The sequence below is a fragment of the Nyctereutes procyonoides genome, unplaced genomic scaffold (genome assembly GCF_905146905.1).
Source record: "Nyctereutes procyonoides isolate TBG_1078 unplaced genomic scaffold, NYPRO_anot_genome, whole genome shotgun sequence".
Lineage (NCBI taxonomy): Eukaryota > Metazoa > Chordata > Mammalia > Carnivora > Canidae > Nyctereutes > Nyctereutes procyonoides.
In genome coordinates this window covers 46,151,885-46,294,316 of record NW_026575049.1, presented here as the reverse complement: position 1 = coordinate 46,294,316, position 142,432 = coordinate 46,151,885, and the positions used below count along the sequence as shown (strand labels likewise).

At 45.8% G+C, this 142,432-nt stretch overlaps 4 protein-coding genes across 21 annotated transcripts in view; 2 read left to right on the top strand and 2 right to left on the bottom strand.

The window, feature by feature from the left end:
* Positions 1-722, top strand: part of OXER1 (oxoeicosanoid receptor 1) — a 1,179-nt gene extending 457 nt beyond the window's left edge. The window contains exon 1 of the mRNA XM_055329441.1: positions 1-722. This exon is cut by the window's left edge and continues 457 nt beyond it. Coding sequence (XP_055185416.1) covers positions 1-722 — 722 coding nt within the window.
* Positions 723-5,058: 4,336 nt separating this feature from the next.
* On the bottom strand, positions 5,059-48,231 carry KANSL3 (KAT8 regulatory NSL complex subunit 3). Of its 15 annotated transcripts, none has more exons than XM_055328155.1 (23): positions 47,784-48,043; positions 46,857-47,121; positions 43,839-44,009; positions 34,746-34,836; positions 34,419-34,604; positions 25,871-26,002; positions 25,481-25,597; positions 25,136-25,237; positions 24,956-25,027; positions 23,547-23,621; positions 23,210-23,367; positions 20,797-20,860; positions 20,155-20,355; positions 19,785-19,941; positions 18,184-18,261; positions 16,313-16,504; positions 15,630-15,714; positions 15,071-15,198; positions 13,864-13,973; positions 13,230-13,452; positions 12,762-12,895; positions 8,267-8,313; positions 5,059-7,593 (listed from the first exon to the last, which is right to left on the bottom strand). In XM_055328155.1, the coding sequence occupies exons 2-22, from the start codon at positions 47,069-47,071 to the stop codon at positions 8,281-8,283; spliced, it is 2,724 nt and encodes a 907-aa protein (XP_055184130.1). In that variant the 5' UTR covers positions 47,072-47,121; positions 47,784-48,043; the 3' UTR covers positions 5,059-7,593; positions 8,267-8,280. The 15 variants fall into 15 exon arrangements, 14 of the variants coding, with proteins under 14 accessions (XP_055184130.1, XP_055184128.1, XP_055184129.1 ...); XM_055328153.1 differs by having other exon boundaries at positions 8,267-8,319; positions 47,784-48,042; XR_008664828.1 differs by having other exon boundaries at positions 8,267-12,895; positions 47,784-48,046.
* Positions 48,232-59,536: 11,305 nt separating this feature from the next.
* On the top strand, positions 59,537-111,569 carry FER1L5 (fer-1 like family member 5). The gene is made up of 53 exons (XM_055328512.1): positions 59,537-59,621; positions 62,095-62,147; positions 62,755-62,846; positions 63,559-63,667; positions 65,508-65,562; positions 66,016-66,125; positions 68,295-68,423; positions 69,467-69,529; positions 70,258-70,308; positions 74,533-74,563; positions 75,177-75,292; positions 75,526-75,649; positions 76,090-76,142; positions 77,361-77,429; positions 80,656-80,699; positions 80,790-80,872; positions 80,985-81,079; positions 82,229-82,354; positions 84,270-84,447; positions 91,706-91,830; positions 92,687-92,787; positions 93,424-93,601; positions 93,679-93,834; positions 95,060-95,191; positions 96,383-96,546; positions 96,840-96,954; positions 97,861-97,963; positions 98,538-98,701; positions 98,799-98,957; positions 99,205-99,349; positions 99,464-99,541; positions 100,472-100,653; positions 100,857-101,033; positions 101,252-101,341; positions 102,318-102,464; positions 102,551-102,713; positions 102,862-102,887; positions 103,514-103,564; positions 103,697-103,798; positions 104,148-104,267; positions 104,789-104,950; positions 105,179-105,270; positions 105,645-105,815; positions 106,026-106,174; positions 106,377-106,516; positions 107,911-107,999; positions 108,245-108,334; positions 108,690-108,831; positions 109,025-109,124; positions 109,196-109,389; positions 109,564-109,673; positions 109,986-110,130; positions 110,246-111,569. The coding sequence occupies exons 1-53, from the start codon at positions 59,537-59,539 to the stop codon at positions 110,471-110,473; spliced, it is 6,156 nt and encodes a 2,051-aa protein (XP_055184487.1). The 3' UTR covers positions 110,474-111,569.
* Positions 111,570-111,701: 132 nt separating this feature from the next.
* Positions 111,702-141,558, bottom strand: LMAN2L (lectin, mannose binding 2 like). Of its 4 annotated transcripts, XM_055328513.1 has the most exons (9): positions 141,301-141,558; positions 139,975-140,093; positions 136,836-136,953; positions 135,968-136,050; positions 119,213-119,245; positions 117,756-117,917; positions 117,552-117,666; positions 113,462-113,581; positions 111,702-113,137 (listed from the first exon to the last, which is right to left on the bottom strand). In XM_055328513.1, the coding sequence occupies exons 1-9, from the start codon at positions 141,536-141,538 to the stop codon at positions 112,995-112,997; spliced, it is 1,131 nt and encodes a 376-aa protein (XP_055184488.1). In that variant the 5' UTR covers positions 141,539-141,558; the 3' UTR covers positions 111,702-112,994. The 4 variants fall into 4 exon arrangements, with proteins under 4 accessions (XP_055184488.1, XP_055184489.1, XP_055184490.1 ...); XM_055328514.1 differs by lacking the exon at positions 119,213-119,245 and having other exon boundaries at positions 141,301-141,539; XM_055328515.1 differs by lacking the exons at positions 119,213-119,245; positions 135,968-136,050; positions 141,301-141,558 and adding an exon at positions 139,443-139,528 and having other exon boundaries at positions 139,975-140,046.
* Between the last annotated feature and the right edge of the window lie 874 nt (positions 141,559-142,432).

Sequence of the window (142,432 nt, the reverse complement as noted above, 5' to 3'; positions counted from 1 at the left end):
CGGCCAGCGTGGTCTTCCTCACGGCCATCGCCCTCAACCGCTACCTGAAGGTGGTGTGGCCCCACCACGTGCTGAGCCAGGTGTCCGTGTGGGCTGCCACCAAGGTGGCCGCGGGGCTCTGGGGGAGCATCCTGCTCCTCAACGGGCACCTGCTCCTGGCCGCCTACACCGACCACTCCTGCCTCAGTTACAAACTGGGAGCAAAGCCCTCGGCCTCAGCCCGCTGGCACCAGGCACTGTTCCTGTTGGAATTCTTCCTGCCGCTGGCGCTCATCCTCTTTGCCATCGTGAGCATCGGGCTTACCATCTGGCGCCGCAGCCTGGGTGGCCAGGCGGGCCCACAGAGAGCCGTGCGCATGCTGGCCGTGGTGGTGGCTGTCTACACCGTCTGCTTCTTGCCCAGCGTCATCTTTGGCTTGGCTTCCATGGTGGCCTTCCGCCTGCGTGCCTGCCACTCCCTGGCCGTGTGCACACAGCTCTTCCATGGCTCCCTGGCCTTCACCTACCTCAACAGCGTCCTGGATCCTGTGCTCTACTGCTTCTCCAGCCCCAGCTTCCTCCGCCAGACCCGGGCCCTGCTGGGCCTCTCCCAGGGCTGGCAGGGCCCAGCGAGTGACGAGAGCTCCTACCAGCCCTCCACCCGGCGCTGGGGGACCTCCAGGAAGGCGAAGGCTACGGACAAGCTACGGGAGGCGGTCTCGCTGGAGGGCCCACTAGAGTAAGAAGCACCCCTCTCCCCCATCCCAGGACTGGTGGTTAACGGAGCCGCAGGAGTAAGGATGGCCTGGCTCTGACCTAGAGGGATAAGGTTGCCAGCACAGGGCGCCTCAACCAACTGGACATCTGTAGGAGCCAAGTGGGTGGCAGGGGAAGGGAAGGGAAGGGCCTTGACCTTCCAGAATAGTGTGTCCCAGACGACATCCCCAGAGCACAGGGAAGAGCACGATGGCAGGTGGAGACAGGCAGGGGCTGCGGCAGCTCCGCTCCAGGCCAAGGGCCACACATCCACCCAGTCCAGGGGCCAGAATGGGTTGACTGTGAGGGCACAAGTCCTGCTTTGGAAATTGTGGAAATTGTGGGTACAAGCCATGTTTTCTGCCATCTCCAAATTCTCCCTTTCAATGCTAATTAACTTCCTTTTGAAAATGCAGGCTTAGGGCACCTGGGTGGCTCAGTCAGTTAAGTGTCTGCCTTCGGTTCAGGTCATGATCCCAGTGTCCTGGGACGGAGCCCCCCTGCATCCCGCATAGGGCTCCCTGCTCAGTGCAGGATCTGGTTCCTATGTCTCTCACTTTCTCTCTCAATAAATAAAATCTTAAAAAAGGAAGAAAATGCAAGCTTGCTTCAGCTGTTCTAAGAAAAAACAAAGAAATGTCTTTGGGCCTATCTGGCCCTGGGGGTCAATAGGATTCAAAGTGAGTGCCCCAAGATGAAGGGGATCTCTGATGACAGTGAAGAGACCACTCCGGACATCATACTTCCACATTGCCCCTGGAGCCCTGCAGTATCCTTCTAGGCAGAATGCTTTTCTGGGTCATAGGAAGGGCAGCTCATCTGGATCCCTGGGAGACCCCTGCTCCTCTCTGCAGTCCCCTTCTGCAGTCCTTCAGGTCTTGCCCAGGGCACCCAGAACCCACCGTGCTCTCCCCTGGGACAACAAGCTCTTTCACCCACTAAGTTGCCTGCTCCATCCAGGTCAGGCTCCTGGCTCAGCTCAGGTTCCCTCCCATGACTTTCCTCAGCCCCGAGTACCCTTCCCTGGCCTTGGAACCTGTGGTGCCCGTAACCTGACCAGGACAGGACCTTGGCAGAGGACAGGGGCCTCAGAGTCACAGGGCTGGAACTGGTTCTCCACTCTTCACACCTCAGCCTCAGGCCTCTAGATCTCAGGTAGAGGGTCGGATAAGGGGACCAAATCCCCTTTCCCCAATTCCCTTTGGAGTTTTAATCTAAATCCAACGCTCTCATATCATAGACAGGGATACTCTCCCCGTTAGAAGTTCTGAGGAATGGAGGCCAAAGCCTAGGAGTCACCTGTGCCCAGGGAGGGAGGCACCAGGAGCAATGCAGATGTTGGGGTGGAAGAGGGGAACATGTCGGGTGGAGGGAGGTGGACTGGGGGACAATAGGTTGGATGGATCCTGGGACCCATATCCCTGGTGCATCTCCAGCCCACTTTCCTTTTCTGAAAACTCACCAGTTGCTCTCAGAAACTCAGACAGAAGCAGAGAATTCAAAGCAAGGGTGTGCTGGCTGGGTCCCTGCAAGGTGCTTCCTCATGTCTCCCTCATGTCTCTCTTCCCTCCACAGCTCTCTGCTCCATGTCTCCCTTCCTGTTGTTGCTTCTTTGACCCTGGTAGAGCCACTCCTAGGGACTCCCCACTTCTCCACGCTCTGCTGTGGGGAGGAGCGAGCCAAGTCTGGGCCAACCCCATCTCAGCCTGAGATTTGTAACTGCCAAGGAAGATTGGAGGCTGAGGACGGCGCACTTTCTCGTGGAGCCCCAACCTCAGGGTGCTAACCCTGTGTAAACACCAAGCACTTTCCATCTGGTGCCATCTCTTCCCACATTTCTGGGCTCAAGGGGGCTCTCTGGGCAAGTAGGGCTCCATGTTCCACCATCTTCTCTTCATAGGCTTCTTCTCATCTACTGCAACACTGTGTTCGCTCACCCACTCAGCACCTGGGCTCACTTGCCCTTCTCTCACTCCCCTAAATGGTTCCTGTGACTTGTGTGCAGTGCTGTCTCTCCCCTTGAGGAGTCCTGGGGTAGAGACTGGTCAGGGTTTGGGCCCACTCCCAACCTGCTCAGGATCTTCCTTGCCCCTCATTTTAATGTTGAGGACTGCTCCCTCCTTCACAAGCTGGGCCATCCCATCCTTCACAAAGTGCTCTCCACAGGGAGTCCGGATGTCCTGGGAGAGAAGCTTCGATTCAGGCTGCCTCCACATTCTCCCTGCAAGGCAGGCCCTGGTCCTAACCTTGGTCCTGACCTAGTTCTCCATCTGTCAAGTGGGAACAGTGATTCTGGCTCTTACCTAACTCCAGTGGCTGGAGATGGAAACAACTGATATGCCAGAGTGCTGAGGAAGGTAGTTATTACATAGTAAGGGAGGAGAAGGAATGAAAAGGGATGGAGGAGGAGACGAAGTCAAACAGTGTTGGAAGTGTAGGTTTTCCACAGGTGGGAAAGGGGGTGGCACCCACGGTGGTAACTGGTGAGCTGGAGGAAGGCTGAGTTAAGGCCTCGTTTCCTACATTTGGGTTCCAAGCAGCATGTTGGTCCCTTGGGTGAACTGCACTATTCTGTGTGAATTTGGGGCAGGGCCTTCTCTTCTCTCTAATGTTCCCTGAAAGACGAGAAATGGCATCCAGGACTTTACTCTGTGGACTTCTCTGCAGGAGGACAGCAGGCACAGCTGGGCCGATGGCCCATAGCCACTCATCCAGCATTTACTGGACTCCCACCAAGGGCCACACAGTAAGCTAGAGGCAGAAAATCCGACTCTGACCTTGACCTCTCCAGGCCAAGCCTGGGAAAGATTTTTTTTTTTAAGATTTTTTATTTATTCATGATAGACATAGAGAGAGAGAGGCAGAGACACAGGCAGAGGGAGAAGCAGGCTCTATGCAGGGAGCCCAATGCAGGACTCGATCCGCGGTCTCCAGGATCACACCCTGGGCCAAAGGCAGGCGCTCAACCACTGAGCCACCCAGGGATCCCCCCTCTGGGAAAGATTTGATCTGCAAATGCATCAAATGTAACCCAATGTTTTGGAGGTAGTAATGCGTAGCCAGGAGCACATAACAACTAACTGCCTATGTCAGCAAAGTGATGCATACAAGCTCAATCCCAGAGGATAAGGAAAGTAGCAAAGGGAAGAGTGATCTCTGGCACAGGGCACAGCACTGTGAGAGAAGCTAGCATGCAGGAGGAGGAGGTCGCTGAGACAAGAGAGGAAGTGGCCTGGGCACAGAGTTAGGGACAGAGAGGAATGCAGGCTCAACCAACTAGGCTTACCACATTCAGAATGAGACCCAAAAGACCAGTTATCTCCACAGTGGGCCCTATAGCTGCAAACTCCTGTGGTGGCAGGATCAAAACCAGGCACTGGCAGGTGCACGGCAGTTAACGTCACAAGGCAAGTAGCAGAAACTGTCAGGCTCCCTGTCTGAATGCCTACTAAAAGCACATGCCTTTAAAACTAATGTTGGTGGTGAATGGTTTCTGCTTCTTGCAACCATCCATCAGGACAAAAACATAAGCTTGAGGGAGATAACAAGGTAACAAAAATCTTTCTGCATTATAATTTGCTATGACCCTATACTCCTGAAACTTTATAGTTATCACTTGAATAATCTAAACTTTTTTCTCATTTCATCTGACTCACCCAAGTCAGCAAAACTAGAGTTGGAAGGGAAAGCAAGCACCCGGTCTCTACAACAGACAGTAGCAAGATGAGCCCACGGGCACTAGGACACTCCAAGTAGTCTACCAGAACTATGGCTTCAACCCAAAGAGGGCCCAATGCTAAATGGAGGGACCTGGAATTCAAGGACAGGAAGATAGGTCCTCGTGGATATAAGTTCACAAATAATCTGGATGTTGGAATTCATTGATTCATCTCCAAATCTTTATTTATTTACTAGACCGGGTAGAGGTACAGATGTACAAAGGGATTTCAGCCTCTCAGGACCAAGGGCAAGGGACCTAACTACTAACTCAGGCCCAGCTGAGAGTACCCCCCAGGGCTGCAGAGATCACATGAAGGCATCATCTCACCTCCTGGGCTAATGTCCATTCCTGTGTCCCATCTCAGAACCTCAGCACAGTGCAGAGAATGGACAGTGGCAGCAGACTGCCTGGTTGTAGTTCTGCTTCTGTCACTTCCTGCTGTTTGACTTCTCTGTGCCTCTGTTTCCTCGCCTGTACCCACCTCATGGCATAGGGCATCAGTGAGCCCTATGTGGCATGACCACAGGACCTGAGCTTCTATTTTCTGTGCCACTTCAATGAGTGGTTATCAAAACAAACATGAGAAGTCAATTTAAGACAAGTTGAAGAAATCCAAAGTTGCTTTTATTTTTTAAATTGTTTTTGCTAATGTAAGAACAGAATCGAGACAGCTCAGCTCTGTAACTCGCCCACCCCAAGATTGTTCTACCGGTAAAGCCAAGAACAGGTAGGAGATCTTCCTCCATCAGTGACCTCTTCTTAAAGCACAAGGACATCTTCCATAGGGCATCAACATGCACCTGTCATGTTGAATGTCAAGAATTTAACTAAAGCTTTCTTGATCCTTCTACATTCTCAGCCAGTAGTATTGCCTTCTGAGGTTATGGACTCCAGGTCTGACTCATGATAGGTAGAAGCTTCCTTTCACATTTGGAGAAGACTGGGTGCAGAAGTGTGGAGCTGAAGAACATAACTCTGTGGACTTCAACCACCTCCCCCTTTAGCCTGTCCCTCCAAGGTGAACACGAGTCAATGTTCTTATAACTCCCCTTTACAGGTTTGGCTTTCTTCAAGGTGTACAACTCAAGCCTCATCCATGGAAAGCGTAATAGGGTTTACACAAACACAGGACAATGCATTAGTTTCTCCTTTGGCCCCAGCATAGACTAGGCCAGCATCTTTTAGAAGCAACCACTCTAGCACGGTCTAGGCCATACTCCTAAGCCATGAATGAGTTGTTCAGGACCCTCTGCCTGTCCTAAACGATTCCTAAAAGCTTCACGTCTCAGTCTTACTGTCCTTGGTTTCTATTGTTGTATAATCCTACCTGTAAAGCTACTAAACCCCTGACCCACGGATGCCTCTTTCAGAGTTCTTATCTTCCTCAAACGTACTAAATGAATTTCTGAAAACAGTTACCTACCAGCTAATGAGAGAAAAAAAAGCTAATTTTGTGCAAATCACTGCTGAGACCAGCTCTGCAGGAGGTCAGGGAGGGAGGGCCTGGTGTTCAGGATGCTCTATGTCTATCACACATACCCCCTCCCTGCCCACAGCACCCCTTTCTGCCTTGTCTCAGACTCCTACACAAGAGGTTCTCTCTCCTGGCTTCCAGTAAGACAGGCAGGTTAAGCTCCTGGACTTCAGACAGACAGCCTGGTTTGCATATATGTTACACCACTGGTGAGGACCCTGGACCACTGCTATGGCATGCTGTGGACCCTCCTGCCTACAGATACTGAACAGAGTTAGAGTCACATCTGGGTTGCTCTATTTATTGTCACCTTGACTGGAAACATTGTAGAGTACGGAAGGGCAGGCAACCTGATCTGGAGGACAGGTATGACACCAAATCTAAAACTACTTTGGTGTACTAGTATTGTGAGGACGTAAAGAGGGGTTCAGAGCTCCATCTTCAGTGATCACTTCTCCAGGGCTCAGGCTGGTACCAAAAGCCCCACACAGTAGAGTCAATGCCAATAACCTTCCCAATTCTAAGCAAGAAGACAAGAAGGTGCATGGAATGGAAATAGAAACACTAAAGCGTGGCCTTGATCATCCTGATGTCAGAACTTCCTGGGACAGGCAAGATGTTAACTTAGCTGTTTCCGTTTCACTTCCAAGCACTGGAGATGGCAATTTCAGGGGTTGGGGTTTCTTCCCTGTAACTTGGCAAATTCTTCTCATCTCCATATCGAATCAACAGTTCCTTAAATACTAGGTGCAAAGCCTCATGCACCAAGTTTTCTCCACAGAACTTACTGGCACATCCTTTAAGCCACTTCCATTTGTTCCATTCCTCTTCTTCAGCCTTTCTAGACCTGTAAGTTTTCTGAATAGAGGAAATCCCCAAAGCCATGATGAAAAAAAAAGAAAGTGGCCAGGCCATCTTTCACTTCCTGGCAATAGCTGCTCCCCATCTATAGTGACCAAAGGGATTGAAAGATAACAGCCCAGTCCTCTTTACTTTATCATGGGTTTGAACTTAGGAGTGCCCAGGTCTCAGCAGGTTACTCAGTATCTGATGTGGTTCTTAAGAGGGAGAAGCTTCATGGGGCACATTCACCCATGGCTGCTCAGGGAAAGCAACAGTGATGTCCGAAACCAGCCCTCTGGTACTGCACAACTGTTGGTAGGCCAAGATGGTCTGGTCCTCAGCAAAAGGCTCTCAATTCTAACTCCCTAAAAGCCCCAGAGCATGTGGACATCTCCTCCCAACTTGGCACGGGGGCGGCACACACTTCCCAAAGGAACTCCTTTATTGAATGTAGTAAGCAGTCCAACACTGCTACTTGGGTCAAGTCACAGCTAATGCCGGAGAAGAAGTGCCTCTGATTCATGCACAGCCAGATCTGCAGAGAAACCTGATGATTCCAGGACACAGACCCATAGATGCCAGAGGACAGTGTTCCCCTTGCTGGTGCTGTATCACCTAGCCTAATGGTTTCACGAGACCCTGAGGCCCATTCTGAAGACAGATGGCAGGGAGGCAAAAATGGAGGTCTTAAGAGGTCTTCAGACAAGTGGACGGCTCAGCAGAACAGCACATGTGCCCAGGGCTCACTGCACGGCAGCCATCACCAACCTGGTAAAGGAGGCTATATCGCATGGCATCTTCAGGGTCCTGGAGGCAGGCGCTATGCAGGAGAAGGAGGAAATAGGAGTTAAAACTTTGCCAGGTTAGCACACCCAGGACCTCTGACCCAATCACTCCAACTCCTGAGAATTTATTCCAAAGAAGTAATTCTCGATATGGGAAAAAACTGAATGCATAAGGGACCTAGCAGCCAAGTGACTACCAGAATGTGGACTCTGCAGTCAGAGACCCACCTCTACCACTTTTTAGGGCAAGTGATGAATGCTCTCTGAGCCTCTTTTTCCCTATCTATAAAACGTAATGACAGGGCAGCCGGATGGCTCAGCAGTTTAGTGCTGCCTTTGGCCCTGGGTGTGATCCTGGAGACCCAGGATCGACTCCCTGCATGGAGCCTGTTTCTCCCTCTGCCTGTGTCTCTGTCTCTCTTTCTCTCTCTCTCTCTCTCTCTCTCTCTCTCTCGATCTGTGTCTCTCATGAATAAATAAAATCTTAAAAAAAAAAAAAGTAATGACAGACATTACTCCCCAGGGATGTTGTGAGATCAAATAAGATGATCTGCATAAAGCACCTCAAGTATAATGAGTTCAACTACAAAGGTTAGCTCTTATTATTATGCATAAGGCAAGGAAGAAAATGCAGGGAAAAAGACTGAACTGTTAAGAGTGACAGAGTGGAAGGGAAGTTTTCTATGATCATTGGTTTTTAGGTCTTACCCATTTTTTAGTTGTTACGGAGGATGGATGCCATGAACTGTTGAGCCCTGTAGCTTAGGGAAAAAAAGTAAGGTAGAAAGAGTTGGCCTTTTTTCACCAGGGTTTTCTCCAGTTTTCTAGACTTCACCTTTGTAAAATTCCTAGGAGGTCTCTGAGAATGCAGAAAATGGGGGAAGATGGAGGGCACAGGAGAGGGTTTGACAATCAAACCTTAAAGGATCTGCCTACATTTGTTCACCCTGCCCAAAGGCAGGTCTGTACACAGATTTTATTTGTGGTCCTGATTAGGAATACAACTGAGAAAGTGAGTCTGCCTGCCCAGGGGCCACTGCGAGGGTGGCAGGGATGCATGCCCCCTGGCTGGGCAGACCACAGTGTGACCCGAGGGGAAAAAGACCACAGGCAAGGAGTCCATACTCAGGACTCTGATGCAGGACACAACACAGTCTCTGTCTCTTATCTTTCTCGGACAGCTTTTCAGCTGTAAAGAATACATAAGAGTCCAGTTCCGTAAAAGACACACACAGTAAATATTTATCAGTGCCAGAAACAAAACAGATAATTAAGTACTTGCACAACCTTAGGGAAGTCTAGCCAGTGTTTATAATCTTCTTCTTTTTCATTCTATCCATATCGTAGTATGCAACCCAAAACTAAAAAAGGATTATTTTTTCCAATATAAATACCATCATCACACATAAAAAGGTTAACAATTCCTTAATACCAACAATTACCCAATGTTCATATTTCCAATTGTCTCATAAACATCATAAATGGGTGGTTTGTTTCTTAACATTTAAAAATTCAACTTCCTAGGGCGCCTGGCTGGCTCAGTTGGTAGAGGTATCCCAACTCTCGAATCTCAGGATTATGAATTCAAGCCCCACGTTGGGTGGAGAGATTACTTAAAAATAAGATCTTAAAAAAATAAAAACAAAAATATGAAATAAAATTTCAACTTCTGAAAGTCTGAGGAGATTCCTAGACAGCTCCTATTAATCAATCCAACCACAATAATCACTAACTCAAGCCAACCTCCTCACTAGACCAGATAAGAAAAACAAAACCCAGAGAGAATAGGTGATTTTTGCCCAGGATTGCACAGCTGGCTAAAGACAGAGGGTCTGACCCATAGCTCTTTTCACACAGTCTGGTAGTATGAACACTGAGATAACCATTAGATACTTCAGAGTCAGAAAATCTTAATCTAATAATCCTTTCTCTGCAACAAGAGAATCACCACTAGAACCCTCCTAGTAATTATAAAAACTAAGCTCTCAAGTTAATACCACCAGGTCAGAAGTCAGGTCTTGATCTTTATTCTGTGCTTCAATTTACCCATGTAAAATGATTTCTCAATGAGCTCTATCTAGCCTCTTCTCAACTAGCTCCCCCAGGCTGCAGCAAGCTGAAGAGGACCACTAACAAAGGAGTAAGGTATCACATGGTGGGGATATGTGTTCTAGTTGAACCATATCATCAATGTGGTATCAGCAAAGGTCAAGACTACCTGCAAATAGGCCCAAAAAGCTTTATAACTGCCAACAAGCTGTCAAGGAACTCAGAATTTCTGCACTGTATGTTTTAGAATATGAGAAAAAAACGCCTCCATCTCACTCTGTAAGGATAGAATTAACCCCTTTATACAACTGGACAAGGACAGCACATTCACACAAAAGCAGAGGTGGATGGGAAGAAAAGTATATGCCAATCTCACATTAAACACAAAGAGACCAAAATCCTAAGTAAAATAAAAGCGAATCCAAAGAGTAGATATGTTTTCTTTCTGAAACACTTGACTTCTTTTTTTCTCTTGTTCTCTTTTGATTAGGTTTTGTTTCCTACGTGTACACAACACAAATATACTGGAGTATATATGAAAAAGAGAATAGGACATATTGGATAAGCTACTGAATCTGGATTCCAGAAACATACTTGACACTTGCTTAACTGGAAGACTTGCATTATCAAACAATTATATAAAACTAAAGTGAGAACAGATGGGTATGGGGTACAAAAAAAGGCCTACATATGTGTAGTAACTGAGAATGTAAGTACAGCAGACTTCAAATGAATAGGGGAAGAATGAATGGACTCTTCAATACAGTTAGATCCTTACCTTATTTAGCATAGAAAACTAAATTCCAAGTAGACTGAAAAACTAAAGGTAAATAAACAAACGCATTATAAGAAAATGTAAAAACAGTTTCAGTGTGGAATGATGAAGAGTTCTAGACATGGATGGTAGTGATGGTTGTAAAATAAATATACTTAATGCCACTGAACTATAAGCCTAAAAAAGGGCAAAATGATAAATTGTACATAAGTATGTTTTACAATTTAAAAAATAATATATAAAAAAGAAAACACAAAAAGATTATATTGTTGCAACGGGAAGAGCTTTTTGTTTTTAAGATTTTATTTATTTATTCATGAGAGACAAACAGAGAGGCAGAGACATACGCAGAGCGAGAAGCAGGCTGCTCGCAGGGAGCCCAATGCGGGACTTGATCCTAGACCCCAGGATCACGCCCTGAGCCGAAAGCAGACACTCAACTGCTGAGCCACCAAGGTGTCCCAGGGAAGAGCTTTCTTAAGACACAAAAACTTGAAGCTATAAAGGGATAGATTTGAAGATTTAATACATACAAATTTTTAATGTATAGAACAAGTATCAAAGATAAGCACTTAATACTTCAATAGAAAAAAAGAAAGAAAAAAGATAAGCAGTTGACTAAAGTATAATACACAACTTGTGTAATAGATAAAAGATTAACATCTGAATGTATAAAGTTGCTATAAATGGAAGTAGAGACAGAATATGATAAGCAATTTATAAAAGACATACAACCTCATAAGTAATCAGGAAAATACACATTTAAACAATTTCATTTTTCATCCATCAAATTAATAAAATTTAAAATACTGATTTCCATAACTAACAAAGACATATGAAAATAGGTATTATCATCACTGTGGCTTCAACTGTAAACCAGCAGAACCTCTGAAGGTCAATTAGCCAGCAACTAGCCGGATGTCAGATTCACATACCCTCCACTTACTAGTCTCTAGACTGTAGAAATCTCTCAGAAACACACAAAACCCAGGAACAAGGATGTTTACTGAACCATTATTTTCTGTGTCAAAAGCAAAACAGCCTAACTCTCTATCTAACAAGAGATGGTGAAATACGCTCTCATACATCCACCCAGTGAAACAGGAGGCAGCTACTGACAAGAAGAAGATAGGTTACTATGTAACCCACAGGGAAACATGTCACAACAAGTGTTGTAAACAAAGGCTAGTTACAAAATAGTCCATATTCTGTGATTCCATTTTTGTAAAAAAACAAAACACACAAAACAAAACCACCACACAAACAAAACAGAAAACCGGTAAAATAACATACTTTGAATAGCAAGAAAAATCTAGAAGAATGCAAATCAAACTATTAATAGTGTATATCATCTCTGGGAGCGATATCATGGGAAATTTTCCCTTTCTAAATTATGTTATTTCATTAATGTTTGAAGTATTTAGAATAAGTATAATCACTTTTGTAATAGAAAAAAATTAACAGTAAATAAAGAAAAACACCTCCACTTTTCTCCAAAAAATGTAGGGAGAGCTAACTATGATCCCAATGAGAGCCAGGGAACAATCTCTGTATTCTCCTCTAAAGAGGAGGAGCCAGAACATGGTCTGGAACAGCTGGGAGCTGTCACGTGTCAGAAAGGAGCCCATCCCTCAGCTCACAAACAGGACCGGTGTGGTGGCAGTGATGGGAACAGGACCAGGCCTTCAGTCACAGCAGCCTGCACAGCACCCTCACCCCCACAGGGAAGACCAGGGCTGAAACTGAAGAGTGAAGGAAAGCACACCCAACACTGGACTCCCAACTCTTTTTCTCTTACCTCTCATCTTGGGGTGGCTCTCAGTTCACCCTTTAACATAAGAAACATTTTACATGAAAAGGTCACAATGGAAATCAGATCAGCTACAAGGAACTGGTGGTCTCTGTGGTTAAGAATGATAGAAACCAAAAAAAAAAAAAAATGATAGAAATCTAGCATGTTCTACAGAGATGGCAGTAAATGCCAACGGCTAGAATGGCACAATGTTGGACAGCTGGTCAAAGAAAGGCTGTAATGAACTAAGTAGCCTCACCAACCTCTGACTGATGAAGCCAAGAATGGGAAGAGAAAAGGAATGGAGAGGGAAAGCAAACAAAACTGAAATCCTGAGCACCCCTACACCTCCGAACACAGTTACATATTTAATCCCTCTCAACAACCCAGGGAGTGCTTTGGAAGAGGAGACCCAAAGAGGTCCATGGCTTGCTCAAAGTCACAAAGCTACAAGGCCCCAGGTCTAGATCTGAATTTGATACGCCTACAAGTCCAGTGCACCAGCAGCTCCTCCAATTGGCCAGGTGGCTGGCCCCCAAATTTCCCAACACTGGAGCCCATGTCCTCAGTCTCCCAGGCAGACTCACCTGTGAGCTGGAGGGCAGAGCCTGGGAGCTGGGCTCTTCTGTTGGGGCTGCTCCCGAGCCCATGGGGCTCAGCGTAGTGATTCGGCTCGGTTGGCCACGCAGTGTCAGAGTAATGGTGGTAGGGACCTTCAACCCTGACAGAGAGAGGGGGAAGGAAGGGTTTTAGTCATAGCCTCCACTTTCTTCTCCTGCAGAATTTCTTCACATCATACCCCACCCCTTGGCTTCCCGCCTCAGTATCCTCCCCGGCTGGGTCAGCTCCACGTTATCAGTCAGTCCAAAAGGCAACAGGAAATAGCTGTGTTCTTCCAACCTCTCTGGGGCATGGACCTACACAGCCGAATCCTTGAGGTCAACACCAGGACCCTGCTGAGTTGGGTTCAACAACATGTCTTGCTCACATAAGATGGGAAGGTCCTAGGGAAAGACCCATATCTAAGAGTCCCACAGCTGTTATGAGAGACTCACCTGATGCTTGGTTAGAGATCTGAGCCAGGCCGGGGAGGCTGCTTGCCAACTTAGCAAGGCCCCCATTGGTCAGCAGCTGGTGGATAGCTGTGGGCTTCCCACCAGGAGTGGCTCCCAAGGAGGAGAGAGTGGTGGCCACAGGAATGGTACGGACAATGGTGCTGGTGCCCGTGGTGATGGCACCCAGGCTCTGCATGGGGGTGGGCAACTTCACGCTGGTGGCCTGTGGGACACACAAGCCCAGGTGATCAGAAGCTATTGCCTAACAGCAACATTCAAGTGTGGAGGGCCCATAGCATTAAAGGCTATCCTATACTGTGCACCTACTACATGCAAGGTAGTCTTCCACACATTTTCCATATACTATCTTACTTAATCCTCAAAACAACCTTTGAAATACTGTTATTACCCTAATTTTACATAGTCAAGGAAATAAAAATACAGAGAAGCCAAAAAACTTCCCCAAGGTCACACAGTAGTGATGGAGCCTTAACCTTTGGTAGCTCTTGGGGGTGAAGTCAGAAGGCTGGCTGTCTTGACCCAGACTCCAGACCCAGTTTCCCTGCCAAATCCAATTAAACTGAGAAGGCCTCCTCCTAACTCCTGCACAGACCCATGGGAGGAAGGTGTGCACCTGTGGAGCTGGCCCTGGGGAAGGGTTTGCTGGGAGGCCAGAGGTCTTGCTGCTGATATCCTGCAAGCTGAAGCTGAGGCCTTGAAGGAGGCTGCTGGCTGATGCGGCCCCTAGGAGAGGATATAACACATGTCAGCATAGGCTCAATCTCTTATCCCAAGAACAGCCACACTCAGCCACCCTCCACAGCCAACTAAAGTACCACTGCTCTTTTCCTGGGACATCCCCAGTGCTCTCAGAAAGATGCCAGGAAGGGCTCCCTGGGCATGCACACTGCATGCCCTCATGAAGAAAAGTATTCTGCTAGACACACTGCCTTGGGTTTGCTCCACATATCCCCACCTGCTCCAAACCACCTGTCTTACGTTTTAGACAGTTTTAGGAAAACCGAAGAGAGCTTGAACCCCACTTTTCAGAAATCTAAATTCCATCCTTTCCAGGGAAAAGGACAGTTTCTTAAGCCAAAAGAATTCCAAATACCTGATTTCATTTCACTACACAGTCGAGAGGCCACAAAGCAAAGAGGGAGGTACTCCTGAAAGAGGACACCTCCAGAGCCTTGGCCCTTCTGGGCTCAGGTAATCAGCCATCATATGTAGGGTGAGGTGGTGAAAGCAAGGAGACAAGCAGAGGCAGAAAGGTGTCTCGGTTTATTTTTTTTTTTTTAAAGATTTTATTTATTTATTCATGAGACACACACACACACACACACACACACACACACACACACAGAAGCAGAGACACAGGCAGGGGGAGAAGCAGGCTCCATGCTGGGAGACCGACGTGGGACTTGATCCCGGGTCTCCAGGATCACACCCCGGGCTGAAGGCGGCACCAAACCGCTGAGCCACCGGGGCTGCCCGGTTTATGTTTTGTTAATGCTAGTACACCACAATCCCCAGTTTTCTGCAATCAGATATGTTTAAAAACACCACAATGAACACAATACACACATCTCCCACCAGCTATTTCTCTTCCTTATAGTACAAGAGATACTACCTGCAGACTGGGGTATATACTCGCTGTGAATATTAAAACCAAAAACTCCCCCACCTCAAAGTTAATTCCAGCTTCACATCAAGCCTCTATGAAAGCCTGCCAACTCAGGGGAACATTCTTTAGATTCAGCTGCTTTCCCAGGACCACCTCCAGCAGCAACCCAAAAGAGACTTTGCTGGGAGGCTCAGAATGCTGAGCTACCAGATACCTGGGAGGGAGCTGCCAGGAGAAGTGGCCACCAGACGGCTCTGGAGTGTGTGCAAGGCACCAGGTGCTGTGCTGCTGGACACTGAGGAGGCTGGGCTGGCTGAGACTCCCCCTTCAGAAGCACTTGACCTAGAGACAAAAACAGGAGCTCTATTATCCAAAGGTTAGAGGGCAACAGGCGCTGGCAACACAGGAAGGGTTCAGAGTGGGGCCCAGCAACGCTTATAGTAACGAACACTAGAACCCAGAGTTTCCTTGTCCCACCTTCCGAATTCAGTCTCTAGTCCTTCTGAAAGTCAGGCCTTAAGTTAAAACTTCAAACCAAACCTTGAAGCAATAGCTATGGGATGCTCTGCAAACTTTAAATAAAACAAAAACAAAAACAAAAACCAACCTCTGAGCTAACCCCCGAAAAAAGACAAAGATCCCACTAAGAAAGAAGTCGTATTTCCAAACTGACAAAATCCAACCTCCACCATCTTTCCAAGCACTAAATCAACCAGAAAAAAGGTAAAGAGAAAGAAAGGAACAGAGCCAGAGAGGCCAAGAAATAGACTCACTTGGTGGTGGTGAGAAGCCCTGTGAGCTCTTTGGCCCCAGCTGAAGCCTGCCCCAGCGTCATGGTGATGGGCTTCCCTCCCACAGCTGCAAAACAGAAAACACCAAGGTCACCAGTCAGTCCTGGCTGGCCCCTACTTTTCAGAGTTTCACAACCTAGGCTAAATGCAAAATATTACGGACAAAGATTGGTCAAAGAAAAATGAAGATCAAGTACAGTAGAGTAGGAGAGTGAGAGTTGAGAGTTCTATTTTTCTTCTATTTTTTAAACTTTCTGGTATATTTTATTTATTTACTTTAAGATTTTATTTTTAAATAATCTCTATACCCAACAGGGGCTCAAACTCACAACCCTGAGATTGGGAGTCACATGCCCTACCAACTGAGTCAGCCAGGCATCCTTGGAATATTTTCTTATCTTTAACTGAAACTGGTAAAGAACAAAATATAATGATACTCTGAATGACCCCTGAGCTCCCTCTGATCCTCATTCTGCCTCCCCGATCCTAGCTTAGATCAGGTCACTGTCCATGTCTGTCCCATGTGCTACCGCATGTCCTCTTTGCTCCAGACACATCTTACACTGAAGCAGAGGCTCAGCTGTACAGTAAGTAGTCACCAAGAGAGTAATGCTATGTGGTTTGAGACAGCTCAGTTTTTTTTAAACAGGCCAAGAAAAACTCACCTTCTGGAACTCCTCCTTGGGAAGGAGTACAAGGCCCTCCAGCTGTGTCCCCTTGGGAGATAAGGGATACCTTAATCTTCGGTCGCTTGGAGGTCTTACTGCCAGGAAGAGGACTGGAGGGATGATGGCGCTTCAGCTGGACCCTAAGATCTTCTTTCTCTGCCTCTTCCGTTTGTTCTGATGAAATGGGAACTAAGAGATGGACCTGCGGTAAGGTCTTCCACAATCCAAAAAAGCCCAAGAGACACTGACAGCACCAGCATGGGCATGACTATGTGTCACACACAAAATCACACTTCAAAGGCAACTGCCAATGCTTCAATCCCACCTCACTCAGGTCCCACCTGTGGTACAAGGCCACCTTGCCCTTTCAGAGGATGGTCCCATCCCCATCCCTTAACCTGTTCTGGAGACAGAAGGTAGGGGGCTCTGAGTTGGTGGGAACAAAAAGAAAGGAGAAGATACCTTAACCCTGCCTACCGAAGGCCAAACAACAGAGGACTCATTACAAGGAATCGAAGCCATGCTTCCTGGACTCAATGTGGTAATTTTCCTGTTTCAGGCCCACCCCACATCACATAGCTGGGGGACAGGAAACATCCCACAAAGCAGTAGTAGAGGAGCACACTACCCGTCCTTTCTACAGAGGAGATTTTCACAAGGCTCTCAGAGTCCTACTCTGTCCTAAGAGCCCAAGGTTGAGTGTTTGGTTGCCAAATGAAGGCAACAAGAAGAATTATTGCCAGGAATTGACGCTGGCTTTGAGTAGCTACTAGGTAAAGGAGCATCTTAGCCAAGACAACTTTATTGCTCCTGCCCAAAAGCAACAGGGCAACAATGGCCCATGTCACAAGTAGTCCGCAGGTCATTTGTACTAGTACAGAGAAAGGCCAACTGTTCACACATGGCCTTCCCCCTTCACTGAATCAAACAGACTCATCTTGCACATGGCCAAGCCTCTCGGAATCTGAAGTTATCCTTCAGGCTTCCTTAGAGATTCCCTTCTCTTTAAAACCAGAAGCCGAAAAAAAATAAATAAATAAAAAATAAAAAAATTAAAACCAGAAGCCGGGCAGCCCCGGTGGCACAGCGGTTTAGCACCGCCTGCAGCCCAGGGCGTGATCCTGGAGACCCGGGATCGAGTCCCACGTCAGGCTCTCTGCATGGAGCCTGCTTCTCCCTCTGCCTGTGTCTCTGTCTCTCTCTGTGTGTCGCTACGAATAAATAAATAAAACATTAAAAAAAAAATAAAACCCACCATAGGCCCACCATAGGCCCTCTTTTTAGCATAGGCAATCAGGGGTAGGGTGGGGAGGAAAACAATAGTCCTATGAGGATGGCAGGCAGGGATGGGGCTCCTGGCCTGGGCCACGGAGAGCTACTCCAGGCCACAGGGTATAACCAGCTAAAAGAATCGCTTAGGGAATAAATGCACTGACTAAAATCAGAATAGGAAGGCAGGTAAAAGGGAAAGGAGCTACAGGTTTTATGCTGGTAAATGGCTGGTGTGCTTGTAGCGGCCAGGATAGAAGCAGGAAACCAGAGGCGCAGGGAGAAAAACACACAAGGAAACTCAGGTTCACAGGCAATAGGCCACAGGCACATACAGGAGAAGCAGAGTCAAGAGCCACAGGAGACAAAAAAGGAAAAACCATTAGAGGCAAACAAAGTATGGAGAAAAAGCAAATACTATGGAGGAGTAAGCAAAAGGAGTCAGCCAAGAAAAGAATCAGAAGACAGAAAAAGGAAAAGAGAAAAGAACAGCAGGAAACCAGAGACAAATGAGAGGCAGGATGAGGAAGAAAACAAGGAAGAAGTGGAGAGAAGCAGAGAGTAGAGCGTGAAAAGGTGAGAGGAAGAGCAATACTCACCAAAGAGACAGGAGGAGGTGCCGGGAGGAAGAGCTTTCCTCACCAGCATATTTTGTTTCAGAAAAGCAGCAAACTGTGCTGGAATGAATCAGAAAGAATTACAGTATCACAGCCAGCCAGAGAAAGGAGAAAAGGAGAGGGAGTAAGAAAAAGACATGAAAATGTTCTAGGAAATGGTCAACAAGGGCTTTTTCCAGAATTACTGTATGGGTTTGAAACCTGACTCTTAGCAGCTCCATGGAATCATGTATAAACTGAAAATAATAAATGTACCTGCTCATGGGGCCGTTGCCAAGACTCAATGAGCAACAGCAACTCAAGTGCCAAGAAAACAGCATGGCAGGTAGTCAGGGCTCCGTAAAAGTTAGCTATAATCATTCCCTCTTGCCTACGAGCCCTACAAAAGCCAGGGCGTTATGGCTGCTGCTCTGTGCCATGATACTCCAGGTCCCATTTCTAACCCAGATCACCAATCAGCCTTCCAGAACTCCTTAGATTTACAACTAATTATCCCCTCCAGAAGCAAGCAGACCACTGACTCTCTGTTCATCAAAAGCGTCTTGGAACATCACCCACCCTAAACTTGGCTCTGGCCACCACTTAAGAAGATCAGGTCACAGACCACCCACGTGGACCCTAGCAGCCTGGTTTGTTTGTTTGTTTGTTTGCCTTCAACGATCCGCTCACACATGTTCCCTGTTAGCACCACTCTTAAGGGCATCCTCATAAGAGGCCTGAGTTTAAGTCCTGACCCTTCGGCTCCACTAAAAGAAACACAGGGGAAGTGAGATCAGCTTGTCACCTCTGCATATTTCTACTTGACAGCCAGCTCTTGTGCTACCTCTTTCCAAGTTCCTGAGACTTCCGATGCTGCATGCTCCTGGATACATCACCAAACACAATGCCCAAAAGGCCTTACCTTGGGGCTGCCCAATTGGACCAAAGTGGGGGGCAGAGGAAGAGCTATGGTTTCCTTTTTCCTTGCTCACAAAACTCCCTTTTCTGTAGCTTCAGTAGCACACTGTTCTCCAGACTCTGATCTCAGCCATACAAACATTTCCCAGACTAATCTAAAGCCTATCTGGAGAAACCCCAACAAACTTCACAGAAAGTCCCAGTGTGGGAACCTTAACTCTTCAAGGGCACAACAAAGAAAGGGCATGATGCCAGCTGAGTTGCCCTGGAATCTGAGAAATAAAACTAATCACCTTGTCCACATGACCTGAATAGTGCCCTGACTGCAGGAGTGGCTAGGCAGGGCCTAGAACAGAAGTAGCTTCCCTAATTGGGAGTCAGAAAAAAAATTTGAGGCAAGTACACACGTAGTCAGCTCATAAAACCAAACTTCCCCAGAACACCAAAGCAAAGCTATAATTAGTGGAACTATACAGCTCCACTAATGCAGAGACCTTTTGTGATGTCTTACCCTTGAAAACAATCCTTGGTATTCATTGCAACCTAATTTTGTCTGGACAGAAATGTGGGAAAGGGTGCCTCTCCCATGCTCCTGGAAGAAGCTACAGATGCCAATACTTTCCAAATACCACATGACATCACTCTAAAAGATAAACTGAGGGGCCCCTGGGCCAAGGAGCCTATACCTTGGGCTTGTTTGTGGGTCAGCACAGCTTCCGTCCGCTGCACATGTCTCTTCAGGAGCTGAGAGCTCCCAATCTGACTGGACTTCTGGGCAGAGGTCGCTGTGGTCACTTTGGTCTTGGGACTTGAGGTGGGGCTGCTAGATACACTGGAAAGATCCTGGGTAGGGTGAGAAGGATAAGAGCTGAGCCAGATATTTGGATTTGACCACCAATTATCACGTCCCCCTGGAATTCCCTGGTCAGAAATCCTCCCCACTAGAACTCAAAGTACTACAGCACTGGCAAGGCAGACAAGCATCCCTAGCAAGTGAAGGAATCAACTCCACAGCTAACTTCCCTAACAAAAGTGCTCCCTCCCTGCCTGCATCACCTCTGAGCCTGAGGGTGAGGCAGGCAGCTTGGCAGCTGGTGAGGCAGGCCGACTGCCCCGCTCAGGGACCTCAAAGGCCAAGTCTCTGCGGGCTGCATCCCGAGGCTTCTTCTTCTTCTCAGCATCCTGATCCCGAGGCTCAGAACCCATATGCCCCTCGGCGCGAGTCAGCACTCCAGTCAGAAAGTCCACGATCTCATCCTAGTGTAAAGAGAGGCCCAGACTGCTGAGTCCTCAGTCTAGGGAACAGGAACCTCCCCAACAAGCTCAACTCAATTCAATTAACCCCAGCTTTGGCATCGGGTGTGCCGATCCCTCTCCATGCACACAGAGCCAGGCACAAACCCCAGCCTCAGCCAAAGACCAGCAGTAGCCTGCACCCTGACACCTCTATGGGGTGGCACACTGGGGTAGTGTGTTCCCCCATTCCTCCAATAAACCCCTTCTCTGCTGATGCTACATACAGCTTTCCCTTTCTTCCCCTCCCTTTCCCCTTTTCTTTGCTTGATTTAGTTCTACCAGAAGCCCCACTGGATACTCCCATACCCTTCAGAGCCAAAGAAATTGGCCAACGAGATCAAGGCTAACAGGCTACAGAAAGGCAAGCCTCACTGAGAAAAACACATTAAAACAACTGTGTACCTGAATACATCTGTCCACCATGCTCTGAGTCAGCCCCTCTGATTTCTTCTTTGCTTTGCTTATTCTAAGAGACAGAGAGGAAGAAATACTTAAACATTCCATGGCATAATACGGGAGCAAGAATGGCTTTCTCTTCTGTGTTTCTTCTTCTCTTCCTGTGCCCAGGAAGGAGGACTACATTAGCCCTCTAGCAGGTATCACCACCTCTCTGAACCTTAGCTTCCACATCTGAAAAATGGGGAATCATAACACCTCACTCATTGACTTGTGGGGATTACGAAAATAATATATGTAATGAGATCAGTAGAAGAGGAGAGGTGGTCACAGGTTAGTTCTAAAGAGATAACAGTAACTGGCCATAGATGGCTGCACTCCCCTCTTTGGAAGCTATTTTTAAAACCCCTGGCTTTTTTTTTTTTTTAAGATTTTATTTATTTATTCATGAGAGACACAAAGAGAGAGAGGCAGAGACCTAGGCAGAGGGAGAAGCAGGATCCATGCAGGGAGCCTGATGTGGGATTGGGGCCCGGAACTCCAGGATCATGCCCTGGGCTGAAGGCAGACACTGAACTGCTAAGTCACCCAAGAGTCCCTAAAACCCCTGGTTTCTGACAGGGGGGTGGCAGTGGGTCTTGGCAGAGAAAAAAACAGGGCCCCAAGTGACAGGGTAGAGAACAACATTCTGAGCTTCCAAATTCTGAGACCCCAATTTACTAGCTGTTGGCCTCTGACATTGTATAGCATCCTCATCTTACAGATGAGGCCAGCAAGTCCCAGAAGTTAAGCAGTTTTTAGCATGGTTCTTAGCAAAGCAATCAAGACTAAATTGAGGTCTCCTAATTCTCAGGACAATACCCACGCACCTTGCAATCACGTCTCATAAGAAGCCTCACAATACAACTCCCACTAAGGTATTCTAACCTCTCATGTTCCCTCACTGCCACTCAACACACACACACTACCCTCCTATAGATAAGAATGTCTGAATAACCAACAAAGACAATGTATTTACAAAAAAACATTGCCTTGAACACTGAAGAATTAGATTCTAGGCCCACAAAAAAATGGCCAAATAACAAAAACCACGACTTCTCTAAAACATCTTTGGCTAAGAAACTGACAAGACAGGTAGGAGCAGGTACTTGCTTTAAGCTTATTAGCTAAAGCACACAAATGAAATTAAGCTCTAAGATTGAGCATATTAAAAAAAACAAAACAAAACAAACAAAAAAACAAACAAACAAACAAAAAAACAAACACGAAGCCCAGGTGCCCGGGTGGCTCAGCGGGTTAAGCATCTGTCTTCGGCTCTGGTCAAATGATCCCATGATCCTGGGATTGAGTCCTACATCAGAGTCCTTGCTCAGCAGGGAGCCTGCTTTCTCCCCCTCTCCCTCTCTCTGCCTGCCACTCTCTCTGCTTGCTCTCTGTCAAATAAATAAATAAAATCTTTTTTAAAAAAGGAAGCCAACAAATGACACCACCTATCTTTCAGTACATTTCATGAAATCATCATTAAAGACCCTACAGGCGGCTCGTCTTGTAAGGAGCCAGTAGCCATCTCAATGACCTAAGGTGCCCATTCTAAACTCCAGCTGTTTTTATTCTATAATATATAAAAGGATGTTTAATACGAATGAAACTTATGTTCATATACATCTTCAGTAAGATACAAAATATAAAGAAATGCCTACTCCAGTGAAAGCACAATGACCAAAACTGCATTCACTGTTTCAAATTATCTCCTTCCCACAGAGTAACTACTAATCGCAAACGGAAATATAGTAACTTGACAATGGAGAAACCTGGAAGATGCCACCTTCACACATAACAACACCAGTGATAAGACATATCAACAACATGTATCCCCAGGGAGGATGCACCGAGGGCTTATCATCTCTGGCATTTCTGCCAAAAATGCTATGCTCAACCTAATCACAAAAAAAAAATGTCAAAAGCCTAAATTGAGAGACAGCCTACAAAAAAACTGGCCAGAAGTCTTCAAAATGTCAAGATCATGAAAGACCTAGGAATATTACCAAACTCAAGAAGACAAGGCAGCTAATAACAACATGTGATCCTGGATTGGATACTGGACAGAGAAAGGACATTAGTGAGGCAACTGATAGTATCTGTGTCTGTAGATTAGACAATAGTATCATACAATGTTAATATCCTCATTTTGATAATATACTCTGGTTATGTGAGATGTTAACATTTGGGAAATCTGAGTTAAAGGTACCTAAGAATTTTTTGTACTGTTTTTGCAACTTTTTAGAAATCTGAATTAGTTTAATATGTAAAATGGTTTCCCCTTTCAAAGAAGATTTAGTATCTAGTTATATTACCACCTCATAGGCATTCCTCCAACACTACAATATGGCTCTCTCACAGTTCTGGGGAAGCTACACACCTGAGATTATCATCAGCTCCCCCAACCACCACCAAGCTGTTCTCAGCCCGAATCTTCTCTCGGAAATCCTCCATGGCTTCGGGATGACACTGTAAGGAATTCTGTCCAATGACAAAGAGGACTGGAGTCTTCATATCCAAGAGGGGATCATCCACATCCTGAAACATGTATAGTTTTTATAATCAGCCAGTTCCTATTAACTGAGCACTGACCAGGCAAGTCTGCTGAAGGGAGTCAGCTGGGCAACTATAGTCATTAAGCACCAATTTGTGTAATGCACACCCCCCCTTATTCTCACCAGCCACTGACCCAGTAATCAGCTGCACTCCATGCTTACCCCTCTGGGACCATCCACGGTGAGTAAAGGAAACCCAAGGCAGACAACTGCAGTGACATACTCCATCACTGACACCTGGAAATAATACAATAGTTTGTCTAAAGGTCAAATGACTTTACTGCAGCTACACCATACCCAGAGTCCAGAGGTGGTCCAGACTTATCAGCTAGTCCCCATCTCTTCCTCCCCAGTACTAATTCCCAGGAGAACCAGCCAGTGGCAGCAGTAAGATCACAAGACACAAGATGGAGCCCTGAGAGAACCCCAGCAGAGGGCTGAACCACAGGACGGGAAGTTCAATGCTTCCATCCTATTAATTCCTATACTTAAGTCCTCCTATTCACTTTTCTCTCCACTGATAGCAAATGCAATCAGGAGAGCACAAATGTTGTTCTTCTCCCTTAAATGAAGAAAATCTATTCCTTTTTAATTTAATGGTGAGCTCCTAGGCACCCCAAATTTGTTGGAGCAGTTGCTGACTGAATTCTGCTATTCCCAAGACCAGGGTGTAGAGGGAGGTCCTTCCTCCAGTGGCCCTAGATGTCATACTTAACCACACCACATGAAGCAGTATAGGCTCCACTTACTTGATCCACTTGAGAATAGGGGCTTTGGACAGGTCAGGAACACTTATGCAAACTAATGTACATATAAATGTATGTAAAATAATTAAGAAAGGTTCCTTGAGGTCTTAGAAAGGAACAGAATATGAATATAACATCAAATTCCAAAACTATTAAAATTTATGCCTGCTAGTATCTTTTTTTAAGGTAGGAGAATAGTACATACATTTGGGAGTGGAAGAGGAATATTTTTTTCAGAGATATATGCTGAAATATATACAAATGAAATATTTGGGATTTTCTTTAATATTAAGACTCCAATTTTATTTTATTTTTCAAGATTTTATTTATTTATGAGAGAATGAAAGAGCATGAGCAGGGGGAGGGGCAAGGGAGAGGGAGACACAGACTCCCCACTGAGTAGGAAGCCCAACTCAGGGCTCAATTCCAGGACCCTGGAATCATGACCTCAAGCAGAGGCAGATGCTTCATCGACTGAGCCACCCAGGCGCCCTATTTGGGATTTTCCTCAAAATAATTAGAGGAGAGAGAAAGTGGGCAGGGGTAAGATGAAAAAACCTGGCCATGAGTTAACTGCTGGTAAAGCTGGGTGAGGGGCCCATAGGCTTTATTTTACATCTGTTCTCCTTTTAGGTTTCTGCTTAAAATTTCCACAATAAAGTTAGAAAACAAAGTTAGTCTTTTACGCCTTAAAATGCCATTTATATAGGCAGATCATCTACCACAGTGTCTGGAACATAAAAAAGGACTTAATGGTAGCAATCAGCAGCAATAGCCTATTATTCTATCCCAAGACAACTTCCAAATGAGATGTGAATTACTTACGTGACAGGCCACCAAAGCTCCTGTATTCCAACCAATCAAGATAATAGGTTTGTGGGGGAAATGGCTGTGTATCTTTGAGGGAAGAGAAAGAAGACAGTAAGACAGGAGGACATAGCTGGGTGCAAAACAAGCCCAGCATGCTGGGCATGCCACAGTGAATTGAAACAAGGGCACTCTCACCTCCAGCACTTTGCTTCTCACTGCCCCAATCATATGCTCGAGACACTGCAGAACTCCGACCCCACTACCATTGTTCAGCAGATGGGTGGCTACAGGGATGACCTAAAGGAGAGAAAGTGGCAGCCATGCCAGCAGAGATAAGTTTCTAATCTTCTCTCAATTCTGCTTAACCTACCCTAAATCCCTTCAACTTTAGATAAGCACCATTCAAATTAAAAACAAAGAGAGTGGGGGGATGCTCAACACTTAAGTCCATCCATTTGGACCCCCTCCCACATTCTGTCGCCTCAGTCCTTCAAGACTCTACTCCAACCAGGAAATAGTTCCTCTTATTCCCACACATACCTTGCCTAAGCAGGACAGCTGAGACTGCCAGAAGCGGTGGCGGCGTGAGGTGGGAAACACGGAGCTAGAAGGCCCGGAGGAGGCAATGAGAATGAGAGGAGAGCCAGGGAGTTTGCTCTAAGGAAGAAGAACCCCAACAGAGAACCAGTGAGAGAGAGGTGTTACTCCACAAAATCCTAAGCATCCCAATACCTTTCTTATTCCAAACAATGCTAATTTCCTTATGAAACTATGCTAAAGCACTATACACAACCAGTTATTAATGGGAAAAGTTATTTATTATCCTCTTACTAAGGTTCTGAGACTGAATTCTAAAAATTTCATGGGCCATAGTTAAGTTCTGAGCTCCTCTGACTTGCCATAGTTAAGTTCTGAGCTCCTCTGACTTACTGGTTTATTATGAGAAAGTACTCCCACAGCAGGATCCCAGGGCCTCTTCAGCAAGAGGGACAAGGCCTCAGCTCCTGCAGCCCCAGTCTTCGTGTTAGATGACACAAGCATCCGGTCAATCAAAGTAGGGATCTAGAAGCAAAAGCAAAGATGCTTCCAGTGAGAAGCAGGAGACCTACCCACCAGCAGGAATTGGGTGGGAGGAAAGAACCCCATTATGAGTCACAGACAGACTTCAACTAAGCCTTTCAAACTTTACTTGGGGGCAAAAGTACAAATAAGGAGATAGTTGAAAAGTATGCCTCCCATCATTAAAGGTAAATGGGTACAATCCTTTAGAAAGAAATCTGGTGATATGTATCAAGAGACTTAAATTTAGTGCTATCCCCTTCCCAAAGGATTCTATTTCTCAGAACTTTTCCTAACAAAATATATCAAAAATATACACATGGGGCTTGGGGCGGGTAGGGGTGTGCGTAAAAGACAAATTAATTCTCAACAATGATTAAGGAGAAAAAATAACCTAAATATATCTATAAGAGAATGATTATGCAAGTTATCCATGTAACTAGGTATTAAAGTTAATTTAAAATATTTAAAAGAATCTGTAATAACATAGGGAAATAACTTTGCTAAAATGTTAAAGAAAAATAGAAAACATAAAAATTACCTCTACTCAGAAAAAAATGCTATTAGAAAATATGCCAAAATATTAATAGTTATCTTTATGGAGTTATGGACAGCTTTTTTCTTTTTAGATTTCTGTATTTTCTAATATCCTCAATGAACATCAGTTGATTTTATAAATTTTTTTTAAAAATCTGCATTTTCCTCTAGAGTATTGCCTTCAAGCTTTGACACTTTAAAGAAATCTGTTATTGTGCCCAAAATAATATTTCCTATGTACTGTGTGTACTGTGACTTATACCATATCCTATTTTTTACTAGAAAATGTGACCTCATAGATGTGTAAGTATAGGTTTTGGACATGCTGATGCTTACACTGAGAAGAAATATTTCTATGAAAAAAAAAAGAAGAAATATTTCTGTGAATTCCATATTACCCACAAAAGGTCAAAGTGACCTAGGGGAAAGGAAAGAATTTCAAATGTTTAAAGGTAGTCTTCAGAAAAGCAAAAACAGGGGATCCCTGGGTGGCGCAGCAGTTTGGCGCCTGCCGTTGGCCCAGGGTGCGATCCAGGAGACCCGGGATCGAATCCCACGTCGGGCTCCCGGTGCATGGAGCCTGCTTCTCCCTCTATGTCTCTGCCTCTCTCTCTCTCTCTGTGTGTGACTATCATAAATAAATAAAAATTAAAAAAAAGAAAAAGAAAAAAAAACATTCTGAGAAAGTGAAGAATGAAAAGTACTATGGTGATGCAGGTTGTAAAGTCAGCCCATAGCTAATGCTATTCCCAACAGTGAAAACCTGAGAGCTTTTCCTCTAAGATCAGGAACAAGATAAGTATGCCCACTCTCACCACTTTTATGTAACACAGCAGTACTATTAGTCCTAGCTGGAGCAATTAGACAAGAAAAATAAAAGGAATCCAAATTAGAAAGGAAGAAGTAAAACTGACACTATTTGCAGATGACATATTCTATAGAGAAAATCCTAAAGACCTAACCAAAAAGCTGTTGGAACTAATAAACAAATTCAGCAAAGTTGCAGGATACAAAATCAATATGTAAAAATCTGTTGCATTTCTGTACACTTGTATCAAACTAGCAGAAAGGGAAATTTAAAAGACAATCCTTCTTACAACTGGATCAAAAAGAAAAAATACCTAGGAATAAACTTAACCAAGGAAGTGAAAAACTATGCAATTAAAAATACAAGACATTAATGCAAGAAACAGAAGAAAACATAAATAATGGAAAGATATTCTGATATTCTGTGCTTATGGATTGGAAAAATACTGTTAAGGGATCCCTGGGTGGCTCAGCAGTTTAGCACCTGCCTTCGGCCCAGGACTTGATCCTGGAGACCCAGGATTGGGTCCCGCATCAGGCTCCCTGGATGGAGCCTGCTTCTTCCTCTGCCTGTGTCTCTGCCTCTCTCTGTGTCTCTGTCTCTCATGAATAAATAAATAAATAAATCTTTAAAAAAAAAAAAAAAAAAAAAAAGGAAAAATACTGTTAAAAGTGTCCAAACTGGGCAGCCGGGGTGGCTCAGCGGTTTAGTGCCGCCTTCAGCCCAGGGGGTGATCCTGGAGACCCGGGATCAAGTCCCATGTCAGACTCCCTGCATGGAGCCTGCTTCTCCCTCTGCCTGTATCTCTGCCTCTATCTCTCTGTGTCTCTCATGAACAAATAAATGGAATCTTTAAAAAAAAAAATATGTCCAAACTACTCAAAGCAATCTGCAGCTTCAATGCATACCTATCAAAATTCCAATAGAAAAAAAAAAATTCCAATAGCATTTTTCACAGAAATAAAACAACATTAAGATTTGCATGGAACCACAAAAAAAACCTGATTATCCAAAGCACGAGAAAGCTGGAGGCATCACGCTCCCTGATTTCAGGCTATATTAACAACCTGCAGTAATCAAGAGTATTTTTATACAAACACATAGATCAATGGAACACATAGATCAATGGAACAGAATAGAAAGCCCAGAAATAAAGTAACACATATATGGCATCTATGGTTAGTTAACTTATAATAGAGAAGCCAAGAATATAGAATGGCGAAATAAATGGTGTTGGGAAAACTAAACAGTCACATGCAAGAGAATGAAACTGGACCAGTACTTTACACCATACACAAAACTTAATTCAAAATGGATCAAAGACTCAAAATGGATAACTCAAAATGGATCAAAGACTTCAACATAAGACCTGAAACCATAAAATTTCTATAAGAAAACATAGGCAGTAAGCTCCTTGACATCTGTCTTAGTAATAAGTTTTTGAATCAGACACCCAAAGCAAAGGCAACAAAAGCAAAGTAAACTATTGGGACTACATCAAACTAAAAAGCTTCTGCATAGCAAAGGAAACCCTAACAAAATGAAAAGGCAACCTACTGAACAGGAGACGATATCTACAAATATCCAATAAGGGGTTAATACCCAAATTATATAAAGAACTCTTACAACTCAACAGCAAAAAAATAATCCAATTAAAATGAAGATCTGAATAGACATTTTTCCAAAGATGACATACCGATAGCCCACAGACACATGAAAAGATGCTCAACATCACTCATCATCAGGTAAATGCCAATCAAAACTACAGTGAGAAATCATCTTACCTCTGTTAGAATGGCTATTAGGAAAAAGACAAGAAATACCAAGTGCTGGCAAGGATGCGAGATAAGGGAACACTGTGCACTCTTGGTGGGAATGTAAACTGGTGCAGCCACTATGGGAAACAGTATGCAAGTTCCTCAAAAAATTAAAAACAGAACTACAATATGATCCAGCAATTCTACTTCTGGGTATTTACCCAAAGAAAATAAAAATACGAACTCAAAAAGATATATGCATCCATCCCCATTTTCATTGCACCATTATTTATAATAGACAAAAAATGAAAACAACCTAAGTTATTTGAATGGATAAAGAAAATGGGGTGTATGTACACACACACACACACACACACACACACACACACACACACACACACAATGGAGTATTATTCAGTCATAAAACCGAAAAGAAATCTTGACATTTACTACAACATGGATGGATCCTGAGGGCATTATGCTAAGTGAAATAAGTTAGACACAGAAAGACACTGCATGATCTTACTTATATGTAGAATCTAAAGTAAAAAATAAAACAACAGCAACAAGCTCACAGATATAGATAATAGATTGGTGGCTGCCAAAGGCAGGGGACTGGAGGTGGACAAACTAGGTCAAGGGTATCAAAAGGTACAATCTTACCATTTTAAAGTAAGTAAGTCATGGAGATATGATGTTCAGCGTAGTGACTATAGTTAATATTGTATTGCCTATTTTTTTTAAAGATTTTATTTTATTTATTTATTCATGAGAGACAGAGAAAGAGAGGCAAAGACACAGGCAGAGGGAGAAGCAGGCTCCATGCGGGGAGCCCGACTCAGGACCCGATCCTGGGACTCCAGGATCACGACCTGAGCTGAAGGCAGCGCTAAACCACTAAAGCCACCTAGGCTGCCCTGTACTGCCTATTTGAAAGTTGCTGAGAATAGATCTTAAAAGTTCTCATCACAAGAAAAAATTTTGTTAACTATGCACAATGACACATGTTAACTAGACTCATTGTGGTGATCATTTTGGAATATATACAAATATCAAGTCATGTTGTACAGCTGAAACTAATAAAATGCTATATATCAAAAAGTTCAAAGACAATACAAGAAAATAAGCTGCCCAGGCAATGACAAGAATGGACAGTAATACTATTTTAAAAAGAACAAGACTAAAAAGATTTCTCCCTAAGAAATTAAGGGGGAATATATCATCAGACTACCTCAGCTTAATTCAGGAAACAAATGTTCATGCCACAGCTGCTGTTACAAGGCACCAGGCTTATAATCTATGAGGGGTAAGGAAGACAGACACACAAATAACAAAAGAGGCTATTAATAAGTGCCAGAAAGAAAGAGAAACCCCACACTGCTGATTCAAACCATCTGACAGAGGAGGAGAAAGTCAAGAGGCAATTTTCATCTGAAGATGCAGCATGTGAAATGAGATGTGCTCTGCAGAATTCCAAGAGAACATGGGGAAAATGCTTTCCAATCAGTGACACTAGAAAGAAGCAAGACTGTAGGGCTTATTCTTTGCAACTTATTCTGTAACTACAAGCCACTCAACACCTTGAGTAAGAGAATCTGATCTGAATTAGACTTCAAAAGCTTTTATCTGGCAGGAGAGTACAACTCTGAAACAGCAAAGTCTTGAAACTCACTTTCCTTCAATACACACTACTTAGAAATAATTAATCAATACCAATTTCTCTGCTTGGAGCTGGTAAACCAAGCCTCACTGGTCTTTCCAACACTGCATTCACTCTCAACAAAAAATTAAGAGGCTAGGGTGTATACTCTCTCTGCTCCCTTCACAATGGCTCTAATGCTGAAAGTAGCTGGCCCAAGAGCATGATCCCATTCACCTTCATTTCCATCCAACAGGTACAATTAAAAGGAAGTAAAAGACCTTTACTTTAAAAATTGTTAAGACATTAAAAAAAGAAATTAAAAATGACACAAGAAAATGGATATTCTATGCTTATGGATTAGCAAATTTAACATTGTTAAATGTCCATACTACCAAAAGCAATCTATAGATTCAACTCAATTCATATCAAAATCCCAATAGCATTTTTCAGAGAACTAGAGCAAATAATCCTAAAATTTGTATAAAACCACAAAAGAGGGATGCCTAGGTGGCTCAATGGTTTAGCACCTGCCTTCGGCCCAGGGCGTGATCCTGGAGTTCCAGAATCGAGTCCCATATTGGGCTCCCTTCATGAAGCCTGCCTCTCCCTCTGCCTGTGTCTCTGCCTCTCTCATGAATAAATAAACCAAATCTTTAACAAATAAATAAAACTACAAAAGACCACAAATAGCCAAAGCGATCTTGAGAAAGAACATCAAAGCTGGAGGTATCACAGTCCCAGAATTCAAGATATACTACAAAGCTATAATAGTCCAAACACCATGGTATTTTTTTTTAATATTTTCCTTTTTTAAATTTATATTTTTTAAAGATTTTATTTATTTATTTATTTATTTATTTATTTATTTATTCATTCATTCATGAGAGACATACAGAGAGAGAGATGTAGAGACACAGGCAGAGGGAGAAGCAGGCTCCACACAGGGAGCCCAATGTGGGACTCGATCCCGGGTCTTCAAGACCACACCCTGGTGGGATCCCTGGGTGGCGCAGCGGTTTGGCGCCTGCCTTTGGCCCAGGGCGCGATCCTAGAGACCCGGGATCGAATCCCATGTCGGGCTCCCGGTGCATGGAGCCTGCTTCTCCCTCTGCCTGTGTCTCTGCCTCTCTCTCTCTCTCTCTGACTATCATAAATAAATAAATTAAAAAAAAAAATTAAAAAAAAAAAAAAAAAAAAAAAGATCACACCCTGGGCCGAAGGCGGCGCTAAACCTCTGAGCCACCCGGGGTGCCCCAAACACCATAGTATTAACACAAAAACAGACACAAAGATCAATGTAACAGAATGGAGAACCCAGCAACAAACCTACACTTACACGGTCAATTAATCTATGACAAAGGAGACAAGAATGGGGAGAAGACAGCCTCTTTAATAAAGAAATGGTAGGGCCACCTGGGTGGCTCAGCAGTTGAGTGTCTGCCTTGGGCTCAGGGCGTGATCCTGGAATCCCAGGATCGAGTCCCACATCGGGCTTCCTGTGTGGAGTCTGCTTCTCCCGCTGCCTGTGTCTCTGCCTCTCTGTGTCTCTCATGAATGTATACAAAAAATCTTAAAAAAAAAAAAAAAAGAAATGATGTTGGGAAAACTGGACAGCTACATGCAAAAGAATGAAATTGGACCACCTTCTTATACCATACACAAAAATAAACTCAAAATGGATTATAGACCTGAATGTGAGATCTGAAACCATAAAACTCCTAAAAGAAAATATAGGCAGTAACCTCTCGGACATTGGTCTTAGGCAACATATTTACAGGTACACCCCTAGGGCAAGGGAAACAAAAGGGAAATAAAGTATTGGGACTACACAAAATAAAAAGGTCTTGCACAGCAAAGGAAACCATCAACAAAATGAAAAGGCAATCTCCTGAATGGCAGAAGATATTTGCAAATGATATATCTGATAAGGAGTTAATATCCAAAATATGTTAAGAACTTATGCCACTTAACAACAACAAAATAATCCAATTTAAAAAATGGGCAGAGGACCTAATAGACACTTTTCCAGAGGGCATATAGATCGCCAACTGACACATGAAAAAATGTTCAACATCACTAACCACAAGAGAAATGCAAATCAGGGGATCCCTGGGTGGCTCAGCGGTTTAGCGCCTGCCTTTGGCCCAGGGCGCGATCCTGGAGCACCGGGATCGAGTCCCACGTCAGACTCCTGGCATGGAGCCTGCTTCTCCCTCCTCCTGTATCTCTGCCTCTCTCTCTCTCTCTCTCTCTCTCTCTGTCTATCATAAATAAATAAATAAATCTTTAAAAAAAAAGAGAGAGAAATGCAAATCAAAACCACAAAGAATTACCACTTTATACCAGTAAAGATAAGAAATAACAAGTGCCAGGGAGGATGTGGAGATAAGGGAACCCTTGTGCACTCTTGCTGGGAATGTAAATTGGTGCAACCACTGGGGAAAACAGTATGGAGGTTCCTCAAAAAATTAAAAATAGAATTACCTTTTGATCCAGTAATTCACTACTGGGCATTTACCCAAAGAAAATGAAAACACTAATTTGAAAAAATATATGCACTCTATGTTCACTGCAGCATTATTTATAATAGCCAAGATACGGAAGCTACCAAGTGTCCATCCACAGATGAATGGGTAAAGATTACGTGGTTTATATACACAATAGAATACTACTCCCACCATAAAAAAGAATGAGATCATGCCATCTGCAAAAACACGGATGGATCTAAAGGATATTATGCTAAGTGAGGTAAGTCAAGGAAAGACAAATAACATATGACTCCATTTCCATGTGGAATCTAAAAAATAAAACAAGTAAACAAACTAAAAAACAGAAACAGATTCATAAATACAAAGAACAAACTAGTGGTTGCCAGAAGAAAGAGGGTTGGGGGGATGGTGAAATAAGTGAAGAGGATTAAGAGATACAAACTTCTAATAATAAGTCACAGAGATGAAAAGTACAGCATAGGGAACAGTTAGTAATATTGTAATAACATTATCTAGTGACAGATGGTGACTACGCTTACTATGGTGAGCAAGGAGTAATGTACAGAACTGTCAAATCACTATATTATACACCTGAAAGTAATAAAACACTGTATCTCAACTATACTTAAATAATAAAAATTAAAAATAAATTCAAAAAATTTTAGCGAGAAACAACCGAAGTACTCATTGTGAACTTGATAATCTAAGAAAACAAGAGCCTGTCAGTAGAGGAACCACTCCTGAGAGCACAGCCTAGAGTGGACAGTGCTGGAAATCTTCCCACCCCACAGTCCTGTACTCGGTGAACACCTAAGTCTGCTTCTGTCCTCATTTTCAACATGCCTCCCTGGTAAACCCTTCACCTTCCCCATGATAATTCAATTCTTTTCTCACCTCACCTCAGAGGTGACTCAAACCACAAGCTGCAGGGCTGGAGAGGCTAAAAGTACATTTTGGTTTTCAGGCCTCACACTTCATTCTGGAGACAGCAGGGCTAAAGACGTTTACACCAGACAAAACGTAAAATGATACCATGTCTCCTATTTTTAATAGCAAAGCAAACCTGTTAGCTTCAGTCATGTCCTCCAGGCTGACCAGGCAGTGACCTTGCCCAACCCCACTTTCTGAACCTACAGCAGAGGCTGGCCAACCTAGGACAAGGGGCAGACGCCAGTCATAACCTTACCTTCCCTTTGAGTGTCTGCAAAGCATCTAGGTAGGCGGCCAGCATGGGCAGACTCAACGTCTCCACCAGGGTGGTATGCAGCCACTGGATCAGCTTGGTGTCCCAGCTCACACTTGCCAGAGCCTGCCGCACTCTCCTTGCACACTTGTCCACGGCAACACGGCGCAGCACTGGCTCATTGCAAGCCTAGAAGATGTAAGTGAAGTGGTAATACATGAAGGCCACCTTGTTAATAACTGGGGCAGGTGGCAAGGGAACAACAAGTTAGTCAGCCAGTAAGGCTAAACTAGGGAGGGAACACCATGGGGCCGTTTTCTGGAGTCTTACCCCTTCATTGGCCAATCGGGCAAGGCGGTCAGACTGCAGGGCTTTGAGGATCTTGTTAAATAGCTTGTTCTGGGCCATTGTCCAACCAGTCCTATAAGAGAAACTCAGAGGAATTAAAGTCAAACATCGGGACACTCCTCATGCATGTACATTGTACAAAGATGTTTTCTGTCCACAATATGAAACAATATAACTCAAAGCAGCTTAATGCAAGACCACTGAGCTAAAGCACAACACCTAGATTTTGGTCCCAATCCTGTCCATAAGTCACTTCAGCATACATTTGTATTAATATATACACAAGTCAAAACCAGTTATGAATGAAGTTTTTTACAGTGCTAGCAAAGCTAATTATTTATCTAGAGGCTAAAATAATCCATTAATAAAAAATAGCATGGCACCACTGCACAGATATATTTGAATTTTACAAGTTTAATATTTCACATTAAAAGACAGGATAAACAAGCATTTCAATGTACTAAAACCTCAGACTAAGAGGCCTATTTAAATTACATTTAAGAATATAAACAGGAATATAACAAATGAAGCTTTTCCCTAATACTGCATCCCATACTACTACTCTCCCTTTTCCATGTATTATTTTTTATATTTTTCTGTATACTACACAATTAACAAATTTCCTTTTGAATGCTCTGTTCCATATAAGTTAACACTGTACCATCTCCTCATGACACTGGCATACACACTTCTACTTTGATTAGGGAAGGCTTTGTGTATCCTCCTCCAATTCAGCAGTAAACATCCACAATTAGAAACTAGTTCTACTGCTTTTGTTCCCACCTCATCACACCTAGTACAGTGCAAGGAGCTTATTTAAGTCTCCCCTCAGCCCACTCCTGGCAATCTTAACGACTAATACTCCAACTCTGGACAGTAACCTTTCTAAAGAGACTAAGAAAAGGTAATAGAAGATGCTCAATTAATATATGTTTATCAACTCTCCCTACCACACACACACACAAAGCTAGTGATTAAGTTACCTTTAAAAAAACAATTTATGTGGATGCCAGACCCAAATGAGAACCTGGAATGAGATCATAGTAGCATTTCAATCAGTAAGGTTAAAGTAAATAGGGCTGAGACAACCACTACCCAATTGGAAAAAGAAAATCTAGACCCCTACACATCACTCTTTACACCAAAATAAATTCTAAGTAGAAAAGTTAAATAGGAAAAAATAGTTACTAATAAGAAAAAGTGGTAAATACATACATATATATATATATATCCTAGAATGAGTAAAACTTTTCTGAATATGACCTAATACCTAAAAGCCATAAAAGAAAGATAAATGTTAAAGATACAAAGATAGGGAGGGCTAGGGCCTAGGTGGCTCAGGTTATGACCCCAGGGTCCTGGGATTGAGACCTGCATGGGCTCCCCTCAGCAGGGTGCCTGCTTCTCCTTTTCCTCCCTACTTGTACTCTCTATCTGTCTCTTTCTCTCAAATAAATAAAACCTTTTAAAAAAAATAAAGATATGAAGATAAAAATTTCAAACTTCTACAAAGGAAAAAACTAAACTATTATAAAGTCAAAACACAATGGAAAAATAACTGTCATTTCATCGAAATAGAAAAAGTCACCAGAAAATTAGTGAGAAAATGATAAAATACTCAAAACAAAAACAATGGGCGAAGAACATGAAAAGGCAATTCACACAAAAAAATTAGTCAACTCCCTCCAAAATCAAACATGCAAATGAAAATCATAAAACATTATTTTTCACCTATCAAATGGGTAAAATTAATTTAATAATACTCTGTACTGTGAGAGTATAGGAAAACAGGTCCCTCCATACTTTGTTGATGGAAATATAAATTAGTACAACCTTTTGGAAAATCAATTTGGAAAATCAATTCTGGGGAAAAAAATCAATCAAAATAACCTAAGGCAGATCATGTCACTCTGCTCAAAGGCCTTTCATGGCTCTACTTCAATAAGTTACAAGCATGTCCCTCCTTGCAGTGGCCTATCTGGACCCTACTGCCTCTCTAACCTTATCATCCATGACTGCCCCTGACTCCCTGAACTTCACCACATTGCCCCACCCTACCTGACACACATACCCTATATGCTTCCACAACACAGACTAGGCCCTGGTCATCCATTCCTTCTACCTGAAACAATGGCTCCCTCTCCAATCTCTTTCAGGTCGCTGCTGAAACATTCATTACCTTCTACTGAGGCTTTTCCTGACTCACTCTTATTTAAAACTACTAATACCCAGATTCCTTAGTCCCCTTTCCAGCCGTGTGACCACCTCCTGCTCTACCCATTTTACTTCTTTGTTTAGCGTGTCTCCCTTTGCTACAATGTAAAGTGCAACATGGCGGGGATTTTTGTTGGTTTTAAGTGTTATATCCCCAGAATGTAAAACCGTGCCTAGCACACAAAAGACACTTGAACATCTGCTGAAGAATAAATAAATGGATGAACTGTATGCATTATGCATACTATATTCTAAGTCCTGTAAACGGCTGAGTGCAGTTCCAACCCTTACACTCCGTACCACACTAAGCACTGAGCAGGAGAGAATGCTGAAACATGATCCAGGCTCAACTGTAAACTTAGCCCTTCACCATGCCTGGGTGGGCAAACTGAGGGAAGCTACTTGAAACACCTTCAACAATCTCAAATTCTCTTATAACAGACTAGTATCCTTCCCATCATACACCACCAGCAAGATACCCTCTTTTCTACAGGTCATCTAAGAATACTAGGAACATGCCAGTAAATATGCAGATGGAAGACAAATTACCCTGTTATTCACTTTCTGCAACTATCCTACTGTCCTTAGAAAGAATAAATACCCTCTAGAAAGGGACAAAGTAACAGGCCTTCATTTCCTCTGTAAAATAAAATCTCTCCCTATTACATCTCCAGTTTTACAACTGACTACAGTTACACAATCCAAGAGAATACTACCTAGGAGTCAAGACTCTAACCAGGTCTGCAATAAAGAACCGGCTATGTGTCCTCAGTCTCCTTGACTATAAAATAGATGTGGATGACATGGCCTCCAAGGTGGCTTCCAGCAACCAAAAACTCAGGTAGTTATGATTACCGACGGGAGCAGAAGTTGTAAGAGAGCAGCTGGAGTCCATGATGGAGAATTCAGAAGCAGCCTCTATCTTCAGTAACTATCCTTGCTACAGCTGAATCCCTTAACCCTCCAAGCCTCCTGCTCTTTCATAACCCCTTTGTGAGGTACTAAAGGCAGACTTAGGTTTTGTGGAATTGTCCTTTTTCTTATTTTCCCCTCATTCTCTTGGTTTAATTCCTGCTACTTCATCGGGATTTAGTCAGTTTTTGTTGTGGTTTGGTATTTCAGAGATTTCTGACTTGAGAGGTGGGGAGAAGCTTCAACTCCTCCGGATACCTTGGGATCACTGCTTGTAGGGACAAGCAGCTCCAGCCTATTGGTTTTCAATCTCATTTGCCTTCACATAACTTAAATGCACACACATTCACATGAATAGTCGCTTTCTCATGTATATCGATTCTCAGGTGGGCTTGGAAATCCAAGGATCTATTTCCATATTAACACACCTCTTTGTTTTTAATGCCTGGTTCTACCCTACTGGTGGGCATTTAGGTTGTGTCTCTTTTATTGCTTTATAAACAGGTGCAGTGACCACCCTTCCTTTCCCCACCATACACACATCTGTCTGCATCTTTACACGGGCATGCAAGTACCTCTGTAGAATAAATTTCTTGAAGTGGAAATGAAAGATCAAAAGCTATCTGTGTCGAAAATGTCTAATTTCCAGTTCTGTGAAAATAGTATGAATAAAGAAACTGCAACACCTCAAAAGTGTTATTACACTGTAGCCTCACCTCTGGCAATCATGCTCACTTTTAATCAAATAGGTTAAGGAATGAATACAATTTCTTCATGTTCAACAATCTCATACTTTCTCAAAGTCTATCAATCATGTTGCAAACTTTAATTCCAAGGACTCAGAATGAGGTATAATTTATTTACAAGGCACCAACAGCATTTACAAAATTATCCTGTTTTTATTATATAACAGGATGTTTTCTCTATTCTTTTTTACTCTGTATTTATTCTAAAACCCAAAATGATGGAAGCAAGAAAAATGATGTGAACAAAATGGGAGGGGGGCTAGAAAGCTACTTATAGAAGTTACTACGATACACCAATGACAGCTGAAATTAAATTGAAAAACCACAATGTTGAAAGTCTAAAATCCCAGAAAAAGTTCTTAGGATTGTTGCTAGATATATAACAAAGTGACTCCAAGAACTGAAACGTGTTCTCTATATTTTGTCAGCTTCGTGGGAGGCTGGAAAATTAAGTGGGCAGAAAAAAAATGATCTAACCCAAGATTAAGATAAAGAGCATGCAAAAGATATAATTAAGGAAAAATTTAAAAACAGGAGACAGAATTTTAAATACAAGTCTAAACAGTCAAATAGCTGATGGGAACTGTGGTGAGTCAATGTGTTCCCCCCCACCTAAACCAATTCAATTTTCATGAGTGCAAAGGTGCCTTTTCTTCATTTCTTAGATGAGATCAGATAATCTCATATTCCCCCTGCTTTGATAGAACCTGACTGATGTCTGACCTCTGGCTCATCGTATCCAAAGCAGCCAAAGTCACACTAGTCCCAAAAAAAGCCAGATATTTTCAAAGGCAATTGTTCTTTCTCTGATACTGTTACAAGGGAGACTAATTCAATATTAAAATGTCTAAAGGATTTAACTCGAAGTCAAACTGAGAGAGAGAAAACACTGGAAAGACTGATTAGGCCACATTTATTTTTTACATATAATTCCTTGCTTAGACAATAGGAGAAAGGAAGAAAGGGGGGGGGAAGGGAAAAACAACTCAAAGATCTCTGACTCAAAATTTCAAACATCCAATCTAAAATTAATACACAGATATATACAATATTGAGAGATATAATTAGAGCAAATTTTAAAACAAAGAGCAATTTTTCTTTGGCTGATTTCAGAAGTTCTGAATTTTAAAATAAGACAACCTGCTTAAGGACAATAGATACTTTTACTGAAACGCTGGGAATGTCCTAAAATCCATTTGACCATGCTGAGAAATATCATGTATCAGGAGTATTTTATCAAATATCTTTCAAAACCTATGCATCTGAGGCGCCTGCGTGGCTCCATCGGTTAAGTGGTTAAGCATCTGCCTTTGACTTGGGTCATGATCCCAGGGTCCTGGGATCACCTGGGATCAGCCCGCATCAGCAAGGAGCCTGCTTCTCCCTCTCCCTCTGCCCTTCCCCCTGCTTGTGCTCTCTCTCTCTCTGTCAAATGAATGAATAAAATCTTAAAAAAAAAAAAAAAAAAAAAAAACCTGTGCATCTAATTAAATTTGGAATTTGACAAAACATCTGGGGAAAAAAAAGCCAGTCCAACTTCCTCAGAACAGTGCTATACCAGCAAATATAAATCATTTTAAAAGGTTCTACAAGTCACATGACTTTGACATGCAGACACAAGAGCATGATCTAGACCAGAGGTCAGCAAACTTTTCCTTAACAGACTAGAGTGTAAACATTTCAGTTTGTGGGCCACATGGTCTGGGTCACAACTAATCAACTCTATAGGTATAGCGCAAAAGCAGACACAGACGATACCTAAATAACGTGCATGGCTGTGTTCCAGTGAAACTGTATTTATGGACACTGAAATCTGAATTTTATGGGTCTTTTTAATTTTTTCAACTGTTCGTAGCTCATGGGCCATAGAGAAACAAGCAATGGGTCAAATTTGGCACATGGACCACAGTTTGCCAACCCCTGATCTAGGCAATTAAATCAGGCACAGAAGAATATTTAAACTGTTTTACAAAATATTAGGCATTACTAGAGAAAGTTAGAGTCAGTTAGGAGTAGGAGGGGGGCCTTCATTATCTATACACAGAAAGCTATATAAAAGCAGTTTCTACTAAAATAATTCAAGAGGGGGGGGAAAGGCTTTGACAAAGAAAATTAAATTTCTGACTCTACTGATAGATCAGTAACTTCTAAAGAAAAACAGATTTCTAGGGCACCATTCTATAGCCCATGAGTTCTTGATGTGGGAAACTGTAATTTTACAGAATTTTATACAGGAAGAAAAGAAGCAGCAATTTAACAATCAAGTCAAGGGAAAGAATGGCAACAAGATGATTATAATCAGAGCAGAGGGAACTAACTGCAAGCTCTACACAGGCTACACATCCAGGATTCGGGGACAAGGTCATAAAATGGTGACCTCTGAAATTGAAGCCAATAAGTATCATCAAATAATGAAATTAGCTGTGTGCAAAAGTGACCTACCTGAAGAGATGGTTTGTAAGCCTGTTGCTAATGAGAGGACTCCTCCAAAATCTCATCAGACACTAAAAAACAAATAATCTGAGATAAACTGAGCGCTAATTAATCATATCAATCTGTGGCAATGTCATAACAGAAGGATGGAAGGTCCACATGGAGAAAGACAAGCCAAAGATAAGACTCTGTCACTGTTTCTCTGCAGGCCTGGGCAGGTGATGGTGTGCCCTGGCCTACTCTGTGAGCCCATCTTGCTTTGAAGAAAGATGGGTGCTTCCAGCTGCCTTGTTGAAGGAGGGTGCCTCCAGGGCAGACTGTCCACTCACCACCCACTTCTGGAACAGAATAGCTTCCCAGACTCTCCTACTGAGAACTGATGCTCTGGCCAGGCCACCCCAGTGTCTCATCTGCCTTGCAAGGTTATTTCTCTTCTTATAAATTAAGAATCAAATATTCATATGCATTAAGTCTCTGATGACTTTGTTAAGTATGAAAAGTCCCCAAAAACCTCTTAATCATGACCATGGGTGAACAGATAAAAAAAACCTCATGCAATTCTCCCACACAGTTTCATAAATTGCAAACTGAGGACAAGGCAATCAGTACCACCACAAAGGGATACATAATGGTGTGAGGCCACCTTGTTCAGCCACCACTACTGGTCTCTCTTTTTAAGAGATGTGCCCTTAAAGAGAGGATACACAGTCAAGAACACTGAGCTCTGGAGTCAGACAGCTTGCTTTGAACAAATTCCTGCTCCATCATTTCCTAAACTAAGGTTTCTTAAATTCCCTGAGCTCAGTTTCTTCATCTTATAAAATAGAAACAAAGAAAGGATATAGCTCAGAGAATTATTGTGAGGATTAAAAGAAATAATGCATATGAAGTACATGACACAATGCCTGGCACCTAGAAAGCACTCAACAAATGGCAGTTCGTTTTTGGTACTACCATTGTCACTATTTTTTATTATTATTAACTATAACAATGGCAATAAATTATTTTGCTGCATTCATTGACTCCGGTAATACTCTAGTAGTTAATCTTCATTCACAGTGGAAGTTCCCTTCTTTAGCTGAAGCTCTGGAGAGCATTTCCCCTTCTTTGGGCACAACAATTAATTCCAACTCAAGACTGCAAACAACTTCACAAGCTCTTCACCCAGATGCAGAACTGCTCCTCCTTCAATAGTGACTACCTTCCTCACACAAGCATACCTGCTTAATCCTCACTTCTGACCAGGCTCAACAACCATGCCAATTGCCTCAAACCTCCTACCCTTCTTCCTAATTACCTCCTCCTCTTCCATTATTATAAAACAAGAGCTCTCCAACATTATGGCAAGTTTACCACCTACACACTCCTGATGTGAAGATTTTAACAATCCCTTACACAGTAGACAGAGAGAGCAAGAGCCATCAGGCAAATGCAAATTAAAGCCACAATGAGATGTCACTTTGCATCTTCTAGAATGGTAATAATTAAAAAAAAAGAGGCAGACAATAACAAGTGTTGACAAAGATGTAGGAAAACTGGAACTCTCATACACTGCTGGTGGGAATGTAAAATGGTGTAGCCCCTTTAAAAAAAAGAGTTGGAAATTCCTCAAAAGCTAAACAAAGTTACCATATGACCCAGCATTTCCACTTTTAAATATATATGTAAGAGAACTGAAAACATATGTCCACAAAAAAATAAGTACACAGATGTTCATAGCAACATTATTCAAAATAGCCAAAAAGTGTTAGCAACTCAAATATCACAGATAAACAAAATGTGGTATATGGACACAATTTCAACAATAAAAGGGAATGAAGTATTTGACTCAAGCTACAACATTGAATGAACCTTGAAACATTATGCTAAGTGAAAAAAGCCAGACACAAAAGGCCACATATTGTATGATTCCATTTATATGAAACATCCAATAGGTAAACTTAGAGTCAGAGAGCAGACTGGTGGTTGCCAGAGGATGAAGGGGTTAGGAGGAAATGGGTATGGAGTTTCTTCTGAGGATGACAAAAAATGTTCATCAAATTGACTGTGGTGGTGCATATACTAAAAACCACCGATTGTACACATTAAACAGGTGAATTGCATGGTATGTAAGTTTTACCTTCATTAAGTTCTTATGCCATAAGTAAAAAATAAATGTGTGCCAAAGGATAACAAATGGGTCAGAGAGGAACGGGGTCCTCTGGGTCGGTAGGAAGCATGGGAATAAAATCAGCCAACAGACTCATGAAAACTCCCTCAAAACCACAGACTGCAAATCTATTTTTAAAAGCCATTCAAATCAAACATCTGTTAGCTTTTCAAGTGACTCCAAAACATTTTCATTACTCTAGTTATAGACTATATAAATACAGTTAACTTAGAAATGTACTCTTATTTAATGGCTTGTTTGTTTATAGTCTGGCTAACTCCAAAATCATAACCTCTAATATATGAGATACAGAACTAGTCATACTAGTCACATTTAATTCACTTACTTATTCAACAAACATTTATTATATGCCTACTATGTGCCAGGCAGTGTCCTAGGTGTCAGGGATGCAAAGATGGCTGAGACACAAGCCCTCCTCTCCAGCACCTCACTGCATCCTGAGCTGAGTTATAACAGAGTTAAGAAAACATTCTGACACCTGTGGCTACAAATGAAGTAAGCTCCTAATAGATGTGTTTCAATGAAGATGATGATATAAAATATTTACAATGCAATGACCATTAACCCTGTAGTGACTAGTCCTCCAGAGCAGCAGCCTACCTGTTGACATGCTCCTCCCAATCCTCTGGTGGAGGAGGGGCATCTGCATCCGTCCTGGCGAAGATGACATGCCGTTCACACTCATTCATCACGCTGCGTGCCTTCTGATTGTCATAGAGCGGCACAGGGGTTGATGTGACTGTCTCCACATCTATTGGGACGTCTGATTCACTGTAAACAGGTGAGGAAATAGGACCAGGCCACACGTACTTCACACAACACAGGTGTTTAACGATCATCTGGTTGCCAAAAAATGACTCTTTAATATAATCAGCTTTAAAGTATGCATAAGCACATTATACCCACAAGAAAATTATGATCCAAAGTCATCTTTCCCACACTTGTCTAGATCTCTGCCCTCTGACATGCTGTTATGTGCTGGGGGAATACAAAGTCATTTTAAAACAAGTGTATATAAAAAAATGACAAATAGCTATTGTTTTTAAAAGACAAAAATTTTCCATAAGCAAACAGATGACTGCCTAGATGTGCTTTCCAATACAGTAACTATAAGCCACAATGCAACTATTTAAATTAATAAAAATTAAGCAGAACCAGAAATTCAGTTCCTCCATTACACTAGCTACATTTCAAGTGCTCAACAGACATGTGGCTAGCAGCTACCATATTAGACAGCACAGATACAGAACATTTTTCTCATCCCAGAAAGTTCCGTTGGACAGTGTTCCTCAAGTTTTAAATTATTCATACAAACTTTCCCTTTCACTATCAAGTCAACTGGTAGCTAATTATATACTATAAAAGCATATGATTCTCTAAGACAGATCACCTGGAATGTATACACCTTAGTTATTTAACTCACTGTGTAAGGAGCCTAGAACAGAAACAAATAAAAATGGACATGTGATAGATCTTTCATATTTTAAAATGTTGTTAATGATATCCTAGCGCCATAAGGGCTGGGCTCTTCGCTGCACTAAAATTAGTGCATGCCCATCAAAATGGTCGACTGGCTGTCTGCCAAACAGTTTTAACTTTTTGACCCCAATGATCTTATTGCATCTATTCCCAATAGCTGGAATAATTACATCATTATGAAATGAAGTGAAATAATGTGCAGCTAGATTTGGTGGTAGGTCAAAGAGCTGATTATCTTTTCTGGACCAGACATTGGACTAGGCCCTTGGACTTGTATGCCTAAAAGAGAACTCTGGATTTCACCTTTCCAAAACTATCCCCCACCCCCTAGGGGCCTCACTCCTGGTCTTCCCCAACTCAAGGCACCACTCAGCTACTCAAGCCAAAAATCTTACTCACCCTAATTTCACCGTTGCCCTTTAACCCTGGCCTGTCTTTCCAATTCACCACAGGTATTGTTGCTCAACCTATGAAATATATCTCAAGGTTATCTTTTTTCTTCATCTGTATTATTCCTGCCCCTATTCAACCTATCATGATCTCTGGCCCCCATTACTGCAATGGTCTCCTAGCAGGTCTTCTATTTCCACTCCTGAGCTATATCTACTCAACAAAAATTCAAAGTGATATAAATCCAATCTCTAGTTTAAAATCCTTTAAGGACTTATTACCACTCTTAGCATCAAATTCCTATATGAGGCAGCCTCCACCAACTTCCCTAGCTCCCACTAACACCCTCTCTACAACCCATATTCCAGACAGAATGACCTAAAAAGTCCCTAGAACATGCAAATTCCCATTTTCAGGACCTATACATGGAGATGGTTTATAAGAGGTAATAATTTTCTAAGTACTGAAATGAGCAAGTCCTCGGAATTTCACTTTAAGAAAACATCACAAACATCCCAACACAGGAGTTTCAATGTTAGCAAGAAGCTATAAAGGAGCTCTTGCAGTTATGCCCCATGCCAGAGGCATCAAGATTATGCTAGATTATCCCTAAAAGTCACAGATTCCCCTACCCTGTTACAACTAAAACAGCCAACCAAATACTGCCCTCATTGGGAAATAAAGTAAAACCAACTATTCTATTCTCATTTAAAACACACACATCAGGGGCAGTAGCCGCAGTCTTCGCCCGGGGCGTGATCCTGGGGACCCGGATCGAGTCCCAGAGGATCGAGTCCCAGAGTCCCATGTCGGGCTCCCTGCGTGGAGCCTGCTTCTCCCTCTGCCTGTGTCTCTGCCTGTTTCTCTGTGTCTCTCATGAATAAATAAATAAAATCTTAAACACACACACACACACACACACACACACACACACACATCATGGTACCTCTAGCTCATTAAGGCTCAATGGGAGGTAAAAAGAAGCAAAATACAAGATTTCTATTCACCAAGAAACCTAAAACTTGTCCTAGAGGAAACATTAGACATTCGATTAGATTAAAACAAACAAAGAAAAAATCTCTTCCCCCCAAAAAAAGTTAACAAATTAAGGGCATGATTTGATCATCAAAATATATCAACTGATCTTGAAATAAAATTAGAATACCTTAAAGCTCAAAAGAAGTGCTAAACAAGCTGATTTAGGCCAAATGTAATTGTATCACATATTACACAGTTAAGTTTATGAAAAAAATCCTTACCCTATAATGTAAGCCAGTTGAAAATACAATCACACCTAGGAAGGGTTAGTATCAACCCATGGGTGACAAGCTGAAAGCAAGGTCTTGGAAAAGCTCCTAAACTTTGCTGGGTGAAGCCAGGAAAAAGAAATCGCATTCCCTTAAAAAAGTCATTGTTGCCAGCGTTGGAGCAAGCCAGAACACTGGACTAAAGGAAATGAGTCTAATCATGAGCGGCGATTTTTAAAACTCAATTCTTCAGTCTTTTTCTTCGCCAGCTAAATAATCCTCTTTCCATACAAGTCCTATTAACTATGGGGATACGTTGTTTGCTTTCCCAACTTGTTAGAGGTCTTGAATGCAGATGTCTACATTAGAGGCGGGATACCTGAAGTGAACATCCAAGGCCCCCATACAATCGCCCACAATAAAATCCTCTCTAATCCCCACCATCTGGTGACTGTCCAGTTAGGGCAAGGGCAGCCCTTGGGACAGAGAAGCCCAAACTCACATGGTACTTTCGTGCTGCCTCCGGGGAGTAACAAAGAGCATGCGCGTGGGGCGGGCACTACTGGCATCTGGGTGGGCACTCCATGGCTTGGCATAGCTATGATCCAGAAAAACCAGGTCCAGCTCCCGCTCGTGCACTGAAAGCTGAAAGAGCAGCGAGGTGCCCATGCGCCGCGCTGAAGTCTGGAAGTCCCTCTCCCCACCGCGGTGGGCCATGTCAGTAGAGGGCCAGCAAGTCAGAGAATGGGTATCTGCGTGCTAGTCACCTGCAGCGAAAAAGTTTCGGTTTAAGTCAATTGAAAGATCCTAAATCTCTCCCAACCCAGAGTATCGAATATGCATGCTTCTCACTTTTGTGACTTTCTATCATTCGTAACTCAGTAATCCACTACACCGCAGACCCTTGCCCATCATAGGAAGGGCTCCCGAGATCCCACCCCCCCCCAAAAAAAAAACTATGGGCGCCCTAGGATCCTCCATATTCACTACAAAATTCAGCGTTTACGGGGAGCCCGCTGACTCCACTGTTCACAAAGGCCTCACAAGGACACATGCTGAACTTGCTTGGCCAGCACCACAAACTCTTGGGCACGCGGGTGGAGGGGCGGGCGGGCGGGCAGGGCTTGGGCAAACCACGGGAATCACAGACATTAATTCCCCCAAGACGGAGGGTCTCCCCCGCTCCGCTGCTTCGGCCCATCCCGACACCTTCGTGGAGCCATCTCCGCGCCCGAGGGAGCACCCCACCCACAGCAGGGCCTGGGCCTCTTTCTTAGGTTAAAAGTTTTGCGACTACCTTGTAATAGTCCCTAAAACACGCAAACGAGCGCTCCTGCCCCAGGCACGCAGCAAAACCGCGAAGCCAGGAGGCGCCCTGCCCCCGCCCCGGGTGGATCGTCCGCGGCAAACCGCCCGGCGCTCCACGTACCCCTCGGGGTCTCGCCACCGAGCCTCCAAGCGCCCCATCTAGCGGGCGGGGCTCATAATTCGCACTTCACGGACGGAGGCGCCAGCTCGGGGCACAGAAGTGACTCGGCCAAGGTCACCGAGAGTTCGCGACGAGGAGGAGCCGCCTCGCACCCGCCTCCCGCCCGCGTCACGGGCCCGGGCCCGGCCGGGCGCCCGCCTCACGGCGGCCCGCCTCTGCCCCCCGCCGCCGGGCCCCGGGCTCTAGCCCCCAGCCCCCGCATGCCCCGGGAGCCCTGAAGCCCTCGCCCACACTCCCGCTCGCCCGGGGCCGGGCCGCGACCCGCCGGACCCGCCGGACCCGCCACCCCGCCGGGGCCGGCCCTTCCCTCACCCGCAATCGCCGGGCCGCGCGCTCGGCCCGGGCCGAATCCCTGCGCGCGTGCGCGTTACCGCCTCCACGCCCGGCGCCCCGCAAAACGCGGAAGCGGATTCCCTCCCGAGAAGGGTGGTGAGCGGCAAAACCCGGAACGGGAGCGAGCGCCTGCGGCCCCAGGGGCGGGAAGAGGAGCGCCCGGAGGCGCGCGGCTCTCGGGCGCGGAAGTCCGCCCTGAATCCAGAGTCGAATCGGCTCCTGCTGCTGAGGCGTTTAAGGGGGCAGTGCCGCTCCAGGTAGAGATCAGACTCAGGGGGTTGGAATCTCAGCTCCAACCCGAAACCCCTTGGCTTTACGACCCCAGCAAGATCTCAGCGTCGCCCTCATCCCTGAATGTGCAAATACTTCACCCCCGGGGGAGGGGCGGGGGGCGCTGGGAGAATGAACTGGGTAATGCCCTACCTGTCAGGAGCACAGAGAGATCTCAGGATGGTGATTACCATGAGGGCCCCCCAGGGTGTTCTACAACGAAGGGATTGGGGTGGTGTCATGAAGGGAGGTCACCTAACGTTGGACTCTGAAGGACCAGGCCATTGCAGAGGGATTGGAAAGGTTAGTTGGGGCCTAGGTGGGGATTGCAAGTGGGCCAAGACAGCCCAACACCATGTTCTTTAGTATGCCCACTGCTTTCTCAAAACTTTATTTCATTGCAAATTTTTGTTTGTTTTTTGAGAGTAAGAGACCATGCACACTAGTGAGTGAGTGGAGGCAGGGCAGAGGGAGAGGGAGAGAGAATTTTATTTTATTTTTTAAAGATTTTGTTTATTCATGAGAGACAGAGAAAGAGAGAGGCAGAGACATACACAGAGGGAGGAGCAGGCTCCATGCAGGGAGCCCAACGTGGGACTCAATCCTGGGACTCCAGGATCACGCCCTGGGCCCAAGGCAGGTGCCAAACCACTGAGCCACCCAGGGATCCTCGGGAGAGAGAATTTTCAACAGACTCCTCTCTGGGCACAGAACCCAGGCAAGGCTTGATCTCAAGACTCTGAGAGCACGACCTGACCTGACATCAAGAGTTGGGTGCTTAACCAACTGAGCTACCCAGGCATTCCTGGTTGCAAACATTTTAAACTAAGGAGATTTTATGTAAAAATCCAGATTTCTGGACTCTCTTAAAAAGTTGGAGGCTGTGGCAGCACAGGATTCACGTGCTAGCATGGCAGGCATGGGGGCTGCATATGCCCTCACTCTGGCCACTTTCACTAGGCATCCTTGGTCCCCTTGGCATTTGATTCATTACCCAGCTGTATACCACAAACATGCACACACACCACACCCCCAGGCTAAATTTAACTGGAGGTGATCCTGAGGTGGAGAACGCAAAGTCAAGTCCAGTCATTTTAGAATATTAGTGGATTGGTTCAACTCATTTTTGTTGCCTCTCAGGGCAGGAGTGAGACAACTGAAATAATGCTGATGGAGGCAGGTGCAGAGACCAGCCCAAAGAAAGAGACCCAACGCTTCAGAGGGCCTGTGCAATGCAACACAGAGCCCTCTGGACCCAGAGGAAAGATGGAAGGTCAGAGAGTGAGGAGGCAATAGGGAGAAAAGAGACAGGGACACCTAGGTGGCTCAGTGGTTGAGCGTCTGCCTTCAGCTCAGGGCATGATCCCGGGGTACCAGGATGGAGTCCCACATCAGGCTCCCTACATGGAGCCTGCTTCTCCCTCTGCCTGTGTCTCTGCCTCTCTGTGTCTCTCATGAATAAATAAATAAAATCTTTAAAAAGAAAGAAAGAAAGAAAGAAAGAAAGAAAGAAAGAAAGAAAGAAAGAAAGAAGATAGAGAAAGGAGGCAAACTGTGGTTATTTCATGATTCTGGACTGTTTCCAACAGGATAGTGAGCATTCTGTATAGTAGTGATGTCAAATCCTTAGCGCTTGTTTCGTAGGGGTTTTTTCCAGGGCCTTGGCAGACATGATTAAATGATCAGTCTACTGTGACCCCAGATGCAACTTCAAAATCATTTTCTCCACACTGGACTACAGGCTGTCATTACCAATTGATTTGAGTTGGCCATCTCCTCTCCAAAATTTAGGCTTTCTTTCCTCTGATATCCTGGAGGATACACTTGACATTATTTATTCATTCATTCATCCATTCACAAATATTTTTTTAAAAGATTTTATTTATTTATTCATAAGAGACACACACACACACAGAGAGAGAGGCAGAGACACAGGCAGAGGGAGAAGCAGGCTCCATGCAGGGAGCCCAATGTGGGACTCGATCCAGGGTCTCCAAGATCAGGCCCTGGGCTGAAGGCGGCACTAAACTGCTGAGCCACCCGGGCTGCCCCACAAATATTTCTTAAAGTCCTACAATGCAGTAAGTACTGTGCTAGGTGCTAAGGATACGTCATGGATGAAGCATGCTTCTTTTTATTTTATTATTTATTTATTCATGAGAGACACAGAGAGAGAGGCAGAGACATAGGCAGAAGGAAAAGGAGGCTTCCTGTAGGGAGCCCCATGTGGGACTCCATCCCAAGATCCCAGGACCATGATCTGAGCCAAAGGCAGATGCTCAACCACTGAGCCATCCAGGCACCCCAGCATGCTTCTTTTTAATCTACGTGTTTAATTTGTAACCATGAAAATAAAGGCTGGGACACTTGGGTGGCTCAGTGGTTGAGCACCTGCCTTGGGCTCAGGGCGTGATCCCAAGGTTCAGGATCGAGTCCCAGGTTGGGCTCCCTGTGAGGAGCCTGCTTCTCTCTCTGCCTATGTCTCTGCCTCTCTCTGTGTGCCTCTCATGAATAAATAAATAAAATATTTTAAAAAAGAAAATAAAGACTAACATTTAGAGAATGCCAAACAAGTTCTAAGTGACAAATGACCTACTTCATTTAATTCTCTCAATGGCTTTATATGCTAGGTTTTATCAGAGTCACATCCAGAAAGGTTAAGTATTTTGCCCAAGGTTACACAGCTAGTATCAAAGGCAGAACTAGAAACCAGTCTGGCTCCAGAACCTAGGCATTTGACCCCTTATAACTCCACTCCCCACCATGCCTACTATGATTCAGTAAAGGGCAAGGTGATGAGCATACAGAACAGTGAGAACAGTGAGCCAGCTGTGGCTTGAGTGATGGGGTAGGTGTCCCTGTGAAGGTGACATTGAAACTGAAACCAAGAGGAGAATGAGATAACTTGATAGCTGGGAGAGAAGATCTCTAGGAGAAGAAACAGGGGAGAATAAGGCTCTGAGAGGCAGAAGGGAGCTTGATAACATTAAAAAAAAAAAACAAAAAACAGTGTAACTAGGAAACAGTGGTCAACAGATGGAAAGAAATGAAGTTGAGAGAAAGACATAAGCCAGAACCTGCAGGCCCTAGATGCCTCAGTAAGAATGTTAGTACTGACCATAGATTGCTGTGTTAACTTTCCTGTGTTTGATAAAGAGTAGATCTTCAAAGTCAGCGTCATTAACTTTCTTTGTATCCTTCAGAGAACATAGCCCAGGACATAGAGAGTGGTTTCTGTGTTGACTAATGATCGATAGATTGGTTGACAGATAGCAGGACACCAAGGCAAGAGACATGGTTCAAGATGAAAAATAAATATTTATTCCTTTACATCCACTAGAATGGCTAAAAAGTCAATGGTTGATACCAAGAGCATGCTAACAGTGCCTGGCTGGTTCAGTCAGTAGAGTATGCAACTCTTGATCTTGAGATCATGAGTTCAAGGCCCATGTTGGAAAGAGAGATTACGTTAAGAAATGGTAAAAAGGGGGGATCCCTGGGTGGCGCAGCGGTTTGGTGCCTGCCTTTGGCCCAGGGCGCGATCCTGGAGACCCGGGATCGAATCCCACGTCGGGCTCCCTGTGCATGGAGCCTGCTTCTCCCTTTGCCTGTGTCTCTGCCTCTCTCTCTCTCTGTATGACTATCGTAAAAATAAAAAAATAAAAAAAAAAAGAAATGGTAAAAAGGGGATCCCTGGGTGGCGCAGCGGTTTGGCGCCTGCCTTTGGCCCGGCGCGCGATCCTGGAGACCCGGGATCGAATCCCACGTCGGGCTCCCGGTGCATGGAGCCTGCTTCTCCCTCTGCCTGTGTCTCTGCCTCTCTCTCTCTCTCTCTCTCTCTGTGACTATCATAAATAAAATAAAATAAAAAAAGAAATGGTAAGAAGTGTTGGAAAGTATGTAGAGAAATTAAAATATAAAGTGGTGCAGCCACTTTGGAAAATAGTCTGGCAGTTCCTCAGAAAGTTAAACATAAAGGCACCATAGGACCAAGCAATTCCATTCCTACAGATATATGAAGAGAATTGAAAACATATGTACACATAAAAACAAGTACACAGGGTTCAGAGCAGCATTATTCATAATAGCCAAAAAGTGTTAACAATCTAAATGTTCATAAACTAATGAATGGATAAATAAAATGTGGTATATCTATACAGTGGATTTATTAAATAAAATAAAATTTTATAAAATTAAATAAAAAGGAGAGAAGTACATATGTTACATTATGGATAAATCCTGAACACATTATGCTAAGTGAAAAAAGCCAGTCAAAAAAGGCCGCATATTGTACAATTCCATTTATGTGAAGCATCGAGAACAGATAAATCCATAGAGACAAAAAGTGGATTCATGTTTCTAGGGGTTAGGGGAAGTGAAAAATGGGGGGTAATTGCTAATGGATATGAGATTTCCCCTTAGGGTCATGAAATATTCTGGAATCGGTGGTGATAGTTACACTATGAATATACTAAAACCCTGAATAGCACATTTTAAAAGGCTGGATTTATGGTGTGTGAATTATACCTCAGTAAAGCTGCTATGAAAAGAAAAAACAGTTAAGCCACTGAGATTTTGGAATTGTTTGTTACCTCAGTATAACATAGCCCAACCTGACTGATAAATTTAGCCAGGCTATCAATCTAGTGCATGGGCAAAATAAAGACATGTGCAGACCTGCAAATATTCAAAAAATTCAGAAAGCTACCGAAAAGTGTGTTCCACTAAGACAAGACAGTAACTTAAGAAAAAAGAAGGCACCAGGACACCTGCACCCCAATGTTTCTAGCAGCAATGTCCACAATAGCCAAACTGTGGAAGGAGCCTCGGTGTCCATCGAAAGATGAATGGATAAAGAAGATGTGGTCTATGTATACAATGGAATATTACTCAGCCATTAGAAACGACAAATACCCACCATTTGCTTCAACGTGGATGGAACTGGAGGGTATTATGCTGAGTGAAGTAAGTCAATCGGAGAAGGACGAACATTATATGGTTCCATTCATTCGGGGAATATAAAAAATAGTGAAAGGGAATAAGGGGAAAGGAGAGAAAATGAGTGGGAAATATCAGAGAGGATGATGGAACATGAGAAACTCCTAACTCTGGGAAACGAACAAGGGGTAGTGGAAAGGGAGGTGGATGGGGGATGGGGTGACTAGGTGACGGGCACTGAGGGGGCGCCTGACGGGATGAGCACTGGGTGTTATACTATATGTTGGCAAATCGAACTCCAAGAAAGAAAAGGAAGGAAGGAAGGAAGGAAGGAAGGAAGGAAGGAAGGAAGGAAGGAAGGAAGGAAGGGAAAGAGAGAGAGAGAGAGAGAGAGAGAGAGAGAGAGAAGAAAGAAAGAAAGAAAGAAAGAAAGAAAGAAAGAAAGAAAGAAAGAAAGACGACATGGGATCTGGGATAAAGGATCCAACACAGGAGACAGACAAAGGGAATTCTAAAGATGGTGGTGAAGGGAGGTGTTGGGATGATAGCTGTGCTACAGAGCTGGGAAGCAACCAGTGTAGACTGGAGAAAAGGCCAGGAAGGCTATCCCCAGGAAAAACGGTAAAACCTGTTTAACATACCTAATGGTATTTGGTAAGTACCTGGGAAAATACCTGATGAATTTGAATCTAGGCAAAATTGTATTAGACGTATCACAGGAGTGGGCAGCCCGGGTGGCTGAGTGGTTTAGCACCGCCTTCAGCCCAGGGCCTGATCCTGGAGACCCAGGATCAAGTCCCACATCGGGCTCCCTGCAGGAAGCCTGCCTCTCCCTCTGCCTGCATCTCTGCCCCTCTCTCTCCCTGTGTCTCTCATGAGTAAATAAATAAAATCTTAAAAAAAAAAAAAGTATCACAGGGGTGCCTGGCTGGTTTAGTCAGAAGAGCATGCAACTCTTGATCCCAGGGTCATAAGTTCAAGCCCCACATTGGGTGTAGAGATTACTGAAAATAAATAAAGTTAAAAAAAAAGTATCACAGAGCTACTGAAGGATTTTGGAAGACTTGGTCAGACTTTCAAGATAGGCAAGCAAATGAAAAAACAAAGCAATTCTTAACTTACAGGGAAACACAAAGTTATATAAGAAAGGATATGGGGGCACCTGGATAGCTTAGTTAGTTAAGCATGCAACTCTTGATTTCAGCTCAGGTCATCATCTCATGGGTGACTCTGTGCTCAGTGAGGGGTCTGCTTGAAGATTCTCTGCCTCTGCCCTTCCTCCCACTCACACACGTACACGTGTGTGTGCGCTTTTTCTCTCTCTCTAAAATAAATAAATGAAATCTTAAAAAAAAAAAGGAAAGAAAGGATATAGAATTAGAGTACAATTGACCCTTGAACAACATGAGGGTTAGGGACACCAAACACCCCACCTTGCATAGTTGAAAATTCATATGTAACTTTTGACTCTCCCAAATCGAAACTACTAATAGTCTACCACTGACCGGAAGCCTTAACAATAATATAAATGATCAATTAACACTTATTTTGTAGGTTATATGTGTTAATATACTATATTCTAACAATAAAGTAAGCTAGAGAAAAGAAAATCATAAATATTGGAGTACCTTGGTGACTCGGTTAAGCGGCTGCCTTACGCTAACTAAGGTCATGATCCCCGGGTTCTGGGATGGGGCCCCAAGTCAGGGTGCCTGCTCAGCAGAGAGTCTGCTTCTCCTTCTCCCTCTGCCCCTCCCCTCCCTGCTCCCTCTTACATGCTCTCAAATAAATAAATAAATAAATAAATCTTTAAAGAAATAAAGTCATAAGGAAAAGTTTACACTCTGCATTTATTGAAAAAAAATCCACATACAAGTGGACCCACAAAGTTTAAACCCATGTTGTTCACAATGGAAAAATTATCAAATTAAACCAACTTTTAAGCTTGGAGCATGGCAAAAAGTTGGCATGTTTGAATTCCATTCCCAATCCTGGTTGTATCTTGTTTCCTTAAACTGATTTAATTTTAATTTTATTTATTTATTTGACAGAGAGAGAGAGAGAGAGACAGACAGACAGACAGCTCACAAGCAGGGGGAAGGGCAGAGGGACCCAGAGAAACAGACTCCCTGCTGAGCAGGAAGCCCTGCTCCTTGAGCAGGAAGCCCACCTGAGGCTTGATCTCAGGACCTGGAGATCATGACCTCAGCCGAAGGCAGACATTTAACCAACTGAGCCACCCAGGCACCTCTAAACTGATTATTGTTACAACAAAGTTTGAAAGCTGCTTTTAATGTGAGTAGTGAAATTTTGATATATTGTGAATAAGGCTTAAGAATGTCTGTCTCAGGATGCCTGGGTGGCTCAGTTGGTTAAGCAGCTGACTTGATTTCAGCTCAGGTTCTGACCTCAGGATGGTGAGATTGAGCCCCACATGGATTCAAGTGGAGTCCACTTAAGATTCTCTCTCCCCCTACCCCTCAGCCCACCTCTGCCCACTTGCCATCTTAAAAAAAAAAAAGAAAGAAAAAAAGAACACCTAGTCTCCCAAAGGAAGGTATTATAATGTTACTGAATGGTGCCAAATACACTGTGTGTATCTACAATTTAATCTTTGCTTGTATGCTATTATTTGATCAGCTCCCCTCCCTGTGATGCTACCATGCATAGAGTCAAATGCTCGTGATGTTTTGTATGGCTATTGACTTTGGCAACATATAAATAATGCGTAAAGCAAGTTTTTATGATTAAGGAATCAAATTTCCTGAATTTTATTCTTGAAGGTTGAAACTTCACATGTATAAACAATACAATACTCTTCATGGAAAAAAAAACCCTGTGTTGTTCAAAAGTCAACTGTGTAATACTTGATCTACAGTGAAACAATATACATCATCATAATAATGGCAAGATTGAATGTAGATTTAGTCCCCAGATGAGGTGTAATTGGGAGAAGAGTATGCAGGAAAGGCAGAGGGAGAGAAAGCTAAACTCCTCACATGCATGATAAACAGTAAAAGCAATGTCTGAAAGTGATGAATGGGGAGTTTGGGGAGAGAGATGCTGGGAGGCAGGAAGGAATGAGGGATGGGGTAAGAGCTGACTTAATAGCCAGTGTCTCAAATTGAAAAATTCAAGGGATGCTATTTAGAAACATAGAGGTTAATACTAGAAGAAATGACCCAAAATGAACAGTACCTGCCCCATATCTCCCACCATTTATTCTCTCCCCCTGATTCTTATCCTGACCAGGTTTCTGCTGTTTTTCTATTTATTTTCCCATTAGTGCTGTATAGGGATTCGTATCTTCCCTTTGCCCCTGTTCCCTCCTCAGCACATCAGCCTTACTATTCTTTTATTCTTTTCTAATTTGGGAAGTGATAAATGATATCTTCTTGCATTTCTTTGCTTACTAATGGGCTTGAATTTTTTAAAAAGAGAGAGAGAGAGAGCACAAGAGAGGGGAGCAGCAGGCAGAGTGAGAGGGAGACACAGACTCCCGGCTGAGCAGGGAGCCCACCAGGACCCTAGGATCACGACCTGAGCTAAAGCAGGTGCTTAACTAACAGCTACCCAGACGCCTCAGGCTTGAATTTTTTTACTTTTTTTTTTCAGCTTTGTTTTTATTTTTAAAGATTTTATTTATTTATTCATGAGACACACACAGAGAGAGAGAGAGAGAGAGAGAGAGAGAGAGACAGAGACACAGGCAAAGGGAGAAGCAGGCTCCCTGCAGGGAGCCCGATGTGGGACTCAATCCCAGGACCATGTCCTGAGCTTAAGGCAGACACTCAACCACTGAGCCACACAGGCATTCCTTTTTTCAGCTTTTGAATTCAATTTGGCAAAGTGATAAATGGTATCTCATTGATTATTAAAGACTGATTTTTTTCTGTATCATATTTTTTTGTCCATTTGGGCAATCACCTGTTATAAACTGTCTCCCATCTTCCTTGGGAATATTCACCTTTTTCTCATCGAATTATGAAAGCTCACAGTAGGGATGACTCACTGGCTCAGTAGATAGAACATGCAACTCTTGATCTTGAGGTCATGAGTTCAAGTCCCATATTGGATGTAGAGATTACTTAAAAAATAAAATAAAATCTTAGAGATGCCTGGAGGCACAGTTGGTTGAGTGTCCAACTCTTGGTTTAGGCTCACGTTGTGATCTCAGGGTCATGAGATTGAGCCCGATGTTGGGCCCTATGCTGAGCTTGGAGTCTGCTTGAGACTCTCTCTCCCTCTTCCTCTGCCCCTCCTCCCTGAAAAGGATAAATAAGTAAATAAAATCATTAAAAATGTATATTTTAAAAATGCTCACACTAAAAAGGCTAATAACCTTTCAGACACGAAGTATGTTGTACATGTTCCCTACTTTGTGATTGTCTTTAAAGTTATATTTTTCAAAAAAAAAGTTATATTTTTCTACACAGGAATTTAAAATTTTATGCAGTCAAATCCATTAGCCTTTCCCTTTCCAGGGAAAGGGAAGCCATGGATTTGCATTTTATGTAATGATGCTTAGTTTGGGGTTTGTGAATAATGCTTTGTTTAGGGTTGTGTTTAGATTTCGAGAAAAACTGTCAGAAAGAAGTTTTTCTTTTTAGATCTGCTGCACCAGAAAACAATTGTAGCACCAAGATCCCAAATGCAGCTTCTTGGTCTTCGAAAGCCATGCATCTTTAGAAGGTATAAGCTTACTTTTCAATTGTTTCATCAACTAATACACATTTTTTAAACATCCATTAATCTTCACACCAACTATTGGATAAGATATAATTTATACAATGTTCAAATCTGAAGCAGAAAAAGCCTTCATGTGGACAAGACAAGAGCAAATGACTGAGATCCATCCTCATTACAGGGGCCTTGAGAGCAATCAAGATGCCACAGCAAAACTATTGACATTGAGATTTTTTTTTTTTAATCTTACAAGTCAGCTGGCATAAAAGCTCATTAATTGAAAAGCTGATTTCTCCTTGTTAACGACAGACTAATATCTGAACTTAGTCTTCCTTTAGAAAAAAGGAGGCCTGGGTCACCTAGGTGGCTCAGTCAGTTGACCATCTGACTCTTGGTTTCTTTTTTCTTTTTTTTAAGATTTGTATTTTCTTATTCATGAAAGACACAGAGAGAGAGAGGCAGAGACGTGGGCAGAGGGAGAAGCAGGCTCCATGTAGGGAGCCCGATGTGGGAGTTGATCCCGGGTCTCCAGGATCATGCCCTGAGCTGAAGGCAGATGCTCAACTGTTGAGCCACCCAGGCGTCCTTGACTCTTGGTTTCAGCTCAGATCAGGACCTGATCTCAGGGTTGTGAGATCGAGCCCCACGTTGGGCTTCATGCTCAGTACAGCATCTGCTTAAGACTCTCTCCCCCGCCCCCCCGCCCCACCCCACTGTCTCACTCACTCTCCCTCTCAAAAAAAAAAAAAAAAAAAAGGAGGCCTACATATTTGCTTATGCATTACACAGGGCTTCCTGGGGATGCCTGGGTGTCTCAGGGTTGAGTATCTGCCTTTAGCTCAGGTCATGATCCCAGGGTCCCGGGATTGGGTCCCGCATCAGGCTCCCTGCAGGGAGTCTGCTTCTCCCTCTCCCTATGTCTCTGCTTCTCTCACTGTGTCTCTCAGAAATAAATAAAATCTTAAAAAAAAAAAAAAAAAAAAAGGAAGGGCTTCCCCTGAGTTGTCCTTGAAGTGGTCTTTGATTTCCCCATTCCTTTTCTTGTATCACCTTGCTTCTCTGATTTTCTCATCTAAATTGTGGAACTTTGGCAATGATTCATTCCAGATAACTTGCTTATTTATATGAAGAGGAAACACTACCCTTACACCTGATCTGATTTCAATCAGAGGGTCAGTGAGAATAAAAGAAAAAGAAAGAGGAAACGCAAAGCAGCCATTTTTTTTTGGCTTGTACAGGCCTAGTCACCTCAAGCCACTGGCTTCAGACTCCTTGTGACTTCCTCCTGTCGTTCCCCTCCATTCCTCTCCAGAACCAAGAACCACTCACCTTTGTGACATCACCTCTACCGCTAAGCAACTGGCCTGGCGCTCTCCTCACCCCATGAGCCCTGGGAGAACGTTGGACCAAGGTGCTCCAAGAAGGAGGCTCTGCTGCAGAGGGAGGGAGGGGAGTAATTAGAGGACATGCTGCAGCTTGTTGTGGAGTCAGCCAAGATCAACCCACCCCTCAGCCCCCCGCCCAGACCCTGCATGTCTGCCTACTTCCGAGGTGAGAGCAAGGCTCCTGGACGGAAATGACAAGCCCCTAGAGGCAACATACATTCAGTGAAAAAGTAGACTTATGGGTGTCCTCCTCTGTAAAAGATGCCCTGTGTGACAGAGGAGCAAAGTAGACATCACCCAGTTCTTTCAAACCTTAGCTTTATTGCCATTATCTCTCCTATCTTGACATTTCTGCCATTTCTTCTAGGGGAATGGCCACAGGGAAAAGAGAAGATTAATACTTCCTGAGCTGCTTCAGTGAACTAGAGTTGAGCCACACATTGAGTTTAAAAAAAAAAAAAAAGTACCTGCTTCATAGGCTTGATGTGAGGGTTGGTTTTTTTGTTTGTTTGTTTTTTGTTTTTTTTTTTTTTAGATTTTATTTATTTATTCATGAGAGACACAGAATGAGAAGCAGAAACATAGGCAGAGGGAGAAGCAGGCTCCTCACAGGGACAGGACTCGATCCCAGGACCCTCATAACAACCTGAGCCAAAGGCAGATGCTCAACCACTGAGCTACCAGGTACCCCTTGATGTGAGGATTTTAAAGGATAATATATATACAGCTCTTATATAACCCCCAGTAATAACTGTTTGAGCCCTATGAGTGATATTTACAACCAACAAAGCCTTTCCATAAACATAATGATTTTTGGTCCTCACAACAACCCCATGAGGCAAGATTTATTGTCTCCATTTCTCTTTTTTTTTGGTAAGGAAAAGTGTTCAAGAAAGTTGGCAGGGGTGAGGGGTGTTCAAAAGGATTTAGGAGGCAACACAAAAGAGATTAAGCGTGTCTGCATATCACAGAGCTGGGAACAGGAAAGGAACAAGAGAAGTGGACAGTCTTTTGATAGCAAGTAGGGGGGAGGTAGATACAGGCAAATGAGGTTTCCCAGCACGTGCAGGGAGTGAGAAAATTGGGGTCAACAGAAAGAAGGCACGGTTGTTTCTATAGCAGATATGAATAAAAAATAAAGTTTCTTAATTTTTTTTCTGGTTTGGGGAACTGTGCTCCTGGAATGTGACAATACCCCTCGGGAGAGTAAACATTTGGGACTCTGGACTCACGGGGCAACTCCCCAGGTACAGGTTTAGAGAGGCATAGTGGACGTTCAGTGAGCCAGGAACAGCCTGATTTCAGCCTTCTTTCCTACCATCCCAAGGGCGTGATCTTTCTTCTCCCTGAGATAGCTCTTACAAGATACCTAAATCCCAGACTCTTAGGTTTGCCCAAAGATTTACCTACAAATTCTTTTTTTTTTAAGATTTTATTTATTTATTTATTCATGAGAGGCAGAGACACGGGCAGAGGGAGAAGCAGGCTTCTTGCGGGGAGCCCGATGCGGGATTTGATCCCAGGACCCTGGGATCATGACCTGAGCCAAAGGCAGATGCTCAACCACTGAGCCACCCAGGTGTCCCTTACCTACAAATTAATATAATTGAATGTTTGTTTGATATTTTTTTATTCCTTTTTCACCTTTCTGAGCCCTTCCTCCCCCATATACCATCCACTACCCTGCATCCCTTCAGACTACCCAACAGGTACCTGCTTGCACACACTCTGTTTCCTCCTTTTTCACATTCTTTCCTTGGGAAGAATCTCAAAGTAATTTAGCAATTTAGAGGTTCTTTGCAGGGCTATTGGTTGTTCTTTGTTAAAGATATTTTTGGAGGAGGGGACTTTTAGTGGATGAGGAATTTTTAATCCATTAGAGGTGTTTGGGAGTCCACTAGGTTTTGCTCTGGTAACAAATAAATCTTTAAATCTCAATGCCTTGGGACGCCTGAGTGGCTCAGTGGTTGTGATCCCGGGATCCTGGGATCAAGTCCCACATCAGGCTCCCTGCATGGAGCCTGCTTCTCCCTCTGCCTATGTCTCTGCCTCTCTCTCTCTGTGTCTCTCTCATGAATAAAATAAAATCTTTAAAAATATATAAATCTCAATGCCTTAACACAATAAAAGTTTACCTCTTGCTCACACCAAGTCCTGCATCAAGGGGGCAACAATCCTGAGCGGCTCCTGCAAGCAGTGGTTTAGGGACCAGCTGTTTGCTGCTTGTGGCTCCAAAGTCATCCTGGTACCACCCTGCCAGGAGATCGTGAGAGTAGATGTGTGGAATGGGGAGTAGAAAACATCAATAGGAGATTTTAGGAGCCAGTCTTGGCAGTGGTGAAAATCGCTCCCACACTGCATTAGCCAGGATGAGTCATGAGTCACCACCTGGCTGCAAGATGGCTAGGAACCAAAAAAAAAAAAAAAAATGAAGTGAAGACATTATCTGTCACATGGAATGATGTTACTCTTAGAAAAAGTGAGAAATTTTGAAATCCCCAGAGTAAGAATCAGTGCCATATCACATCTGCCAACATAGACTTGAAGTTTTCTTGGAGTCCTACCTCTCTTTACCACACTTAAACCTAGACTTTGAAATATTTCCTACCACCAATGACAGCCCCTTGGTATCTTTGCAGATGTCAAGAAGAGAACTCATGAAGTGGAAGGGAATAACCCCACATGGAATGAGGTAAAACCCACCAGGACAAACCCCAAAAGAAGCAATGACAACCCCAAGAGTGAGGCTGGGTCCTGGCCATGCTTAGAATTCTAGGGAGAGGACAGGAAGTGGCGTGGCACAAGCTTTTCCCAAGGCTAGGGCATTTTGGCCTAGGAGTAGCCCCCAAGCTGGGCCGGAGAGCCACAGCAGCCACATCTACCTGTAGCTGTTCTTGACCCTTCTTCTCCACTCTCGCAGTGGACCATGATATGGTTCATCTTGTCCAACCTGGCCATCCTGATGTTCCCAGAAACCTGAAGCAGAGACAGGGCTCCCTGCGCAGGATCACTCTTATCTTCCATCCGTTGATGTCCCCCACCCCTGTGCTGGGTCCCTAAACCCCTTAACTACTGACACACCCATGATATTGCAGTTACACTGCAGAGCCCAGGTAGGATGCTCAGCATCTTGGTGAAAGGTAGCTAATGCCATCCTTTTAGGAAACTAGACTGTAGAGGGGTTCCTCAGTTCAAGAGAAACACAGCGCCAGTCCATTCCCTGTATCTTTCCTCATTTTCTAGAAGGTTGGGAAGGGGAGGGTGGGGAAAGAATGCTGACTTCTCTGTGCCTCCCATAGACCCTAATCTGGCACCTCTGGGACCGCCCCCTACAAAACGACTCTTTTCTGCAAATCATCCTTCGGGACCTGGGCTCAATAAAGAAAGACAGGTGAGGCAGAGAAAGGCAAGAGGCTGGCTCTCTGACCAAAGCTATGGCACATGCTGCATCTCCTGGCTCGAATCTGTGACTCACTCAGGTGGCAAGGACCAGAACCCACTCTCGCCAGCTCATGGGGCCAAAAAAAGAGGGGGGATATTTATAGAAGAGTGGTGAGGCTGAGAGTGCAGAGCAATTAGAACCAGGGTCCTGGGAAGCCAGGGGCAATCCTGCCTCTTCTGAAGCCATGGGATCTCAAATCTCTACTTCTCTCTGCCCAATCCTGGCCTCCTATTGTGGCCCCATTCTAGTGCCCAGCGGGGTCTGACATCTCTGAGACTGTAGCTAAGGCATCCCAAGTCAAAATTTCCTAGGATGGAGAATCTGATTGGTCCTGCTCCCATCAGGTGTCAACCCTCTGGTCCAATCAGCTGTTACTTGGCACTGTTCTCACTTGGGAGGAGTGTGGGAACAGAACTTCTGGAAAGGGTTTTGAGCAGGGCAGAGCCAGTAACTGGGGCACCCATTGCTCAGAGCCCCAAAGTCAGTTCTCAGAAACATGAGATGCTCTGAGATGCTCCACATCACTGTGTTCTTCCTTCAGCCTCTCTCTATGGACAGCACAGCCTGTAGGTGAGAAAACCCTCACTAGATAGTCATGCCTGGGGCAGAAGACACCCTTTCCCCTGGCTCAGGATCTCATATGTGCTCTTCATCTCCCCAGGTTCATTGGCCTGGCCACAGTAATGCTCCAGCCCTTGGTGAAAAAACCGAGTGAGGTCCTTTTTGTGAAGGACTTGACCCTGCTTAACCATCTCATGATGTCCACAGATGTGAGTTGGCCCTGGGAAGGGTGGGAGCAGCCAGAGAAGCTAGGATACTCCACTTTAGCAGAGGCCCAGTGCCCCCACCAGAGAGCACTTCTTGCCCTAGGAGGCCCCATCACGCTGCCATCATCTCCCTGACCTTCTCCATCCCATCAGCCATCCACCGACCCATCCTCCCACCCCTACATCCTTACTTTTAGATTGATTATTTAGTTAATTGTCCATTGGATGTCAGTACCTGTGTCAGGCTTGGACACAAAACTGAATGACTCCTACAGTCCACTGGAGTAGGCACCATTCACAGTGACAAGTGCCCCAGCACAAGGGTCAGGAAGGCTAGGTCACTGAAGTCAGGAGGAAGTGAATGAGTCTACATGGGAGGTCATGTAAGTATTTATAGAGGATGTGATTAAGATAATGGAAACAGAGGTGCCTGCGTGGCTCAGTCCATTAGGCATCTGCCTTCGGCTCAGTTCACGAACTCAGATTGAGCTCCGCATTGGGCTCCCTGCTCAGTAGAGAGTCTGCTTCTCCCTCTCCATTTGCCCCTCTCCCTGCTTATGTACTCTCTCTCTCTCTCTCTCATAAATAAAATCTTTAAAAAGGAAAAGAAAAGATAGATAGAAACAGGCAAAGACCAACCAAAGGAGAATAAGCACAGGTTATTTATGTAGAGCTGGCTATAGCAAGGGCATCGGCCAACCATCACTTGCACTTTGGCAGAGACTCAAAGACAGACAGAGGAAGGGTGAAGCTGCACAGTGGAAGCAGGAGTGGTTCCCAATGTGCCCTGATTGGAGGCTATTGGTGGTGGGTGGTGGGGAGCTATAAGAGGACCGGGCATCCTCTGTGATTGGTTAGTGGTGTATATTTGGCTTTCTCTTGCTGGTTCTAAGTGAGAAGAAGGGTCAAACATTGGGAAACTGTTGGTTATGAATCAAGTCCTGGCAATCTGAGGCCAACTCTTCCAGGGGCTATTGTTTGGTTTCCTGGACTGGTTGCTAGAGCAGTACTTTGACTTCCTACGAGGCTGACTTAGAGATAGCAGGCTGGCTTCCTGGGTTGGTTACTGCAGATTTATTGGGCTGGTTTCCTGAATTGATCGCTACACATTGTGGGTCAGAGTACCATTTTTATACAAGGTCTGGTCATTGTCCATTTTTTTACTCAGTTTCTCGGTGGGCATGAGTTTGCCCAATGGATAGGAAAGGAAGAGAATGCCAAGCAAGGGTATAAGGTGCATGCCTGAAGGCTGGAGGGAGAGAGGCAGGCAGCAAGTTCAGGGAAGGTGGGCTGCTATGCTGCTGGCATACAGGGATTGGGAGGATGTGAAGAAGGTAGTAAGAGAGCTGAGACTAGCTGAGACCAGGGGCCAAAAGTGAAGGGCCTTATGGTCTCTGCTGATGAGTTTTGACTTTACTCTGATTGGTTAGGGCACTTATATAAAGTTTAGGGGGCAATTCTGGCGATGATCTAGAAGTAGGATGGGTAGTCAGAGCGCTTGGAGGCAGGAAGTCAATTAAGAGGTATTTGCAAGAGTCCCCCACCTGAGGTCAGGAGATGTTAGGCTAGGAGAAGAGATGTTGGCATCAGCAGTTCTGGGCTGGTCCCAAGGCACCTCTTCCTCTCCTCCCTACCCCATTGTACTCCCTTGTTACCACCACTACCATGTGCCTCCTCTATTCTCCAAATCCCCTCCACTATAACCCATTGCCACCAGTTTATAACTCCCTCTGCCCAAGACATCACAGGCCCCACAGGGGGACAGTGTTATGACTTGGCCAAGTATTGCAGGATCTGGCTACAAACTACCCTGCCACCACCACCCACCATCTTTGCCTTGCAGTGCACTGTAACCCTACAGGTGGCCCTTATGAGAAACCAGGATATTGAGAAGATAGGTATGTACTTGAGGCTTACCCCTGTTCTTCTCCAAGCATAGCTGGGTGGGCTCTTTGGGACCTTTGGGACCCATCCCTTGAGGCCTACAGAAGGACTGTGATCAGGTTAGGGTCTAGAGGCCAGATCTTCAGATGCCTGGCTGAGGCATCTTCCCCCCACAGTATTTCTACTTGTCATCTCTAGATATGAGGCCCAGCCTCCAGTGGGCTGCAAAAGGAAACAAGGATGACCTTTCGAAGAGCCCCTACATGTAGATTGTAGGGCCTAGGGTTACTGAGGGTAGGAGGGGGCCCATGGGAATGTTCTGGGGAGGACATGTACCCCTTTTGAGGTCTTTTGGCCATGGTTTTAGTCAGAAGCTAGTCACTAAGGATAGAACAATGAAATGGGCATAGTGCTTCAAAGCCTTCTGAGCCCCAGCCTCTGAGACCTCACCCAGACTGTTTCCCCAGGCGATGGCGACCTCCTAGGCCTAAGTACCCGAGAGACGGCCAGGCAGAAACTGATGGTCCCCAGCTACGCCATGCCTGTGGCTCTGTCCACAAAGCCTCAGCACTTTCAGGTGAGGACCTCCTGAGCTGATTCACCTGACATTCTCATTGTGATCCCAGGCCATCCCCATCTCTCCACAAGGTCATGGCAGAGGACCAGAGCTACATGTCCTCGGAGCCTCACTGCACTCCCTGATCCTCTGGGACCATTCTGAGCCACTTCTGCGGGAATCCTAAGCCAGAGACAACTCCACTGAAGCAATAGGAGGCGCTGTTGGCTGTTGTACACCAACAGGCCTTGGCAAGTGCTGCGAAGGCAGAACAAAAGGCCTGGAGTACTCCTCAGGATTGTTGGCAACACAAGGCTAGCCACATGCAGGGCAAAATGAGCTACATGGAAGAGGCTGAGGAGAGCTCCCACCATGACTTCTGGAACCCTCATCTCATGGCTTACCAACTCCCTCTGATCTGTAGCTTTGTAACCTAATAATTTCTGCTATGGTTTTGCCTGCTCCCCAGCCTGCCACTTGTCCAGGAGATTGGGTATCATTCTTGACTGCCTTCTTCCTCACCCTACCCCCTGCATCCAGTCGATGACTAAGTCCCAGCTCTTAATTTCACCCAATGCCCCCACCACTCCATCACCATTTCATTTCCCCGGGCTGAACCACCACTATGGCTTCCCTGGACCACCTCATAGGCTCCTCCTAAAGTCCCAGCCTCCAGCTCTCTCCTGTCCATCCTTCAGTCAAAGTGGTCTTTCAAAGATGTCCTTCTTAACCATGCCATGCACCTGCTTTAAAATGTCCTTAATAGGGCAGCCCCAGTGGCCCAGCGGTTTAGCACCACCTTCAGCCTGGGGTGTGATCCTGGAGACCCAGGATTGAGTCCCACATCAGGCTCCCTGCATGGAGCCTGCTTCTCCCTCTGCCTGTGTCTCTGCCTCTCTTTCTCTCTGTGTTTGTCATAAATGAATAAATGGAATCTTTAAAAAAAAAGTCCTTAAAAACAAGGATATCCATGACAGAAGATAAATACACTTGTGGTGAGTATAACATACATATAGTTGTCACATCACTATGTTACAGGCCTGAAATTAATGTATCATGTGTCAACTATAATATTAAAATATAAAATAAAGTGAAAAATGAGGATCCACTAATGTGCTCGGGACAAAACCCAAACTCCTAACAATGGCTTCGCAGGTCCTTGATAACAGAAGTCTATCCCAGCACGCTGCTCTGTCTCCTGCCCCCATCCTTCTTCATCCTGCTCTAGCATCCTGGACACCTTGCAGTCCCCATTCTCAAGCCACTCTCTCTAGACACAAGGTCTTTGCACATGCTGTTTTTCCTTTGGAAGACTTTCCTTTCCTTTCCCTCTGGGCACCAGGCTAGTATGCTCAAGATAAAAGGTCACTGTGTCCAAATCACTGTCCTTCCTATATACTAGAAGTTAGGGCAAAATTCTGACATGCGACCTGTTTGCCTGTTTTGGCCCACCGTGGTCTCTGAGGATCCAGTAGCTGCATGTGTATTGACCCCTGAAGGGTCTCTGGACTTGTTGGAGACACAGGAGGCCTCACAAAGAAAGGCCGATCCACAGCCTGGACTGGGAAAGCCATATATTGTTTACTACCTACAAGCAGATGACAAACTCCCATGCCTGTGCCCTGCTAGCCACTGCCAAATCCAGTTCTTTCTCCCCCTAAGCCTCAGCCAGCCATGGGGTCTTTCCTGGGCTCTGCATTGCACTTCCTGCCTTCTAGTTCTAGGCTCAGATGTTGTAGCCCTTTGACTGAGTCCCAGTAAAGTATATAAAGGGGAAGAAGAAACTATGAATCAGAGAGCAAATCACAGATCATAGATTCAATTGCATGGAACTTTAAAATTCTCCATTCCCTAAAAAGATAATAGGCAAAAGTTAAAAAAAATGGGAAAGATTAGACTTCATTCCTATATTCTGTAATAAGCCCATAGCAATTGAGAAACAGTCAGTGTACACAAGATGAAAAAGACAAAGCGGTGGAGGGGACAGTTTCCAGAAGAGAAAGCAGAAGGAACCACGGCCTTCCTAGGACTTTATCTTCAGGCAGGTGGAGTCCAGCTCCCCGTGGGTTCTCCTTCCATCTGCAGTAGATGCCTCTTAACAAACACTTTGTTCTTTTAGAGAAGAGTGCCTATTGGAGAAGGGGGCCCGGGTCCCAGCCTCAGGTTCCCCTGTGTCTTCCCCCCACCCAGGTCCGAGTGAAGGTGTTCGAAGGCCGGCAGCTAATGGGTAACAACATCAAGCCGGTGGTGAAGGTGGTTATCGGAGGCTACCAGCACAACACGCGGATCAAGATGGGAAACAACCCTTTCTTCAATGAGGTGGGCTGTGCATTCTCTTCCAAACTGAATGGGGCACTTGGGCCAAGTGGGCTAGGCATTTCCTGCAGGCAGCAGCAGGGAGGCTGCTTCCTCCACACACGTTGGCTGAACACCTACAAGAGGGCCAAGCACTGCCTGGCACTGGGAAAACAGATGAAATAATTGGAAACCTCCCATTGGAGGAGCCAGTAGCCTGTTGGGGGGATCGGCCTGTGAATGCACACCCAATGACAATGTCATGATACTGGGGTGAACAGGGATCTGGGGGTGCTGTTGATGCATCCTTGAAATGCAGACCCAGACCATTACATCCTGTCACTGCTGAAGCCCTAAGCTAGACCATTGTGTCTGACCACAGTTGGAAAGTCCATAAATACTCGCTGAATTAATTGGTAAATAGACCAATAAATAAGAGATTGAAAAAAAAAAAAAAACAGTGAGAGCAGGGAGGAGTGGGTGCACTCAGGAAGGGCTCCCAAAACCTTGAAGAAAGAGTCTACCAGGGAAAGAGGGACATTATGAAGAAAAGAAAATTCAGGAAAAAGCAATAGCGTCTTCAGAAGCATAGAAACAAGAGGCAGAACTGTAGGTATGGCTGTGGCTGGAGGGAAGCCTGCAAAATGTTCTAGGACCCTATCACAGATGGCACCTGGCAGCCACGGAGGGACTTAAGTGGAGAACGATGGGGCAGAGTTTGCATTTGGGAAAGAGGGTTCTGGCTGCAGCAGGGGCTAGGGGTGCAATGGGCTGACAGGACTGTCTACAAGGAGGCAGAGGCTCGGGTCTCCATCCCAGCACAGTGAGCTGGGCCTTGGGTCACTCATGACAGATGTTCCTGGGATCCCCTGCCCCTGCCCTCTACCCCAGCAGAATACCCTCCAGGAGCTGGGCAGGCCTCTGCTTCTGGAGGAGGAGCATGAGTGTGAAATGGGCAAGAGCTGGGGAAGAAGCATGCTATTCTTAGCCTTCAGGCTTACTGAGCCCCTAGGTAAAGTGGTGGAAGGAATATCATCCAACCCCTACTCCCATTGTCTCTGCTTCAGATCTTCTTCCAGAATTTTCATGAGGTGCCTGCTAAGTTCTTTGATGAGACCATCTTAATCCAGGTGAGGAGCTAAACAAGATGGGCCCACTTTCTTGTCCCACCTCAATTCTGGGAAGGACTTCAGCTCCCCTGCCCCACCCTTAGAGCCACCCTTCTGACCCCAAGGCACATCATCCATGGCCTTTGTCACTTCCTGGCAGCCCTGACTCCCTATTCGTTCATTCAACAAATCTTATGGAATGCCAACTGTTAGGCCCTAAAGTGGGCCCCAAAGTGAAGAAAACAGACAGGATTCTCATGGACCAAAGGACCCCTCAAAGGTCCCCTCAACATGGGACATTCCATTCCCCAACCAGAGGGAGCCTGGTAACAGTGGTGAATGTGTGTTTATCAGGTGCCTCCCATGTGCCCAACACAGGCCTAAGGAGAAAAAGAAGGCCTCTCCCTTGAAGAGTGTACATGTTCTCAGGAACACAGGGACATGGGAAATGATCAGGACAGTGTGCAGTGGAAAAAGTTGAGTGCAACACTGCTTTGGGCCGACCTTTGGGTTCATCAGATGAATTGGACCCTCTGATCAATCTCCTCATCAGTAAAATGGAACTAAAATTCTGACCCTCACAGGGTACCTCTGAGAATTAAATGAGAAAAACTATGTGAAAGTGTGGGCCACTAGGAAGCATCGAGTAAATCCTAGAGAATCCCAAATGTGTCCTTACAATTCTTCCCATGGGAGTGGGGGAAATGGGGAATATGAGTAACTGAGATATTTCTGGAACCACCCTGCAGGTGATGAATTCCACACTGATGAGATTCAATGCAGAGATCGGGAGATTCCAAGTGAGCCCTGGATGAAGGAGGAGGTTTGATGACACAGTTATAGAGACCTACCATGGGCTCCATGCCCAAGTCGATGGGCAAAAATTTGAATTTTCATGCAGAAATATCCAGATTTGGATCCACCTACCAACTGGGTTGACTTAAGTTTTTCAGAACCTCTACTTCCTCATCTATACAATGGGAATAATGATAGACTCAAATCACAGAGTCATTGTAAGGATGAAAGTGTGTACCATTTATGTACCCATTTAAAAGTTGGGTGCCATGCTAAATTCCCCACACTTATAATTATGGACACACTCCAAATCTCTGCCTCGAGGGAATGGAAGCAGAAGATCCAAAAAGGCAGAGAAACAGAGAAAATTGCCACCTATGAGAACAGAGTAAAAAGGTTTGCTTTGGAAAGACACAGGCTGAGAGATGAGGAAAGGTGACATAGTCATGAAGGGCTAAAAAAGATCCTCCAAATCCAGGAAGATTGGGAGAAGGTAGAGTTGCCAAATTAAATACAGGATGCCTCATTACATTTAAAGCTTAAACAACAGATACTCTTTAAATATAAAAATGCGGGATCCCTGGGTGGCTCAGCGGTTTGGCGCCTGCCTTTGCCCCAGGGCGTGATCCTGGAGTCCCGGGATACAGTCCCACATCAGGCTCCCTGCATGGAGCCTGCCTCTGTGTGTGTGTGTGTGTGTGTATCATGAATAAATAAATAAAATCTTAAAAAATATAAAAATTAAAAAAATAAAAATAAAAATGCCTGAAATATTGCATGGGTCCTCACAAAATATTTCAGGGGATGTATGTATACTAAAAATGAAGTCATCACTTATCAGCAGTTCTAACTTAAATTGGCATCTATATTTTATTTTGCTAAATCTGGCAGCCTCTAAAAAAGGCTTCCATCTTGGGAAAGGCACATTTAAGACAAATCAGAGTAAGGTTTCTTTCTCATGACTTGTAATAAGCACATGAAGAGTCATGACCTGTCCTTTAAAGAAGCAAATAGGCTGGGCACCTGGGTAGCTCAGTCAGTTAAGCATCTACCTTTGGCTAAGGTCATAATCTCAGGGTCCTGGGATCGAGCCCCCGTGGGGCTCTCTGCTCATCAGGGAGTCTGCTTCTCCCTCTTCCTCTATGTTCATGCTCTTTCTCTCTTGCACTTGCGCTCTCTCTCTCTCTCAAATAAATAAAATATTCTTTTAAAAATCATCATAGGCTTAGAGATTGAGAGATTCCAGAGACGTTAGGTGGCAGGAGGTAAAAAATATTGTGCTTTCAAAAAAGACTACAATAGCCAGACAATGACCAATGGTATGAACCGTTAAATAAGTTATAAGCATGAGGGGTGCCTGGGTGGCTCAGTCGGTTGAGCATCTGACTCTTAATTTTTGGTTCAGATCATGGTCTCGGGGTCATAAGATTGAGCCCTGCATTGGGCTCCATGCTCAGCAGGGAGTCTGCTTGAGATTCTCTCCTTCTCCTTCTGCCTCTCCCCCCATTCTCTCTCTTTCTTTTTTTTTTCTCTCTCTTTCTCAAATAAATAAATAAAATCTTAAACAAGTGAGTTATAGACATGGGAGAAAAAGTGACCCTTTAAAAAAATATATTTCTTTGGAAAATTTCAAACATACACAAAAGCAGAATAGTATCCTGAGTTCCCACATACTGATCACTCAACTTCACTAATTCACTGCCAGTGGTGTTTTCTCTACACCTGGCCCACTTCCCATACCCACTGGGTTATTTTGAACCCAACCTCGGCCACCATATCATTTTATTTTTAAATATTTCAGTATGTATTTCTAAAACAGAAATATTTTATTAAGCACAACCAAGTGTAATTATCACTCACATTCTAAAACCTTTATAATTGATGTATTAAATATTAGCCAGTGTTCAAATTCCCCTAATCATCTTATGAATTCCTTTCATGGTTTGTTCAAAATAGGATGCAAACCAGGCGCATACATTGCAGCTGGTTAAAACATATTTTTAGGTCTCTCGGATTCTGCTGGTCCTGCCCTTTCCCCCACCCACATCCCCCAGGTAATTTGTTAAAGAAACCAGATAGTTTGTCCTGTAGAGTTTTTCTCCAATCTGATTTGCTGACTGCATCTCCAGAGGATCATTCCACATGTCCTTCTGCCCAGCTGTTTGTGATCTAGAGGCTTGCTAGATTTTGGGTCCATTATTTGGCAAAATGACTTTGGCAGGAGGCACAGAACATCTGTTGGTCTCTCTTTCTATGTTGTCAATAGCCATTGATGATCACTGCCTGGATCTGTTGCTTCATTATGGGGGCCTGGGTTTGGTTTGGTTCTTTTCCAGCTTTATTGACATACAGTCCTCTTAAAATATGTGTATTCCTGTGAAGCCATCATCACAATCAAGATAACAAACATTTCTATCACCTCCAAAAATTTCCTTGTACCCATTTGTTAATCTTCCCTCTCACCCCCATCCCACTCCCTCCCAGCCCCAGGCAACCACCAGTCTGCTTTCTATAACTATAGCTTGGTTTGCATTTTCTAGAATTTTATGTCAATGGAATAATATGACACATTCCCTTTTTTGTTTGGCTTCTTTTACTCCACATAATTATTTTGAGATTCATCCTTGTCTGTTGCATGTGTCAGTAATTCATTCCTTTGCATTCCTGAGTAGTATTCCATTCATAGAAGTATCACGATTTGTGATACATCTTTGTATCACTCATCTTTTGATGGACATTAGATCATTTTCAGTTTTGGGCTGTTACAGTAAACCTGCTGTAATGGTGATGTATGACTCTTAATCTAATTTCTCTTGGGTAAATATGTAAAAGTAGATTGAGTAGATCATATGGTAGGTATATGTTTAACTTTTAGAGAAAATTCCTGTTTTTTCCCCCAACAATTCCAAACAGGCTTTACCATGTTATATTCTCACCAGCAGAGTGCCAGTTGCCCCCCATTCTCATCAACACTTCATGTAGTCCATCGTTTTTACTTGAGCCCCTCTAATTATCTATAGAGCTATCTCGCTGTGATTTTAATTTACCCATTCCTGACGACTAATGATCTTGAGCATCTTTTCGTACGTTTATTTGTCACCTATATATTTTCCTTGTTGAAGTGTCTGTTCAAATCTTTTGTTCATCTGAGGCACCTGAGTAGCTCAGTCAGTTAAGCATCTGACTCTTTGGTCTCAGGACATGATCTCATGGGTCATGGGATTGAGCCCTGCATCAAGCTCCTTGCCCAGTGGGGAGTCTGCTTGAAAGATTCTTTCCCTCTGCCCTTCCCCTTTCTCTTTCTCTCTCTCACTCTCTCTGTGTCTCTAAAAGTAAAATAGATGAATCTTCAAATTTTTTGCTCCTTTTCAATGGGTCATTTTTTTACTACTGAGTTTTGAGATTTTCTTATATATTCGGGATACAAATCCTTGTATCAGATATACAACTTGGAAATATTTTTTCCCATTATATGATCTTTCAGTTTTCTTGAATGTCCTTCAAAGAGCAGAAGTTTTACATTTCAAGGGAGTCCACTTCATCAAACTTTTCTTTTATACATTATGCTTCCATGGTTGTAGCTAAGAAATCTTTGCCTACCTAACCCAAAGGGATGACTGAGGTTTTTTTTTCCTTAAGATTTTATTTACTTATTCATGAGAGACACAGAGAGGCAGAGACATGGGTAGAGGGAGAAGCAGGCTCCCCAGAGGGAGCCTGATGCAGGACTCGATCCCAGGACCCCGAGATCATGACCTGAGCCAAAGGCAGATGCTCAGCCATTGAGCTACCTCGGTGCCCTGGGATGACTGAGTTTTAAAGCAGCCCTAACACGCAGAATTTGGGGGCTGCTCTATGGAACCTTCAGATGTGGGCTACAAGGAAGATCTGAATATTCTGCAGTGCCTTGCCCCATGCCACCTTCAGTCCTATACCACATCCCTCAGGCCTCAGTCAGAAACCTTCTCCCAGGGGGAAAGGAAAGCTCATAGTCTCTTTGCCAGCGCCTCACTTAATCACCCTCTTCCCTAGGATAGGAGAGACACTTCCCAATCCAGGAACAGGAAAGAGTCAACCCTGTGTTAGCCAGGTAGTGCTGTGTGGTGATTGAGAATCCTTTCAATCCAAGCACTGGTGGCTAATACTTCAGTACAGTAATATTGTTTGTTGGTATTGCAAATGTTGGCCAGAGACCCTAACTAATCCTTGCTCTACTCTTATGTTTTCAGACAGATATTGGGTTTATCTACCATTCTCCAGGTGGGTATCAGTTGTTGCAAATACATGTGCCTTCCAAGAAAAATCAGGCCAGTTGTCCAAACATTTCAAAATCCCTGTATGTTCAGCATGAGGGAAGACATGACTTATTTTCTGTATTTGATAAAATTTATAATGATAACATCTTTCTCTTCAAAACTCAAGGCATCCCATTGGGTTAAATGCTAACCTTTTATGGCAGCCTTGGGTTGAATTTCTATTTTTTGAGGCCTGTATTAGGAGACTGACATTTGAGTAGAGGTCTCCACTGTAACCATAATGTACAACCTGGCCATAACATACATACCAGGTTAAAGCTGGAACTTAGTGTTGGGGAAAATGCTTGCATCTCTCATACCAGGGTAGTAACAACTGTAAGTTCCCAAGGATGGGGAAGAGGGAGTCTCTATTTCCTAAAGGCAGTGGCTGGCAGCCTGGTGAGTGCACTAGCTTTACCTACTGGTAGGAGTAACTCCCATTTTTCTCTGCTCCTGTATGGGAACCAGAATATATGAGACATATTTCCACACCCCTCTCCCACAGAAACAAAGACTGGTTTCAGGGAAGAAGAATGGAGACTAGAGGCTGGTCTCCCATGGGCCCTCTGCCCCTTCAGGTCACACACTCATGAGGAAATGGTTAGGCCTTTGCCAGCCGAATGAACCCAACAATGGTGTGAGAGGCTACCTGAAAGTCACCATCTGTGTCCTCGGTGTGGGAGACCAGGCTCTGGTGAGGCTGCCCCCCATGCCCCAGCAGCATTCTCTACTGTGGCTGCTTCCATAGGGCACCCCAAGGCCCCCAGAGTGGCCACTGATCTTCACATGCTTTTATTTGCCTGCTGTGTCACTTGAGCATTGTCTATCCCTCCCCCATATGGAGTGGAAGTTCAGGGAAGCCAAATCTGGTGGCCATGGTCATGACCATCGTATGACTCTACCCTGTCAGGTCTCTGGTCTCTGCAGGTAGATCAAAAGCCACCCTATGCAGCTGATGACACCACTACTAAGATCTTCAAGTCAACGGTGGTCCCGATCAACATGGCCTACTTACAGTTCTTCATCTACTGTGCAGAGGATCTTCATCTGAGTAGAGTCAGGGTGGCAGGGTGGGAGTCGACCCTGAGGTTCCCTACACAGTGGCACCCTGGATTCTCATGGGGCTTCCCTATTCCATTTGGATGCTAACCTAAGATTTGGGGTGGGGGGATAGGACAAGACCGAAACCCAACAATATTTGTCTCATGAAGACCCCATAGATACTCCTTAAGATGGGTCATTTGCCCCTGACCTGTCTGTGATACCCAGATGCAGACCCACAGTTCCCTATGCCAGTGCCCACCCTGGCTGCCATTATATGCCATGACATATCACAGCACATAGAGGTAGAGTGGCAATGAGCACGGTCTGCACAGGGGGCACCACACCACGTGATGGCGAGGGTTATAAGTTGTTCGGTCACCTCTCCATTTCCTCCCCTTAAAAAAAAAATGCAGCTATCTCAAAAATCTTGTAACTTCTTGTTCACAGAGAAACAGCACTTAGTAAGTCCTATGTTGGAAGTGGAACTAATTGGGGAAAAGGTAAGGGTGGAAAGGGTCTAATGTTTAGGGAAACTGTCACCTAGGTAGTGTGTGGGGAAAGACGGAGTTGGTAGGCAGGACCCCAGGATTTGGATCTCAGTTCCTCCATCAGTGGGCTGTGACCCCACTGGGCCAGGAACTCTGTGAAGGCAGAGGCCATGGCTTAGTCACCCTGTCTCCCAGAGCTGTGAACAGTGCCCTTCATGGAGGAGATGCCCATTGAAAGCCTAATGTACACGAAGGGCACAAATGAGTGAATGAGTGAATGAAACACATGCCCATACACAACACTGAAACTGTCCCTGTCTTCTTCGGGCCTGGGTTTCTTCATCTATAAATTGAAGGTTCTTGGGCAAGAGACTGGCTGACATTCCACGATCCTCTGTGAATAGAGAGCAGCATTTTTCCAAAGTGTGCTAATGGATGTTATGTGCAAAAAACCCCAAAAGGATCCTATGTTCAAATTTGGGGAATGCTGAGTTAAAGTTAAGTAGGTTTGTCTCGAATTCATAAACCATCATTTCTAACATGTTCTACCTACTAGAAGTATCATTAAATCCAGCACATACATAAAGGGAGGGAGATGAGTGTCTACCTTTCAAAGGAAGGGCTGTACCAAAGGATTTGTGGACATATTTTAAAACCACCACAGTGAATGTGGTTTGGGTGCTCCAAATTTATTTGAGATGTTCTCGGGTGATAGGTGGCACACAATTTTCAAAAATTTTAATATCTCTGTGGTTTTCTTAGTATGTATTTAAAAAGTTTAACCAGTCCAACCAACCTTGATTTCACTGACGATTGCCTAGAATAGAGCCAGGTTTAAAAATGAAGTCAAGTGATGCTTTGGAAAAGGGTATACCATTATGTACTACCATAGTCACCATGGTTTTCACTCACTTTTCTATTGGGATTGTAGTGTTTAACAAAATCTGTGTGTATGCACTCATATAATAAAGTTAGTAACTCCATGACTATTTAAAAACAGTCAATTGAAAGATGATTTAAAATAAATAATAGGGAATCGATCTGGGCAGATATATAAAGGACTGAAGTTATAGTTGAGGAGTTATCAAAATGTCGTTAGACCATTCCCAAGATCAGCCCTGTGCCAGGGACAGTGTCCATCTGTGGGCTGGGCTGAAAAAGCTGGAAGGTGTGATCAGTGGAGGGAGGACAGGACAGGCTGGCACTGACACTGCTTTGCTATGTTCCTAGCTCAAGACAAATGTGCTGAGCCAAACTGAGAACCCAATATGGAACCAGATCCTGACCTTCCAAATTCAGGTATTGCTGTTCCACCTTTTTTTTTTTCTTTTTTTTTTTTTTTTTTTTTTGAGAGAGAGAGAGAGAGCAGAGGGGACCAGGCAGAGGGAGAAAGAAAATCCCAAGCAGGCTCCACACTCAGTGTGGAGCCCGGAACCCAACACAGGGCTTATTCTTAACAACCCTGAGATCATGACCCAAGCTGCAATCAAGAGTCGGATGCTTAACCGACAGAAGCACCCAGGCCCCCCAGGCTGTTCCATCTTGACCACTCCCCTCCTTCTGGTCCACAAACGGAAGGCAAGTTTAAGTGTGTAGAGGTATAGATGGAAGGTAAGAGTCAAGAAGCGTGGGAGTGGGGGTGGGGGTGGGGGTGATTGTGGGACTTGCCTGATGGGAAACATGAGAAAGCCCGGGACATATTACAGAAAACTTACTTTATTTGTCTAGTACTAACAAATGAGTGGGCCATGCAACTGAACTTTCCAGAAAACTTAAATATGCCCTTTCACCTACATTACAAAACAAAACCAAAAAATCACTTAAAATCTAAATTGTATTATGCATTTTATCTTCTAGGCAAAGTGCCCTGAAGATAATTATAGCTCTTTGTTAATGGCCTAGAGGTACTGTGGGAACATAGTTAGTATATGGGCTACATGTAGTATAGGCTAGTTGTTCCTGCATTAAATGGCTCCAAGGTGCTCTTCTCTGTGGGATTCTGTATTCTGATTTTTATAGCTTTTCAGTCCTCAGTTACCAATCAGTAGTGTGGATGCCAGTTCTCTTAAAGCCCTGGGAGAACCTTGATTGACTTTTGACTCCATGCCAGACTTCTGAGAACTGCATGTAGAATGACAGTACACAATTCTGAGAGATAGCTTGAGCACTGTCATTAAGTATGAGTGCATAGAACTTTGTGTGGCTTCTATTTGGCTACACAGAGAGCATTTCATTTTTTTTATACCTTACATCTATGTGACTTAAAATCAGTTCATGAGCTCCCTTCTACTCTCCTGGGACCCACTTCCTTGCTCCTTTTTTTTTTTTAAGATTTTATTTATTTAATCATGAAAGACACAGAGAGAGAGAGAGGCAGAGACACAGGCAGAGGGAGAAGCAGGCTCCATGCAGGGAGTCTGACGTGGGACTCAATCCTGGGATCCCGGGGTCACGCCCTGGGCTGCCGGCGGCGCTAAACCCCTGAGCCACCTGGGCTGTCCTTCCTTGCTTCTCCTAGAAGCTTCCCTAAGCCTGCCTCCTGGTGAGGCATCATCTTTTTTTCTTTTTAGAAGATTTTATTTATTTATTCATGATAGACACACAGAGAGAGAGAGAGAGACAGAGAGAGAGAGAGAGAGGCAGAGACACAGGCAGAGGGAGGAGCAGGCTCCATGCAGGGAGTCTGACTGATGTGGGACTCGATCCTGGGACTCCAAGATCCTGCCCTGGGCGGAAGGCAGGCGCTTAAACCACTGAGCCAACCACGCTGCCCGAGGCATCATCTTAAACCATTCTTCATAATTTCCACTTTCCTGGGTGATTTTGTAGACTCTTAAAGTAGGAAGAGATTTTAAAGGGAGTCTAATTTATCCTCCACCTTTGATCCCTTCCACTTGTCTCTGGCTGTGATGCAGCTCATGGCCGAGATCCTCAGATACTCTTGTGGATGCTCAGAGCCTTGGAAGTCTTCCACCATGTTCAGCTGGCTCTAGGCTCAGAAAACAGGGGCACAAGCTGGGCCCTCTTTCATCTCTGAAAAGGGCCTTCCAACGTTTAAAGATGTCCAAACACTCCTTGGACCCTCACCCATTTCCCACATAACACAGTCTCCTAAGGCTAGAACCATTTGGATGCAGGCCTGATTGTCACTAGCCCTGTGGAAATGTAGCAGACAGATGTGACCCTCACTCTGAATGGCAGGATGACCACAGAGGCAGTAGCATCACCAGCCCATCAGGGCCCAGCAAGGCAGCCTGAAGAGGAAGCTCTGCTGAACATGGGTGTTTGCCAGTTTACAGTTTACTGCTCCAAGACAGGAGGGCAGTTAAGACCAGGAATTGAGAAAGGGGAAGAGAATTCTCAATAGGATGGATGAAAATATGGTTTAGCCATGAATTCAAATTTGGAGGATTTATAATATTGGAAGACCTGGATGCCTTACAGTGCCCATCTTTCCACTTCTAGGGGATCTTGTCTCATTTCTTCTTAATCACTTGCTCAACTAGAAAGCCCTTTCCCTATTCTGCTCTGTCCCCCAGCTCCCTGGCAAGGGGAGAATGGCCAAATGGAATGGAGAATGGGAAGGACTAGCCATGACTCAGGAAGTGCTATGAGGGGAAGAGGCCCCAACTGAGAGGATTTGGGTGCCACTCAGGCCTCAACACCAGCAGCTTGTTTTATACATGGATTGGTTTTTGTTTTCATAATTGAGGGGACCCTGTGGCAGAGTGGAGATAAGAATCAAAAGCTTGGGTTCCAATCCTGACTGCATCTCTTACTGTGTGAAGCAAGTCCCTCTGCCTCTCTGGGCCTTGCTCCCCATCTATAAATAGGGACCATCACACCCCTCACCGGGTTGTGGCAGAGTCATTAGGAGCTCTAAACCTGCTCCAGCCCCTGCATATAACATGAGAACTTTAAGAACTCAGTTTCTCTATGCCTCAGTTTTCCTGTCTAGAAATGGGAATAACAGTACCTGGTTTGTGGGGTTTTGGGAGAAGTCACTCATGTGATCATGAAGATCATTCAGCACAGGCCAGGAGATGATGGAAACCCTTCCCACAACAGCATCTACTATTATTTACTCTTGGGGGAGATAAATATCCTGCTGTTTAAAATTTAACTGCTAACCATGAAGAAGACATTTTAGGCCACAACCTCTGTGCAAGATGGTTGGTGAACATGTGTTCAGACCGTGAAGGGTTGTGGGAGGACTGCAGTCATCAAACCCATTGTTAGAATGTACCCAAGTCTCCATCTTGAAGCTCATGCAATTAGGGGACCATTTTAAGAATAAGAATACAAAGTGACCAGGGGACAAAGTCCTAGGCCTCTCCCAGGGCCTCCCCAGGGGCCCATGCAAGTGGGCAGGCCCACAGCCACAGGCCAATAGCTTCCATCTTGGCCATGGTGACTGGGCTTACTGGTGACTGAGCCAGGCCTTGGACCCAGACCCAGCACTTCCCAGCTTTACTAAGTCTCCGTGAGGACATGCACCCACAGTAGCTCTGCTTTCCCCTTGCAGCTGCCCTGCCTCTCCAGCTACATCAAATTCAGAATCTTGGACTGGTGAGCCAGGGGTGGAGGCTGAAAAACATTCAGGGGAGGAGAAAATCAGAGCTGGGCCAGTGGCTCAGCCTGCAGAATGTTTCTCTCCAGCCCCAAAAACAGTTGCCGGGATGAGATTGGGACTGTCAGCCTGTTCCTCAACCAGATCTCATCCACCGGAGCAGAAATAGAAGGCAAGCAATCCCCCTCTCACCACCACCCCACACCCCCCATCTCCCACCCCAGGCCCTGTCTCCCGCCCCTCTCCCACCTGGCCCCATCCGGCTTCACCCTCTCTTCTTGCAGGACCTTACTCCGGCTTCCTACCTTCTTTTGGACCCAGCTTCCTGATTCTACATGGGGGTAAAAAGGCTCCTTTCAGGATCCAGGAAGAAGGCACTGTAAGCTTCTCATGCAGCTCTAGGGAACAGTGGGGGTAAAACCAGCATATGGAAGGCGCTGGGGCCCGGGAGGTACCAGGGGGAGGGCACGGCCCTGGTCTCCGCCCACCACGCTGGTAGAGGACACGTAACCCGTGTGTAGATGGCTGTGCGTATATGGGACGTGTCTTGGGTTGAGAGAGAGAAACAGATGGAGAGCATTCTCCGGGCATTCTCTGAGGAAGAGGCATTGAGATGAAATGTCAGGGAAGATTTCCAGCAGGTGGAAAGGACAAGGACCTACGGGACAAAAACAGCGTAGGTACATGTGGAACGTATCAGGCTGTTAAATAGACTGATGATAAATGCCAGGAAGCCAACTCTAATTGGCTTAAAAGATTGGCACAGGGTTGGGAAGAACTCTGAGTGAGCATGAGTGCAGGCACCAAGACCACAATGCGGGGCACCTGGGTGGCTCAGTGGCTGAGCATCTGCGCTGGGCTCAGGTTGTGATGGGGGTCCTGGGTTCGAGTCTCGCAGGGAGCCTGCTTCTCCCTCTGCCTATGTCTCTGTCTCTCTCTGTGTGTCTCTCAGGAATAAATACATAACATCTAAAAAAAACAAAAAACAAAAAAAGGACCTCAGTGCCATTAAGAGGCTCATTGACTCCGTCTCAGCTCTGGGGCTCCACAGCCTGGGCTTCTTTCCTACCCGGTCCGGCCTCCCTGCAGAGGCGACCACCAGGCGAGGGAAGGGCAGAGGAGGATTCTAATTGGCCGCCGTAGGCCATGTGTGCTCCCCTTGGGCCAATCACTGTTGCCAGGGAGGCAGGGCGGGCCCTGATTGGCCAGGCTGGGAGCGCAAACACGGGCCTCATCACAGCCTCCTCCGAGCAGAAAGCGTTTGTTTGCCGGGAACAGGTACTTTGAGTCGACAGGTGGGTAGAACGCGCCAAGAGGAGCGGGCCTCGAGGTAGAGAAGAGGGGTCAAGCCCCAGAGGTTTCTGGGCACAGCCATGTCTGGGGCGTCTGGATTTGCGCCCCAGGATTGTGGTCAGCCCTGGGCAGGAAGTTACTAGACAACGCTCTCTGCTGCAGAGGTGTCAGGGGAGATTTATCTTCTCTTTTTCCCTCATTCCTTTTCTCACCGATTTCCTCCCTCTTACCCTAGAATATTTCCAGCTCCGTTAAGGATGGTTTAGCGTATCGAGGCCGAGTCTTCCTGGAGTTGTTCACCCATGTCGCGTCCCATCAAGAGTTTAAGAGGGATCTCTCCTCTCAAGTGACCAGTGTAGAGGTAACTACTGGAAACAGATAACCCAGGAAGGAAGAGTCCCCCTGCCCACCCCAGATCTACTGCGGGGCCTGTTTCTCACATGGCAGAGGCCTCAGCCTCAACCCGAATGAGTTGATGGGTGCCTGAGGATGTTTGGTCAGTCCACCTGAGTCTTTACTAAGCCCCTCTGCGGACTTCATGCTGTGCCAGATCCCAGGTGGTCAGATAAGGTTGTGGTTTAAGATAAGGTTTTGGTTTAAGAAATATGTGATCTAGTTAAGGAGAAATGATTTTTTTTAAGATTTTATTTATTTATTCATGAGAGACAGAGACACAGAGGGAGAAGCAGACTCCATACATGGAGCCGGATGTGGGACTCGATCCTGGGTCTCCAGGATCATGCCCTGGGCTGAAGGCTGGCGCCAAACCTCTGAGCCACCCAGGCTTCCCGAGAAATGATCTTCTAAGGAGTTTTTCTTCTTCCTGAAGGCTGGGGAAGACCACTGATGCAGGACGGGGCAGGAGGAGCAGTGTTAAGAATAGCCATCCACTTATTTTTTATTTATTTATATATTTTTTATTTTTATTTTTTTTCCACTTATTTTTTAAATGGGAATACAGTCACAGGGAAGGAGAGCCAGAGAGAAGGGAGCAGGTTCCAGAGACCCTTTGGAAACAATACAGAGCCACAGACCAACAAGACATAAGAAATGGGGGGCACCTGGATCACTCAGTCTGTTAAGCGTCTGCCTTCGGCTCAGGTCATGATCCCAGGGTCCTGGGATTGAGCCCTGGGTTGGGTTCCCTGCTCAGCAGGGAAATCTGCTTCTCCCTCTCTGCCCCTCCCTCTGCTCTGCTCTCCCTCTCACACGCGCACGCATGCTCAAATAAATAAATAAATCTTAAAAAAAAAAAAAAAAAGACAGGAGAAATGAGGCTAACTCCCCTAAGCTGATGCCCATCTTCTGCCTCAGGTGGCAAGGTGGCCAGGAGTGGCATCCATGCTCCCCGAAGGAGGGGGGATGATGAATCACACCTTTGACATATGCTTGTGAGACATCCATGCAGGCCAGTAGTACTCAAGGCTGTTAGCACACCAGAATCTGACCATGGGGTTGTGGAGGAAGTGCCTGGGAGGAGGAGGCAGGTGAAAGGGTGCCACACCAAAGGCAGGTAGAGGAGGAGGGGCTTGTGGAAGAGACCAGGAGGAGTCTGCAAAGAGGAGCATTGAGGCAGCCCCCAAAGGGGAGAGTTGCCAGAGGTGATGGAGAAGTTGCAGACTGCATAGAGGCAAGTGCATAGAAACTTGGCTATAAAGTGGGAAGAGACATAAATCCGATGGGAACTAAACAAAGGCTCAGAGGGAAAGAGGAAGGTTATTTTTTATGACAGGACAGACCTGAGCTAGTGAACAGACAGGGACAGTGCAAGAGGAGGGGAGGGGTTGGCCATAGAAATGAGAGCCACTGACATGGTAGATGGCGGCCCTCCAGCAGATAGGAGGCATGGTGGGAGGAGGTGGCTGAGAAGGGCCCAGAGCAGAGGGATGGTGTGTGTGCCACCTTCACCACATCCTTGTCCACACTCATCTTAACAGGGGAGGGCGTTGAGGCAAGAAGGAGAGGGATGAGGTAGCCCAAGTCAGAGCCCAGCCTGACACTCCAGGAGGGCCTCCAGGAGAAAAGCCTCCTTTTCAGGAAGCTGGCTGGGAGGAAGGGACCAAGTGCTAGCGGTCCTGGGAAGAACTGCCCTTGAGTAGGAGTCAAGGGAGGACTTTGAGGGGGCACGGGTTCAAAGATGATCCAGCTCACCCTAAAGAGAAGCAAAGATGGCTTTTGAAAGAAACAGAGCACTACATCTTTGCCTCCCTACCTGTCTCTATATCCTTGTTCATCCCTTGGTTTATGTACTGGGGACGTGGGGTTTATTGTTTTAGAGGCATCAGAACCGCAATAAGTATGGGCTGTGCGTCATCTTCCTTTCCTGCACCATGATGCCCGACTTTAAGGACCTGATCCAATTCGAGGTCAGCATTGGCCACTATGGAAATAAGATGGACCTGAGTTACAAGCCTCTCGTCTCAACCACGCAGTGCAGCCCAGTGATATATGATGGTAATAGATCCAGCCCAAGAGTAGAGAGCATCTGCCGCATGCCATGCTCTGTGCTTGGCCTTTTAAGGGTATTAGCTCATGGAAATTCAAGGCATTGTTAACCCACATGCCTCACATGAGGAAAATGAGCTTCAGGGAGGTGAAGTCACCGGCCAAACATTGCACAGCTAGTATGGGTGGTGAGCCCAGAACAAGAGTTGAAAGTAGGCATTCACTCTCAAGTTCTTCTCTGTGCTCCACTCCACACTACAACTTCCCCAACACCATCTTTTCCCTACTATGAACCACCCCTGATTCATCCATGCCACCGTCTTCTGTTACTCCTCTGTCCACCTTCTATTCATCTATTAATCTATTCATCCACCCTTTCTTCCATTTGACTCCTACCCATCTACTGACCCAAACACTTAACCAACCTCCCACCAATCCATTCATCCCTTAATCCAATATATACTTATTAAACACCCATACCAGGCTCTATAGAGTAGCATTTCTCAAAACATAGTTCCTGGGCCTGGCATCAGCATCACCTGGGAACTTCTATAAGTGCAGATTCTAGGGGTGCCTGGGTGGCCCAGTTGGTTGAGCATTTGACTTTTGATTTTGGCTCAGGTCTTGAAATATCTTGAAATATAATTCACACGCCATACAATTCATACAATTCATACAATTCATCCATGTAAAGTGTGCAATTCAGTAGTTTTTAGTGTATTCACAGAATTGTGCAACCGTCACCATGGTCAATTCTAGAACATTTTTAACACTCAAAAAAAAACCCCACTATATCCACTTGAAGTCACTATTTCTCCCCTGCATCCTCAGCTGTAGGCAACTATTTATTAATCTATCTTCTGTTTCTATGGAGTTTTGTATTGTGGATATTTTTTCATATACATGGATTCACAATATGTGGTCCTTGGTGTCTGGCTTCTGTCACTTAGCATAATGTTCTACTACTTTTTAAATTATAAAATATATGCAAAAATATATGTGTATATACAACTTAAAGACGAATAAAGTGAGTACTCCAGAACTCACCACCCAGATTAAAAAGTAGAAGATTGTCAGCATCTTAGAAGTTCCCTGTATGCTCTTCCCAGACTCATTTACCCAAGAAATAACCACAATCTTGATCGTGACAGTAATCACTCCCTTGCTTTCCTTTTCAATTTTTACCACCTCTGTATGCAACCCTAAACAGCATACTATTTTTTGCATTTTATACAAATGGAACTTTCCAGTCTGTACTCATCCGTTTTCCATCTTTTGCTCAATATTAGTTTTTTTATGTTGGCATATATAGCTGAAGTTCACTTTCACTTCTGAATGTATTCTACTTTATGATTATAGCACCAATTATGTGGTATATGTAGATACTTGGGAACTGTCTTTTTCTCCTACTATAATAATTGTGTTACAAACATTCTTGTACATGTCTCCCAGTCTCAAATGCAAGACTTCCTCTAAATTATATACCCTGGAGTGAAAGAGAAATTCAAAGCAAAAGAAATTATACCAAATTACACTCTCATCAGCTTGATATGAGAATTTCTATTGCTCTGCGTTCTCACCAGTACTTGATGTTGCCCAGCTTTTTAATTTTTGCCAGTGGTGGATGTAAGATGGTATCTTATAAGATCTTGATTTGCATTGTCCTGATTATAAATAGAGGTTGGGCATCTTTTCATATGTTTACAGACATTTGTTTTTTTCTCATCTGTAAAAAGCCTATTGGTATCTTTATCCATTATTCTACTTGGCTTTTTCTTATTGGCTTGTACATTACTTTTTCTAGGAATGATCTTTTGTCAGATGGGTGTATTGTAAATACCTTCCCAAAGTTTGGGGTTTTCATCTTTGTCTTACTGACAACTTTTTATTTTTCTTATTGAGATTTTATTTGTAAACAATAAAATGTACATATTTTAAGTATACAAGTTGATGAATTTGGGCAGATACAGATACCCATATAACCACCATGGGAAGAAAGTTCCATCACCCCAGAGAGCTGCCATATGCCCCTTTTCATTCAATCTCCCCAACCCTTGACTGACCCCAATGCTGGGGTCAGTCATTGTTGTGCTGTTTTTCACTGTAGATTTGTTTTTCTTTTCCTACAACTTCATGCAAATGAAGTCAGACATGTGGTTCTTTCTTTTTCTATGGCTTCTTTGGCTCAGCATAGTGTTTTAGGAATTCATCCATGTTGTTTCATAGATTAAGTGTTTTATTCTTTTTTATTTCTGATAGTACTTCACTATGGGAATATGACAGTTTATTTATCCATCCTCCTATTCATGGACATTTAGATTGATTCAACTTTCAGAGTATTATGAATATAGCTGCTGTGAACCTTCTTGTACAAGTCTCTCTATGGACATATGCTTGCATTTCTCTTGGGTACCTACATAGGAATGGAATTTGGATTTTAAAGGAAATAACTAAAAAATCTTCCAAAGTGTTTGTACCATTGTACACACCCCCACAGCACTGTTTGAGAGTAGTACTTGCCCCACATCCTTGCCAAATTTCGTATTGTTGATTTTTTTCATTTGAGTCATTCTACTGGGTATGATGTTGTCCATAATTATAATTTTAATTTCCATTTTTCTAATCAGTAGTAATACTGAGCCTCTTTTCATGCTCACATATATTTCTGTAGTGAAGGCACTGTTGAAGTTTTTTGCCAGTCTTTCAATGGGTTGTTTGTCCTTTTATACAGCGTTCCAGCTCTTTTATATTTTGGATACAAGTCCTTTGTCAGATCTGTTTTGCTAATTTTTTCCATTCTATGGCTTGGCTTTTCAAATTCCAAGCAGTGTCTTTTGAAGATCAGAAGTTTCTCATTTCGATGAAGCAAATAAATTCTAATTTTGAGGGGTGCCTGGCTAGCTCAGTTGCAAGACCACATGACTCTTGATCTTGGGATGGTGAGTCTGAGCCTCATGTTAGGTGTAGAGATTACTTTAAAATTAATTAATTCTAATTTTTATTAAATCAAATTTGTTGATTATCTTTTCTTTTATAGTAATATATTATTTGGTCCAAGAAATATTTTCTACCCCAAGTCATAAAGATATTCACTTGTGTTTCATTCTACAAGCCTTATAATTTTAAAAGATTATTTTTGGTAATTTCTACACCCAACATGGGGCTCAAACTCATGACCCTGAAATCAAGAATCAAAGTTCTTCTGACTAAGCCAGCTGGGTGCCGCCAAGCTTTATTATTTTAGATTCTTTTTTTTAAATTTTTATTTATTTATGATAGTCACACAAAGAGAGAGAGAGGCAGAGACACAGGCAGAGGGAGAAGCAGGCTCCATGCACCGGGAGCCCGACGTGGGATTCGATCCTGGGTCTCCAGGATCGCGCCCTGGGCCAAAGGCAGGTGCCAAACTGCTGCGCCACCCAGGGATCCCCCAATTTATTTTCTTTTACGGTGTCATATCTAAGATCCCTTTGCCTAACCCAAGGTCATGAAGATTTTTCTCCTATCCTCTAAAAGTTTTATAGTTCTAATTCGTATATTTAGCTGTATGATCCATTTTTAATTAAATGGTTTATGAATAATACAATTTTTCAAGCACCATTTGTTTAAAAGACTCTTTCCCGTGTGAGTTTTGTTAAATGATATCTTTAAATATTCTGTCCCGTGGTTTAGGTTTTCTACTTTAGGGGCTCTGTTTATGGGCTTAGTAATTTTCCTTGGTTTTCTTCTGTATCTGTCAGCTTTTCCTGGATCCTTCGCGACTCTTTATTTCCATTTTATTTTGGTCACTTTTCTTATTTCTATGCCTCTCACTTGAGTTGTCTGCAGGGTCTAATCTCCCTTGGGCTCCTTTTTATGTTGTCTTCCTTTCTACGGTGCTTTTGTTTTTGCTTCTACTTTTTTTCTGTGTTTTGCCAGCTCACATTTCCTCCTCTGAGCCCTGAGTTCATTCTGGGAGTGTATTTTTGCTGGCACTTTCAGCACTCTGCTCTCATCAAGCTGTGCTTCCAGCTGTCTGCCTTGCTCTTCACTTCCTCACAGGTGACTCTGTCACACTTCACCCCTTCCTGCTCCGGCTTCGGACAGCGATCAGAGTTGCTTTTGGCAGTCTTTTTGTGTATTTTGAGTCTACAGATTATATCTGTCTCCTTGTTTTGCTGAAAATGGAGTTGTTTTCCTCCTCCTTGTTGCTTTTGTATGCTATCCAATAGTAGAAGAAGAAAATTGCCATCTTGTATCCGCACGTTCCTATCTAAGAACCCCAGTCCTGGATCTCTGCTTATTTATCATTCTAATGATTCACTCAGTACCAGAGCCAGAGGATGGTGTCCTCCAACGATTCTGGAAAGTTATATTTTCGCTTGAAAATTACTTCTTCCCTTTGTCTCTTATATCGCTCCTTCTCAGACTCACTCTGTCCTCTATGGGACTCCTCATTCTGTTCTTCATATTTTAAAATCTCTCTTCCATATTCGTCATCTCTCTGAACTGTATCCTGCATAATTTCTTCTAGATCTTGGAAGGGACTTAGGTAAGCAATCTATTTTACAATTTTTGGCAGCTCCTTATCCCTGTTCCCGACTTTATTCTTCTCCATAGTATTTTCCACCACTTGACACACTATTTTATGTATTATCTCTACTATTTTTTTAAATTCTTAAATAAACTTTTTTAATGATTTTATTTGAGATAGAATGCGCATGTACACGCTTGTGCATGTGCACAAGAGCAGGGGGAGGCAGAGGGAGAGGGACAAGCAAATCCCCCACTGAGTGTGGAGCCCTATATGGGGCTCAATCCCAAAACCCTGAGATCATGACCTGAGCTGAAGTCAAATGCTTAACCAAGCCACCCAGGCGCCCCAAACTGTTAAGTAAACTTTTGAATCCAGTATAACATAGCAATGGAAAAGTACCAAACCAAAGTATCCAACTCAATGAATTATTGTGAAGCAAACACACCAATGTAACAACATTCAGACCATGAATTGAAGCCCCTAGATTCCAGAGGCCCCTTGATTCTTTCTATCCCTACCTCCAGCAAGGGCAACCACCCTCCTAACCTCCAATTTGTTTTGTCTGGTTAGCTTTATATAAAAGAAACCGTATAGTATGCAGTCTTTTGTGCCTGGCTTCTTTTGCCCACCATTTTGTGAAATGGAAACACAAACCTAGATGTCTTTAGGCATAGCTGTAGTTCATTCTCATTGCTGTATAGTATTCCATTAAGCAAACATACCAGATTTTATTTTCCCTTCTTCTACTGAGGGAGATTTTGGTGGTTTCCAGTTTGGGACTATTCCGAATAGTGCTGCCATGAATATTTTGCAACATGTCTTTCATAATGCTGGGATACCTTTTGGCCAGGTGTATACCTATAAGCAGAGTTGTGGGGCTAGAGAGTGTGCATCTTGGTTCTAAGCCACTCATCTTCTTGGAACTTTATTTGTGGGAAATCTTTTGGGCTGTAGACTAAAGTTGCAGCTCCAGAGAGGATTTCTTTGCTTCCTCCAGTTAGCTGGAGTGCTGCCAACCAAAGACTACTTTGAATTTTCTCCAGACGTAGGTGATATGAATGCAAAATACAACCTGCGTGAGACCCCATTTGCAGTTACAAATATTTAGGAAAATTTTCTATTCTCTCTATCCAGAGTGATGCTGGAGATGGGCTGGTTTCTTCACTGTTGTCTTCTTGGTGGGGGGTTGTTTCTCATCAACTCAGGGTTCAGGTTTTGAAATCTTAGCTTTGCAATGCCATATTAGTTTGCTACAGCTGCTCTAACAAAGCACCACAAACTGGGTGGCTTAGAACAGTGGAGACTTACTCTCACAGTTCTGGAGGCTAGAAGTCCAAAATCAAGGTGTTGGCAGGGTTGGTTCCTTTTTTTTTTTTTTTTTTAATTTCTTAAAGATTTTATTTAAAAAAAAAAGATTTTATTTTTAAGTAACCTCTACACCCAACATGGGGGTTCAAACCTATAACCCCAAGATCTAGAGTCTCATGCTCTACCGACTGAGCCAGCCAGGCACCACCCCCCTTGGTTCCTTCTGATAGATCTGTGGAAGAATCTGTTCCAAGCCTCTGCCCCAGCTTCTGGTGATTACCTACAACCTTTGGTGTTCTTAGCATGCAAACACACCAGACCACTTCTGCCTGTCTTCACCTGGTGTTCTCCGTCAGTCCCTGTGTCTTCCTCTCTGGCTGTCCTCTCTCTGTGTCCCTCTCTTCTTCTTATCAGAACACCTGTATTAAGTGAAGGCTCTAACCTCCTCCAGTATGATGTCATCTTGACTAATTACCGTTACAATGACTCTACTTCCAAATAAGGTCACATTCTGAGGCAGTGGGGTTAGGACTTCAACATAGCTCTATAGGGGGTACAATTCAACCCATAACATACATACAGGATCTCCTGTGAGACTGTTCACCTTGAGCAGTGTTAGGCTTTTTCTGTGGAGCCCCCTGCCCTGGCCCTTGCCAAAGAGAGCACAGGTTCTCCAAGATTTGCCAGAAACTTGGAGGGCAAGTCAGCTTTGCCTTTGCTTGCCTCACAGATTTTCTGCTTTTACTTTATTTTGGCTTCTGTAGATTTCTTTCCCTATATTGAGCCAGCAATACAACTCAGAGCAATTTAAAAATGAATGTATATTTCATCTAGCTTCCCCCCTCATTTGAATAATGAATATGGCCAGGGAACCTAGTTTGCCAAGCCCATCATTGACTTTTATCCAGCCTTGCTCTCCTGACCCTGTACCTCTGTACTGGCAGGCCCTTTATGTTAGATGTCTGCCCACCCCAACCAAACCCTGGGTCTCCCCCTGAACCTAGAGCCCACTCCTCCTCTGCCTTACAGATCACCCAAAAGGGATACTCTACCTCAAGGCATGCCCTTTGCCTTGACATCTTACCTGAGGTTAAGGGCATGAGGCTTTGGAGCTAGATGCCTGCATTATGATCACCTGGCTGTGCCACCCCAGGCAAACTACTGCCCACCCGTGGCCTAGATTTTCCCATGTGTAAATTGAGGACTTTGAAAAGCTATGTAACACCTGAGCACAATGAATGCTCAGCAAGGCCAGCTATGTTCATCAAAGTGTATACATTCTCAATTGGCCACCAGTCCACCTTCTGGCGGGAAGGGTCCAATTCAGATTTATTAGCAGATGGCATCCTTGAGGAATGGAAGGGAAGGTCCTCTGAGGGGACACAATAAGAAAAGACCTCCCACAGTCCCTCAGACATCCCCACACATGTGTGTGTGTCTCAGGGAACATCTACCATTATGTGCCCTGGTATAACAGCAAGCCAGTCGTGGCCGTGACCTCCTTCTGGGAGGACAGCAGCTTCCGCATGAACTGCCTCAACCTCCTCTACTTCACTCGGGACCGCCTGGTGAGTGGTACGGGAGGGTGAAGGGGTGGGTTCAGGCCACTGATTGGGAGGCTTGGGGAACTAAATCACCGTCCTAGGGAGCCAGTCACTCAGTTCACTCATGCATTCCACACCAGTGAAGACGCAGGTGTCGGGCAACTGCTAGACACTGAAGACCCAAAGCTGAACAAACACAGTGCCTAGCCTTACCATCTGGGAGGTTGGATATGCAAATAGCTACCATAGGGCACAGCTAGAGCTGGAAATATAGTACCCAGAGCTATGGGGGTGGTGAGGTTGGGGATGGGGGAGGGGAGATGAAGAGAGGATAATCAGAGGAGATGTTTCAAAAGGAGGTGACATTTGGGCAGAGTCTTAAAGAATGAGTTTGCTGGGGGCGTGGTGCGGTTGCAGAGAAGGGAAAAATTGGCAAAGCCATGATGATGTGATGTTCAGGGACAGTGAGGGCCTGGGAGTGATGTAGAAATAAAGCCAAAGAAACGAAGAGGTCAGATCACAAAAGATCTTAGACATCTGTTAAGGAAGGGAAGTCACTGAACATTTTCAGGCAGGAGAGCCACCTGGTGCCTCCACCTTAGGACTTTTTTGCATAGAAGGGAAGCCCCAGGTCAAGACTCTGTACTCCTTACAGTCCTGGCCTCTCCTAGTTCCTTCCTGCCACTTAGTTCTGTCGGGTAGTGGAGAGAGTGCATGGGGATCCTAGCCCTGCAAGGGCATGTGAAAGCTTTGGACTGACATCTTCAGGTTACCCAAAAGGCCCCTAGGTCCTGACTGAAAACATCTCGGGCCAGTCAACCCTGTAACCTCTCTCAGGTGAACCCCCATGCTCACTGGCTGTTTCTCTCCTGCCGGGCAGAAAGCCAATCTGGACACCCTGAAGTCCATAAGGAATCCAAGGGACCCCGCTCTGCTCCCCCAGTGGGAGAAGCTGCTGAAGGAGCTGGTGGAGGACTGCAAGTAGGGGAGGGGCATGTGGTCCCAGGCCGGGGCTGAGCTAGGCTCACATGGGGTTGGGGTGCAGACAGAACAACCCCAACCCCCACCTCCTCAAGAAAGGAGCTCCGCTCCAATTTCTCCCCAGCTTGAAGCCCAAACCACAGAGCTGCTTCTCCTCCCCCGATGAGGCCCTCTGGAAACTGGCCCTGACCTCCCCACCTTGCCCTGGCTGTCCCTACACCCATGCCTGCTGCTCCACCAAAGCAAGCCTCTCCCTGTCATCCTGACAAGCCCTGTACATCCTGGCCCGCAGCTTTTCCCCAGCTGCTGCTCCTGTCCACAGTGACCTCCAGAGGGCTCGGCCTGTGCTGGAAGTTTCATCTTAAGGCCTCTCCCAGCCCCACAGCCCCCAGGGTTTGGTTGGCCCCTGTCCCACAGCTCTCACCCACCTCCGAAGGAGCTCCTTGAACACAGGCCTGGCACACTGCATGGGGCTGGAGGGTGGGAGGGGAAGGGGGAGAACTCAGGGGCCAGGCCATCAGGGGCAGGCAGGACCTCAAGTCTAGGAAGCGCACACTGGCCACAAGGCAAGGGGGGAGGTCATGTGAGGTGAGGCGGAGAGAGGTCCAGCACCCTCCCTCCCGATCCTGGCCACAGACACCCTCTGCCCTGCATGACCGATAAGCCCAAAGCCACTGACCTGGACAAGAAGAGGTGGCAGCTCCGCAGCCGCCTCCTGCAGGAACTGGCCCAAAAGGCCAAGCAAGTTAAGCCCAGGAACATGGTGGCCACCGTGGAGGACTGGCTGTACCGCCTCAATGCGGTGCTCCCCGAGGTGGGCACTGGACACGCTGGCGGGGGAGGGGGACTCACAGCCAGCCACGCTGGCCTGACGCCCTCCCGCCTCGGCAGCCCCAGATGACCCTCCCGGATGTGATGATCTGGCTGATGTCCAAGGAGCAGCGAGTGGCCTACGCACAGGTCCCTGCTCACAGCATCCTGTTCTCCCCGACAGGGGCTCTGCACTCGGGCAGGTTCTGTGGGAAGATACAGACACTCCTCCTGCAGGTAGGGAAGCTGGGAGTCCTTGGGCCAACCCACTCCTCAGGAGGAAAGGGCCCAGAAAGCCCCCAAGGGAGAAACCTTGAGCTCTTGGGGCAGCCCCCATGAGTCTTCCCGAGGGCATGCCCACTTCACCTCTCCTGGGTCCTTTAGCAGGCGAAGTGGGGTTGAAGCAGTCTCCAGAGGAAGGCCCATCATCATGTGGTTCATGCCAAGTCCACATCCCTCATAAATGTTCCTCAAATTCATCTCTTTCATCATCCTTACACCATACTCGGTCCAGTTCCTTGTCATCTCTCCCCTGGACCAGGATTGGGTACTTCCCAAAACATTTAATGCCTACAAGGCTTGGGCACCGGCCCCTCATATCAAACACAGGCCATAAATAAGGCTGGTTGACCAGCACCCCTGCCTTAATGACAGCTCCTCCTTCCAGCCTTCCCCCCTTCCTCCTTCCAGCACCCCTGATGACAGCCCTCCTTCCAGCCTTCCTCCCCTTCCTCCTTCCAGCATGTGGGGAATACTCTCCCTTGCTCTCAGAGATGTCCTTGGCTCCCCATTGCCTCCTGGAGAATGCTGAACCTCCCTGGCCTGGCCCCAGCCCCTTTTCACTGCAGTAGCCTTCTCAGAGCCACATACTCTCAATAGCCAGGCCACTGTGGGCTTCCCCACCCCCAAACCTGCCTGCCCTGGGCCCTTCCCACCATTGTGCAAGACCCCTCCCATGCTCATCAGAGTGTTTCTCATCCTGCGAGAACCACTGAGACTTGACTCCTGGCTGTACCACTCACTGGTCTGTGTGATCTCAGACCAACCAACCTCCAGGCCTCCATCTGCTCCTCTATAAAACGAGTGTGGCGAAAATGATGCTCTCCCCACCGTAGAGGTGTGTGAGGATCAGAGCATACCCTGCACTTTCAACACTTGCCTTGTCAATGTCCCCAACATCACCACTCCTTCTTGGACCTTTCCCTGGCTCCCTGGGTGGCACTGTCCTCCCACAAACCCCCACCAGCCTCTCCGTCATGCATGGGGTCACAGGTATAACCATTTGCATATCATCTCCCTCTGGAAGGCAGGAACTCTGCACTGTTCACTTTAAGCCCCAGCACCCAGCTCAGTGTGATGCTCCAAGGGCTCATTGTGAAGGAGCAGGTGTGTGCCCCCCTCACCCCCGCCCCTGCTCCCGAGGCACATGCACCCCTGTGGGGTTGACCTGCCTCTGATTTAGTACCCAGAGGGTGAAGGACAGAAGGACACACTGCCGGCCCACCTCCGCGTCTGCATGTGGCTCGGCAACGTCACGGACAGCAAGGATCTGCAGCTGCTCCGCCAAGGCAAAGTTGTTGTGTACGCAGAGACGGTGAGCAGTGGCCCAGTGGGGCAGGGGAAGGTCCAGCTGCCATTGCCCAGCACCTGAGGTGGAGAAAAATGTCACCAGCAGAATCTGAGGATTACGAAATGGGCTCTGATAAAGGGAGGTAGCAGAGCCTGGAGCAGCCTCACATGGCGCTCCCTTGTTGACAAGCCATAGGCCTGTGATGATGCAAGGGGCAGCTGAGTGGTCCCCAGGGCCAGTCACTCTCCCTGATGGAGGTTCCCCTGGGAGCTGCTCCCAGTTACTTCAAGGCGTGGGAGGTGAGTCAGGTTCCAACTGGCAGGGGTCTCCTCTGTCACCAACACGGTGGCCTAGGACCCCTGCGGGCCCCAGCTGGGTCCTCCAAGCCAGTATGGTGGTTCTGGGGAGGGAGGGGCCTGGAAATGAGGCATCTTTCCAGAGAACCAGAGACACGGGGTGGGTGAGCAGCTGGTCAGAGACCACTCTAGGATCAGAGGAGGGCAAGATGAGCCTTGCTCCCAGGGGACGATACGGCTCAGGAGAAGGCTCTGAAAGCAGAGGGAAAGAAGTTTAAGAAGTTTCAGCTTTTTAATTTTCTGAGTCAAAAACACATTTTTGTGGTTCTGAAGTTGCATGCTGTGAATGGATATATTAAAACATGCATAATCAGCCCCGACGCAGGGCTTGGAGATGAGGTGACTGGGGATTTAGGATGAGGTGCAGGCAGCAGGGGCTGCATGTCCAACAGGGGGACGAGGTAGGGAAGACTTAGAGGCAGCAAAGATGTGGCAAATGGTGGAGCGGCACTGGGTTCCCCGGGTGAGGAGCAAGGCTGACCACCCACACCGCAGGGGCCCCCACCCAGGTTCTAACACAGGCACCTGCCCACTCCACCCTTCAGTGACTGAGCACCCTCGGGTAGAGCTGACCTTTGAGCCTCGGTCTCCCTGCCTGTGAAATGGGACTCTGAGGATCACAGAGGACAGTTCATGTAAAAGCCTGGGCATGGGCCTGGCCTGAGGTGAGAGCTGGACGAGCAGTGTCCTCCTGTGCCAACCGAGTGCCACTGAGGGGAAGTGCTGCCTGTCATAAGCTCCTGGCCCCTTCTTGCCTAACACATTTCTAAGAGGTGCCTGTAGCCCAGAGTATGGGGCCCAAGGGGGGCCTGATGTCCCCTGTGAGCTGGGGAGGCACTGACAGCTGCCCCTCCCCCAGTACGAGAACCAGGCCAAGTATAAAGACCAATGGGGACAACAGGGCCTGTACCGCTGCCCCAACTTCTCGGACGTCATGGGGCACAAGGCCCTCCCCAAGGAGGATTTCCACGTACCCCAAGGATGGCACTGGCAGGGGAAGTGGACAGTGGAGCCTCAGAGGAGGTAAGGCCAGGGTGCTCCTGGATATGCAGCATTGGGGTGGGCAGTACCGGGAGAGCCAGTTGGCCACAGCCTGGGGAAGTGGGCACCCGGCCACTGTCACCTGCACCCAAGGGCTGGGGTGCACAAGACAAAGGTCCCTGCCCACCACCCTGCCCTGGGTGCCAAGCCCCACTGCCCAGCCTTGCCCAGAGCAGGTGGGGCTGCAGGGTAGGGGAACACTGGCCAGCAGAAGAGGACCCAAGAGCCTGGAAGTTCAGAGGGATGTGCTGGAAATGGGGTCTTGCTGCCCCTAGACTCCTCCTGAACATCGACATCAACAAGAGCCAGGTGCTGGAGGAGGTGTATGAGAACCAGTGGCGAGACACCGCGGGGACCTGGGTGCCGGCAGCCATCCCCAACACAGACGTGGTGAGCGGGAGCTGACGCTGCCTTGGGGGATGTGGGGAGACAAACAGTGCACCCAGGTGGGTACCTCAGAAGCTGGGCTGCCCCAAGTGGAATGAGCACTGGACCAAAGGTTACCATTTGAGCCTTGCTCCCCACATGCTGTGCAGGACCCTGGGTGCACACTGATGGGGTTTGTATCCCAAGGCGGCTGGTGAGAGACCTTCAAGGAGACTGTAAGGACATAGAGGGGCAGTATTTCCCTCCCAAGCTTCTTCCAAAGGTAGTTCTTACCCAGAAGGAGAGAATCTGTCTGGGGCTAGTTAGCCTAAGCCCACACCATCCGATAGAACTTTCTGTGATGATGGAAATGTTGTATGTCTGCACTGTCCACCTGTCGAGTGGCTATTGAGTACTTGATATGTGGTACTTTTGGGAGTGAGGAACTGAATTCAGGACTTTGTTTCATTTTAATCAGTTTATACCTAAGTGGCCCTAGGCTGGTGGCTGCTGCGTGGGACGTGCGGGTCGAACCCATCTCATGCGCACACGTGCACTACCCTCCACTCCACTCCCCTCCCCGACAAGGACAGAGCCGGCTTGGGCAGGCCGCAGCATCCAGCTGAGCTGTCACACTATTCCCCTTTCACAGTCACTGGGATGGGTGTTTCCTATTTATGGTACTGATTTTGATTTTCCATTCACAGTGACTATCCCAAATTTCCTTTTACAAATACGTTTACCATTCGAAAAGGCAAGTCAGTAAAAGCCAGCTGAGTGAATAGGTGGGAGCACCAGAAGTAGCAAGCACTGTCGGGGGCGGGGGGGGGGCACCATGAGGGCAGGTAGATGAGCAAATGTGCAGGAGAGTGAGTGAAGGTGGCCTCCCAGCTCAGGTGCCCCCGGCCTGCCCTGTCTGTCCCCCCTCAGAACGGAGACCCTGTGGAAGCCAGGGAGAACGTCAAGTGCCCCCAAGGCTGGCACGTTAAGGAAAACTGGGTCGTGGAGCTGAACCATGCCGTGGACGATGAAGGTCAATCCTCTGGTCGCATGGGCTGAGGGAAGGAGGCCCTGGAGCTGCTGGGGACTGACACTTCCCACAGCCTCAAAGCAACCAAGGCCTCGGGGGGATGGGCCTGAATTTCTGGGGGGTCCCCCAGCCTCAGGATCACCACCCTTTCTATAGACTTGGGCCCTAGTTTTCAGACAGGGTAGGTTGTAAGCACCTCCTGAGCATTTTCTAGAAAGGGGAAATGGTCATGGAGCCTGGGTTCACCTGAGGTAGTAGCTCCAGGGTAGGAGTAATGGGCTGGAAGTCAGAAGACCTGGGCTCAGACCTCGACACTGCTACATATGGGCTGTGTGACCTTGTGCGGGTCACAAGACATCTCTGAGCCCCATCTTCCTCATTAGTAAAATGGGCAGTTGGGCCCAAGCCACCCTGGTGACCACACCATCCTTTCCACACCTCAGGGCCCGAGACAGCTGCACATGAGGGAAAGCATTTCCCCTTTAGCCTGCCTTCTGGGGCCCATTTCTCAGGCCTGTCCACACCTCCCAGCCCCTGGGCACCCGGGCACCCACAGGCCATGGCCCTGCCTCTGCAGGCTGGGAGTACGGAGTAGGGATGGAGCCATCAGGCCTACCCCGGGTCTGGAACTCAGTGGAGAAGACCTACTACTCCTGCCGCCGCCGGCGCTGGGTGCGTCTGCGCTGTCGGAACCATGGGAAGCTGAGCCTGGAGCAGGAGACCCTCTCCTTCCTGCAGCTGGTGAGAGGGCCACCTGGGCAGGGTCCCCATCGCCAACACTGTGCCATGATGGGAGGGTGACATTCTGCTCCCCTCCCTGCAGCACCACCCCAGCCAGGCCGAGGAGGAGGAGGGCTGGGAGTATGGCACCTTTGGCTCCAAGTTCCACCTGAACCCTCAGCCCCAGAGCCGTTTCCGCCGCCGCTGCTGGCGCCGCAGGCTGACCCTGAACAGGGACAAGGGCATTGCACCCATATTCCTCCTGGAGGGATCCATGGTAAAGCCTCAGTGGTCTAGGTGACTCCTCTCTGCAACCCCACCTCCCAGAGCCAGGGCCCAGCCTGGGTGTGACAGATAGTGGGAGACACCCCAGGTCAGGGCATTGATGGCTGGTGGCAGGGGGAGGAGGGGAGTGTGTGCCCCAGATCCACACCCTTGGGCTGTAAGGGAAGGGTAATCTGGGTGCACGCTAGAGGAGACAAGCCAAGCACCCGAGAGCCTCAGGGGGAATGTCCTGGGCACAGAGTTTGGATCTGAAAGAGCAGGCTAGGAAGGAAGAGAACAGGAGGCTGACACAGGGTCCAGACAAAACTATCAGGAGCTACTGGAGGCCTGCCCCAGAGGACATCCACCCATATGACCTACCCTTCATCTACTGCATCTTCAACAGTAAGCATCTGAGAGTCTGCTTCGGTGGTCCGAGACCCTGCATCTGAGGACAAGCAGTGGGGAGGGGGGATGGCTTGGGGGGCAGGTGGCAGATGTGGCTTCTCTCTTACCCAGGGCCCCACTACTACCAACTTTTCTGCTACATCTACCAGGCCCGGAACATAATGTCCAACCAGTTCCAGACATCCCAGGGTAGGCAACAGGCATCCCTTTTCCCCCATGCCCTTGGGGGTCCAATGATGTGGCCACCCAGCAGCATAAAAAATATGACAAGAAAGGGGGTGACAAACATGCAGATCCCTCTCCCCAGCAGTTCAGGGCCTTGGCTTTCGGGGAAAGATACAAAGAAGGAGTATACGACGGGACTGCTCTTGAGATGTGTCCCTGACACTGTGGAAACCAGAAAGCGGAGTTGGGGAGGCTTTACCCTGGCAGGACCACTTAGCTAAATCTTGATGAGGGAAGAGGATTTTTCTGGCAGAGTACTGATGAGACAGGAAGACAAAAGAAAGGGGGACATGATTTGGGACTGAATGTCCCTTGTGTCAGAAGATGAGGGGTCGGGAGGATGTGTGGCGATTTCCAGCCCTGTGCATGAGGACCCAGGGAAGGTTTCAGGAGAGTCATGTGCTATGCACACGACTGTCCTATGTAGCACTGTTTGTAAGGAGCAGGTTGCCAGATGAGGGCCTGAGCCCGGGCAGTGGGTATCTGCCGGGAGCTGTGTCCATTGGGCATCAGCGTCCACATTGAGAAGGCCGCATGATGTCTCCTGACACCACAGCCACTCACTGATGCTGTGGAAGGGCAGCCACAGGTGGTTGTTCCTTAGAACTCCTCCAGAGGAGCCGTGGGGCCCTCCATCCCTTCAACACCCAGATCTCAACCCCGTGGTGTAAGACCGATGTGGATGGAACCAAACGGTCCCTGGCCTCTGGTTACATGGCCATTGGCTCTGCAGCTTGCACTGAGGTGGCCTTCTGGACAGCTGGCAGTGGCCGTGGCTGCCCTGCCTGGGCTTCCCTGGATATCTGGTCCAGTGGTGGCAGCTGCCAGAAAGGAGTGCCTCGCCTGACAGCTCAGTGGCAGGACTCCCTCCTCTCCTTCTACCCCCGCCCCTAGTGCTCTTCATTCGGCTGGTCTTCTTGAACTATAGCCAGTGCACCCAAGCCCTCAGGAGCTCTGCAGCCCCCACGTGGGCCCAGACACTCATTTTCCAGCACCTCCTTCTGTATGAGGACCCCGAGGACACCAAAGCCAGCCCACCACTCGTGGTGTTGGAACTGTGGCAGCAGGACTCCCAGGTAGGGTGGGCTGGACTGGGCAAAGTTGCTGAGTTTTTTATTTTAGAGGAGAATATCCAGAAAGTGCTCCAATGGGGGTCTGATTGACAGCATCCTGTCAACAGAAATGTTAGCTCTTATCCAAGAGTTGTCAGCCTCCCAGGGGAGGAGCCAGAACCTTCCAGCTTGGCCTCCACATCTGGCGAACTTCCCCTTCCCTGCAGAAAAAGGAGACCTTGTGGGGCCGGAGCATGTGGTCCCCGGTGGTCTGGCTGGATGTCCAGAACCGAATCCTGCCTCCTCTGAGGTGGCACCCCCTTGTAAAACTGCTAGGGGAGGAAGAGTGTGAGATCCTGGTGTCTTGTGAGCTGATCCTTGAGACTGAGGTACTGGGAGGGAGAGCCTGGGTGGTTCGGGGGGGCAGGGGGCATGCTTGTTACCCCCCACCCTGCCCCACTCCCCTGCCTCAAGTCCCCACAACCAGCAGTCAACTCCACCCCCTCAGGGAAGGCCTGGAGCCCTGCTAAGGACTTGGTTTGGGGGTGGGGAATAGTGGATGAGCCCACTAGTGCCTCATGCTCCCTGCTCTCCCACCTCACCCCTTCAGAGTCTCAAAGAGAGGCCACCAATCTTAAGTGTTCCCTGGAAGAACGGAGTCTACACACTCCCCAAGAGCATCCAGCCCACACTAAAGAAAATGGCTGTTGAGGTGATGAGGGTGTGGGTCGGGGAGGGCCAGCACCCCTCAGAGTGGTCGGGTGCCGTGGGGCCCTCTCTGCGGACTCTCCTTGGGGCCTCCTGACTACCTGATCCAAAGCTCAGACCCCAAGAAGAGACTGAGAAGATGGAGGGAGACAGGAGAGACGTGAAAAGCAGAAGCTCTGAATAGAGTATCTTACAGGGTCTTCCTGCAGGCCTCTGTGGGGGGTTGTAGACAGGGGGCTTTAGCAGTCATTCTCATTTGGGCCCCTCGTGGCTCCTCTGCAGTAGGGACCACTTTTCAGACAAGAAAACTGAGGCTCTGAGAGACAAACTAGCCCACGCACACAGGTGACACAGGGGTAAGTGGCAGAACCAGAATCTGGGCCTGGCCCTGCCTGACTCCAAATGCCAGGATGTTTCTCACCTACCTTTTGACAGTAGCCTAGAGGTCCCCACATCGGAACCTTTGTGCTCTGCCACAAATCTGGCAAAAAGCAAAAGATGGTCAGGCCCTCCTAGCCCTGGAGAGGCCCCCCTGAGATCAGGCAACCTCAGTCTGGTCCCTGAAGAGGCCATTTCCTGGGGTGCCAAGGAGTTCTCTGGGACCCAAGTCAGCAATGAGCTAGATGGCAAAAGGGACGCCCGAGAAACCTGGGGCACTCCCTACTTCTTGGAGGCAGCCAGCCTCGGGAACTCCCTCCTGAGGCCTGCAGGCCAGACAAAGCAGCAGGGGAGGAAAGGCAATACCTCACAGCCCACCCAGGAGGCCAGGGAAGGATCGTAGCCAGAGGGCTACTCATGGGGGGTCTTGAGGACAAGCATGGATTCCTCACAGGACAGGAGACCTGGGTTAGCTCGTTTCCTGGCCCTGGGTGCTCCATGAGTTGCCATCACTCCCAGGACAGCCCCCTTTCTCTGGCCAGGGCCCCATTACAGACCCCTGGCCTGCCCCTGGGCCCACCCCTCCTTCTCTGTTCTGGCAGATTCTGACCTGGGGCCTTCGGAACATGAAACAGGTGCGTTCCCCTCAGCTCCTGGTAGAATGCTCGGAAGAGTCCCTGCAGACGGAGCCCATCAGGGACTTCCAGACCAACCCTAACTTCACCCAGTCAGTGCTCTTCCTCACTCTGGTAAGGCAGCCTTGGGCAGAGCAGGAGCTGGGGCGGCCCTTCCCTCCTGGGAGGCCTCACGCTCTGGCCTCTCCTTGGGGCTGCAGTTCATGCCTATGGAGGATGTCTACGCGCCGTCCCTCACGTTGAAGGTGGTAGATAATCAGGACTTCGGCCAGCAGACTGTGGTGGGTCAGGCCAACATCAACTCCCTCCAGCCCTACTTCTGTGACCCCTGGGCTGACGACTACGTGCCTCCGCAGCTTCCAAGTACGGCCCCTCCTCTCCGCCCTGCCCAGGCCTCACCTTCAAGCTGGCACCAGGAGCAGGGGTGGCCCTTACTGCCCTGCAGGCTCCTGTCCCTCCTCCTCACTCCTCTCCCTCTGCTGAGATTCATGATTTTTCTTTCTCCACACAGTGCTGTCTGTGAAAAAGTACCAGAAGGTGAGTAAAGGCTCGAGGTCCCACCTTCTCACACACCATTCACAGGGGATGCCCCTGGTCCCTAAGGAGGGGCGGGGATGAAACCGCATACATGAGAACGCTAAAGCCATGACTCTCCACCTGGACCGCACATGAGCACTGTCTGGGAGTTTAGAGAAATCCTGATGGCCAGGCCCCTGACCATTCCATCAGGATTGTTGGGGAAAGACCGGAGCATTCAGTGTTGCCAAGCCCCCACCCCTCTCCAGTGATTCCAATGTTTCCAAGGTTCAGAACTACCCCTTGAGAGCACTTGTCATACTTGAATGCATGGGAGTCCCAGGGACACTTTGAGCAAAAGCAGGTTCTGATCTAGTAGGTCTGGGGTGGGGCCTGGGGTTCTGTATTTCTGAGCCCTTCCAGAGTTCCATCTGTAGCTGTTGGCAATGAATATAAGAACTAAGCCGACCCTACTTCTGATTCCTAATCCCATGTGCCAATCCCTGAATTGAAGGGGCTCTGTTTAGAGTAAGGGAGCCAGGAAAGGAAGCCCTGCCCTCCACTCACTTTCTCCTCGGAGGTCAGAGATGGTGAGCAGGCTAGGTAGGTACACCACACCTCACCCTCTCTCCCACTTTCGTTTTTAGCTCCTGGATTATCTGTATGAAAAGTTCTGGTTAAGTCCCAGCAAAACCCAGGTGATATAGGCTCAGCCCCAGGGAACAAAGAACAACTCCGGGTAGCTCAGGGAAGTGGGGGGCAGATGATCCTGGGCAGAGGAAGGCTACTGTGACTGCTCCCCGAGGTTCCAGAATGATCTTCCCTACCAGGACGAACACCATCATGAAGTGGACTGGTGGAGCAAGCTGTTCTGGGCCACAGGAGATGTTAAGTCCTTGCAGTACAAGTACAAAGACTACCATACCCTGAAGGTTTGGAGGCCTCCAGGAGGGGAGATCGCTGAGAGACACAATGAAATCTGCTGGGAGAAACCCGCAAACCTTGCCCTGATGCCTCTAGAAACTACCAGGGTGGGGGTGGGGGTGGACAATAGTCTCCTCCTTGTCTCCCCAAGCCTCCACCAGACATGCCCTTTTGGGAACCAGGGCTGCCCCATCCATAGCAGGCAATGCCGACCCTGGGCCCACCAACTGAGCAGATGCTTCCCAGCAAGACCTGGGAATGGGTGGTCCCTCAACCCCTGATGGCAGGAACAGTCCCCCCTGGCTGAGCCCAGCCCGGCTCTCCCCACCGGCCTGGGTCCCATGCACCCTTCTGCAGGTGTACGACTGTGAGCTGGAGGCTGTGCCTGCCTTCAAAGGCCTGCAGGACTTCTGCGAGACCTTCAAACTCTATCAGGAAGAGCCCAAGTTGGACAGCCCTGTGGTAGGGGAGTTCAAGGTGGGTGTTCACCCCAGCTGAGCTGCCCCAGTCTCCCCAGCCCCTGCTGTACTCAGAAGACTCTAGTAAAAGCCCTGGTTCTCTATGCTAGTTGTGAGATTGGGTGGGGAGGGCTTGAAAAACAGTTTGGAGAGCAGGTGACCAGAGGCTGACTGATGTGGGGGTTCAGACAGACCTCCTCCCCTTACACGTGATGGGCAGGGGGCTTCTCACTCCGGCTCGGCCTGCACTGGTCTCCCAAGTCCCAAGAGCCTTCGAGAGCAAGTTCCAGCCTGAAGGAATGGATGGGGGTAGAATGGGAGTCTGCATCAGCAGAAACTGGAAACTCACCTAACCGCTGCGGTTGTTTGCCCAACACCCCTCCCAAACACGGCTGTCCCCGCAGAGCATCTCTATGGCACCCACCTCGCCCATCCACCGTACAGCCCAGTCTCTCCTGAGTTTGGACCTGGGGCACCTCCTGGAGGGCTTCGCAGAGCTGGGCCCACACTGCCAACACCTTCCCTCCCCAACACACACAGGGCCTTTTCCGTGTCTACCCCTTTCCTGAGGATCCAAAAGTCCCCAAGCCCCCCCGCCAGTTCTTGGTTTGGCGTGAAAAAGAGGACTTCCCTCAAGAGTGCTTGGTGCGGGTGTACATGGTCCGAGCCATCAACCTGCAGCCCCAAGATTCCAATGGCCTGGTAATGTGCAGCCCCAAGCCCGTGGTGCTCGTTGTCTCTGGGCCTGCCCAGCCCAGGTGCCTCCCACGCTTTGCCATAAACCCCAGGGTCCTGGAGCTCCAGGCTACAGATACCCAGACAGCTAACCTCCCACAGGCTCCCTCTGATGCTCCGCCCCCACCCTCCCCGACCAACCTGGACTGACTCTCCATTTCCTGTCACATTTCCCTCACCATGACCCAACCTCAGTGCGACCCTTATGTGATCCTGAAACTGGGACAGACAAAGATGGGCAACCGGGACAAGTACCATCCCAACACTCTGGACCCCATCTTTGGCATGTGAGCTGCCCCAGCTTCACCTGACCCCACCCCTCCACACCCTCCCACACTGTGCTAGGAGTAAGCCCCAGAAGGTGAAGAATTCTTGCATTTCTTTCTAAGCTCGGAGTTCCTAGCATGGGCTCTCACACTCTCCGTGCTCGACAAAGGAAGGGTGGTCAGTTCTACCCTCCCTCTCAAATGCTTTGCCTGGGAAAGGGGTTCAGGGCTGTACAACCCAAGCCTGTCAAGAGCTATTCCTAGCCACAACGGGGGGATAGTCCTTGGCAGTCGACTGCCACCCCAGGTTGTGCTCTCCGTATTCACCATGACCATACAAGGGGCCAAGAAGCTGGCCAGTCTCTGTAGTCTCCAACACCCTCACCCACCCCTAGCATGTTTGAACTGAGCTGCATCATCCCGCTGGAGAAGGACCTAGAGATCCAGCTCTATGACTTTGACCTGTTCTCACCTGATGATAAGATTGGAACCACAGTCATTGACCTCGAAAACCGACTCCTGTCTGGCTTTGGAGCCCGTTGTGGGCTCTCCAAATCCTACTGCCAGTGAGTGGACCTGAGGCTGGGCAAGAGAGTAGAGGAGGGGTGAAGGAGGGAGCCCCTAGCTCTCTTGGGGGCAGGCTCACATCCTGGGCTGGTGAGCCAGGGCCTGAACCTGGCTCCATTCATGCCTGCACCACTGTTTATCCTGCAGCTCAAGGCAGAATGTTGTCCAGGATGCAAACCTTCCCCTTTTCCTCTCCCTTAATTCCACAGGTCAGGGCCCTTTAGGTGGCGGGATCAGATGACCCCAAGCTTCCTTTTGGAACGCCATGCCAAACAGAAAGGGCTGCCTCCGCCTCTGTTCAGTCCTGAGGAGGACACTGTTTTTTACAATGGGAAAAACTTCAAATTGCAAAGCTTTGGTGAGAAGTACAGCACGCTGCGGGAAGGTGCAGATCCAGGCCTCTGAAACCAGAGGCCACGTGCCTCATTTTGCCCTTTCCTCCTATAGAGAGCTACCATGTTCACTCTCTAGGCAGGGTGTAGGGAAGGGGGGTGTGCCTGCCTGGGAGATGGGAAGGCTAATGACATTGTGATCCCCTCTTTCCACCTCCTTCCAACTAGAGCCCACACCCCCTACTCTTCATTATTTGGGTCCTAAGAAAGAACGCCTTGCACTGTACCTCCTGCACACGCAGGGGCTGGTACCTGAGCATGTGGAGACCCGTACGCTGTACAGCGACAGCCAGCCAGGCATCGACCAGGTAGGAGACTGGAGGGATGAGGTCAGGCTTAGATAAGGGAGCCCAACCAGCCAGGACATAGCCCATGATGTGAGGGGAAGGGGAGGCCAAGCATTCACAGACACCCAGGCACAGAGAACAAGCATGTTCTGCACATGTTCAAAGTGAGAGGGTTCAATGATGTCCTTAGAAAGAAGAAAGTCAGAGCTGGAAAAGTCATCTACGAGAAGCCCAGGCCTCGCATCAGTTGGTGGAAGCGCTGAGACGCCCTACCAGCCAGCGTCAACTGTCTTAGTGCCTCCTGGGGGAGGGCTGGGAGGAAGCACCCGGAGTCAGATGTGCAGACATTACAACCCTGTTTGGCCTGTTAATTGCAGGCTATGTTTTCTCCACACCAAGGAACCCCAAACAGAAGGAATAAAAATCCCCGCAAACACCCTAATTATCTACCCTCCAGCCACCAGAATGGCTCTTCTCATTCTCCAAATCTCTTAACTTGATACCACATTCCAGACACTAAGTTCTCTGCTGAGCACTTTTTAAACCATTCTCATTAGACCTGTTTTCGATTTAAGAAAACAGGAGTCGGGCAGCCTGGGTGGCTCAGTGGTTTAGTGCCTGCCTTCGGCCCAGGGCATAATCCTGGAGACCTGGGATCGAGTCCCACATCAGGCTCCCTGCATGGAGCCTGCTTCTCCCTCTGCCTGTGTCTCTGCCTCTCTTTCTCTCTGTGTGTCTCATGAATAAATAAAATCTTTAAAAGAAAAAGAAAAGAAAACGGGTCAACTTCAAAAGAATAAAATGAAAAAAAAAAAAGAATAAAATGAGGTCAGTTTGAAAGAATATATCTACCTTCCAGTGTTGATAGTTGTATTCTTTTATTTTTTTTCTCTTCCTTTTTCTTGCCATTTTCATCCTCCTTTCTTAGACCTCTGCGCCTGGTGGGCAGTTTAATATCCATGGAATAGGGTTCCACAACACGACATAGGACAGCTTGGGCATTTGGACTGATCACCTAGCTTGCTCTTACTTGGGACCACTAAACTGGTTAATAAGTGAAGCCCCAACCCCACTGTGGAGCCTATCCAGAGAGGCTGTCTAGCATAGCCTGCTAAATGGGATTAACCCTCCAGATCCCATGGCCATCAGTCTTGAAGTAGCCTTCATGCACTGCCAACCCTACTCTGCACTATTCTTCCAGCCAAAACTAAAGAAAAAAAAAAAAAAGGAAGCTGGTGGGTGGCTGCCAGACTTCCTGTCTGAAGTCCACTTCACCTCACCAATACCCCCTTACCCAACCCTCCAATGGTGGGGACCCAGCCTCAGGAGATATCAGGACCTGGGACCAGGCTCCCAGGCCAGCACGCTGAGAACAGTGTCGCAACTCCCAGCCAGCTAATCCATCTCCGCTCTAGGGAAAGGTGCAAATGTGGGTGGACATCTTCCCAAAGAAGCTTGGGCCTCCTGGCCCTCCCGTCAACATCAGGCCCCGAAAGCCTAGAAGGTGAGTGACCCGGCAAGCCCATCCCTGCACTCTACCAGGCATGGAACACAGGTGTGCTCACACACTAGGGTGCAGTGGTTCTTTCCTTCTCCTGGGAATCCTGGGAGCTTCCTTCCTCTCCATCCCCCTAAATCTGGCATGCCTTATGGGCATGGAGGGCAGCCCCCCAGCCCTCTCTCTTCTTGCACCAAGGCTGCAGCTGGGGAGGTATTCCTCAGCAAAGCCTCAGAGTACAGTGGCTACAGGTATGAGCTGCGCTGCATTATCTGGAAGACTGCCCAAGTGGACCTGAGGAGAACTTTAACCTCTGGGATAAGCGACATCTATGTCAAAGGGTGAGGAAGAGGGGAGCCTGTGTGGCTCAGTGGTTGAGCGTCTGTCTTCAGCTCAGGCCGTGATCCTGGGGTCCCAGGATCGAGTTCCACATTGGGCTCCCTGCAGGGAGCCTGCTTCTCCCTCTGCCTGTGTGTCTGCCTCTCTCTCATGAATAAAATCTTTTTTTTTTAAAAGGGGGGGGGTAAGGAGAGGGCAGGGCTCCAGCAGCATTCCCTCAGCATCCCCCAGTTGTGTAGTCCCCTTGCCTCCAACCTACCCCCCACTATCCTGAGGTGACATCCCTCCACTTCCACCCATGCCTGGTGTCTGTGGAACGATACACACAAACTCCAGGTGAAAGGACTTTGGCCCTAGGTGGATGGTCGGGCTCGAGAAAGACATGCAGAAGACAGATATCCATTACTACTCACTGACCGGGGAGAGCACCTTCAACTGGAGGTTCATCTTCAGCATGGACTACCTGGCAGCCGAGCACATGTGTGTCCAGAGCCAGAAGGTGACAGGGCTGGGGGGGTTGCACTCCTCCTCCCTCGAACTGCAAGTTGCACCAGAACCCTTGGAACGTAGCCTTGGGCAGAAAGCTGCCTCCTTAACAGCCCATCATCACTGCTGGGTGGTGGGCTCATAAGGTGGCCAAGGGAAACCTCAAAGGAGACAGGCCAGTAATATGTTCTTCTGCCATCCTCCAGGAATACATATGGAGCCTGGACCCCACGGTGACAAAGTTCCCAGCCCGGCTCATCATCCAGATCTGGGACAATAATGTGTTCTCCACTGATGACTTCCTAGGTGAGACCCGACACAGGGCCCGTGACCACAGGCTGGGGAGCTCCTTGCTGATGGCATTTCTTTGGGCTCAGGGGTCCTGGAGCTGGATCTGTTTGACATGCCCCTCCCGGCCCGGCATGCCAGCAAGTGCTCCATCAGGATGATGGAGGCTGACTCCAAGTGGCCCTACTTCCTTCAGTATAAGCACTTCTCCCTCTTTAAGAAGAAGACTGTAACGGGCTGGTGGCCTTCCCAGGTCCTCGATGGTGGCAAATGGCGCATGTCGGTAGGAGCTGGGGAGGGTGTCTGTTGCATATAGGACTGCTGTGCCACATAACTTGGCTCTAACAGACTTCTGGGGACTTTAGCTAAATCTTTTTTTCCTTCCTGGACCCTGGGAAGGGGCTTTGGGACACCTTCTGTAATGAACTCAGCCTCCCACCACCTATGGTGCTTCTAGGGTAAAGTGAAGATGACGCTGGAGATCCTGTCAGAGAAGGAAGCCTTAATCAGGCCAGCAGGGCGAGGCCAATCGGAACCCAACCAATACCCTACACTTCATCCTCCCCTGTAAGAGTCCTGTGGGATGAGGGGACCAAATCTTTCTTCCCCATTCACAAGGCTGAGCTACTGGGCCCAGCAATTTGTATAGGGTGTGAGTGGTGGGCCTACAAGTGGAGAGGGGTACTAACTTCCCAGCACCCCACCTCAGTGCTCAGTTACAATGAGGGGAGAACAGCCTGGGTGAAGGGGGCGGGGAGGGGAGAACACACGAGTAAGCAGAAGTTGCTTTTTGAAAAAGCAAGCTCTCTGCTGTGCATCACTTGACCTGAAAGTTCCCTCTGCCCTCCATCCTCCGACATCTCCTCTGCTCATGGATAGACGCCCCAACACCATGTTCCTGCTTCGGTCACCTATTACAATCTTCTGCCGCATTTTCTGGAAACGCTACCACTTCAAAATCATAATGGCTATAATCATACTTTTTTTAGCACTTATGCTGTTCAACTTCATCTATTCAACACCGGTGAGTGACAGCCTTGGGGACAGGGACAAAGGCATTCACTAGCTGGTCTTAGGAGGACTCTGAAGAGACAGCCTCAAGTGGCTACCTCAGGCTAACTCTCACCTGTTCTCTCTAGAACTACTTGGCCATGAGCTGGATCAAACCTGAACTTCGGCTGAACGCTCCCATTAAAATATCCACCAATATCATCAATCAACCAAACCTCAGCAATGCCCACTCTCCCATCCTCACCAGCCAGCATCTGAACTTAAATCCTACAATAGACCATGAGTTGAAACACCTCCAGGGACCTATGAATCACCTACAAGACATTTTTCCAGAACTTCCAGCCCCACGAGACTAATTGGTCCACATCTGCCTGGCTTTTCTCCTGCTTATTATTGGCCCTTCCCTTGCGCTTCCTACCAGTTCTCATTTTTATCTTCTAGGGCATATACAAGGGACTTCTGAGACATATACAATGAGGGGCATATTCTGCTCAGAAACCACTTCAACAGGAAGGACAGAATTGTCATTTTCTCACTGAAATAAACAAGTTTTGTCACAGAGAGCCACTTTGTAATTTAGGGGGCTGAAGAAAACATGAAAGGCAAGACTCATGAGGCCAGGGAGCAACGTCATCTTTATACACCACCTCTAGACATCAGGGTCTCTTCCTCTCTAAGAGGCTCTGAAGTCAAAGGGAAACCAAGGGAAAGGGAGACTGTGAGGAGCGAGATGGCTTGTGTGGGGTAAGCAGCTTGCCAAGGCCACTGCTCTGATCCCTACCGTGCATGTTCAAAAGAGCCATGCCAACAGACCAGACCTCTCCCTCCTCTTGGGCACGCCTGGGATTACAGGGCCCAGAACAGTATTTGGTCCCATTCACAGTGGGAAATATTTGTTTCTAAGAACAAAATGCAAGAGCTGGGGCAGACCCTACCATGCTAGGTTAGACGGTTTCCACATACTTCTCAAAGGCTGGCCCCCAGGCTGAGTAGGGACTGCACTTATGTCTTCCCTGTCCTCTTTAAAAAGCCTCAGGAAGCCCATGGGCTGGAATCATATAGAACTTAAATTCAATCATCACACACGTACCCTCTCCCACGATGAGCCCCCTTCCTTCTGGAGCACTGCCTGGCCCATCTCAAGAGCCCACTTAAAGGGTCCTCCCACCACAAGGGTCTAGCCAATCTCCCCCTGTACTCAAAAAAGACAAAACAGCCACTTGCTTTCTCAGTTCTAAGTGGTCCTAAGGCCAAGCTCCAGGTCAACATTTTGTCCTCCGATACCCTGGAGCTGCTCTGCTCTTGTGGGGAAGGTCTTAGGAGGATCCGTTTTATTCACACCTGCAAGACAGCACTACAACCTAAGATGCTCACTTAAGCATGTGGGAGGGACAGAAGAAACCCCAACACAATGGAAACTTATACCCAACCAAAGTGATCTCCTTTCCTTTTGCGCCAAGCTGAGGGCTTTCCTAACCCAGGAGAAGGCAGAGCAAGGGTTGACAGGTTGGGGGCTCAGTAAGGAGGCCTAGACCTTCCCCAAAACTACACCCAGAAGGAAGGACACTGAGTTAGAAGCTCATGTTTGGTTTCCATCAGCCATTTTAAGAATTTCCCTTAGGCTACAGAAGTACATGGCTAGGAGAGCTCAGAGCTTCAGGCCCCCCAGGGAGATTGGCCTATTGGCCAATTTAATCACAGGGCAGACAGGTGAGCAGCACATGACCCCTTGTCAGATAAGGCAGTGGAATAAGGATTGACCCACAGAGGAGGACGCTCTGTTACTCAATGACAATGAACTCTTCCAGGCACAGATGACGAAGGTCCATTGCTCCCAGATTTGCAACAGGAGAATAGCAACTGCTTCTTATCCATTAGAAGCCAAGATTCCTCTTTAGGGAGTATCCAAAAGCTTCCTTAGGTTTTGAACACTCTGAGATTCCAAAAATCATGATAAAGACAAAACACGCAGTTAGGCAGGCTCCAGAGTCCAGAAACATCTCCACATGGTCAGCTCACATGGCAAACGGTGCTTCTGGTATGATGGACACGTGGAGCTGGTCAATTTCATGGTTACTCCCATTGTATCCATGAAGTCTTACAAGCTTCTCTTGCACACCAACTTTCAGCCAAACTTGACTGAGAGCCTAAAGGAACCAACTGAGAAAGTCACAAACAAACCAACAGAAGCCAGATTCATGCTAAACATCAGCTAGAGCAGTGAGCCAAAGCAAACAGCCCTCTCCCTGTGGCCACCTAAGGAAGGTCAGTGAAACTTAAGTTTGTTCTGCAGCCCCAGCCTCCAAAAGAGAGGCATCCAGATGTCTCTTCCAGCTCAGGCTGCATGTGGAGAGAGCAATGAATGGAGGGAGAAGGCAACACAGGGGAGAAGTGTCCACCCAGATTTCCAATGAAAATTCTTCAGGTGGACGGAGGCCTGGGTAAAAAGCAAAAACCCAATGAATGGCTGCCTGGAAGGTATGAGGCGTTATCAGTGTTATGTTCTCTGCAGATTTAAAAATGAAGTACAAGGGTCCTCTGAGTCCAACAACAAGGCAGCCTGAGCAATTAAATTCTCTTCTGTGATTTTGGCATCAGAACCGTATATATATCCTCTCCATCCCTCTTCGCTCCCAAGTGGAAGGACTGCAGGGAAAGGCACATCACAGCAGCACTGCCCTGGGGTAGGTGGGCTTCCTGAACCAGTTAGATGTCCCCATTGGTAACCATGGCAATGCAGCATCCCTGCATTCAAAGCTCCAGTGAGAGAACAGAGTCCCTGACCAGCTGCTGGAGACTGCAGGAGGCCTGCCCGGCTCTGCACTCAGGCCAGAGCCTGCTCATGGTGACAGCCAGAGGTGGCAGCAGCAGGAGGGCTCAGTAGAAACGCTTTCGGCTCTGTTCTTGCCATTTGTTGTAGAGTATGATACCAATGACGATGGCAAATACGGAAAACACCAGCGAGAAGAAGACAATGAGGAAGAGGGCCAGGCCACTCAGGGGCGGCAATGGGGCGGTCACTAAGGACACAAAAGAGAAGTCAATCAGGGAGCCCACCCACGTGGGAAAGTATCAAGTCTCCAGTTTCTGACACTCATTTCTGGGAGCCAGAGAGCAGAGAGACACTCCCTTTCCAGGTGCCTCAATTTAAAAACTGAGCAGCCCTGCTCATCTGTAACATGGAGACAAGTGGAATGGCAAAAGCGCGTGCTCCAAGTTCTTCAGAGGAAGAACACAAAAAGGAGATGGCCCCGTGATGTGTGGGTGCAAGTCACCTCAGACCACCCAGGCATAGTAACCTCCTCTCCAACCACAGGACCATTTCCCGGGAACCCTGCACTCACCCTCAGGCAGCTTCATGTTGTCCACCGAGGGCAGGAACACATCTCGATGCAGCTTCTCCTCTTCCGGGGTTCTCTCCACCGTAAGCTCAAACAACTTCAGGGAAATGACATCGTGATTATCTACAGGAAAACACGAGGACCCAAACCACCTCAAAAAGAGGTATTTTGGGAGTATATGGGTTCAAACATCTGATCTACAGCCAACTAGGAGTGACTTTGGGTTTTTTAGAAATTTACTGTATTTTTTAAGTAATCTCTTCATCCAACATGAGGCTCAAACTCAAGATCCCGAAATCAAGAGTTGGGTGCTCTACTGACTGAGCCAGCTATGTGCCCCACTAGCAGTGACTGAAAAAAAGTAACTGAAACCTCTATTTTCTCTCATCTAAAAATAAGAACAAGGAATAGGGAATATTGTGGATTACTCAGGATTTAAAGTTTTTTTTATCAACAAGCATGCAATATCTATATAGCTTAAAAAAGAGACATAATACAAGAATTAAAGACCATATCATATGTAAAACCCAGTAGCATAGCAAAGGAAGACACAGCACTACAGCTTCCCTTCTGTGCAGACGACACACACAAGATAGGAAAGGGCGTTATGCCAGCTGATTAATGGGCCATGAGCAGGGCATAGCTATTGGCATGGCACACACTTCCATTCTAGACTAATTTTCTGCAGCTTCTTTTCACTGTGACCCTGAATCTCACTATTCCTAGAGGAAGAATCAAGGAATTAGGGACGCAATTTTTTTTTCTTTTTTTTTTTATGATAGTCACAGAGAGAGAGAGAGAGAGAGAGAGAGAGGCAGAGAGAGAAGCAGGCTCCATGCACCGGGAGCCCGACGTGGGATTCGATCCCGGGCCTCCAGGATCGCGCCCTGGGCCAAAGGCAGGCGCCAAACCGCTGCACCACCCAGGGATCCCCTCATTTTTTTTTCTTTTTATTTTTTTAAGATTTTGTTTATTTGAGAGAGAGAAAGCGTGCACAAGTGGGGGGAGGGGCAGAGAGAAATAGACTCCCCGCTGAACAGGGAGCTCAATGCAGGGCTCCATCCCAGGACTGAGATCAGGACCTAAGCCCAAGTCAGCCGCTTAACCAACTGAACCACCCAGGTGCCCCTTTTTTCTCTTTTTAAGTGTCATTCTAATCTCATAGGTTCAAACATATTCGATATATTTCAATACACTGAACTTGTACATTTACAGCAATTACAGATGCTCAACACGACCCATCTTTCTCCAGTAAGAGCCTATTCAAGTTGGCTCCTGAGTCCTTTTACATGAACCCAGAAGTGATTATCTTCCTTGCTTTCCTGGGAAATTCCCAGCTTGTCCATTTCCTACCTCAAAACTGGCATCAGCCATTTCCCCACGAAGCTCTTGTTTCTTTCAGCAGGAACTGGTATGAAGAGACCACAAATCAGGGATCCCTGGGTGGCTCAGCGGTTTAGCGCCTGCCTTTGGCCCAGGGCATCGAGTCCCACATCGGACTCCCTGCTTGGAACCTACTTCTCTCTCTGCCTATGTTTCTGCCTCTCTCTCTGCGCCTCTCATGAATAAATAAATAAAATCTTTTTTTATTTATTTATTCATGATAGACATAGAGAGAGAGAGAGAGAGAGAGAGAGAGAGAGAGAGAGAGAGAGGCAGAGACACAGGCAGAGGGAGAAGCAGGCTCCACACCGGGAGCCCGACGTGGAACTCGATCCCGGGTCTCCAGGATTGCGCCCTGGGCCAAAGGCCGGCACCAAACCGCTGAGCCACCCAGGGATCCCCTAAATAAATAAAATATTAAAAAAAAAAAAAAAAGATGGGAATCCTTGGGTGGCTCAGTGGTTTAGCACCTGCCTTTGGCCCAGGGTGTGATCCTGGAGTCCCGGGATCAAGTCCCATGTCGGGTTCCCTGTGTGGAGCCTGCTTCTCCCTCTGCCTATGTCTCTACGTCTCTCTCTCTCTCTCTCTCTCATGAATAAATAAATAAAATCTTTAAAGAAAAAAAAAAGAGAGAGACCACAAATCTGAATACTAGGGTTGCTCATGGCTACTAGGCTGGTTATTGGTGACTGGATTTCTTGTCATTTCTTTTTTTTTTTTTTTTTTCATTTTAACATATATTTTATTTAACCCCATATATTAAAGAACCCCATTTCAACATGCAAATGATATAAAAATTATGGATGACATTTTATGTTCTAAGTCTTTGAAGTCTGGTATGTATTCTACATTTATAGTACACATCACTTTGGAATGGCCATATTTCAAGTGTCCAAAAGCAACCTGTATAACTATTCACTACCATATCAGACAGTGTGGATCCAGATCATTCTTCTAGTTGACTTCTAAGACCTAGATTAGGCCCAAAGGAAATTCTGATCCTCGTAGTATAAGAGAAACATTTGCACAGGGCCCACTCTGCCCTTTCTGCTCCCAGTGGAACTCCACTTTGGGGTAGTAATTTGGGGACCCCTCAACTGTTCATTCTCCAAACTCCTTCCCAACTTGTGTCTTCATGGCACACTTTGTCTTGACTTCTGGCAGAAGAAGAGAGAAACCATATCATGCTCCCACTTCTTCTCATACCTAGATAGACATCCTTTGAACCAATAAATGTAGAATTTTTATATATGGGGAAAATCAATCAATTACATCTCACATATTAGGATTATTCCAACTGCAACCTCTGTATGGCTCCAGGAGTGCACCTTCTTCTGGTGCACCACTTCTCTGTGAATCTCTCCATTCTGCCCTCTTCTGTGATCTTCATCCTCCAACAAGTGGCAAGATGGTTGCCCCGACTCCAGGTGAATGACCCTCACTTCCTTCCCAAAGAAGGAAGAGCACCATTTCTATTATTAGGATGGCATCAACAGCTGCTAAGACTCTTAGAACCTTTAGCAGAATCCCAGATAGAAAAAAAACTAGCTTCGCCTTCAATTAGAAAAATATTTTTGCTGTCAAGATTGAATTTAAGCCATGGGACAAGATAAAAAGCCAGGCAACGTTCCTCACAATTGTAAGGGCATCAAAGAATGGGAGAACCAGAATGTGTCCTCAGCCATTTTCAACAATCCACTGCATAACATTAAGAAGTTGTCAACAAAAAAGTCCTTAAAAGAAAGACCAAATTTCTATTTAGGGATATCCTACAGGCAGAGAACAGAGACTTACTAATATAGACAGTATCACTAAATATCTAAAGCAAAGGACTCCTTCAGGTAAACAAAAATAATTCTATTTCATACTAGCTATAACATAATGAATCACACTAGTCAAAAAACCCAAAAGTTCAGTGCCTTACCTCTTCTCAAAAGATGTTTGGATTAAGGCTCAAGCGAAGGGACAGAATATAGAAGGGGAAGCTACAAATCAAGGACAAGAAGGAAGAAAATCCAGAGATAGAAAAGTAAAAGAACCAGGTATTATTAATGCCACATAAATTAAGCAGGAGTTTCAGAATAACTGGTCAAACCAGCCAAAGAGAAGACAAAGAGGACCGAGAACAGAGTACCATATATGGTGAGGAAATAGAAGTAGCTTTGATGAGAATAGTGCTGAGGGCCTGGCTGAGATACCTGGGAGGTCCGATTGCAGTGATGTAGAGCAGTGGATGGCCTGAAAACAGAAGCACCTATACACACAGCACATTCAAAACTCTGAGCACAAAGAGGGTCCTGGGGTGAGTTAGAAGAGGGGCAGCAGAATCAAGGAATTTAAGGAAAAGCTTTGTTAAGAGAAGGGGAGCTCAGCACAACAGGAGATAGATGGGAAGGAACCAGACTACAGAGGGGGCACCAGAGATACCAAAGCATGGAACTCCAAATACAGGCTGGAAGAGCTGGCTTGCTGGAGAGACAAACACTCCATTAGCACCAACCATCTCCTAGAGCCAACTGCACTAGGGTAACCTAGGCAGGGGGGTCGGGGGAGGTTTATGGATACAAGAATGCCAGAAGATAAGCACTGTCTGGGTCCTTGCTTCCCACAGCTCTGCTTCTCTGGCTCTCCTCCCTGAGAAGCCTCACCAAGGTCCAGCTCCCGAGATATGACCTCAGTCAGGACAAATAAAGAGTACATGTGGCAGTACCCGAGAGATCCCCAGTGATGGAGGAGGTGCCAAAGTAGTAGCCCCGGGGCAGACGGACCCCAGGCACCTCAATGCAATCCCTCCACTCGTGCTTGCCATCAATGTCCATCATGATCTAGAATAAAAAGGAAAGATCAATCAGGGCCACGAAAGCAGGTGCAAGATAGCCCATGCCACCAACTGGTCCAGAAAACAAGAACTCACCGTCAAATGCCTCTTGACATAGCGAATCACAAGGAAGGTGTCGTAATGCAGATTGCGGACGATAGCCGTACAACCCCCTAGCTCCGTAGGCCGCCCATCCCGCTCATGATCGTAGCTGAGGGAGCCATTGTTCACCATTGCTGAGATATAGGGGAATACCCGCTGGGAATGCAGGGAAGAAAAGCAGAGGACAGTAAGGAAGTACTCTTAGGAATGACTGTACAAAAGCAACAGGAATTTTGCACATACAAGCTGAGCCCTTCCAGACCAGACGACCACTCCACCTTGTCATTAGCAGCCCCTAAGAACGCACACTCAGATGGTTACGCAAAGGATATGGCCCATGAAACAACTGAACGCTCTACTTGCCTTCAGGAATCCTCCTTGCTACCAATCTGGTGGGCCTAAAAGGGCCCCTCTAGAGTCTGACTCTAATCCTTCCAGAGATCACTGTTTGGCATTTATTATATATACATGGCCCAGGACCAGTGCTTTTATATATATATATATATATATATATATATATATATATATATATATATATATATATATATATATCCCCAGTTGCCATGTAAACTTCTTGAAGGAAAAAAATCACAGACTTTTGTGTCTCTACCTTCCATCCCTGACAACCTCCCATCCCACCCCACAGCATTTTGCACATAGCAGGCACTCTAAAAATACCTGTTTGATCAGGGAAATCTTTCCATTCCAGATAGCTCTTTTCAAATTCTCAAATCCTGGGCAGCCCCGGTGGCACAGCGGTTTAGCGCCGCCTGCAGCCCAGGGTGTGATCCTGGAGCCCCGGGATCGAGTCCCACATCAGGCTCCTTGCATGGAGCCTGCTTCTCCCTCTGCCTGTGTCTCTGTCTCTGCCTCTCTCTCTCTCTCTGTTTAAAATAAATCTTTAAAAAAAAATTCTCAAATCCTATGAGCATAGGATGGATGCTAAATGGATGAGGACTCAGAAACAGCACTGCCAGAACCAGGCTGCTAGCTGGTGGTCTCCAGCTACAATGACTGTTCTTAGTTGAAAGACCTTCCAGGACATTTAAGCTTCACTACACATAACTTCTTCCAATAATACCGTGGGCAAGTTCTCCCACTGCAAGTTTCCTCATATGCTACCCATCCTCCCACCTACTTCAGAGGCCCTGGCTCTCCAATGGAGTTGGAGGAGTGAATTCTTCCTCAGGAATGATGGGCTAACCATTTAAGAACCAGCCCAGTGCTAAGGCAATGCAGAGGCAGGGTGATGAAAAGAGAGGAAATATGACTCATGCCACTTCTTGGTGACCTCCACATTGTCCTCAACAGTCAACATGCAAGGTGGAGATGCAGTCAGAATCAGAGACTGGTGACTCTCAAGACAACAGTCACATGGGTGTGAACAGGAGCAAATGCTGGGTGGACACATAGGGAGTTAGGGATGGCCATGATGGGTCAAAACTGAGTACCTGGACTCCTGGAGAATATCGCCTCTTCTGGGCCTGAGAGGGTCCAGCAGGTTATTATAAAAACGAGAGAGGACACAGAAGACAGGAGACCAGGTCAGAAAGAAACAGCCATGGAAGAGTTTTGACCCAGCTGTGGTGGATGAGCAAACCAAAGTGAATCCCCAAACAGGAATTGTAGAGTCTGTGGAGGGCATTTAGCAAGTTCTTACACCCCTCAAAATAATGGGCAAAACTATATGTACAGATACTTATATGTTTTCTAAGAAGAGGGTCTGTTATTACCCGATTCTCAAAAGGGGCCCAGTAGGTAAACCTCTTTAAGGCTTTTAGAAACTTCATAAAATAGCGTTCACTTATGTCTCTGAGTCAGAAGGCCAGGCCGCATGTTTTGTCTGTACCCGGACGATGGTATTTCTGTAGCAAGGAGAGACATAAGACTGACAAATAGGGCTAAATTCTTCCAAATTCAAAATGGTGTTTACTGCCCAGGATCTCAGCATTCAGCTCTTGCCCAAAGGACAAAAATCCCACCACTTAAGAGACAATGGAGTTAACTCTGATCCAAAGGGATCATTTACCCTCAAACTGAGCCTTACGGACATATATTTCCAAAGAACTGTTGTCATTCTAACCTACAACATGTGTGCAAGGTAACAGCACTGAGGCATGATTTAGATTTAGAAAACTCATTAAGGCTTGAGGACATTTAGCTTTGGTCTAGAAAACTGTTATAATTCTAAGCCATTAGCAACAAGAGATATCCACACAAACTCAGCACAACCCTGCCCTTCAGGAAGGATTTGTGAGGGTATAGAGCCCAAAGCATTCCTTCTTCTAACACTTAGCGAGCACCTATTAGGAGCCAGGCACTGTTCCAGATGCCGGGGGTTCATAGAACTGACATTAGAGTGGAAGAGACAAATAATAACAAAGTAAATAAAATTATTTCAGAGAGAGATGCCTGGCGCCTGGCGGGCTCAGTCAGAAAAGCATGCAACTTTTGATTTCAGGGTCGTGAGTTCAAGCCCTACATTGGGTGTAGAGACTACTTAAATAAATAAAACTTTAAGAAAAATTATTTCAGAGCATAATAATGCTATGTTGAAAATAAAACAGGTAACATGATAGAAATATCTGAGTTGAGGCCTCAGTCGTTGGAGGGAGCCACCAAGAGAACTGCGGGCATTAAGAAGCATGAGGTGGGCATATTCGAGGACCAAAAGAAGACACCAGTGTCTGAAACACAGCTAATGAGGAAGAGGTGGGTGCAAGCTGAGGCACAAGCCAGATCACACTGGGCCTTAGAAGCCACAGTGGGGAGCAGAGGCTAAGCCCCAGAGCAGCCCCCCACTGCTTTGCTCTAATGCCACTGGTGGAATATGTACAGGACTACAGAGAGGTATGAAGTGTTATCAGTGAGTGACCCAATTTCCAACACTCTTCTCTATAGCTATCATTTAGAACAAGGGAATTTTGAGTATATTGTCATGCTATGTATAGAAATGGGCTTCTGACAAGAATGCCCATGACTTCAGTGAACAATTAAGGAAAAGAAGGGGATAGGAATGCCTGGGTAGCTCATTTATCAACCCCAGTACACATGGTCAGAAGTTTATGTGGCATCTTTAAAGAAGCTTGGACAACTGTCCTTAATCCCTGGGAGCCCTCTTCCCAAGACTGGTGAGGCAGTGGGTTATCGAGTAACAGCCAGAGCTTTCCAGCTACAATCACCTGTGGGGCCCTCAAAGAGTCTCATTCAACCAGTAAAGGGGGGCACAGGATTATGAATTTTTCAAAAAGCACCACAAACGGTCATAATGTGCAGCCAGACTTAAGAGACACTGTACCAGACACAGCACCCCACTGCTCTGAAGCCGGAATCTGTCTACTTCAGCAACTCATGACTTGGCCTTCAACTTTTCACCTCACACTTGTAGTAAGTCTTTAAATGCCCTCTTATTTTCCATGCCCAGTCAGGAGTTCTTAAGTGTTCCTTGGGAAGCCACTAATTTCACATAGCAGCTCATTTTCTTTCCTTGGAAAGCACCCTATATATAGCTAGAACCGAAAGCTGAAGAATCACTCAGACTCGGGCAAGGTGGTAGTTTCATTCCTAATTTAAGAGTCACTAAAAATTAGGCACTCCTACCTACCATCCAAATGATTATTGCCTGTAGGGGGAAGAAATGTTTCCAAATTTTTGTACTACAAGGACACTTAAAAAAAAAAAAAGACCCTCTACGTGGTAATTATACTTTCAGACTATCTTGACTGAAGGGAGACCTATGAACTTATGGATTCTGTGCTAAAACTCCACAGACCCCAAGAACACAAGTAATTGTAAACCACTAGACAGAAAAAGGAGCCCACGCAGCCTCCATAATCAGAGAGACCTGGGTTCTAGCTGCAGGTGTACCCTGAGAGCTATATAACCTTGAGTGGATTACATTAGCTTCTTGAAAATCCATTTCCTCCTTGTAAGCAGGGAGGAGAACACAGAGCTCTCAGAGCTGATCATGAAGATGAAATGAGATATATGTAAAGCCTTTAATACAATGTCTAGCATTCAGCTGGGAATCAACAAATGTTCATTCGATCAAAGACTAATGAATTTTTAGATACAAATGCTATTCACCATAAAATCTTAAAAAAAAAAAAAGGGGGGGGGACACCTGGGTGACTCAGCAGTTGAGCATCTGCCTTCGGCTCAGGGGGTGACCCCAGAGTCCTGGGATCGAGTCCCACATCAGGCTCTTCGCAGGGAGCCTGCTTCTTCCTCTGCTGTGTCTCTACCTCTCTCTGTGTCTCTCATGAATAAATAAATAAAATGTTTAAAAAAATACTATTCACAGACGCTTATACATAAACAACAAACCAAATATGCATCTTTTAGAGCAATAATTCCCAGACCATTGGCTGTCACAGACCAGGAAAATCTCCAAAAACTGTTGGGGCTTAATGGGTTTCCCTTTTTGACCTATAAACATTAAAACACAATAATGACAAAAGAACCATATCTAATAAACATTCTCAAAAGAAAATTTTAACACCAAAAAACCCTCTAAATTTCATAATGAACAATTTGGCATTTATGAAAAGTCACTTTACTATTCCTATTCTTAAGACCACTGAAACTGGGGATCCCTGGGTGGCGCAGCGGTTTGGCGCTTGCCTTTGGCCCAGGGCGCGATCCTGGAGACCCGGGATCGAATCCCACGTCAGGCTCCCGGTGCATGGAACCTGCTTCTCCCTCTGCCTGTGTCTCTGCCTCTCTCTCTCTCTCACTGTGTGACTATCATAAATAAATAAAAAAAAAAATTTAAAAAAAAAAAAAAAAAAGACCACTGAAACTTGTTACCAGCAATACGAGTTCACGAACTTACATTTAAGAGCCACTCTCTCAGAGTCATTTTTTCCAACCTAAGGTTGAGTGCCGTGGAGAAAGCTGGCCAAGTTTGCTCTCTGCAACTTAGATATGAAGAAAAGGAGGGTGGGAGAGGAGAGGGAGAGAACAGAGCCACAATAGCTACTGCCAAGACGTCTGCCCGATGTCCCTTGGGAATGGTATTTAGTGGTGTGAATGAGAATAGCTAGCATTTTTGGAGTACTTACTCTGTGCCAGGCACTGTAGTCAGTAACGTGCACATACATTCATTTATTTCTCACAACCCTAAAAGGTCTTAGTATCCCCATTTCATTGGTAAGAAAACTTGTTTGAGTAATAAAACCAGGATTTGAAGTCAGATAGTCTCACCCCAGAACCCTGGCTCAATCACTATGCTTCACTGTTCTCAAATTTATTTGGAAAAGTGATTAGTATGTACTGTTAGAAAACAACAAACAAAACAAAAGCTCTTGGTCTCTAATATACTCTTAAATACAGAAATATTGGAGAATGGTTCCAGATTTTAAAAAAGAAAGGGGAGGGGGGGGAGGCCTGGGTATCTCAGTTAGTTGAGTGACTCGGTTTTGGCTCAGGTTGTGATCTCAGGGTGGTAGGATCGAGTCCCATGTCAGGATCTGCACTCAGCGCAGAGTCTGTTTGTCCCTCTCCCTCTGCTCCATCTCCAGTTCATATGCTAACAAATAAATAAAATCTTAAAAGAAAGAGGGGCAGCAGTGGCTCAGCCCGTGAGCATCTGACTCTTGATTTTGGCTCAGGTCATGATCTCAGGGTCATGGGATGGAGCCCCATGTCAGGCACTGTGCTCTGTGAGGAGTCTGCTTAAGATTCTCTCTTGCCAAAAAAAAACAAAAAAAACAAAAAAAAACAAAAAAACAAAAAAAAAAAACCTCTTGCCCTCTACCCCTCCCCCACCACTCTGTGTCTAAAATAATAAATCTTTTATATATATATATAAAATAAGGCGATCTCTGGGTGGCTCAGCAGTTTAGCGCCTGCCTTCAGCCCAGGGCATGATCCTGGGGTCCTGGGATCGAATCACACATCAGGCTCCCTGCATGGAGCCTGCTTCTCCCTCTGCCTATGTCTCTGCCTCTCTGTCTCTCATGAATAAATAAAATCTTTAAAAAAAATTGTTTTAATTAAAAAACAAAAAAGGGGGCAGCCCCGGTGGCGCAGCGGTCACCACCTCTCTGCCTCTCTCGCTCTCTCTGAATGAACAAATAAATAAATCTTTAAAAAATAAATAAATAAAAAGATTAACGTGAATAGTATTTACCATACTCCCAATTTTTGTCTAAAATTTTCTAAATTGAAAAAAGGTTTTTTTTGTTTGTTTGTAAAGATTTTATTTTTTTATTCATGAAAGAGAGAGAGAGAGAGAGGCAGAGACAGGCAGAGTGAGAAGCAGGCCCCACACGAGAAGCCCAATGTGGAACTCGATCCCGGGTCTCCAGGATCACACCCTGGGCTGAAGGCGGCGCTAAACGGCTGAGCCACCCAGGGATCCCCGAAAAAAGGTTTTTAAAAACACATTATGTTAGGGGCACCTGGGTAGCTCAGTTGGTTAAGTATATGCCTTTGGCTCGAGTCATGATCCCACCTCAGGCTCCCTGCTGGGTGGGTGGGGGAGTCTGCTTCTCCCTCTGCCTCTGCCCCTCTGTACACACACACACTACCTCCACCCACCCGCTTGTGTTCTCACTCTTTCAAATAAATAAAATATTTTAAATAAATAAATAAATAATAAATATGTTAAAACACACACACACATGCTCAATATAATGCAACATTCTTGTTTTTAGAAAGATATTTGTATGCTTTTTGTTTTAGCCTTTTTGATTTTTCTGTAATGAGCTTCTATATAAAAACAAGACTTAATAAATCAAATGCCTCTTCTACAGCATCTCCTTCCACATCTCCATGTGACCCTCCCCTTGGGTCACTAGCAGAACACACTCACTGCCACTTCCACAGATAGGACACTTTTTTAGACTTCCAAAACTTTATAAGTTGCTGGTCCTACAGTAATCTTCATCTAACCTTTTAAGCAGGGATCTGGATAAAGAGCTGACTGGTTAACTCGGCAATATCATACTATTCAGCGGGTAACAAGATCAGTAAAATTCTCACCACATCACTGGGCAGCAATGAAAAGACCCTTGTCCCACTGCCCCCAAACAGTTGCTAACCTATACTAATGATTGTGTCCCTAAGGCTCAAAGCTCCTCAAATAGAAGACACAGAAAAGTGGCCTTCAAGTCAGTTGACTGCCTTGGAAAATCCTCACATACTTGAACATTATCCTGATCTCTTTAAACACATGGGATAGGGCAGCCCCGGTAGCTCAGCAGTTTAGTGCTGTCTTCAGTCCAGGGCGTGATCCTGGAAACGCTGGATCGAGTCCCAGGGAGTCGGGCTCCCTGCATGGAGCCTGCTTCTCCCTCTGCCTGTGTCTCTGCCTCTCTCTCTCTCTCTGTCTCTCATGAATAAATAAATAAAATAAATAAAAATAAACACATGGGATAGTTTTAATCCCATTTATCTTAATTGTGACCCCACTAGAAATAAACCCAAATAACGTAACTTGAGGACGTCAATAGAGTGCTCTAAAATCAGGAAACTAAACTTTAGGTATGCCCCAAACCCAAAACACTTGAGTTTATAAACAAGTGTCAAAAGATTCAGAATACAGTCTAATATGTATAATTTTCACTGCTACCTACCATTCTAATTGTTTATGACTATTTCTTGTTAACAAAAAGAGGTATCAACTCTATAGATCCTGCCTACAGTTCTACTTTGGGGCACCCATAAACCTCTTAAAAACATATGCAAAATCCTATATCCCCTGAATCTTGCTATGGGTCTACCACTTTCGTCAATATAGTCAAAAGGGTCAAAACCCAAAGAAAGGTAAAGAACTAACCCAGAGCTAAGTGTCCTCTGGAGCATTAGCTCTTGCTTTCTTCCTCTTCTCTCCCTCTTTCACTATCTCAGAAAAGAAAGCTTCTCTTCTTGTCTTCATTCAATTCTAAAAGAAAGCCATATATCTCTACTTTCCTCAAAAATTAGCTTTCAATCTCAGTGTTGTTTTTGTTGTTTTGGCTTTTTTGACAGAAAGAGAAAGAGCTTGTGAGCACAAGCAGAGGGGGTGGCAGGCAGAGGGAGAAACAGGCGTCCCACCGAGTAGGGAGCCCAATGCAGGGCTCAATCCAAGGACCTTGGGATCATAACCTGAGCCAAAACCAGACACTCAACTGACTGAGCAACCCAGCTCAGCGTTGATGCTTAATCACATCCAGAGAACTTGCCAAAATTCTCTAGACCTAATTTCCAAAGGAGTCTCTCTCTAGAAAACAATGCCTCACCTATGACTAAGTCATATCCAAGCTGGTGGATAACAAGAGAATTTAAGAAGCTGTGGAGTTCCTTTCCTGATATAAAGATTCTTTCTGCCAACAGAAAAGAGACCAAGAGGGATCAGTGTCTTCATCACTTGAGAGAATGTGTTTTTAAAATGGATGGGACCAGGGCAGCCCCGGTGGTGCAACGGTTTAGTGCTGCCTGCAGCCCAGGGTGTGATCCTGGAGACCCGGGATCGAGTCCCACGTCAGGCTCCCTGCATGGAGCCTGCTTCTCCCTCTGCCTGTGTCTCTGCCCCCCTCTCTCTCTCATGAATAAAGAAATAAAATCTTTAAAAAAAATGGATGGGACCATATTGTTAATTTTCTTCCAGTTTCTTTTTTTTTTTTTTTATATTTTATTTATTCATTCATGAGAGACACACAGAGAGAGGCAGAGAGAGAAGCAGGCTCCCGGCAGGGAACCCAATGTGGGACTCAATCCTGGGATTTCAGGATCCCTCCATGGCCGAAGGCAGGGGCTCAACCGCTAAGCCACCCAGGTGTCCCTCGTCCAGTTTCAAAGGAGAAAAATGTCACCATCTCATAGACTAGACAAACTAGACTTCCAAGCTGGCTTGATCTAGGAAGAGCAGTGAGCTATAATTTCCACTCTCCAATCAGCTGTTTTGGCCTCCTGGGGTAAGATCCAAATAAATGTCTCACCAAGAAGAATGAGGGCCAAAGCTCAAAGGACTACAATTCTGTGCTCTCATTCCAGAAAAGCTTCTTGTCATCATACTCGGATTTCAAGTGAAGGAAGACATTCCTGCTTCAATGCTACTGAGTTCCCTGAAACTTTTCACCAATATCTGGGTTCTTTTTTTTTTTTTTTTAAGATTTTATTTATTTATTCATGAGACACACAGAAAGGGGCAGAGACATAGACAGAGGAAGGAGCAGGCTCCATGCAGGGAGCCCTAAGGACCACGCCCTGAGCTGAAGGCAGATGCTGAACCGCTGAGCCAACCAGGCTCAATATCTGGGTTCTCATGAGAAAATGACGACCATCACCTAATGACTTCATAGTGCCAAGAAAGATGGTCAGGTCATATATATTTCGATCAACATTGTTTAAAAAATAGCAATGCTGTGATATAATTCATATACCACCTAATTCACCTATTTAAGGTCTGTAATTCAATGGTTTTTTAGTACATTCACAGAGTTTTATGATTGCCACAATGAATTTTAGGACATTTTCATTACCCAAAAAAGAAGCCCTGTGTCCATTAGCAGCCGTTCCCCACCCTCACCTCCACCTCCAGGCAAACCATTCGTCTACTTTCCTTCTTTATAGACTTACCTATTCTAAACATTTCATATATATGGGATCATACAATGTGTGGTCTTTTGTGACTGGCTTTTCACGTAGCGTAATGTATTCAAGGGTCATCCACATTAGAGGACCTATCAATGCTTCAATTATTTTAATGCTGAATGATATTCCACTGAATGAATATATATTTTGTTGAGGCGTCTGGATAGCTCAGTTGGTTAAGCATCCAACTCTTGATTACAGCTTACATCATGATCTCAGGGTCATGAGATCAAGCCCTATGTGGGGCTCCCCACTCAGCAAGGAGGTTGCTTGAGATTCTCTCTCCCTTTTCCTCTGCCCCTCTTCCTGCTCACAAGTGCACACTCTCTAATAAATAAAATCTTTAGGGGCACCTGGGTGGCTAAGTGGTTGAGCATCTGCCTTTGGCTCGGGTTGTGATCCTGGGATCAGAGTCCTGCATCGGTTATCTGTAGGGAGCCTGCTAATCCCTCTCTCTGCCTATGTCTCTGCCTCTCTTTCTCTGTGTCTCTCATGAATAAATAAATAAAATCTTTTAAAAATAATAAATAAGGGGATCCCTGGTGGCTCAGTGGTTTGGCACCTGCCTTCGGCCCAGGTTGTGGTCCTGGAGTCCAGGGATCGAGTCCCACATCAGGTTCCCTGCATTGACGCTGCTTCTCCCTCTGCCTGTGTCTCTGCCTCTCTCTCTCTCTCTCTCTCTCATGAATAAATAAATCTTTAAAAAATAATAAAATAAAATAAAAATAAATAAAATCTTTATATATTTTTGTTTACTCATCAGTTGATAGGACATTGAGTTATATCCACTTTTTGGCTATTATGAATAGTGCTGTTATGAACATTCATGTAACTTTTGCGTAGACATGATTTCAATTTCTTCTGAGTATATACACCCAAGAGTGGAATTTCTGGATGATGTAAACTCTGTATTTAGACTTTTGGAGCACTGACCAACTGTTCTCCAAAACAACAGCCCCAATTTTACATTCCCACCAGCAGTGTATGAGAGTTCCAATTACTGTGCACCCTTACCAACACTTATCATTTGTCTTTTTTATTTTAGCCATGACTAAATAGCCACAAGAAGGTGTTAAGTAGCATCTCATTATGGTTTTGATTTGTATGTCCCTACTGGCAAATGATGCTGAGCATCTTTTCATGTGTTTATCTACCCTTTGTATATCTTCCTTGGGGAAATACCTATTCAGATCCTTTGGTCATTTTTTGTTTTTTTGTTTTTAATTTTTTTTAAAGATTTTATTTATTTGTTCATGAGAAACAGAGAGAGAGGCAGAGACATAGCCAAAGGAAGAAGCAGGCTCCATGTGGGATTCCATCCCAGGACTCTGGGATCACGCCTGGAGACAAAGGCAGACACTCAACCACTGAGCCACCCAGGCATTCCAGTCATTTTTTTAAGATAAAAATTATTTTTAAGTAATCTCTACACCCAACATCTCTACACCAAAAAATGAAAATTACTCTTTTTTTAAAAAAGATTTTATTTATTTATTCATGAGAAACACAGGGGGCGGGGGGGGGGCAGAGACACAGGAGACACAGGCAGAGGGAGAAACAGGCTCCATGCCGGGAGCCCAACGTGGGACTCAATCCCGGGTCTCCAGGATCACGCCCTGGGCTGAAGGCAGCGCTAAACCGCTGAGCCACCCAGGCTGCCCTGAAAATTACTTTCAAGTAATCTCTACACTCAACTCAAACCCAGAACCCTGAGATCAAGACTCACATGCTCCACCAACTGAACCAGCCAAGTACCTGAGCCATTTTTTAATTAGGTTGTCTTTTTTTTCTTACTATAGAACTATATCTAGAATATATAAAGAACGAATCCTTATCAGATATAGGATTTTCATTTTTATTTTCTCCCATTCTGTAGGTTGTCTTTTCACTTTCTTAATGGTATACTCCAAAATACAAGTTGTTTGTTTAAGTAGACTCCATGCCCAGCACGGAACCCAACGTAGGGCTTAAACTCACAACCATGAGATCAAGACCTGAGCTGAGATCAAGAATTGGACACTCAAGTAACTGAGTCACCCAGGCACCTGCCACTGAAGCACAAGTTTTTAATTTTAATGAAGTCCAAAACAACTATTTTTTTTCCAACTCATTTATTATATTTTTGTGGCTTTTGTTTTTGTTGTCATATCTTAAAAACCTTTGCCTGATCCAAGGTAATGACAAATTAACCCTATGTTTTCTTCTGAGACTTGTATAGTTCTAGGTTTTACATTTAGTTTTTCAGTTCATTCGGAGTTAAATTTTGTGTATGATAGGAGGTAGGGAACAATTTCATTATTCTGCATCCACCATTTGTTAAAGACAGTTCTTTCCCCCATTGAATTGTCTGGACAGTCTTATCAAAAATCAACTAATCATAACTGTGAGGACTTATTTTTAGACTTTCTATTCCATTTATCTATAGGTCTATCCTTATGCCAGTACCACACTGTCATTATTACTGTAGCTTTGTATTAAGCTTTGAAATGAGGAAGTATAAGTCCTCCAACTTTATACTTATCAGTATCATTTTGGGATTTTAAAGATTTTTATTTATTTGAGAGAAAGAGAAAGAGCATGAGCCAGGGGGGAGGGAGGAAGGGAGAGGGAGAAGCAGACTCCCACCTGAGCAAGAAGCCCCACATAGGGCTTGATCCCAGGACCCTGAAATCATGATCTGAGCCAAAGGCAGACACTTAACGGACTAAGCCACCCAGGAAACCCCATCGGTATTATTTTGGCTACTCTAGTTTTCTTGAATTTCCATACTGATTTCAGGATCACCTCGTCAATTTCTGCAAAGAAGCCAGCTAGGCTTCTGATAGAAAGGGAATGTATCAAATCTGGAGACCAATGCAGGGAGCACCATCATCTTAACAATATAGTTGACCCTTCAACAACATGGCTTTGAACTACATGGTCCACTTCCATGTCAATTTTTTTTTTAATACAAAAACAGTACCATAAATGTAATTTCTCTTCCTTATGATTTTTTTTCAAGATTTTATGTATTTATTCATGAGAGACACAGAGAGAAGAGAGAGGCAGAGACATAGGCAGAGGGGGAAGCAGGCTCCTTGCCGGGAGCCCAATGCGGGACTCGATCCCGGACCCTGGGATCATGCCCTGAGCCGAAGACAGACACTCAACCGCTGAGCCACCCAGGCATTCCCCACCTTATGATTTTCTAGTAACATTTTGTTTTCTCTTATTTTATTGTAAGAATACAGTATACAATATATATATAACACATACAAAATGTGTTAATCAACTGTTTATGCTATAAGTAAAGCTTCTGGTCAATAGTAGGCTATTAGTAGTTAAATTTGGGGGCAGAGTCAAAGTTACATGCGATTTGTTGACTCCGGGTTGGGGGGGGGCAGTCAATGCATCTAACCTCCACACTGCTCAAGGATCAAATATACTAAGTTTTCCAATCCATGACATAAGATATCCTTCCATTTACTTAGGTCTTTATTTTCTTTCAATATTAAGAGTATGCTTTTATTTGTTAAATTTTTAATTTTTTTTAATTTTTAAATTTTTAAAAATTTGTTAAATTTATTTCGAAGTATTTTATTCTTCATGATAGTATAAATGGAATTGTTTTCTTACTTCCATTTTCTGACTGTCCAATGCCAGACTACAGCAATATAATTGATTTTTGTTTGTTGTATCTTGCAACCTTGATGAATTCATTCATTAGTTCTAGTTTTCTTGTGGATCCTTTAAGATTTTATATATATATCATGTCATCTACATAATAGTTTTACTTCTTTCTTTACAATCTGGATTATTTTATTTCTTACCCAACTGCCCTGAAGAGAACCTCCAATACAATGTTGAATACAAGAAACAAGAACAGAGGGAATCCCTGGGTGGCGCAGTGGTTTGGCGCCTGCCTTTGGCCCAGGGCGCGATCCTGGAGACCCAGGATCGAATCCCACGTCAGGCTCCCAGTGCATGGAGCCTGCTTATCCCTCTGCCTGTGTCTCTGCCTCTCTCTCTCTCTCTCTGTGTGACTATCATAAATTTAAAAAAAAAAAAAAAAAAAAAGAAACAAGAACAGAGGTGTCTGGGTTACTCAGTCAGTTGAACATCTGACTCTTGGTTTCAGCTTGGGTCATGATCTCAGGGTCCTGGGATCAGGCCCCACGTCAGGCCCACACTCAGTTCATCTGCTTGGGATTCTCTCTCCCTCTGCTCCTCCCACTCATGCTCTTTGCTCTCTCTAAAATAAATGAATCTTAAAAAAAAAAAAAAAAGGAACAAGAACAGATCCTTGTCTTATTCCTGATCTTAGAGTAAAAGTATTCAGGCTTTCACAGTTAAGTATGATGTCAGCTGAGGGTTTTTCCATAGATGCCCTTTTATCAGGTTGAAGAAATTCCCTTCTAATCCTAATTTGTTGAGTGTTTTTATAATCCTAAAGATATTACATTTTGTCAAATACTTTTTTTACATCTAGTGATATCATCATATGGTCTTTGTCCATTTATTTATTTATTTATTTATTTATTTTTTATTTTTTTATTTATTATTTATAAGATTTTTATTTATTCATGAGAGACACAGAGAGAGAGAGAGACAGAGACATAGGCTGAGGGAGAAGCAAGCTCCCTATCCCGGTTGGGCAGACACTCAACCGCTGAGCCACTCAGGTGTCCCTTTTTATGAATTTTTGAGGGATGCCTGGGTGGCTCAGTGGTTGGGAGTCTGCCTTTGGCTTGGGTCATAATCCCAGGGTCCTCAGATCGAGTCCCACATCGGGCTCCTCGCCGGGAGCCTATTTCTCCCTCTGCCTATCTCTCTCTCTCTCTCTCTGTGTGTCTCTCATGAATAAATAAAATCTTAAAAAAAAAAAAAAGTAGTTTTGAGAACTGGTATTAACTCTACTTTCTGTTTGATAGAATCAACCAGTGAAGCCATCTGGAGATCCAGGCTTTTCTTTGTGAGTCACTTTTTATTACTAATTCAATCTCTTTACCAGTTATGGATCTATCCAGATTTCCTATTTCTCCCACTATCATTTTAATAACCACTTGTGATCTGGCAACCTCACTATGGCACAGGTACTCCCAAATAGTGAAAATCTTGACTCACTCACCTAAAACACAATTTCTATATTGCTGACAGGGAAACTGAGGTTATGTTACTTTTAACAATCTGTCCTGATTTTTTTTTAATTTTTTTAAATTTATTTATGATAGTCACAGAGAGAGAGAGAGAGAGAGGCAGAGACACAGGCAGAGGGAGAAGCAGGCTCCATGCACCGGGAGCCCGATGTGGGATTCGATCCCGGGTCTCCAGGATCGCGCCCTGGGCCAAAGGCAGGCGCCAAACCGCTGCGCCACCCATGGATCCCTCTGTCCTGATTTTAGAGAGTCAAGCCTAAACTGAACTCCCTCACTCCCTTTTCAAATGCCTTACTGCTTGCTAGTATTTTCCCAGTATTTCTTCATGAACAAATGTGGTAGCAAGTTAAGCTGAGCAACAAGGTCATGTGCTCTGGTGACAACGAAACAGGAAACCAGAAACATTTTTACCACTATCTTGAGAGATTTGATGAATTGCTCCACCCCTGTCCTGCCAGCAGCTTGTCCTCCTCATCCAGCCAGCACATATTCTATGTGACATTTACAAGTTTTCAAAAGGTACCATATTTGTCACCCTCTTCTTATGTACTCAAAAATAATAAAGCAAAATAATGAGATTGCAGGCTAGAATCAAACCCTCTACCTGTGTGTCACTGATATATTTTTTAACCTTTCTGCACTTCAGTTTCTTAGCCATAAACGTAGAGATAATAATATCTACCCCCAAAGAGTTGTTATATGTAAATAATACACATACAAGCGTTTGAAACAATGCCAGGCATCTTTATGTATGATATCAAAATAAACTATGCCGCCACCAAAACACACTTGATTTTACCCTCTAAAATAGTTCCAAGTTGTTGGAATGTAGAAAGGAGTATATTTCCTATACTCTCTGTAATGAATATAAGGTTTAAGAACTGAAATTATGTAGGAGATGACATGAGAATAATAAACGTCTCCATTCTCAAGGAAATCAATCTGGCAAAAGAAACAGTGGATGGGAGGAGATAGAGCATCATAATTAAGAGTACAGTCTCTGGAATCTGGTAAAGTCTACCTTTTATTGGCTGTTACCTTGAACAAGACACGTCTCCAAGTTTCTGTACCCATTAGTAAATGGGAAAAAATAATATTAACTATAAAGAGTTTTGATGAGGATTAAACATTATCTATAAAGTACCTGGCACAGAGTAGCTACCGAATAAACAGAAACCACTTTTGTTAGTTTTCTTAAATTTCATTTTAATAAACAAATAGGTTTAACAAGTAAATAATTAATAAGGAAACAAGCTCATGTTGGTCCAGGAGTTCCCAATCCTGGCTACATATGTGACTCACCTGGAGAACTTTGAAAAAGTAAGGTTGCCTACACTACAACTAAGACAAACAGATTTATACTCTCTGAGGCTGGGGCCTGGAAATCAGTATTTTTATTTCATTTTTTAATAGATTTTGTTTATTTATTTCAGAGAGAGAGTGTGTGCACATGAGACACGGAGAGTGACAGAGGGAGTGGAAGAGAGAAGTTTCCAGTAGACTCGATGCTGAGCACCGAGCCCAATGCAGGACTTGATCCCATGACTCTGAGATTATAACCTGAGCCAAAATCAAGAGTCTGATGCTTACCCAAATGAGCCACCCAGGTGCCCCTGGACATCAGTATTTTTAAAGGCACTCTAGGCAATTCTAATGTATAGCTGGGAATAAGAACCATAATAACTAGCCAGAAAAGAAGTCTTGATTTTTACCAACTGAAACTAATTTTATCAACATCTATGCTTCTTACAAAATAAGCCCATCAGATCTGCCCTCTTAAATGAGAACTATTATTATCTGAGGGTGAAATGGAAGCTAACAGAATCTGAACAATTTATTTTTGGAAGAAGCAGAGAACCAGATTTAAAAGTCCAGTCAAGCCCTAAAGCCCATACCTCTTACTCAGATGCATCTCTAACCATCCTCAGCATGACTGCAAACCTAGTCATAACATTCTCCTTATTAAAATTCTTTATAGCACTTACCCCTTAGAATAAAGCCCAGACTCCTTAACAGGAACACCTCACTTCAGAATCTGGCCCCACAGTGTGCATGGTGAGGATGAGTCACATACATTCGGTTGGCTCTGGTGCTGATCCAAAAAAGTCAAATCACCAACCACCCAAGGAGACACTACTCAAACTCAGGTGCCGGTCAACTTGCCCAACAGGGAACAGTGTTAATACTAAAGAATGAGAACAGTGGTCTCCTGAAATTGTGCAACAAGGCAAGACTGCTGGCTGTTTTTCTTTCTAGTCTCATCTCTCTCTGACCTCGTTTTCCCCCTCACACTCACTGTCCCTTCTCTCACTTTATCACCTTAACACATGCTTTTTCCTCTGCACAGGACACTGGTTCCTAATTCTGCAGACTTCAATGTAAATGTTACTTTCTAGAGGAAGTCTCCCCACCACCACCACTACCACACTGTCTGGCTCCAGGTGAGACATGCCTCTGGGTCTCCTACAGCACCCCACAGTTCCATCAGCACTCTCATGCCTCAGTACTACTGAGTGCAAGGACCATGCTGGGCTTGCTCACTAACTCTCAGCACCGAGAAAGTGCCTGCTGATAGTGAAGAGGAGCCCAGAGGCAACAGGGAGAAGCTACTCTGTAACTGTCTCACAACTCAGGTCTCCCATTCCACTTCCATATGGTGAACTCTGTGGGCAAGCTAAAAACTGTTGAATCTGGATTGCATATGTGATGATGTGTTCTTCCAATTTTTTAAATAAGCATGAGATTTTTCAGAAAAAGCTTTTAGGGGAAAATGAGTTGTATCTCCATCCTTAATCCTGCCTTTTTTCCTAACGATTACTTAGCTACAGGATACCTATCAACAACCTGTCATAATCATTTTCCCACCATCTGATGACAGGGCCATTAGGCAAAGAGAGTACAAACCTGTTGGCAGTATAAGAAAGTACTAAAGAACCCTAGGGTCAACTAACAAAAAGCAAGAAGCTTCTCCCAACAGCCAGATAATCAGAATGCAACGAAATGCTGGCACTCTGTCAATTTCCTTTTACAACCTTTCCTCCAGGAGAACAGAATTGCTCTTCAGGTCTAAAAACAGGAAGAAGAAAAGGATGCTCGAAAGAGTGAAAGAGCTGCAGAAGAGAGCACAGTGGTGATCTATTAAGTCAGGGGAGCTGAGTTATATAAATTCAGCTTGCTCTGGTGCAGGCCTAGGAGCCAAATCACCAATCGGCCAAGCATGCTCAATTCCAGCAGCTACCTATTGTGCACAAGAGAACACTGTTAACACTCAAGAGAAAGTCCCCAGTCATGACAGCCATTCCCAAAGGACTGTGCACCATAAACAGTTCTCTCTAGAAAACTCTGACAAGGACATTCACTTTTCAAGTTCAACAGATGAAGGAATTAGAACCAAACCCCTCACTTTCTATCCCCTGTTCCCTCATGAATATTGCTGAGGCAAAGGACTATGATGTCAGTGCAGCTGACCTAAGCTCTGACACTTGCCATTACCTCTTGCTGCTTCTCCTCATTGGGGTACGTGTCTACAAATACTCCCAGCCCCACAAATTTGTCCATGTTTCCAAACACAGGCCCTAGAGAGAGAGAACAGATGATGAACAATGAAATAAAGCCAAGAGTTGATAAAGGAATAACATATCACTATGATGGAGGAAAAAGTAAAATTCAAATGACTCCCAGGCCTCTCTTTAAGATGAGAAAACGTATGTAAAAGCACCCAGCAAAATGCATGGCCTGTAATAAGCACCCAATAAAATCTGTAGCTGTTTGTTATTGAAGGCAGGGGAAGAGAGAAGGCCACTGCAATGTTGTTTAGCACTACAACTGCTCCCTGGTCCAAACCGGTTGCTAAGGTGCCCCTAAAGAATTCTGGTTCACAAACACTTGGTGACAACTATGCTCCTGAGAGAGAGCTGAATTCCCAAGTTCCACTTCTCATTGCAAAAGAGATCAGGTCAAATCAGGTTGAGTTTGCCATGTCCTTGGAGCAATTGCTCCCACACAACTCCTAACTCAAGGAGTTCTGAGACCATTCATGCACATGCTAGGAAGAAGTCAGCTCACCCAATCATCAGTACTGGGGAGAGCCAGTGCTTTCACCCAGCCAACAGGCCACGTGGACTCAAAAGGAATCCGGAAGGAACTCATAAGCAAGATACCGCCCCAGGATGAGTCAGGTTCAGCTGCTTTACCAGGACTCGGACCCCATTCTAGAGACTAGACAGGCTGGCCTTCATCTGCAGACATCAAGGTAATGGGAAAACTGCTGGCACTGTGGGGATGTATGCTTCTCAAAAAGAGGGCACATGAGAAAGCAAACCTGTTTCACCCCACACAAGAGCACCCAGAGCCCCAATACCTGGCTGCATCCGATCCTTTGTGTACCAGATTGCCAAGCCATCCCCATGCAGATTCTTCTTCCCTTGTCCATGGATTTTGAAGTGCACCTGCAACTCCCAGTCCCTCAGGAAACATGGCTAGAGTGAAAAAGACACTGGAATCAATGAACAGCATGAAATCTGAAACCCCGCAAGCCCTTGCCAGCAGTCTACAGATTTGGGAAACATAAATGCAGGTAACATGAGGCAAAGGGTTGAAACTAAATCTACGACTTGCTAAGTGTTTGCGTCATAAAATTAAACAGGTTGAGCCATTCAACTGCATATGATATTTGTATGAAAAGTGAGTAAGCCGGGATCCCTGGGTGGCTCAGCAGTTGAGCGGCTGCCTTCGGCTCAGGGCGTGACCCCAGAGTCTCAGGATCAAGTCCTACATCAGGCTCCCTGCGTGGAGCCTGCTTCTCCTTCTGCCTATGTCTCTGCCTCTCTCTCTCTCCCTCTGTGTCTCTCGTGAATAAATAAATAACACCTTAAAAAAAGGGGGGGGGGGGAATAAGCCTTCCAATTATCTTCAATATCTTTCTTTCCCAGCAGAAACAGGATAGTACTCCAAAGTTGAAAAAGACAAGAGACTGCTCAGTTAGATTACTATGATCTTACAGCAAAGCACCTCAGCCTATAGAAAACAAGTGGCTGAGTTAGCACTTCAGATCATCCCTCTGACAGAAAGATTCTAAAAAGCCTGGATTTTAAGAAAGGTCAAAGCCTCATTCATTACAAAAGAATTTTAAAAAGAAAAAGCTAAGTCATTATGCAAAGGTTTCCAGGAATAATTAGCAGTTATGTAAACAACTCTAATTAGCTAGACTTGGCCGTATGCCAAGCTGAGGGGCAAGCCAGAAATCCCCAAGAAGTTGAAAGTTATAGTCCCCCAAAACCTCACGCCCATGGCCAAAAAGCATAAACCTACCAAAGGAGAACACCATCACCCCCATCACAGGGACAGCCTTGTTGGAAAACCGTTAAGGAGACGGGTACTAATCAGACTCCTGTGTTTGTTCTTTGGGTTTTTTTCCCTTTAATTGTGTATCAAAAGCTTGGAAAAATGGAGAAGGAGGTAACTGGATGGCTAAGTGTTCCAATTAGGTGAACAATTTCAAGGAGAAAGCAGAGTAGGTATCTGGCTTAGAGAAGCTCCTGATTAAAGGTCCCTATGAATAAAGAAAAGAATGAGGAGCAGATAGGCCAGCAGGGGTTCAGCCAGAATCTTCAAAGAGATTGTTCCGGCTCTTGAGCAAGGCTCTTGAGCAACATATCGCTAGGTCATTTGTAGTTTTCATTTTTAATTTCTGGGAAATCTTCCATTTAGGAACACATAGTCAAATGAAAGGGGCAAGGTTACTTCTGAATTCACCAAAGAACCCTGCAATTTCTGATAGCTTACCCTACCTTGAGCCCAGTCCCTTTGCTGTCCTTCTGGGTTCTTCTTTTTCTACTGTTTCACTTAGATATCAGGACAAGACTGGGAATGCTGCCTCACAGCCGGTGGGTAGGTATTATTTCCCCTGGGATGAGGCCAGGGCCAGAGAGGTTCACACTGAGCCAAGAGGTGTCTGTCACTTATCCTCAGCCTCCTCTTAACACAATGCCATATGCTTTTGCTCAGGGCTACGTCTCACAGAGCTTCTGAGGCTTGGCTGTACATCACATTCACCTAAAGAGCTTTTAAATATCCCAGTGGCCACAGGCATCAACTCCAACGGACAGCCAAATTTGAGAACCATTGTTCAAACAAATACATTCTATTCGAATAACTCAGAAACTCCAAAGCTCATTCTGATATAGTCAGAAACAACAGCAACAAAAATACAGTATCAAAGAATCTGAAAAAGGGCAAAATAACTAGATCCTAAAACTAGAACTATTGCCAAAAGAGTTATGTAAAGGCAGCTAGCAAGACAATAGCAAAGCATCTAGCCTCGGACATAATCATTAGGTAACCAGAGACCCCCATCAATGAAACTTATAATAGATGCATAACATAACAATGCATATTTCTGTAATCATTCTAACTTTCCGAAGCATTTTCATTCCTATTGTCTTGTTTTCACAATAACCCTAGTGGGCACGTAGAAGGTATTACGAAGTTTCATTTAGCAGATGGAGAAACTAAACAATGAGAGAATTAAGTAACAGTGAGGGCTCACAGTGGGTCTGTGATACAGCTGAATCTGGAAGCCAAGTCTGTCCACTACTAGCCCTTTGCCTCTCCTACCAGAACACACCTCCCTGTACTCCGTCCAAGAATGAGTTCAACACTACAATCTGGGTTAAGAGGCCAGCTTGTACAAATAGCTCATGTAGAAACTTCTCTTATTCCTCTGCTCTGTTAGAATTCTCTGCCACATAAAACGAACAGAGAAAAGAAATCGTTCTCTTTGCTGAGATTCATTTATCTATGACCGATGATCAAAACCATGAAAAAGTAAGTTCTTAGCTTACAAGAACCCAAGAGAAAGTATTAAAGGATGCCAAGGTCATTCCCAAAAGTAAAGTGGTCGTAAAAGATTTAGAAAGAGCCCTGGAAACAAAAAAAAAAAAAAAAAAAAAAAAAAGCATCATCTTACACATGTACAAAATCACAGTGCAGCCACACCAGGAATACTGCATTCACTTCACTTCTTGCCGCCATACCTCAAGGAAGACAATGTAGCTGGAAGAGGTCCAGAGAAGGACAAATAAAATGACCAAGGGGCTCAAAGTGGCTTTTACATGAAAATAAAGTTTAAAATCTGACTCTTCAAAGTGAAATAACAAGAGCGGATACTGGGATGAAGTTTAGGATGAATTTAAAAGAGCAGACTTCAACTTTACAAAGTAATTAAGTATGAGTTAAGCTGTTAACCTCCAAGAAGTAATACTATCAGGTCAATCAGGAATTAAAGACATTTCAGGAAACACAATCAAAATGGCTTATTTGCTATAATTGGAGCAATCGAGAGCATTTCCCTACATATCTGATTTCATTATGAAGGTCATTATATTCTCTGAAATGACAATTCTTGATATCCACAGAAAATGAAGTACTGGGGATAAACAGTAAAATTAAGTCAATATGACTTTCTGGGTCACCAACACAGGAGGAGGAAAGATTCTTACCACCCGGTTCCAGAGGGCACCCTGTTTACTTTGCATATCTGGGGTAAGGCGGATATACTGGGTCATCACCATGGCATTGCCCATCAGATTCCATAGTGAGGAACTGCCTGTGCCCACACCTACGGGGAGGAAGTAGATCAGTTCATACTCTTCCACACCAACCCATTCAGAAACCACCACGGACCCTCCGCAAGCTGGAGCCATTATCTTTTTCTCCCTTTCATAACACTCTGTATCCTACCTGCAGTCATTCATAAATCTCAAATCCTTACCATCTTGACAGCTTACTTTCCCAAAGCCCTCTTCAGGTGAAGACCCCCTAGCACATCAGAGCTATCACTTTACCCATGGCACAACCATAGCTCAGATCCATTCCTCCCGTTTTATATGTAAATTTTAGCAGCATAAATGAAAAAATTTCCCCAGTTCTACCAAAACCAGCTTGACTCTCAGGCCTCTGGGGTTTAATCACATTCTTTCTTTAAACAATTCAAATGTGAAGGTACTTCTCCCAGGACCTCAAGCTACAAGCCCCTTGAAAGTGAGAACTTTGTGTCTGTATAATGCCCAGTAATAGCAGAGACAGCACAGGTGGAGAAGCACGGGATGCATCCACTGAGTAAATAAATCATCACCCTTAGCAGCCGTGCATACCCTTTTGCACTTGGAGCTTCTGTCTGCTGTCCCACACTCCAGTGGGGAAACAGACTTGTGTGAGTTAAGCCATCTGCACTGACGTGGTCCTCTCTGTAGCGAACTACATAAATTTTCTGGTTGATAAGCGGCACCTAAGAGCCTGTGAATCCTAAACAGAGCAAAGCGAACCAGCCTCTTTCATCACTAGGGCTCCTGGACTGGAGAACAGGTGTTTCAACTGGCAACGGAATTTTATTTTCCTTCTCAGTCCGGCCAAGTTCTACCCGGTTCTGCCTCCTGCTTCATTTCTTGCACATCCACAGCTCCATGGGAGACGGGGTCTTTATGCTAGTGGCCTTCAACGACTCCCCACCACCTGCAGTTCTACCCCTTCCCGCTTCAGTCCTCCCGTCCGTCCAACCCCGAGCTCCCTTTTGTCCAGGCCTGGCGCTAGTGGCAGCCGAGCCCGGCTTCGACCTGCTAGAAACTTCCAAAACGAGGGGCGGAGGAGCGCTGACCCGTGCCCTTCGGACCCGTGGCTCCCAAGCGCGGCGGGAGTCCCCGCGGGCCCCCACCCGCCGCCGGCAGCTTCCTTGGGGCCACGAAGCCGTTCGCCACCCTGGTCTCTACGGCTGGGCTCAGGTCCCGAAGCCCTCCCCGTGCACGACCACCTCGCCCCGGGCGCCTCACCCTGATAGGGCTTCGACAGCGAGTGCTCCCGTTTCAAGTACTCGAACGTCTGACCCGCCCCGACTGGCCGTGGCCCCTGCCCAGACCCCAACAAAAGGAGAAGGAACAACATCCTGGACCCATTCCGAGCCGACAAACGCCGCCGCCACCGCTGCCACCACCCCGAGGGTCGCAGAGCCGCCGCCATCTTTCCCACCGCCTTCCCTTCATTAAAGGCCCGCCCCGTCGCCCAAGCCATTAGCCCAGGGAACCATCTGCCCGGGATCCCATTGGCTGTCCGCGAGGCCCCGCCCCCGCAGGTGAGCCTCTCACCGATTGGCTGGCTTGGGGATCAGTTGCCTTGCCAACCCGCGAAAGGGGCGTGGCCTCGTGCCTGGCCTCCCTTATTTGCATTTGCCCTGCGCTCCTCTAGGCCTGCTGGGATACGTAGTGATTTCCACTTTGTGTTCTAGAGTAAAATTAAAGAGATAAAGTGTTTCTCCCAATTTCACGCCAACGATCTGTCCTCTCTGCCATAGTACCTTCTACATCGGATGTAGAACTGCGCGGAGGGGTAGACAATCCACAAGGACTGTAGCCGATGTTCAGGAAAATAACCACATCTGTAAAAGGCTTGAACACAACAGAGAACTTGACCTGAGGACATTTATAGAAACTCCACTCACCGACGCCCGAAGACTTGTTTTCTTTAAGTGCAAAAGAGACATTTACCGAGATCGCCAGAGCGGGACGAACAAAAAAAACGACACCACCTCCACACAGTTAGGAGAAAGGAAAGCACACAAAGGATGTTCTCCTAGCATCACGGAGAATTACACTACAAACTGACAACCGAGAGATTTCTGGGAAATTACCAAATATTTGGAAATAACCCATAAAGGAATAGGAACTGCTTAAGGACTACAGTGAGTCTTCTAAAAAATGGAAACTGGGTGGGTGCCTGGGTGGCTCAGCAGGTTGCAGGTTAAGTGTCTGCCTTCAGCTCAGGTCATGATCCCAGTGTCTTGGATAGGACCCCGCATCCAGCTCCCCGCTCAGCTTCTCCCTCTGGCTCCGCCCTCCCCCCCCCCCTTGTGCTCTCTCTCTCTCTCTCTCCCCCTCTCTCAAATAAAGAAATAAAATCTTTAAAAAG

Bases quoted from the DNA above. Each gene is read 5' to 3' on its own strand.
- LMAN2L (XM_055328513.1), bottom strand. From the start codon at position 141,538: ATGGCTTGGGCGACGGGGCGGGCCTTTAATGAAGGGAAGGCGGTGGGA. The intron at 136,051-136,835 runs GTATTGGGGCTC...CTCTCTCTCTAG, and splicing joins AAAGGATCGGATGCAGCCAG to GGCCTGTGTTTGGAAACATG. The intron at 117,667-117,755 runs GTGAGTTCTTGT...TTTTTATTCTAG, and splicing joins ATGTCAAGAGGCATTTGACG to ATCATGATGGACATTGATGG.
- KANSL3 (XM_055328149.1), bottom strand. From the start codon at position 47,071: ATGGCCCACCGCGGTGGGGAGAGGGACTTCCAGACTTCAGCGCGGCGC. The intron at 34,837-43,838 runs GTAGGCTGCTGC...TTTCTCTTATAG, and splicing joins TGGGAGGAGCATGTCAACAG to GACTGGTTGGACAATGGCCC. The intron at 16,505-18,183 runs GTGAGTATTGCT...TCCATCTCTTAG, and splicing joins CACCTCCTCCTGTCTCTTTG to TTCCCATTTCATCAGAACAA.
- FER1L5 (XM_055328512.1), top strand. From the start codon at position 59,537: ATGCTGCAGCTTGTTGTGGAGTCAGCCAAGATCAACCCACCCCTCAGC. The intron at 101,342-102,317 runs GTGATGAGGGTG...CTGTTCTGGCAG, and splicing joins TAAAGAAAATGGCTGTTGAG to ATTCTGACCTGGGGCCTTCG. The intron at 106,517-107,910 runs GTAGGAGACTGG...TCTCCGCTCTAG, and splicing joins GCCAGCCAGGCATCGACCAG to GGAAAGGTGCAAATGTGGGT.